At 29.8% G+C, this 118,772-nt stretch overlaps 3 protein-coding genes across 5 annotated transcripts; 2 read left to right on the top strand and 1 right to left on the bottom strand.

Annotated features, from left to right (window-relative positions):
- Positions 1-8,994: 8,994 nt before the first annotated feature.
- LOC129984152 (protein lin-9 homolog) lies at positions 8,995-10,901 on the bottom strand. Its single transcript, XM_056093953.1, has one exon. The coding sequence runs from the start codon at positions 10,892-10,894 to the stop codon at positions 9,332-9,334; it is 1,563 nt and encodes a 520-aa protein (XP_055949928.1). The 5' UTR covers positions 10,895-10,901; the 3' UTR covers positions 8,995-9,331.
- Positions 10,902-11,443: 542 nt separating this feature from the next.
- On the top strand, positions 11,444-28,829 carry LOC129984073 (ras-related protein Rab-4B-like). Of its 2 annotated transcripts, XM_056093845.1 has the most exons (7): positions 11,444-11,605; positions 14,993-15,073; positions 18,528-18,642; positions 19,781-19,843; positions 22,944-23,098; positions 24,386-24,481; positions 24,887-28,829. In XM_056093845.1, the coding sequence occupies exons 1-7, from the start codon at positions 11,590-11,592 to the stop codon at positions 24,997-24,999; spliced, it is 639 nt and encodes a 212-aa protein (XP_055949820.1). In that variant the 5' UTR covers positions 11,444-11,589; the 3' UTR covers positions 25,000-28,829. The 2 variants fall into 2 exon arrangements, with proteins under 2 accessions (XP_055949820.1, XP_055949819.1); XM_056093844.1 differs by lacking the exon at positions 11,444-11,605 and having other exon boundaries at positions 14,974-15,073.
- A 4,558-nt stretch (positions 28,830-33,387) lies between these two features.
- LOC129984401 (UTP--glucose-1-phosphate uridylyltransferase-like) lies at positions 33,388-96,558 on the top strand. Of its 2 annotated transcripts, none has more exons than XM_056094280.1 (15): positions 33,388-33,560; positions 61,795-61,926; positions 67,487-67,594; positions 69,640-69,822; positions 72,628-72,761; positions 75,563-75,631; positions 78,948-79,081; positions 80,363-80,451; positions 81,902-81,970; positions 83,919-83,950; positions 85,205-85,301; positions 90,665-90,743; positions 92,040-92,206; positions 93,589-93,693; positions 96,186-96,558. In XM_056094280.1, the coding sequence occupies exons 1-15, from the start codon at positions 33,534-33,536 to the stop codon at positions 96,291-96,293; spliced, it is 1,533 nt and encodes a 510-aa protein (XP_055950255.1). In that variant the 5' UTR covers positions 33,388-33,533; the 3' UTR covers positions 96,294-96,558. The 2 variants fall into 2 exon arrangements, with proteins under 2 accessions (XP_055950255.1, XP_055950254.1); XM_056094279.1 differs by lacking the exon at positions 33,388-33,560 and adding an exon at positions 40,560-40,695.
- The last annotated feature ends 22,214 nt before the right edge of the window (positions 96,559-118,772 follow it).

The following is a 118,772-nucleotide window of genomic DNA, read 5'->3' as shown; positions in this document are numbered from 1 at the left end:
CAAAAAGTTTGTTTTGATAAAGTAAACACATTCGAAAAATAGATTGTGAAGTTTGCAAAATTGTGATGAATAACATATGTATAAGCCTGAAAAAAAGATATGTGTTTGATCTTGAGGTGAGATTTCAATTGACAACTCAAAAATTCAACTTAAATAAGCTATTCTAATCACTATTAGGAGAATTTGACTGCTCCCTCAGCACACTAAAATTACCTTTCATTCCTGTTCGAACTAACTGCATTACTCTTTCTTTGAGATAATTCGAATTCTCATCGATTCTAAGTATACAGCGCTTTATATCTCAAATCTTTAAATTGATTAAACCAAATCCCTCGAAAATTGATTATAGACTTTGAGAAGAAAGGAGAAATTCTGTATTAAAAAAAATAATGAAATAAAATATTTACGCTCGAAGCGAGATTCGATTCAAACAACTAACTTTTTCCACTAAACCGAAAACTCGACTGCTCTCTCGACATATTAAAAATACCGCTTAATTTCTAATTCTTGTCCGAACATGAAAGTGGAGCTTGAGTGATGGCGCAGTGTATTCCTATTACAAGGTTTCAGAGTCTCGGCGAATTCGAATTATCCGCAGATACTGTTTTACAGCCAAAATTTTTATTTCATTGAACAAAATAAATGGGAAATTGATTACGAAATTTCTAAGATTGAAATGAAAATTATATTTATAAGATAAAAAAGAGAATAATTACTCGTGCTTGAAATGAGATTTGTGCTAATAACTCAAAAATTCGACTCTGAGAACTTGATAAATTTCTGGACACGCTAAAGCTATGTAGCGGGTTGTTATGAGCGAGGATAGAACCTGGGACCTCGTGGTTCGCAGCCGAGTAACAAGACCACAAGACAAAAGCAAACGTCCGTGTTTCGTAGCTGTTAACTGGCTTATAAGCTCTTTACCACAGTACTTAACTTGGGAAGTACGTCAGGTCATCGATGAGAGGAGCCAGACCTCCAGTATTTCGTGTACCCACGAGAGTGGCGAGAACCCCCCCACCATACCGGAAGCCCCTGGGACGAAGAATTAATACGAAACAATTTTAAAACGAAAGTATCATATCTAATATTTCTCCATGTTAAACCACTTTTTTTGTTTGATAGGACATATTTTGAATAAGTTTCAACAAGGTTGTTAATTAATTGCAAAATCAGCTTTTTAATAAAATGGTTTCAAGAATATTTTTTTCTAATTTTCATTTGTTCTACTGATTTATACAAACTTGTTCTACATCTCAGTTTTTTCCAGTTCATTTTCTAATTTGCTAAGGACAATTAATAGTATAACTTTATACTATAAGCATTATATTTGCTGCAAACAAGTAAGTCACTGGAATTTCAATATTGTTTTCTTTCTATTTGAATATTTTTTTAAGGAAAAAAAATTCTCATAATATGAGCAGTAGCAATCTTGTTAATTCAACGGATAGTCCAATTTCAATATTAGATTGATCAATTTTAAATAAATCAAATGCATCTTTTAAGTTCTATATTAATAGAGATTTCTGCAAAATTGCATTTTTATTGGTTTCTAGATTTAGAACGGGATTTTTTTTTTTTTTTTCCGCGCCAGGAAACTTTCCTGACACATCATCTTGATATTAGTTTTCTCACACGCGGCAACTTTGAAAAAGCCATTCTTCTTCTGAGATTTAGTACATGGAATAAAAAGATATATTTGAAACAAATTTCTCCATAACTGCTTGCCTTTTCTTTGGATTAGATGACAAAGATTTATTAACTTCTTTTACAGCTATCTGTGAGATGTGTGAATGTGCCCTCCTGTAAAAAGGGACTGTGCAAGCGAATGTGATACGTGAGTAGCAAAATCGTACTCTTGCCCTAGTTGGCGCTACTAAAAACAAGAGACGCTCTCTCCCGTCTTAAAATGGCTGAATTCGAAATCAGCGGGCTTGTCCATGGCAAGTACCATCAGAAACAACAACAACAACAGCTTTTGGTGAAGAATAAGCTCAGAAGTCGGTTGTTGAATTATAACAGACTCGGAAGACTTTTTCGTTCTCATTTTTCTTATTTTCAGTTTTGCTGTTTTAATTTTCTTTTCTAATTTTAAAGTACTACATCCATCTTTTGATTTTTATTTTATTTCACTTTGTCCAGCACGATTCTTCCTTTTCCTCTCTGCTGCACTTGCTCCCACCCTTTTGGTTTTAAAAAATATATAATTTAAAAAAATATACTAGCAATACTTTTTGATATTTTATAAGGGCGAAGTTATTTTAAAGAGTTAAAAATAATGTGACTTACGTTATAATAAGTCACATTTAATAAATTACATTAGTCAAAGTTCTAAATCAGTAATAAATAAAACTGTATTAACACTTTTAAATGATTCATATAAAATAACTAACAAGTTAAGAAAATTTGCAAAATATAAATTATAGTAGTATACTATCTGTAATTGAAAAGAGAAAATTAAAATTTCGTCACTAATGTAAAAGAGAACTTTGCTAATAAAAATATAATTATCTCTTAAAATATTCAGAAATTATTTTTTAATAGGAAGTTAGCCATACAATCTACTAACATTCATTGAACAGGAAAACGAAAATAACTTTATATATATGTAAAAAAAAGTTATGAATTACGTAGAAAAAACGGGCTTAAAAACATGCGTGGGAGTATAAAAAGCATGTGTTTATTATAAAATAAAATTCAAATAAACCACTATTATCAGGTCTAGAAACTAAAAAACTGATTCCACTGAAAAAAAAATGATATATCACAATTACAGATAAATTTTACCTAGGTATAAAAAGTATCTCTTTTCATGGAATGACCCTCCACTTCAATTAGAAAATTATATGTAAACAAGTGCTTTGACGAGAAAATTTCACACGAGCATGCAAGCCGTTATTCCCATTCTCTATTGACAAAAAAACTTGTTATTTTAAACGACTTTATGAGAAAAGAGAACAATATTTTGGAGCTGTACGTACTAAACAGGAAAAAATTTCCTGTGCCCAAATATTAAAGCAAAGGATTAAAATAAATAAATAAAGTAAAAAAGGTAGGTATATAGGAGGAAATGAAGAAAGGAATGATGCCAGTTTGCGATTTTCCCTATGGTTAGGGATTGGCTGATCGAGGGACAACTCTTAGAAGAGCGTTTCACCCAAGCTTTTCTATAGTTTAGCGGCGATACAAGATGCGCACAAATACGGTTTATGTGCCTTGTAAAAAGTCTGTTAGCCCATTCCATAAGTCTATTTCGGGAAATGGCAAAAGGTTTTATCATCTTAACTGCAAGCACAAAATGAGATTAATACATATTTTAATATATTACCGGTCAAACTCATGCTTTATCAAAAAGTCGATAAATATTATGAAACAAGCTAATAAATACTCTCGCCAAAACGCAGGCAGTGGTCCAGTTCTACAACCCCAATAGACGAGTTGTCACTGAATATACGTATATTATGTAAGGTTAATTGAAGCTTTTCTTTTGACATTCAACCATTCACAGTATAAAACTTTCTTCTAACAACAGCCTTCATTTCTGGAAACAAAAAATAAATTAAGAATTAAGATTAAAATTTTAAATCTCTAACAGAAGTTTAGCCTGTTTAATAATGTAAAGATTTAAAAATAAATATTTGTAAAAAAGGAAAGATAACAATCAATAAATACAAATCAGTGAATTATATAATACTTGAAAATATAAAGATCTGATTAAGTTTTAAAAAAATTATTTTTACAAACATTCATTTTGTAATTTTTTAAAAATAAAGAAAATAAAACCTTTCCCGAATTAATTCTATATAAATATACATTGCATTTTATTAAAAAAAATAATAGCTTTTATAAAGTTTTTTTCTCTTATATTTTGTCATGTCTAATAATTAGTTTAATGTATAATAGTAGATAACAAATATATCTACTATTATACATTAAACTACTGAGAATAAATACTGAGAATAGTAGATAACAAAGTATATCTACTATTCTCAGGAGAAGTGGGACAAACTGGCATTTTAAATAAAATCTGGTGGTGAAAAACAGCAAAAATACTTTTCTGCTTGTTATAGCACTTACAATCAGACAGTTTTTATGAATAGAAATTTTCTTATCTCCAAAAATGAATGGAGGAAAGGGAGGCTTTAGTACACTTGCTTCAACATTTCTCTAATATATGCATAGGGAAAAAAAAAGAATGCAAGAACTTTTATAGAGTAGAAGAGACATTCATAATCTATTTTAGTTTAGATGAATTTGAATGCACTAGTTTTGCAATATATAACTGAGTTCTATATAGTTCATTTACAACATACTGCATATGAAAAGCTGAGTTCCAGTATATATTTTATGATATAATCAAAAATTAAAATGTTTCAAGTATATGTGTATCAGGAAAAGCATAATTATTATAAATTCTACCAGAAGAAAATATTTATTTACTACATAATAAAGAATTTTGATTATTTCTCTGATAATCTCAACAATAGTAAAATTATTCAAGAAATCAAGGCTTGTCTATATTTTGCAGAACAACAGCAGCCTCAAGCTTATTCGCTACATAAATTTAATGCGATTTTTCTTCTTCTTTATTCAAGGGAAATGTAACCCCAGTTCCCTATTGCACAGCTTTTCTATTACATGATTTGAAGGGAATGTTAAACAGAGGAGTCACTTATCAGATTTAAATAAATAACTCCTTAATTTAATCAGAATCAAATGTTTTTTTTTTTTCACTAGGAATATTTTTTAAGTTCAAAAATTAAAAAAGAATGCTAATTAATAATAAATAAATAAATAAAAAATTCTTAATATTTTTTTGTTTAGACAATACTGTATAAGGGGAATTGAATTTTGCCAAAACATATACCATAGTAATAATTTCTCTTACAATGCATTAGATGTATTAATTATCACAACCTTACATGGCATAATTACTCGCTAATACTATTGTATTTTGTACTTGCACATTTCATGGCAAAAGAAAGATGAGAGTCTCATAATGTATCCTTTTTTATTAGGCTGACAGAAAAATACATTATTTTAATGAATTAACTTAAATACTTGCCTGAACACAGACCATTATTTTTTAGAGTGTCTTTTTTTAAATCCAATAATGTACTTCTAATGCATTGTACATACACATCTAAAGAATATAATTATAAATTTATTTGAGGTTCTCATAAAAACAAGGTGAAATTAATTTATCTAATTTGAAAAATTGTAGATTAATTTTTATTGCCTAGTCAAATTAAATTCACCCAATAACTTTAACTACAGAAATTTTTTAAGATGTCTTAATATTCATTATATTTGTTTTTATAAATGAACTTTCCAATTGGATGCACATGTATAAAGGACATTTACTGCTAATGATAAATATTTTACTATCCCATATTTCAAGCAATTTACACTACTGTTCTTCTAATACCTTGGGGTAAAAGAGAGGTAATATTGAAGGTTCTACATGGCAAAAGTATCAGTTTAAACTTTATTTGGACTCTAGTGTCAGATTCTAAGCAATTCACCTGATATTTTTTTAAATGTTAAAGATTGCAAATTTTATACATATTAATATGCAGATTCAATGGAACACAAACTTGGCGTGCTTCATTGAACTTAATATTTGATGGAGCATACCAAGAATAAAATCAAAAACACTGAATTTTTGAGAAAATAGCAAACATATACAGCAGTTATTTAATACTTTATACTACTTTTTAAATTATAGATTGCACAACATTTTTTTTTATCAGTTATCTAAAATATAGTTGAATGAAAGTTGTTTTTTTTTCTTTGACTATTTGTATTTACACATTTAATCACCATTTATCTACGTGTAAGTAAAATATCTTGAAATTCATACATAGAAATTTTGATACACAGAAACTGATAAACTTTATCATTATTTACTAAATACAACTATAAGCCATTGACTTTTTTGACCCAAAAGTTTTTGATAGCCAAATTCAAAATCGCACCTTTTTCAACAATTGAAAAAAAAAAAAAAATTATTAGACAAATCACAATTTTTCAAAATTGCATCTTACTATAGTTTGTCAGCAAATTCTGAGACAACCACATTTAGTCGACTCCATCTCATTAAGGGGCGAGACGTGGAACGATGAGTGCATTTCTGGTATTCCCTTTGACCTCTGATTTCCCCTATTACATACTAGTAAATCTAAACATCTCCTTTCACCCCTATTTAGAAGAATTAAACCCATCCTAATGCATGCGCAAAAACACGGAGGGTTTTATAATCCATTGCTGAACTATAGTTGAAATTTCATTTTTGGCACATCTTTGTTTTTCAACCTGCTTTCTATACCTTTTATTAAAGAATAATTTAGAGAATCATGTTCATTATGAGAAATTTAAAGTGAAATAGATGTTAAAGTATAAACCTAGTTTCAAGATAAAGATTTTAAGAACAAAAACAAAGATGAACATATGATTTATCAGAAAGCATTTTATGCAAACAGGCTTTAGTTCTAAATACAATAGAAATTCACTAAACACGTAACTTTGAATTATTTTATTGTTTTTTTTAAAAAATAAAAACTTCTTATGTATGATTTTGATTGCAAACAGAGCATATTTTTATACTGAAAAGTTTTACTTGATATAGAAAATTTTTTCTTAGCTTGTAGAAATCAATTTACCAACAAAAAGACTATCAAATAAAGTTTGTAACAGGTTTTTGATATACAAGAGCATGGCTATATCATAGTTAAAAATAACTTGAAGACAAGTAGAAACTATAAATAGTAAATAATGAAAATAAATATTTTACTAGAATTACATTAACTTAATAATCTTTGTTTCAAATTAAAATTCTTTGGTACTTTCATTATCATCTTTGTACAATTGAATTTTGTACACTCATTTATTAATGCGTTAGAATTCTGAACAATTGTGTGTTCACGATGACAGTATATTTTAATAAAATTTAGATTAATGTATAAAAGGTATGACCTAATAATGGATTTTATAATAAAACTGATTTTAAGATTCCTTTTCTATAATAATAAATTATGAAATATAACATTAAAGCTAAAAGTATATAAAAGTAGAAAAACTTTATAAATATGCTTTCATCAGCCTAAGAAGTAGAAAACTACTTTTTTTCAATAATAGGAAGCAAATCAAACTGTAAACATGCAGCATTGATAAAGAAATATTGTAAGATATATTAAAATATTAGATAGAGATATATTAAATTTATGAAAATCACATTTATAATATTTGTTTGTATTTTTCCATATAGTTGAATTTCTTTTTCATATTTTCAGTATATTTTAGATTAAAAAAAAAAGGATTTCTAATATTTTACGACAGATTTTAAACAGAAATCAAATACATGAACTACGCCTCAATACATTAGAATTATATTCAGATAATTTAATCTATTGATACTCAATCTAATGCACAGATTTTAATAAATTCATTTAAATTATGTAAGCAACTCCCGTACTGACTGCAAAATAAAATTAAAATCCAAGTTATATGTTTATGGAAAAATTAGTGAAAAATAACTTTAATACTTAAAATATATATATTCTTTAAGATAAAGTAAAATATCAAAAAATAAATAAATAAAGATTACTTTTTAATTCCTTGCAACAACATCCAAGTAAAATAAAATATCTAAGTAACATCATTCTAACTTCAAACTTCAGCAAATAAGTGGTTGAAACTAACCAACTGAAAATTATTTAATAGCTTTTCTTTAATATATAAATTTCCCAAAGGAAAAAATGCATTCTATAAACAGGATGCAATCAAATATAATAATGATTCCTGCATTACCAATTTTAAAAGCCTCCGACTATAGTCCATTCTTCTCTTTTTTTTTTTTCTAATTTTCAGTTTTCACAGAAATGCTTATTGTAGGAAAGTATCGAAGAAATAAGGACTCCTTGTTTTTAAACTCTACTGGAATACATAAATCACATATGTACCATAAAAAATTGTACAAACTTGTTTCCCAGAATTATTCATTTTTGGCCGTAAAAAATTAAATGCCAAAGTTTTGTAGAATACATGAATTTAAGATTTTGTAATTTTTAAATATGCATATTCTAGCAACATTAAATTACATGCATGGCATTGCAAAAAGTAAAAAATTAAGTACTTATATATTTGGATACATAAATGTTGTTGGTCCGCTTATAAAACTTTCAGCCAGGAGCATTTTACTAACAATTATATTAATTATATGGATATAGGCTCAGTATTAATATAAATAATGAACAGAAACACTTGCTCAAAGCAGCAAAAATATTAAAAAAAATTATATTAGAAAACTAAAACATATATGTTCTAGCCAATCAGCAAAGCAAGGTTATGATGGGCATTTTTTAAAAAAAAGAGACAATGAGGTATACTTAAAATCAATTTTAAAATTTGATAAAGCATAAAAGCAAATTAAAATTAGGATCGCAATATATGCAAACAACATATACATGCTGTATAGGTATAATTATTTTAATAAACAATTTCAAAAAGGATAGAATTTTAACTTTAAAACCATTATAATAAATGAATGCAAGATTTTATATGCAGCAGCAATAACAACAACAACCCATTGGTATTTAATTACTATAAACTAGTTTGTTAAATGCTCCACTTTACATATGCATAAAATATCAGACTGTGAAAAGAACCAATAACCTATTGATTATTTTCTATCTTTTTGAATTCAAATATTTACAATTTAAAACCAAATATGCTTCATCCTTATGAATACATTCTTATAAGTTTTTTAGAAGTACTAATATCATAAAGCATGTTTTGTGCATTAAAAAAAAACACCAGTGTAATGATCTTAACAATTTATTAATTTAATTTTTACTTATTTGATAAAATACAAATACACAACAAGTTATATTTATGTAACATTTTTATTTAAAATAAATAATATCACCATTCATTAAAAGTATAAATTCATAAATTAATAAAAGCAAATGCCTAAAATTGTTAAGTAAAGTCACGAGAAAAAGAAAACAATCCACTTACAATAAGCCAAATTTTAAAATTCTAAGCAGAATAATATTTGTACAATACTTCTCAACTATAATACAATAAAATATAGTTTATAACTACACATAGCAATAAATATTTTTACAATATTTCCAAATTAAATATTTACATTTGTGTTATGGAATAATGAAGATGTGGTAAAGAATTTTTTTCCCCCTCCCACATGAAACTGATAAAAGTTTGTTACAATTCATGAAAAAATATACAACCTGAAGTATATCAAACTTCAGAAGTCAAAATAGAAACTACTTATATATGTATATATAATAAAATAATTTACCAACATGTTTCACATGTTTTGTGCTGAAAATGCATGTAAACTACCCATCTGACTGATGCCATCTCGGATGTGATTGATATGAATTTCGACTTCATTCTTAAATGTTGGAATATTCTGCCTTTTTATCTTAGATTGAATTTCAACTAAAGTATCAGATAAAGATTTGAACTCAAAAGAGTTATATTCACTAGTAGATAAATGTTTAAGCTGCGACATTAGTGATGTCAGCTGTGCTACAAGCATCACTATATTTGGACTTTTTACAACTAATTCCTCTTCTTCACCTTTTTGATCAATATAATCCAATGCTTCCTTTAGACATTGATCTTTGATTGTACCTGGTTGCAATACAGGTTGAAGTCCTTGCTCTGGTGCAATTTCTTGACAATACGTTTGAACTTTGTTCAGATACTCACAGAGATCTTTGTCCAGTTTTTCAAATTCAAGTACTAAAGATGCGTAAGATTTCTGAAACTCAAAAGTCATCGGCTGACCGTGAGAAAGATTTCGCTCTGCTTCAGTATGCATCTCTTTTAGAAGAGACAAATTTTTCTTCTTCACAGCAAGAATTTTTGTAAGCCTCACAAGCAGAGCAAGGAATTTCTTTGGAAAGCCACCCAAAGTGCCATCTTCCACAAAAGAAAGCTCATTTTTGGACGATGACTCACCCATCATTGAATCATTGTCATTAGATGGCCAAGGTGATAGTGGTACCAAGCGTGGGGATCCAAAGTACAAACTTCTTGGACGATATTTTTGAGCAAATGCTGATATTGGCATCATTTCAGGAGGATCATTGCTCAGAACTTCATAATCAGGAATCGAGAAAGTTCCCAAACCAGGACGATCAAAAGTGATTCGATAGGTAGAGTTAGATGTATCAACAGCATCTATAGATCCATAAAAAAGGCCATCTTGTGGGCTGCGAACTCGTGCAGTCGCTTTTGTTCCGATTACGAGTGGGAGAGGAATTTCTGATGGAAGATCTTTGAAGTGCTCTAAATCTACATTTTTTCGTAGTTGAAGTTGACGGATCTTATTTCTTTTATTCTCAAGAGATTTCCTCTCCTCCGCGAAAAATTCTGGAGAGCATCTCCGAGGTTTGCCAAGGAACCTTCTAATTTTGCACCACTCTACTCGAGTCAATTTGGTTGTTTTCAAGCTTGAAAAGTGCTCCTGCAAGCAACTATGGAAGTCGCTATCTTTGAGGAAAAGGGGCTGATCGATATTCGAGTAAAACCATTCGCAGCATAAGAATCTATGAGCTTTAGGTAGCTTGAGCAGATTTCGAAGTTTGAGGCCAACTTTTTGCGCGACACGTTTATCCGGCATAGGTTGAGAGACCACAGTAGGCGTAGGTGAAGCAACACGGACTGTTTTCCTAGGTGATGATCTGGACAAGGTATATGAAGTATCTTCATGGTCATTATATATAAGCCTGTTTCGCTTGCGAATTCTAGGCGAGCAATCTCTGCGTGCAGGAACAGGTGCTGGAGTGGTAGGTATATGTCTAGCTTGGCTTTTCATACTTAAAAGCGCAGCGACAGATTCATTTTCAAGGGAATCCGCCATTTTTCCCCTGTTGCCAAACTTTAATTTTTAGAAACACAACACTTCGATTACGGATTGGAAATGTTCTGTTTTTATGAGTGTCTTTCAAAATAGAAAGTTTTTCAACAAAATAAAGAACTATAATTGAGTTTTAACCTTTCATTATGAAATTTATTTTGATATATTTCATTTCAATCCAAATAGTTATTACGTTTCTTAAATTTTTTTTCCTCCGTCAATTGATTATTCATTTCAAAAACAATGGTTAAAATATATAAATAATAATTAAAGGCGAAAAAAATGATAAAAATAAATTTAAAAGCAGTTTATCCGATGATCGTATGTATGTTTTGGAATTGTGTAAAAATTGATTTTTTATTATTTACCTTTACATTTCCTTTTTAGATGTTCCTTGGTTTTTCGGTTAATGCTCTGTTGCAAGAATCAGTAATTATTGGACAAATTAGATGATTACTTTAAAAAATATATATCAAAACTGATATCGAAACTAAAAACATCTAGGAACTTGCCTCACAAACTGCTCTCCAAAATATTGCATTGAAGGTGGCAATAGTTTTTGCCTTACGACAGAAATTTAGGAAAGTTCTCCGTTGATGCTTAATGTTATGATGTTTATCTCCAGTTGAGGGAAACATTTTTAATCAGTGAGAGTTTGAAATCTATGGTGCTGTTTTAAATCCCTGATTATTAGAAAGATGTCAGAAACATACGGTAAGCTCCATTCATATTTCACTTCTTTATTTGTCTACCTAAAGGTGTGATTGCGTTCTATTTCAATCGTTTGTTACTTCTTGAGTAAGGAAAAGTTTTCTGTGTTCTTTCTTTGATGAGCTAGTTAGAATATAAAATAACTTCTAACTTAATTGTTTAGGTATTTGTTGAAAGTGATGGAAACAAATTTAAATTTAATATTGGATCTTGAATGCAAAATTTTTATCTCTTTATGATAGTTTATTATTGTAGTAATATTTACTAATGAAGTAGTTTCATTTTTCTCAGCTATCTATTCTGTATCGTACATGGGTTTTTCACATGCGTGAAAATGTGCATACGCTATATGATAATCATTAATAAAAGCGAAAAACATATATATGATTGAATTATTGGTAATGAAAATTTAAAGCAGTCTTTTCTTCAAGATTTCAATTTTAATATCTTTTTTTTTCTTTGATTAGTTGTTGACGTTTTGCATATTAAATTGTTGAAAATTTTCATATTTGGTGTGGCTTAAGTTGCCTTTTTTTATTAGTCTTTTTATTTGTTTGCGTAATCCTGCAATTTATTATATTATTAAATATAAAAAGGTTAAAAAATTAATCTTGTGAAAATTCAGGGTATACATCGACCAAATATGATTATTGACTCATTTGATGTACATTCTTGTGAAATAATTTTCTTACAAAAAATAGCAATTTCAAAATTAGAAGGTCCAATTTTGACTTAATTCTAATAATTCTGTAATCTTATCTAAACATAGCTATGATTGATTTTATTCCTATATTTTAGTTAAAGCTTAATTTGCTGAGAAAATTTTTTTAAATGAGTATTAAAGTAAAATCTTTTACTCTTTTTGAAGCTTTAATCATAAAGTATTAAATCTTTAAACATAAAGTATATTTTAGCTAAAGCTTAATTTGCTGAGAAAATTTTTTTAAATGAGTATTAAAATAAAATCTTTTACTCTTTTTGAAGCTTTAATCACAAAGTATTAAATCTTTAAACATAAAGTATTACATATGTTGCAAGCATTTATGCTCTTACCCCATTCTTTACATATACATCAATGCATAATTGAATTATTATACTTTGATTCTGAAATTTATGGTTATAAACTGTATATCAGTGACTGATTGTCTCCAAACATCAAAGATTTTGTAATTAATGGCAACCTATGCTTGACATTGACATGTGTTGGGGTTAACTTTAAAATTTGCTAATGACATGAAACTATTACATAAGTAATACTTTATGTCTAATTTAATATAACAATGGTTTTTTATTGTAAGCTTTCATATAAAATGGCTCTGTTATTTCTTTTAAAGTACTGTAAAATAATTTTTACTGTTGTACTTTTTATCATTATGAATCAATGGAAAGTGCTTTAATGAAATATCTCTATTTTTCTTTGAAAATTAGCAGTTTTACTATTCTTTCTAATATTATGTGGAATTTTTTAAAATATAGCACTTTCTTAATTTTTTGCTTGATGTAGAATTATATATATGTTGAATTCTTCTATGTTTAAATGATAATTTAATGATTTTTGAATTGTTAAAAACTTATTTTTTGTATTTGTTATATGTTTAAAAATTCATATATTATTACTGATACATTAAAAAAAATTATGATCCTGAGTTGTAGATTATATTGGTTGTTTGGAAATAAACTTATATTACTCAATTCATTTGTTAATTGGTTTAACTAGGAAAATAGCATTAAACATGGTAATAAAACTAATGACCATATTAGAAGATGATTACCTTTCTGGAGATCGTGGACTGATAATATGACCACTTTTTTCATGGACTATACGGTGCACCGTTTGTGCATTATTCTTTACATTTGAGCTTAACATATTACCAGCAATTTTTAATATAGCTTGTGATGTCATTTAAGATAGTCAAATTTGAGGTATTTAATTTTTAATAGTTAAATACTTTAACTCTAGTAATGATAAGACAGATCTGGTATAATAATACAGTTTCACGGTTTTTTGGGATTTTTTTGGAGTAAGAGCTGTGGTGAAAACTTATAAGCCATTTAACAGCTACACTACATGAACAATCGCTTTTGTATTGTGGTCATGTTACTGGGCAGCAAACCACAAGGTCCCAGAATCTGTCCTCGCGCATCACAATCTGCAATATTAATGACCCTTACGTGATCCTTCAACCTTCGTACAGTTGTTGTAGCACCATCTACCCACAGCAAACCAAAGTCGTCAGATTCACTTGACGCAGCAACACAAAAAGGCCACAGCAACCCAAAGTCGTCAGACTCGCATGATGCTGCAACAGCAACCATTCACCCACACAACGCTTGCCATAACACTTGGTGCTACTCAAATGGGTACAGGTGCATTAGACTCAAAAGCTAAATACATCACCACTCAACAGCCATATCGTTTGTCTCTCCTCCGACTCACTGGAGGGAGAATTTGTGTTGAAAGCTTATAAGCCAGTTAACAGCTATCCTACACAAGCAATTACTTTTGTATTGTGGTCATGTTACTGGGCTGCGAACCACAAGGTCCTGGGTTCTATTCTTGTGCATCAAAATTTGGTGCAGTTTGGTCAAATCAAAGATATATTTGGCCAAACTGCACCATGCGTATGATTAAAAGTATAAGATATAAAAAGCTGAAACAACAGTTTCTAAATATATGCATGCTTGGCAAAATTGTTAAGAAAAGCAAATTGTCAAATATAAGGGAAAAAAATTTAAAAAAAAAAAAAAAGCTCTCAAGAAATTAAAAAAGATTTGGATGGTGTATTTCATCCATCAAGTCACGCAAGGTTACAGATGAGCATTTAACAAAGTTGTGACAATGGGAATTCCCATACAGTTTCACATATAACATGTTGTATGGAAACCTAAGATGCATGTTGAGCTAAGCTGCGTTTTGAATATCTTTCAAAAGTTCCTTTTATCTTTATATTCTGAATTATTGATGGTTTGAGTGATATTAAACAGACTTTACTTTGGAAATTATTATGCAAATTTTAAATTATAATGATTACAATTTTTTATCTTTTACCATCATTTAAAATGGAAGTTTCTACCATTAATTTCTTCTTCACATTTAGGTATTAGTTCCTTTACTGAGATTAATATTATTGTGATTAGACAGCTCTACAATGACTTTGAATTGTTTTGATTTGTTTGCTTTGTCTGCATCAAGTATAGTTTGATGTATCTATTGTAGTTTCAGTGTTAAAAGTAATAGTCTTTGTGTTAGAGAAATGTATTGTAAAGACATTGTTTTTGTGTGATTCTCTATATTAATGAAATTGAAAAAAAAAAAATATTTTGGTTGTTTTTAAAATTTTATGCATTGTAATGAATCAATTACTTATTTGATGTTCTGTTTAATTTTAGATTTCCTTTTTAAATTTCTTGTTATTGGAAGTGCTGGAACTGGAAAGTCTTGCCTTTTGCATCAGTTTATTGAAAGCAAATGTAAGCATTACAACATTTCAGATATTAAATGATGTTTTTGATAGCAAAAGGTATTTTTTTCCCCTGTAAAAATTTTTTTTGTATGTTTGTGATGTGTATTCATTTTTTTATATAAATTATTTCTTTATATATAATGCACATTTAAACTAGAAATTCATATACTTTCTAAGAGTGTTAAGATGCCAATGTTGGATAAAAATACTGAAAATTTGATGCCAATGTTGGATTAAAATACTGAAAATTTGATTCTATTTCTTGAGCTTCAGACTTTTTATAGTTTGTTTATATATATATATATATATTATTATCTATAACAAAAACAAATATTTTGATCCATTTGAATTTATGTTATCAATTTCTAACCATTTATTGAAATTTCAAAATATAAAACGAATTTTGTGCAAAAATTTGATTGACTGAAAAGCTTTAAGTTTAAAAAAAAAGGTCAATTATACTTAATTATTTTTATATTTTATGGGACAATTATTAAGCAAACTTTTGATTGTCTGAAGCATATTTAATAGAGATCCTAATGTTGTGAAATAACAAAAAAAAAAAAAAAAACATATATATATTTTAAAATTTATTTATTTAGAATTGAAAAAATGAAATTTCTCTTAATCTTTTCATTGAAGTATAATTTATCTTTAATAGAAGTTCTAGATAATATATTTTTAAGTCTGCAACTTTTGAACAAATGCTCCATTTCAGCAGAATTTGATAATTTTGGATAGCAGCGTAACAATAAATAAATGGCTGTTTATAAAAGATTGGTATAGCTTCAGGCAAAAACCAACTTCATACTGCATTTAAAAATACACTTAGCATAACTCTGAGAGCAGGAAACTACTTGTACCGGAGATTTACATAATATGACAAGACCAAGTCTGTAGCACTAGAGCACTATAAACATGTTACACTATAGTTCTGATAAGAGATTTTAATTATTGCTTGATTAATAAATAAGGCATTGTAAGATTTCTAGCTTCAAATTCGAATTCATATATTTTATACTGGAACTGATATATTTTTTTCTCCTTTAATAAAAATTTTAAATGAAAATATAATGTTTAAATACTTTCTATAAGAAGGCGATTAATTGAAAGCGCTGCACCTTGTATAAAATATTTGCTGGTATGGTTCCTATTGTTAAGATGTTATTTGCTGTTACTGCCAATTTTTTTATGGAATTTTTTTGATATCTATTTTCTTATTCTTTTATAGATTTGTTTTTGAATAAAAAAAATCAAATTAGATTAAACTGTATAATAAATATTTTCAAATATACTTAAATTACTCTGATAGATGGGGGCTGACGTCAAAAACTATGTCTATTTATAATAAAAATGAATGTATTTGTTAGTACTCTACAGGCCAGATCGTTTGACCTAGAGTTATCAAATTTGATCTAGATATGTTTTGGAGGGTGAAAATGTGCATCTCCAAAACATTTGTAAATGTTTTTTATTAATTAAATATTAACCATAATTTTGTCATTTTCCATGAAGAATTCTGAAAATATTTTAATGCAAAAATAATTTTTACAATATTATAAATTTCAAAAAAATATCTTTCTAATATTAATTTTTTAACACATAAATTAAATTTCTATTTTTAATCAATTTTTGATAAATATTTTAAATATATTTTCCAATAATTTATTTAACAAAAAATAAAAATAAAATTCAACATATAAAAGTATTCTACACTTGCATTCAAAGAATTAGCTTTTATCAACATGACGTCATCACTGATAAAAACTCAAATCAAAAGATTAAATAAACTCTTACTGCTGACTAAATGTAGAAAAGAGTCATTTTTAGTTAGTGTCTATGAGGAATGAAATATGGTATTTTCTAAAAAGATCAATGCAAGAAAAGGGTGTCTGTGAACTTTTAAAATATTAGTATTATGAATCCAGTAATTTTATAGTATTATGGTTAACAGATTTTTTATATATATGATATCCACTCTAATCAAGGTCGCTGCTAATTTCTAAACAGTTAGTATGAGGTATGGAATGGTCTAAATAAAGTAAAGAATAATAATTTATGCAGTTTGATTCAGTAAATGTTCTGATGAATTATGAATTTTAAATTTTTATATAGATCTTCAGTTTTATGCATTATATTTAATATTTATACAATAATTTTTTCATATTTTAAATGAAAAGAAAGGTCCACTCTACTGTGCCTAAAACTGAATGAGCTGTGAAAATTGGAATATTGCTATATTATAAAAATGCATGTACTCCATTGACCATCTGAAAGCAGTTACATTAATTGTTTTCTAGCACTGAAATTTTACTGAAAACTGATTATCTTAAAATTATGAAATTGTTAATTCTCCTTGAGTAGTGATATTCAGAATTTTTTAACTTGATCAGATTTGGTCACAGAAGATAAACCATGTTTTTAAAAATTTGATGTGTCAAGAATATTTCATTAGGATTCATGATTTTTTTAGGACAAAAGGATTATATAAAATTTTGACTTATCAATTTTTTCAGAAGTACATTTATTGACTGAAATATTATTATTTATTATTTAAATTCTTTTGAAAGTAAAATTAAATGCTGAATTTATCATTGACATTTTTGTTGATCGATCTTTGGAGGTATTGCATAAATTGTAAAAGATTCTGTAGTGCGCATAAGAGTTCAATACCAAGCAATTCTGTTTTTGGTACTCATATATTTTTAAAAAAAATATGTTTGGTTTTTTCAAAAAAGATTAGTTTTAATCGAAGTTTAATCACTTTCTCTTCAATTTAAAATTAAAATTTTTTGGGAGCTGAAAATTAGAAAAATACATACGTAGTCCAATGAACAGTTCATTATAAGGCTTCTGTAATAGAATGACTATCAAAATTTGAAACTTAAAAATATTTTGCTGATGAAGATAATAAGATAAAAAGTTGCATAAAATATTGAATTTTTAATGAGGTTTAATCCCGGTAAAGGCAGCTAATTCATAATACTTGTAACAAAAAAATCACGACTGCTTATTTATTTACTCTTAACTTATAAATAGCATTCTATGTGCAGATATTGTAGTTTCAGTTAATGCCACTTGATTGTATATAAATGGCCAAAAAAGAAATGCAGCTTTTCAAGTAGTCACTCTCCCATCGACTGACTGTTTTGATGCCACTTGATTGCTACAGTGAAACAAGAAAATTTTTTGACTATTTGTATACTGTGCCTGCAAATAATATTTTATACACGATTACTGCTCTTACAGATTATGTTTTATTTTTGCAAAATTTACAAAAAATTCTTTTTTTTCTAAAACAAAAATTGAATAAAATTTTATTCTTTAAGATATGCTGATGTAAAGTTGCATTATTGCTTGAGTTTTTGTATTATGAAGTAATTCTGGTATAATTATTTTATGTGTTTCATTCATGATTAAAATAATTATTTAAATTGAAAATTTTTATGTATTTTTTTCAGTTAAAGCTGACTCAAATCATACAATTGGTGTGGAATTTGGATCTAAAGTTGTAAACATAGGAGGAAAATCTGTGAAACTACAAATATGGGACACTGCTGGTCAGGAGAGATTCAGGTAAGTTTGAAAGATTCTTCATATTGTATAAAAAGCAACTAATATTTCTTAATATTCTAGTATAGTTAACTTAGATTTGTTTTGCTTTTTTCTATGTATATGATCTTTGTCAGGCTAATTTTTGTTATTTTTTATTACCTGGAAATCTTGCCACCCCCCAAAATGGAAGCCAGAATATGTGTTTAATTATTAGCCTGTTTTTAAATGTAAATAATTTTCTAATATTAATTTACATTTTTACATAAAATATCTGTTACTATCTCTTTGTGGTGGTGTGGGGGTAGAAGCATAATTTTAGGAAAAGCGATATAAAAATGTGCATAGAACTTTTGTCCAACTATATATATAGAAATAATTTTTTTCATAATTATTTTCTATTATAAGTGCATTAAATATATTTACATAATTTTTATAGAACTTTTATGAATGTATTCTGCTACTGAAATTATCATTATACTGAATTGCACTTTTATAATTTGTCTCATTTTCAGTAAACAGAATTAAATATAAAAACAAAATTTTGAAAAATTCCATGCTTTCTAGGTATTTTTTTATATGATATTTTGAGAAATGTATTATTTCAATTATATTAAATATTTGCATCTTATAGTAATCACCAACTTTACTTGTCAATTATTATTTATATTTAGATCACTAAGCTCTGTTATACTTGATGCAACTAACTAATTTGATGGTATAAACTTGGTTGTATAGGCAATAAAATCTGGAGGTTACTATAAGACAAATACCTTAAATTCTTTTAATTTTTCTGATGAAGTTTACTACTTAAATAATTTGCAATAAGTTATATTTGCTGTAGAAATTTTAGGTTGGGTCATAGAACTGAAAATTCATTATTTATAGTGGAAAGATATTATATTAAACTGAAATGCATTATCACTCATTGCCTGAAAGAATTAAAACTTGCAACTGTAATTATAGTCCATGACTTTAAACATTATTTGAATTTAATAGATTTTTAATATATATTTTTTCTAAACTGTACTTAAGTTAATAAAGAGTTTAGAAATATGGCCTAAATGCTTTTATCATTTTGAATTCTGATCACTTTTGAGAATTTAATTAGTTAAAATTAGCAATCTAGTTTTTAAATTAATTTCATGCTAAATTTTTGTAGGTCAGTCACACGCAGCTATTACAGAGGAGCTGCTGGTGCCTTACTTGTATATGACATTACAAGGTAAATAAAAATTTCTATATTTTTGGTTTAATACAAGGTGAGGGGGAAAATTCGGTTTTATAATAATTATTCAATCATTTTTTTTTTCATTTCTAAAGTTATGTAAGTTTTTTTTTAATATGAATTATATACATTTGTGCATTGAATAGAAAATATTCTTTTTTTTTTCTTTCATAAATAGTATTTTTTTTTTTTTACTTGGCAAATTCCTGTATTAAAATTTTAATGATAAAGTTTAAATGTTAGAGGAAGATGGACAACAAGACCAAAGTAATAAAATATTTTTGACATTCTTAGAAATAAACTTTTAATCATAAATATCAGTATTAAGTTATTATAGAAATTATTAAGTGACAAATTAAAATCACAATAAAATATAATATAGTTATCATTTAAATGTATTATTTTTTACTGACATTCAATTTTCAAATTTACCATTTTCTATTTGAAATGCATTTTAAATTGAGAATTAATTTTAAATTATTATGTTACTTTTTAGATGACTCAATATTTCTGATTATCATATGTATTTAATGTGTAGATCAATTATTGATTTACAACTATTTAAATGAACAACATTTACATCTTAATCTTTTCTTTTATATAATTTTTTTAACTTATACTGCAAAATTAAAGATAAGTTATTGTATCTATTTATCAGGTAATAAATTATAAAGTTGTAAGATTAATGATCTTGTATGCAATATTTATAGGATTATGTATTTGATCCTCCATATGTAGTTATAATTATCATTGCAAGCTGTTTACCTTGAGAGAAAATATAATTATCAGTTTCTCAAAAACAGATTTTTTTTCCTGAACAGTTTTGTATTTTTATCAACTTTTAATATTAAATTTTTAATGAACATGGCTCTTTTTTAAATTTAATATATAGTAGATGCATATTTGGATAAAATTAATAATAATCTTAATTTCTTTACATTTATAATAAAAGTTTAATATTTTGGAATTAGAATTTGGAAATAAGTACATTTCAACAGTGTAATATTTTTATCTTTGATAAACTAATAATTCATGATATTTTGTTACCTTTTACTAATTATTTTATGCAACTCAAAATATTAATTACTAATGAGATAAAAACAATTTAATATTTGCTTACTATATTTAGACTTTATTTCCTTCAATAAAAATTGCTTTTTTATCATGATAAAATGAGAAAATGAAAGGCATTTGTTTCTTAGTTAAATGAATTGCTTTAATTTCAGTACAGTGACAGGTTGTTTAAAAATTATCCTTAGTCCATGATACATTATAAAAAAAATTTGAGAATAATGTATGACATTTCTATGAATGGTGCAGTGATTTTAAAATTTTTGTCTTAACAATGTGATGAATTTGAATTAATTCTTTTCCAAATCGAAAATAACTTTTTATTTTACATGGCACTGTTGTGTCATTTTCCATATTCTGAAATTAAATTATGCTTGTTTAAATAATTGAATATTAAAATGCCGCAGTTGTTACAAGCATTTATGAATAAAATAATCAATTACGTAACTAGAATATTTATGTAATCTACAATCAAATGTATCATTTAACAGAATTTTAAAGAAATATTAAACTGTGACTATCAGTTTAAGGCACCAAATGCTAAATGAAAAAGAAGAATTTTATCTATAAAGGGTTATTTAGTTTAATTAAATACCAGTAAATTTAATACTTGTTCAGTTTAACTAAAAACATTTCTTTATGAATGTTAGCATTTATTCTATCTATTCTTCCCACAGTTAAAGATTTCTATCTGAAAATAGGTATATAAAGTGCTCTTTTAACATTGCATGAATTGAAGAGGAAGGGGGAATGAAAGATAGACATAAGTTAAACAGAAAAATTTGCGGAGTGCAATTAGGAGACAAATTCAGTTGAAAAAAGGGGGAGGTGGGAAGTAAGCAAATTAGGGGAAGTAAAAAGCAGTGCACACTCCTCTTCATATCAGATATGGAGAATCAGTTACAAAAAATAAAATTGTTTTATTCTTCAACATATTTTGAAATAACCACAATAAAATTATAATATATTGCAAGTAACTCACCAATTTTTAATAACAATAAAGAAAATGGAATTTATTTGAAATTAAATATTTAAGATGATATTGAGGTGAATAGTCTTATTTTTATCTTAGAAACATCTCTTTGAAGCTGACTTAGTTGGTTGGTCCATCTCTTAAGGTTGATTGGCTTTATAGTTTTTTTTTTTTTTTTTTTTTTGTGTGTGTGTGTGTGTGTGTGTACATGTTAAGCCAAGGATTAGACAGAATATAGTTCCATTGCCATATAGAAATTATAACTTTATTTATGAAACATTTTTTTTTGTATGTTGCCAGAGCATTATATTAGTTTTAAAAAATTGATCCTTTGATTCTTTTTTTTAAATGTGATTATAAATAAATTATTGTAACACATTTTAAAATAATGAACATGTCTTACATTTTTAATTCATGAGTGATTGTTAAAGTTAGTATTTTATCGAAATAAACTTTGTCAAATATTATTTACTGATGGGTTTTTTTGTACATTTATTTAAAATAGTTTAAATTTTCTATCACTAATTTTAATTTTGCTCTTTTATTAATATGCTAGTTTTTAGCAATGCAGAACAACAAATTCTAAAACACAATTATGCATTAATAATCGATTTTGCACAAGAATCATATTTTTTGCAGCTTTTTAATTATTTATAAATTGTAAATGAAAAATAATTTCTGAGCTACTAACTGTATACTAATTTTAAAACTGCTGGTGTCAATGTACTGTATATTTTTAATTTATTAGTTCTCATTATCTATTTAGCCTGCTAAATAGATAATGAGTTGAATACTGAATGAGTAGATAATAGTTTCCTAATATATGGTGAATTTTTATTAAATTTCCTTCCACATTAACAGATATCAAAGTCTCATTAGCTATCATTAGCTATTTTCTTTGTAGCTTATTGTTTTTTTAATATTTGATTCTTACAAATTTGAAATTACAGGAGAATTTTTTTTATGAAATAAGTTTCAAATTTCAGTTTGCTTCTTTGGGTTCATTTTAATTTATTTATATTAATGAAAATTGATGGTGTGTATTTTTTATAGTCGTGAATCATATAATTCCCTCTCCAACTGGCTAGTGGATGCTCGTACACTTGCAAGCCCAAACATTGCTGTATTGCTGGTTGGCAACAAAAAAGATTTAGAAGAAGATAGAGAAGTCACTTTTCTGGAAGCAAGTAGATTTGCCCAAGAAAATGGTACTTTGCAGACTTTTATTTAAGAAATCATTTTTTTTTTTAATATATTGCAGTTTTTAGTGAAATATTTGGCACTTCTATGAGTTGTTATTGAAGTTCTTGTCTTTATGACTAAATTACTCTGGAGTGCGTTTTCTATGTGCATGCTTGGTGTAACAGGAGGGGGGGGGGAAACAACCATGAATCAGTAAAATTTGTTTTGACTACTTCCTGTTAATGCTAACTATATAGTTGTGGAAATTGAGTTGAATTAAAAACCTTAATTTAATTAAAAGATTTGTTCCATTAATATGATATTTAATCCTAAAATGTTTAGCATTTTTTCAATTATATTCATTTTGTAACTATGAAAGTGCTTAGTTCTGTTCATTTTTAGACAGTGCATTTAAATTATTATAAGAAGAAAATATGCATTGATCTCATTTGTATTAGCAAAGGATAAAAAGATAACATTTTAATTGTAATTTCCACATGGTCAGTAATCACATGGGTTTTGCATAGTTTTATGAGATGGAAAAAAAAAGAGCCTTTTATGATAGATTTTGATTATTAAATTATTTTCTTGATCTTAATCATTATTTTGATTAACTTTTTTTTTATGTGTGAATTGTCATATTGCTATGACTCAGAAGTTTCAAAGCAATGTGTATGCTTTGCTAGCATACACCTTGCAAGCATATGCTATATATACATTATTGCATTATTAGGCAGAAATTTTTGACTTTATTTTAAAATAGAGAATTTCAGATTATTTTATAAAAGTGATAAATCCTTATCTTTTTTGAAGAAAATTATTGTTAATTTTAGAAATCAGACTTATATAATTTGAGCTTGTGAATAATTTTATTACTAAAAGGTTTGTATTTATACCCAATAAGTGGGGACTTCTTGTTTCTGCCTCCCCTTTCAAAAAAATCTAAAATATTTTTTCCTTTGGTGTGGTTTTTTTCCCCCCTTTCAAAATTAAAATGGATTCATTATAATGTGTACATTTTGAGTATATATTTATTAAATTTTCTTTTTTGTGCTATTCATTAAACTGAGATAACTTGGAGTTGTACTAATTAAGAAATTTTATAGAAAAGTATTCAGAAGCTTATGGCAAAGTTAATATATTGATTTTTCTAAAAAGATAATCTGTATATATCTCTCTCAATAAAAATATTATATATAGAGATTGTTTCCATTCTGGTGTCCATTTTTTTCTGGTAGCCATTTCTTTCTATAATTCTATTCTCATGTCTACTTTCATAGCTCTTTATTACAATATTCTTCCTTAATTTTTAGAGTTGATGTTTCTTGAAACAAGTGCTCTCACTGGTGAAAATGTGGAAGAAGCATTTTTAAAATGCTCCAAGACTATATTGGCAAAGATAGAAGCTGGTAAGTTACATAGATTTGATTAAATTCCTATTTTTAAAATTTCTGATAAGTTTTGTTATCCAGTTAACATTAGTAATCCCCAGTTAACATAATATTGGAAAAAAAACCCATGTATAATTTGAAATTAGAGTTAAAATTGTTATTTTCGAAATGTTTTTTAAAATTAAATTTGCTACACCTTTTATATTACTTGTTCCTGAATGAATAATATTTAAGTTTATTAAAAAGCTTATTTAAAAAATGATACCAAAATGTACAAAAATATTAAGGGTTAAAACTATAATTGCAACACATTAGTAGCTGTCAGTGTAACAATCTGTGTTGAAAAGTTTAACAGAAATACAGATAAATTTAATTATTATTAAGATAAAAATTTCAACAGTGAACATTATTATTAATTTACAGGTGAGCTTGACCCTGAAAGAATTGGGTCTGGTATTCAGTATGGCGATGCATCACTTAGGCGACTTACCCGTCACCAACAGCGACAGCAGAGATCTCTGGATTGTGCTTGTTGAGGTGACAAATAACTTTTTGAAGCTGTTATGAACAGATGTATGTAAGTTTTCCTAGGACATATATTTCCATGTTTGTATATAATTGACCTAACATTGTGCAGTGTAGTCAGTGCAAAGAAAATAAATAATAAAGCCTTTGTGCAAAGCTGCATTTATTACTTTGGAATCATGTAAATTGTTAGGAGTTAAAACTTAGACTGAAATATTAGAAATGGTTTGACTATTTTTTCAATTTGATATTGCATACCTTATATATTTTTGAGTTGTTTTAAGTGATTCATCATATTTGGTAACTAATTATTAGAATTTTATATTAATGAATAATCTAGATTTTCTGTATTTGAGCATCAATGAAGAAAAAATTAATGAAAATCATATAATTGTGCTCCAACATAATTTAGAAAAATCATAAATGCATTTTTCATTAAAAATTTGAAATCTATTATTTTATATATTATATTTACTTTAGTAATTTATAATCAATTTCTTGGTGGTTGTGCTTTGTTTTTTCTTTTTTGTTTTGTCTTTCAGTATTATTGTTTAATAAATTCTCCATAATTGGTATTTTACTTTTTTATATACATTCCTGCTTTTCCATTTAATAAGGTATTCTGATAGCAATTTCATAATTTTGAAATTTATGTTGTTAAAGCATTTCTGGCTTTTAAAATAGTTTATTGTGTTTGGTAGAAAAATATGTATAAATGTTCGACATCATAGTTTTGTTGAATTTGTTATATATATACATTTCTCTTCTCCTGTCTCCCTCTCCAAAAAAAGTGGTTGTACATTTACAGATTTTATTTTTTACTTAAAGCCAGTGGTGTCAGCTTGCTATTGTTTCTGTTTTGATGTATTTAACATTAAAACTTGATTTTGAACATCAAAAGACAATATTAGATGCATATTGAGTTGAATTACAGGAAAATAAAATGAAGGATTGAAAAATATTTTTAAAAAAATGTGTATGATGAATACATTGAAAAAAAGATGTGCTTTAGTTTGCAGAAATAAATAGGATTTAATTAAAAAAAATGTGTTTATTTTATGCAATTATATTTCATAGTAAAGAAGATTGTAAAGAATTTTGTTATATTTATTGCATATGTCATAACATTTTTATAGTGCATGCATTTAAATAATAATGAAAAAAAAAAAAAAACTGTTACTTTTCTTGCATTTAAAAACATCTTAAATTTTTTAGAGTAATATTTTAAATGCATTTTTATTATAATCAGTCAATGCATGCTTTTTGCATATATTTATAAGATGCAAAGACTTAAATTTCTTAGTAGATGTTATTTATCTATTGTTCATTAATTGGTAAATAATTGTATTAATTTGGCTGAAAAGTTTGATGAACAGGGTGCTACTTCAAATATTGCCCATATTATTACATTATTGCCGTGAGTTTCAAAATTCACCCTTGAATAGTTTCAAAAGAGGACATTAATGAATTCAAACAACTTTTAAAATTGCCCTTCGTAGAATATAATATTTAATCAGCAAAAAAGTGTCACTAACTAAAATTAAATAAAATTTTTATTTATGTTCAGACTGATAAAAATTTCATTATTATTATTATTATTTTAATCATGTAAAATCTAAATTATTTTATAATTCTCAACATTCTTTTTTTTCATGTCATATTTACCGCATACAGTATTTTTATGTAGAACTGATGACTTTGTTTTAAATTTGAAAAATTGCAAAGTATTCAGTAAAAATGAAATTTATTGGTCCTCTTATTTTAGATGAAAATTATAGGCTTTGAAAAGTTTCCATATTGCATTTATTAACAGTTAAATCTCAGTAAAAAAATGTTATATTTATAATATCTTTGTATATATTGAACATATTATTTTAAGGCATATGTGTTGATTGAAAGTTTGCAGTAGAAATGTTTTGTTGCTTTTTTTTGTATTTTCTAATTATAAGTTTTATTATTATGTAAAGAATGCATTTAATTAATAAAGATGCAAAGGATTAAAAGCATGGTCAATTTGGATTCTTCTCTTATTTTTCTGATGTGAAATTCAACATATGGGAAAATAATATATTCTAATTTTAAAAAATTCTAAAAATTACTTAAATTTATTGCATTTTTTTTGTATTTCCTAATTGGAAGTTTTTCTTATTATATAAAGAATGCATTTAATTGATAGAGATTCAAAGGATTAAAAGCATGACCAAATGGATTCTTCTCTTATTTTTTTTATATGAAATTCAGTCTATGGAAAAATAATATATCCTAATTAAAAAAAAATCTAATAATAACTTAAAAAGGTTATAAATACACTGATATTGTCAAAATCAATATGCAGTGATACAGGAAAAAAAAAATGTATTTTAGAAGATTTACTCAAATATTAAAAACTGCACTGAATTTTTATTTATTTATTTATTATTTTTATTCAAAAGGAAATAGTTGCCACATTCAGGTGTTTTGATTTTAAACTTGCATTTCATTTCTTTTTATCAGATTTTATGAATATATGTTTGAATTTTAATGGTTAATATATATGGTTTTGGTTCATTGTTAATTTATTAAAATTAAATTAATTCTATGTATAGTATTGGTTTCAAATTGACTTGCAATGAATGCTTCAATTTCACATTTCACTTATGAATTGTAATTAAAGTTCAACTTTTAAATTTTAGGTATTGAAGTTGAGAGCTAAAATTTCTTTTTGTCCAGCTATAAAATTAGATTTTTCATTAAAACATTAAAATTCACTTTTTACTCTTTTTGAAATTTCATTTTGCTGAATATTTTTAGTTTGGATTAGTTGCAAGTTATTTGTTTGAACATGATATCTTTTTCATTTATGCTGTAGTATAATTTTTGTACTGAGAGTAATATTTCACTTGCTGAGATTTTTTTTTATATATATAATTTTATGTGGATCTTGATGTTAACAGAAATATCTGAAATTTACGTAAAATTTGTGTAATCAATGCTTTATTTAATCCCGTATTAAAATTAGACTATATTGAATAAATTTATCAAAAATCTTTCTTAGTTTTTTTATGTTGAATTAAATAAGTTATAATTAATTATCTGCACTGTATCCTTTGATATATGTTAAAATGGCATTGGGTAATTTTTGGAATGTCATTAGCCAAGATTGTTAAGGTAACTAACTAATGAATAAGAACTAGAATTTATTTTGAATTTAAGCTTTAATATTTATCTATTTTTTTTGTTTGGAATGTGATTTCAAAGTTTCAGTTATAATAACCTTGTCAAAGCATACATACATCTGTTAACTATGAGTAGAAAATCTTATGATAAGGATTTGTTTGATGTAAGATATATTCTGTCACATGCAAAAAGTTATCAATTTCTTATATAATATTAGCTTTTTTTTTTGTATAAATTGAAAATGAAAGCACATTGCTGCGTTTGCCAGCTTTTATGATTTATCACAAAATTAAAATCAGGAAATATTATAGCTTTATTTGCTGTATACTATGTAAAAATATGTGGAAGATTGTATTGTAACTATCTCAGATTTGTTTGTGTTTGTAAAATATTAGAGATGTAATTATGGATATAAATATATATATACATATATACATGCATATATATATAACACAGTTGTTATATTAACATATGACTATAGGTTGTAGAATTCTAAAGCTAATTCTTATATGGCAAACATTATCTGCCAACATCAGCTGCTGTATTACTGGCTTATAAAAATTTGTGGTTTGTGTCATTTGGTATTTATTATTATTATGTGAAGTACACTGCTGTTTAACTGTCACCTTGTATTGAAGATCTGTATATATGTATTTTTAAATAAATTATTACATTTCTAAACTAACTAAGCATTTCCTTTTTATTATTACTTTGTATGTGCAATAATTTAAAATTTGTATCTGTTATCTACATAATTTTAAAATTACAAAGGTTTTTTTAAAAAAGAGTTTAAAAAATAAACAGTAGAGTAATTTTTTTCTTTGAGAAGTTTTGCGTGTTATATTTTTACTGATGGTGGACTTTCATTTCTTTTTTTTTAATCATTCATATATTTTACATAATAATTTCTCATAAATTGTTTTAAAAAATTCATTTTGTTTTCTTAAAATTTTAAATTTAATATCATGTTTGATAATTTATATTTTGTTGTGCTGTCTCGTGCAATTTTTCTTGAGACAGCTCAACAATTGAATTTATGATTGGAGGGTCACAGTTTCAAGATGATTCCAGGCTTCTAGATTAATACCTGATGTGCATTAAATTTATCTAAATCAAAAAGACTCTTGTTGGTGTGCCAAAAGTTTTCCTCATTTAACCATGATTTAAAAAATTCAAGATCGATTAAAAACAACACCATTTATCTAAAAAGAAAATTTTAATAGAAAAAAAGAATGGAATTGTTATATGAGCTAAGCTTCTGAATGCATTGGTTGATAGATAAACATTATTATTTCTCTTTCCTTTTATTTACTGGAAGTGCTCATTAAGATTTCAGTATTTTGCGCCCACTGTCACTTTTTGATAATGTAATAAACATTTTCTATCCCATGAGTTTTGAGACTTTGAAATCTTGGAATAAAAATCCTTAAGCACAAATAAAGTCATTTTTAGTATTATGCTAAGTGATATCTGTAACTGATGGATATGAGTACTTCTACTTGTTAAACCTATCAGTTATTATTGCTTTTACAAGAGGAGAGCATGGGTTGGAAAATTGAGTTCACGATGAGATATAATATAATGGTAATATATCTTTAGGATATTCATTGGTTGAAATATCGAAGAATAATAGCCTGCCAGTTTCGAGGAAATGATCTCGAACTTCCTGTATAATTTATCATTAATAATGTGTCTTTCGAACTGAAGGTTTGGGACAGCGCAGTCAATAAGTTATTGACTTAGCATTCAAGAGATCTGAGTTTGGTCCTGTACTAATGTTTTTCATTTGTTTTCTTTCAAAATTATTTCAAATTAATTTAACAATTTACAAATAGTTTTAATTATTATGTTTTTCATTTTTTTTATGCACAATAAATTTTTATTCTCCTAACTCTTGGAATTATAATATATTTTTTAGAAGAATAATAATTATAGATTTATATGCATTTTTAAGCGTTCAAAATTATTTAAATTAACATTATTACGTTACTAAATTTTTTAATTTAAAAATTGTGTTTATTTATGTGGTACTTAAATTATAATTATAATTTAATTTTTAAGTGTTGAAATAATTACAGACATAAATGATGATAAATATGCATTCTAATTATTGGCATAAAAATATTTCTTGAATTTTATATTACTTGCAGGACCAGAATAGTAATTATAAAAGCATTGGGAAAAGATAAATATATTTTGACATCTTTCACAACTGATAAATAATGAATATCCACAAGAGAAAAAATATTAAAGTGATCGATTGGAAACAAATTTCATTTATTTTCAGAAAATTGAATAACATACGAAGTTTACCGTGTCATAACGTAAAAATTTTGGACTATCTACTTATGCATTTCATAACTTAATAACCTGTCTTCTACTTTTTCTTTTCGATTATTTATAATGAAAACGTTTGCTGATGTATTTAATAAATTATCAGCTACTCCCTTTAATTTTCGATATAAATGCGGCTTCATTGAGTTATAAAAAATAATTTGTCATTATTAAAATCCAAAAATTTAACATTTCTCAGTTCAGAAAGCAAAGCAATGACAATTTTCAAAAGGTCTTTTTTTTTCGGTGTTTTTATTGAGTTAGTTAATTTATTATTATATTTTTTCTCTCTTATAAAACATTGTTTGCAGATAAATTTGTTTATCCTGTATTTCGTATCTAACATAAATTTATTGTACTTAAAAAAAAAAAAAAAAAAAAAACGTATGTCTTAGATTTAAACAAGAGCTCTCTGAGGTCAAATTGCTTGATTTTAAATTGTTGTAAGAGGAAAGAAATGACTAATGGATTTGCGCTCCATTTTTACCTCAATAATGCTATAGCAGAATTATTCTTTTTTACTTTCTCGAATGCAAAATGCAGAGAAAGTATTGTAATCGTCAATAAATTCAATATTTTGATGAATCTCCATGTCTTAGACTTCAATGACTTCGAAAACACATTTTGGGAAAACGTCTGTTTTTGTACGACAAAGATAACTCAAAAACGTTTTGAGCTATATGGATGAAATTTGGTATATGCACAAAATTTGAAGATTTCAGTCAAATTCAGCAAAAATCTGTTCTGACGAAGTCCGAATATAAAGTAATTCGATAACTACGAAACGAAGAGAGCTAGATGGATACAATTTGATACACATTTACACTGTTAATAAATTACATTTGATAGATTTAACATTTATATTGTTGACACCCATCGAATTGTGAGCCAAAATCAAAATGGGGGGGGGGGGTTGGACGTCTATCGGTCAGTATTTTCGTAAGCACGTAAACGCGATAACTCAAAAATGCAATGACTTAAATATATCAAATTTGGTATAGAACTACAGTACAAGTGTAGCTCTATCTCCAATTTTGATTTCATTCGGTTGGGAGAAAATGCGTCTAAAATACAAATTCCATTTTCGAACATTATTAACCGTATGCAAAAATTAATCGCCAAAAAATTCGCCAAGGACTACACGATAGATTCAGTAAAAATGCTAATTCACATCAAAAGTTAATATTTTGTATCTATTGTAAGCCTATTCCAAGCAAGACGTTCTCTGCTTAGCCCAAAGTTCACAATTTTTTATAGTCTTAGAGAATAAGATTTACTAGAGGGTATGTGAAAAAGTTTTTGGGTAGCAACGGTGTTGGTTTAGATTCCTTTGAATGACTGGATTTGAAAGGAGTTTTATCGTAGGCCCTTCTGTTCTTAACACTAAGTCATTCGAAAATAAACATTAGGAATAAAGAATATGTTCTCTTGAAAAATTGCAAAAGTCGAAAAAGATATAAGTAAAATTAGTATCGTATATAAATGGCGGAGAATAGTAACATTTTTTCTCACCTCATTAGTCTCATTCATTTGACTTCAAAGGCCTGACGCCAACTCATAAACTATGTCTTCAGGGGCGTTCCTTAAGAGGAAGTGTTGCTCTCCCTTCCCGAATTTACTATGGTTACACTATTGTTTATTATTCTGAAACGTTTTTCAGAAAATTCCGTCTAAGAAAGCAACTCTAATAAATATTTATTATCTTCGTATTATTTTTATCTTTCAGAATGAATTATCTCTATGTCATTTTGAACCAGCGGGAGTGATCTCAAACCTTTCTCGCATGCTCTCTAATAAAAGTATTGTTCCCTTCCCTGCCCCTGCATAAAATTCTGGATCTTGAGTTTGGACCTTGCAAATTGCAATTCCTTGCAAATAGCGTTGGCGAACATTAATTACCAAATATAGATCTTTGATGTTTTTATTGAATCTATTGTGTGATCTTTGGTGATATTTTTTGGAGATTGATTCCTGACATGCATTTAATAGTACCCGAAAATATAATTTACGTTTTAGACGCGGTTCAGGTCTATGTCAAAACAAGATATGACGTAGAACTACAATTACAGTCATAAAGTCACATTACAAACGTTATATATTTTAAGTCATTCGTTTTAGAGTTATTGCTTGCAGATCAATGACCAGTTAACACATGGACGGATTTGGTTCCACCTTCGTTAGAAATATATACTTTAGATGTTAAATCTCTGCGCCAAATTTTATCCATCTAGCTCTCTTCGTTTTGTAACTATCGCTTTAAGTTTTATTGGGACATCCGGATTTCCTCTGAATGAATTTCGCCCAACCTCTGAGAGAAATCTACAAATTTGGTCGTAAGTTATATTAAATTTCACTCTTTTAGCTCAAAGAGTTTTAATTTTTCGTTTTGACAGACCGACAGATATAATAGGTTTTTCGAAGGGAGGTTTGCAGTACGGAGATGCGTCAAAATCTCGAGTTCGAATTTTTTCGACAATAGCAGTATTCACTCTATACTTCGTATATAACAAACTCAAAAAATATGACATAGACTATTCACTGCAATCATGTGCAAAATGCCTTCTTACAATAGCATTATCCAGTTATATCAGGAAGGTTAATCGATTCATTTTTGAGGTCAGCTGCAAAAGAAAAAATTTGTCGCCAAATAGCGTTTTTACTCGAGATGAATTTTTTTCAAATGGATGTTAAGGCGACGTTGTCCTTGTATCGTAACTCTGTCCTTGCAGAAAGAGCCTAGTAACCTTTGCGGCGCCGTGAGTTGCTTCCTGAAAGTGACGAGAAAAAGGAAGAAACAAAAATAATATCCCGGCAAAGTGCAGTAAGTTCTAATAACGTCATTGAAGTTTCATTAATTTCCATTCTCATCCTCTCAACTCCGACGGGTTGTTCTACTACGTTCATGTAGCGTAGAACAGGCGAAACCACGTAGTGTTTTCATTCTAACGCAGCTTGTCGAATGGTAAACAAGGCTGAACGTAACGCTGTAGCTGCGGGTTTATTTTACATGTGTTCGATATTTTCGCTGAGTTTGTGATACAAGATTCCTGAAAGGATGTCAACGCACGCAGAGAAACTTGCGGTAATTATTTCGTTTTAAAATTGTCTGTATTACTTCAATGAGAAAATTTATTTTTCTTGTCCATTAGGTAAAACGAGAAATTTTCGAACTAATGTGTTAGGAAAAATTTGATGAATGCTAGTGCTTTTGACGAAATTGTTTGATTTAGTAAGTCAATAAAGATAAAGGGATTTTCTTATTGACTGTGTGAATTTGATAAATAATCTACAATTTCTAGAATAGAGTTTCGGCAGTGTAGATTCTTAGAACGAGGCTACTTCGAAAAATGATTAGCTTACATCAGTATCCTGAATTGAACCGTTTGATTTCAAGTATCTTTAGTAGTAAATGAAAAACGCGAAGTGAATAAGATGGAAATTAAGCAAGCATTAAAAAAGCATCATTGATAATTTCTATTGGCCATTTTTATTTGATTTAAATATCTATTTTTTAAAAAATATTTATTGATTTATTTTGAAACTGTTGTCGACTAAACCATGCTAAAAAATGCATACCTTAATTTATACATAAACAAATAAATTTGTAATGTTTGAAAACTATTTAAAAATTATTTCTATTTCTGTTTAAATATAATTATCATTTTAATTTAATAATTTCTACTTTTAACATAATTGATATTTTAATTTAATATTCTTTAATTTTAAATATAACTATTAATCTAATATTACAATTATTATTGAAAATTTAATAGCCTAATGTTAAATAACTGTAAAATTAAAGGGTAACAATGAATAAAGTTGATCTTCAAGACGAACAATTTTGCATTTTTTTTCTATTTGCATATGATTAGGTACTGATTGGTTAATAAGTATAATTAGCTATTATACTTATTAACCAATGAAATAATGATAAAATATTATCATTATTTCATGCTCAACTATTTGTCTTAAAATTCTAAGTAAATTCTTTATAATTAATGTAGCTGTTAAATTATTTTATATTTGACGGCATTTTGCAATCAGCTGCTTTTGCCACAAATGTTAGTTCTGCTTAGTTAAAAAAAACTATGCATAACTTGCTGTTCATGATTTCCTTAAAAATTCCAAGATTTTTCTCCTTTCCTTCAGATTGTTGTTGTTACTTATGGCACTTTACAAACCCGCTGACGAACTGTCTGCGATTTAAGACCAGTGTGCAGTAGCTTCTGAGGGCAAAAGCCCTTGAGCATCCTAGGGCAGAAGTCTGATTTCTATCTCATATGAAGATGACACTCACACATAAGCTTGCACAGCCCCTTTTTACGGGGTGGTGGTGGCTATTTCATACACCTCACAGATAGAACGCAAGGTAGAGAACAACCAGGCCTTCAGATTGTGATAGATGCTCAAACTGTTTAATTTTTGTTCGCCTTACACCTGTTTTTGTTTATTGTGTACTTGGACATTCCTAGTGGAATTGTGTCCAAAGACATCATGGCGCAATTGAAAACACATATCTCCGAGTAATCTATCCATCTTCTGTTTTCACTTTCTTTTTCATGATATTGGAGTTTCTCTACTTAATTCTGCATGTATACTGAGCTAAATCTGTCTTCATCAACTTTTAACACGGCATTCATTTTCGATAAATTCTGGTTTGAAGAAAATTATTTTTCTTTGCATGTATTATTAGAAAATCCAATTCTTGTATTGTAGCTAGTTGGATAAATTTTTGTTTTAATATAATCAATACTTTTTTTTTTTTTTTGCTATTTTAATCCTTCGCACTCGAAAAAGTAATTCGATGCATAATTATTTACCTAATACAAAGATTTGTTTATTGCTTTTGGAAATAAATGTACATAATTGTTTTAAATCGATTTTCTTTGACAAATTAATCTACTTAAGTTTTTAGCAATGAAAACGGTAAAATTAATTTTTTAATGAAAATTGAAAAATAACTAAATAGAACGTCAAAATGATGCACCGTCTTGAGTGGTGAGTGAGAGGCTCCATCCGAGTGAAAGGGTTAAAAAGATGATGCAAAAGTATCATTTTGACTGGCATTGGGACCAGATGAGTTTGATTTCGGGGTAAGATGATAATCCTGATGAATAGACGATATAATATAATAAAAAGCAGTTAAATACTTTTTTGTAATAGTTTGTAATGAAAAGGTTGTTGTGTTTAAAAACCTAGATCTTAATAAATTAATACCTCAAAATCGTTTTTTTTAATTACCAAATATTAAGCCCACATTTCACTCCTTTCGAGTCTGAGCACACTTCGTGTCACCATATATAGCTTTCACAACATTTTATCCTAATTTCTTGATGAAATATGAAATTAGAACTCGCAACTTGCGGGAACTATTCTGTTTTTTTTTTTTGTTTTTTTTTTTTTTTTGAAGTTTAGCTGTTATCAAGAGTACATTTCTTAAGTTTAGTCTTCTTTTTTTTTTATTTGAAACAAATTATGGTTTTTTAGTAGCAATTTTTTTTTGTTTTTGTTTTTCGGGCCGTAGTGCCTGGTGGTAAAGTCACGGAATATTTTAGCTTTAACACTCGATTCTACTGAAGAACTGTCGTGTAAGCGGGTCTGTGCACATTAAATCCATTGGGGCCAACGTTCGCCCCACTGGTGTGGTGTGAAAGTTTGGAGAGGGTGTGTGTGTGTGCCAGCTCAGGTGTCGTCCTCGTCATCTGAAAACGGTTCAAAATGATGAGGTCCGTCGAAAAATAACCCTAGTGTTGCTTTAAAACGGCACGTTAATGTAACTATACTAAATTTTTTGTTTACATCTCGAGCTTCTTGCTTTTGTTGTGTTAAATATTCTTATTATATATTTTGCTTTTTCTTTTGAACTAATATATTTTCCATAAATAAGATTGTTAAAATATTATTTTTAGTTTCATGCGCCTTACAGCGCATAATATGAAGCATTTTGTGGATCATGTTGATCAGTTAAATCACTCAAAATAAATTTAAAAGAATAGACATAGAAAATAGTAAAATAGAAATCCAAAAAGAAAATAGTAAAAAGCATTTGGGACAAGATGATGCCGTCATCAACTCGTGCTCTTCTTGGAAATGCTAATCAAAACCAGAAATCTTCCTCCGCTTGGAAGAAGCGTTAAAAGTTTTTGATTACTTTGGTTGGATCAATTAAGAATACGATATAAAAAAACAGTTGTTTTGAAAAGTTTATATTTTCTAAAGTAGTTATGCATAGTAAAGAATAAGCAAACATCTTCTTAGTTAATTAACGAGATTTTATATAGAAGAGCTTGAAAATGACAAAACCTCAGACGAAATATACGAATATCGCCAAATAAACAAAGGAATGGCGACAGTAGCTTTACTGTGCGAATTTTCAGTGACTCGCACTGTGGAATGTTGGGGAGTAGAATGTATTAGAAAATGAAGACTAAAACAACAACAATGAAAACAAAAAGAGAGGAAAGAAAGCATTTAGATTACTCTAACGCTCTCAGATTATTTGAGCACTGCGAGGGTTGAAAATTTCAGCATTCATGGTGAAAACTCTGACAAATTGATGATATGACGGTATTTTTTAAAACCAACTACTCTAGTCGCAAAGGTTGATCAACCCAGCTTACGCACGATTCCATTATTATGTCCTCCATATTTCCAGTTCTATTTCCTAACCATTTAAATAGGTGTGGGATGCATAAAACTCCTGATTAACCTTTTTTACATTCTCGTATACAAAGTATTAATATATATATATATATATATATATATATATATATATATATATATATATATATATATATATATATATATATATATATATATATATAAGAAATTTTTGAAAAAAAAATGTCTGTCTGTCTGTGACAATGATCTCAAAAACGCTTTAAGCTAGATGAATGAAATTTGGGATATGATCTTTATACAAAATTTGTAGATTTCTGTCAAATTTTCAGCAAAGATATGTTCTGAGAAAGTCCGAATATAAGTTAACAGATAACTATGAATCGAAGAGAGCTAGATGGATACAATTCGGTGCTCAGATTTAACATTTACTGTATAAATACCGAACAAATTTTTAGACGAATCCAGCAAGGGATTAAAAATCTGTCTGTCTGTATCTTTAGAAACATGTAAACGCGATAATTCAAAAACGTAATGACTGAAATACATAAAATCTTTTATGGGTTTTATGATTACAAGTGTAATTTTTATTTCAATCGGTTAGGAGAAAAGCGTCTGAAACACGAATTTGATTTTCGAATAGTATTAAGCAGATGGCAGGGACTAGTCGCCAAAAAACTCGCCGAAAGTCACACTATAGATTCAGTAAAAATGCTAAATTCATGCCAAAAAATAATATTTCGTAGCTGTTGAACTCCAATGCCATTATTCAAGGAAGACTTTCATTAAAAAAATTAGCGACAGATTGGCGACTTTCCTTGGTAATTTGAAAAAAATCATTATTGTGATTAAAGCACAGATGATATTTTTACACCATTTTAAAATTAAAAGAGTCGACAAGGTCAATCCACCCTCACTCGCTTCCTCAATGGCCACCTTAGATCATTAAAACATTCTGGTGGCTCCAAGTGCTTTGATGTTTACACCATTTGCTCTAAGGTGCAGGCTTCACCTGAACATCCTTGCCTACCTGGGGCTTACCAGACAGGATGTGACAAACAGTTCACTGATGCTTTTGGACTTTTTTAGGGTGCACAATATCATGAACCTGATCTAGCCCTGCTGATTTTGGGTATAGGCAACAACAACAACAACTGGCATCAACAAAATTAAAAGAAAAATTTTCTTTTTAATAAAACTAATCTAGTAATTAATCTTAATTTTTTTTATCATTTAATTGACTTTAAAAGTGTTTTAAAGTATATTTAATGACAATAGTTGCATAGTTGACAATAGTTTTCATAGTTGCAATTGAAACTCAAATAATTTTCATTGATGGGAATGAAACTCTAACAATTTTTTTTGTTGTTACTTTTATTTCATCTTCCAATATTGATGATCAAGATATGGATACTGGACTTTTTTCCCACACTGAAGAGAAGGCAGTTTGTGTTGCACTTTTAATAAAGAGATGCTTTTAGTGGCGTATTTTTAAACATTTAAATCTTTTTTTCTTTGTATATATAATCGTTTTAGCTTGACATTTTTTTTTCTTATTGTAATACACTAATTTTTTTTTATTCAATCAGAATTTGTTTTGAATAATCCTCTGACATATTATTTAAGTCACGATATATGTGCTACATTAAATTTAAAACTAAATTCTTCTTCTTTGTGTATTTGACTTTTTAACGAACTTCTACTCAGGAAGTGTGCTACCGGATTCATCACATTCTGCTTAAAATTAAATTTCGGATTTTAATTGAAATAACAGCAAATTAGAGATGCGTGTATCGTTTGAAGTTTAAAAATGTATCGTTTGAAGTTAAAATCAATGAAGTTTAAAAAAATTTCCATTATGCTTATAAATTACATAAGCTCAATAGAAATTTTACGTAGTCGATAATCTCGGCAGACCAGTTGGTCGCCGAAAATGGCTATTAATATATTATCGGAAAATTATAGCGAATCGAAACACTTGAGATCAATATTAATTCGGCGGTGTAAATCAGTGTTCTCTTGCTGCACCCTAGTGTCTATAGAGTGATCGGAAAAGTCCTCTTAAGAATTTTAAATTCAAAACGGTGTCTCATGGAGCCAGGGAAGTAAAGTGTACCTATACTAAAATGCCTATGCCAAATTTATTAAGACAGGTTACAGAGCTTCTAACGGTGGAAAAAAAAAGGTACAAAAAATAAAGAAGATCAACCAAGAAGTTTAATTAGGAAAATGTACGCAATATCATAATAAAAATATACTAAACAGTTCCATGTAGTTATCTGTAAAATCGACAGATATTTTTGCATTTAAAATTATGAATTTTCCACGTCTTGAAAAAGGGTTCTCCCTAAAATTGAAAAATTTATTCTTTAAATACTCTCCCCCCCCCCCTCCGTTCTCACCGAGTGCGTTTTTTAGATTTCTTCATTATTTGTGTTTACTTATTTTGTTGCTTAAATTTCACTTAATTTAATCGTTTATAATTTTAATCGCAAATATCATCTCCAATTTTACAGACCATGGAACTCTCTCCACCATGGAATGGAGCCATGGAACTTTTTCCTGTTATTATTATTATTATTATTAATATGGTATAGAATACATTTTTCTAATTGGGCCTTTAGGCTGATCTTCTTTATTTTTTGTAACTTGTGTATTTCGCTCCTAGAGGCGATGTAACCTTCTTCAATAAATTCAGCATAGTATTTTACTAAAGGTACACGTTACTTCCCTGCCTTTATGAGACGCCTTTTTGAGTTTAAAGGGCTTAAAGGGATCTTACCGATCGCTTTATATACATAATTTTTAATGGAATAGACGGATATTTAAGCGCAAATATATGCATGCGTTAGCATGTTTAACACTATATGCGAGAGTGTCCAGGAAAGAGTACTTCCAATTATTCTTCCTAGTGTCTCCTAAACGAGAGAATAAAATTGAGAGATCAATGAATAGAGATAGATGCCTTTAATGTTAAGAAATATCCATCTATTTATAAGTATCTATCCTAATACACATATATCCTTTAGGCGTAAACATGTTTAACCTGACCCTACATGTGAAAAAGTCCAGGAAAGAATACTTCCAAATTTTTCTCCCAATGTCTTCTAAAAGAGAGAATAAAAATATGAGATCGAGGAACAAAGATAGATGCATTTGATGTTTAAGAAATATTCTTCTCTTTATAAGTATCTATCTTGCTTAACTTTATATTAATCTAACCGTAAATAGATTCAGAGTATCCATCTACAAAGCGAGTATATCGAGTCATCCATTTTGAAACATAAATACAGCCCATGAGCTGTACGCGTATCTACTCGTGACTGACAAGTGTCCCATGAATGACTTTTTTCCATGAGTTCGGCGTGTCTACTGGGGTCACAGTTCGGGCGCAGAATGAAGAGAACGTCGCCGTCGGAAGAAGAGGGGGAGTGGGCAAGGCCGTGGACTCTCTTATCTGAAGCTTTTTATAAGAGCATGTGTTTGGTATCGCCGTTTTCGAGTTCCTTCACATCACTCGGATAAGGAAGTCAGTAGCAGCCCGGTGCTTGTTTGGAAACATGGAGATGAACATGCAGACTGGAACGCATCTCACGGTGGTAAGTCGACTCTCTCATCTCTTGCAACCCCCCAACCCCAAGCGGAAATTAAAGAGAGAGAGAGAGAAAAAAAAAATTCTGGCATATTCGATCCTCGGATTTTTTCGTATATAGATTTCATAGAATATAAATTTGTAAGTGCATTCAAAAATAATTTTGCATATTATGTATCCAGATATTCTAGACAAAGCAAAATCAAATGTGTTGATTCCAAATGCATAAAGTTTATTAGAAATTTCTGAAAATTTGCTCAGGATAACTGCTGAATTAACTCCTGTCGTTATGTGGAGTATTTTATTCACGAAATTTCAGAGAGCGCCCAAGTACAGAAGAATTTTTTGGTGAAATTTGTTGTTGTCAAAATATAAAGAAACTACGCTTATATGTATATGGATTTAAATCTTGTATATATTTCTAATATAGTTGCAAAGATTTATAAATAATATGTATGTAGCGGTTTATGTGTTTGACTGGTTATTATTAATAATAACCGTTTAATCAAATGAACCGCAACATATATTTAAGTATGATAAGTCAAATGAATTGGGAAATGTCTTGTTATTCTTTAGAAAGCTATACTTTTAATTTTTAGTTCACAGATTAGACGAAAACTTGAACTTTCTTTTAAAAAAGGATTCTGTCGTAGAAAGAAAAATATTTTCTTTTACCTTCAAATGATTCAAAGATGAGATTTGTATTCTCTTGTGATCATCCGCTTGGTTCCACAATATTCTTGTCCTTCCCTTTCATCTATAACAACTTTCATTTATAACATCTATGACTTCATCTACAACGTCTATCAAACATAGTACAAAACGAAGAAGGGTAAAAGGTGATATAAGTAAGTTTTATAGGGAGGGGCTGAAATCTTTTTCTTTTAGATGCTAAACTTCCGATAGAACAGTGTTATACCAGCCGTAAAAAAGGACTAAAATCTATAATTCTGTTGTTTAGATTCTTCAATTTTCAATATCCACTTGTAGAACTTGCCACGATTAGCTCCTCAGCTAAGATGCGCGAATCACCATGCTTCTGACCTTCTCGAGATAGAAAACACGTTTTTAGAATTATTGCATATTTGTGTTAATTTGAACGTGATAATTAAAAAGAAATCAAGGGAGATAGACAGAGGAAAATTAGCATTAGACACTTTCGTCCAAATCGGGGACCTGCATGAAATTTGGACCAAATCCTTTGACAGTAAACCAGTCAGTATGAACACAGATATTATATCACATAAACACTAAGAATCAGTTAGCACCATAATTTTAAGATATCTGAAAATTGTTTAATTTTGGAGGTAAAAAGTCATAGAGACCAAGAATTCCATCAGCAAATAAGTTCTTCTAAGTTAATGTCCGAGTATATAAGAGCATGAAACTCAGAATCGGGACAAACTTAACAAATCAAATTGTGCTTGTGGTCTTTACACCAAAACTGTTGATGGGTATCAAAATTAAAAATAATCTATTTACAGTAAAGGGGTTTCTCCAAATGCATGTTCGATTCTTCTGCTTTATCCAGAACCATGGGCACTTATTATAATATGTATAGTATAATAGTCCACCGCCGTCTGTAAAGCTGTGAGAGGTTAAAAATATTCCCGCCTGTCATTATCGGATCTCAAATCCAAACTTCTGTCTTGACGTCTAGGAATTGAGACAATTTTTTCCCCAAAATTTTCTCGCATACCTTCTAATAATAGTGAATTGGTATATTTTAGACGAGTTTTTCGCAATCGATTGGAACCAAATTTTGACAGGAATAAACGGTACTTTTCCGTTAGCCGGGCGCAAGCGAAAAATCGCCAAATAATGTAGAATTCCTCTAAATTTCTTATGCCAAATTCGCGTTTAGTTCACAATTGGCGACATTTGCGCCCGGCTAACGGAAAAGTACCGAATAAACTACTATTGTAATAAAAAAAAATCACGTACAATTTGATATATTTAAGTCATTGCATTTTTAAGTTATTACGTTTAGATGTTTCTAAAATTACATACCTACAGATAATGTTGATATATCAAGTAGTTTTCAATATAGCTATTCAGTTTCAAATATAGCATATGTCAATTAGCTTTCAGTAAATCTGTTTAGTTTCAAGTACAGCATATAATAAATAGCTTTCATTTAAATAATTAGCGTTCAATTTAAAATAATTATAAACACAAATTTATTGAAATGTTTAGGTAAAAAAGATTTTTTTCTTGATGGCACACACACACACACACACACACACACACACACACACACACACACACACACACACACACACACACACACACACACACACACACACACAAACACACACACACACACACACACACACACACACACACACACACAAACACACACACACACACACACACACACACACACAAACACACACACACACACACAAAAGAAAAAAGTACTTTAAAAATTTGCCGATCTCAGTATTGCATGAGACACTATTATGTGACACTATTTAAGACTCTGCTCTTTAGTTTGCAAAATCTTGACCTCAAGTAATCACAGCACCTTACGCATTTTCCTCCCTTGCAGGCATCAGCTGTGTACAGGTGAAGGAAAATGGAAGGAGGTTCTGTTCTATTTCCGATTGTCCTTGGCGAGCACTTGAGTTTTATCAACGAGTGATAAGGCATAAGTTATCAATGATCGCAAATAAAACAAAAGCTTTCATGTCGTACTTCACGTGATTGTGTGTACAACTCCACTCAACAGCCAAAGCGCCTTATTTGTGCTGGGATTAATGGGATGCTGAGTTTTGTCGTATCCGGTGGCATCGTCGTTACTGTAGATTTTGTGATTTCTGATTATCTAAAGTTAAATTCAATTCAAGATAACGGAAGCCTTTTATGTTCTAAAATTTGGCTGATCGATAGTCTGGTGTCTAATTTGTGTCTGGGTTTGAGGCGTTATTATACTAAAGGTGTAGCGTGGACATAATAAATTCACCGATGATAAATTTTTCGAAATTCCAAAAATGGATTTTTTTTTTGTATTAAGGTAGATTTAAAACATGAGGATTTATCTAAATCTCATATTTTTTTCTTTTTAATCATTTTTAAACTGTTGTATATTCAATATTCTTATAAAAGTTATCTTAATCATCGAAAAATTCGTCGTCTAGAATTTGATATGTTGAACTTTAGAGCTCTCAAGTCAGAAAAAAAAGGAATTTTTAGAATTATATCGTATTTATGGAATTATATGTTTTTATAATTAAATTAAAGAAATAATTCCATAATTATATTTATGGAATTATATGTTTTTGTGAAAACTATATCTCAAAAACTCAATATACTAGACAATAAATAAAAAGGTATGTGGAAATTACATCAGGATTTTAGATCTATGTAAAATTTTGAACCAATATGTGAATTTAAAGAAATTCAAAATAGATACTTTGTTTTGTAATAGTAAGCTTTACACAATATGCGTTGTACTAGGGAAGAAAACTGATTTCTTCAAGCGCGAAAAAGAACCAAACGGAGTGGTCTTACGAAACTTTATCACATAACCTCTAATAAAAGTTTACATCCTCCTCTCGCATAATATTTTGAACCTTGAGAAAACTTGTGAACATCGCTTGTGCTCAAATATTTTATTTCACACATGTATATTAAATTTATGTTATTGGCGAGCGATTGCTACGGAAGATCTATCTTGGCGAGGATCTAGCGTATTCACACATGTGTATTAAAGTATGTTATTGGCGAGCAATTGCTACAGAAGATCTATCTTGGCGAGGATCTAGCCTATTCACACATGTGTTTAAATGTATGTTATTGGCGAGGATCTAGCCTATTCAAACATGTGTATTAAATGTATGTTATTGGCGAGCAATTGCTATGGAAGATCTATCTTGGCGAGGATCTATCCTATGATTTTTGATGATTATTTTTTACTGATTAATCGCTAAAATACTTTTTTTTACATAAGGAACAGAAAATCGAATATATATTTTGGATGCCTTTTCTTTCTGACTGACTGAAGCTAACATTTGATAAAGAATTACAATTGCAGGTGCGATATTCACATACAAAACTTCATTTATTTAAGTCATACATTTTTGAATTATCATATTTACGCATGAAAAAAATGCAGATCGATAGAGGTCAAGTCTCTAAGAAATTTGATTAAAAATTGCATAGATCCTTATGAAATTTTTAATCAAATTTCTTAGAGACTTGACCTCTATCGATCTGCATTTTTTTTCATGCGTAAATATGATAATTCAAAAATGTATGACTTAAATAAATGAAGTTTTGTATGTGAATTCGCACCTGCAATTCGCACGCTAAAATTGCGAGTCAAATTTCATTTTACTTAGCCTTAAATTTTTAAATTATTGCCTTTACAAGTGCATAAAAGTACAGATCGACAGATGGTCAACCCCTGGAAGGACTTTGTTCAAAATTTGATACAGTTATTTACTTTAAGTACTAAATTTGTATGTCAACTTTTATTTATCTAGTTATTCCCATTTTGTAAGCTGTAGGCCAATTGTTGTGGGACAGACAGAATTCCTCTGAATAACCTTCGTTCAGAATTTGCTAGAAATCTACAAATTTAGCATAAACATATTTATTAAATTTTATGCGTTCAGCTCAAATCAGTTTAAGTGATCGAATTCACAGGCATACTAAATTCAAAACTGAGTTTTTTGAATTCGGAATGGCCTAAAGCAGAATCCCGAGTTAGAATTTGTAAACGATTACAATATTCTCTCTTTTTATACTTCGTGTACCAAAAAAAAAAAAAAAAAAGAGCTTATCCTCACTGAAACAAGAACCGGAAGAATAGGTTGAAAACTTTCTGAGATGATTGATTTCGGGTGTTATGAAGTCTTCTTTGAAATATACCGCCAAAGGGACTTTTAATCATTCCTGACAATGCAGAGTGTAAAGATAATTTATCGGCATATATATAATGCAATCAGCTTATTAATGAATAATGCACTTCATCTTTATTTCTAAGTCGCAATAATCCTTATATTATGCACCAGAACTTAATATTTTCTGTATATTTCTCTGTATATTTCTGTATATTTCTTATATAACCAGAACTTAATACTTTACTGAATTCTTTTCTATTTTAATATTTTCTATTTCTTTCTTTTTTTTTTACTCCTTCGTATGCAGAAATAAAGCGTTTTTAACTTCAAAAATATTAAACCTTAGGAATTGAATGTACTTTCATCTTTAAGATACCCTTGTATCCAAAAATGAATTTTTAGAATTATGTTTCACATTTTGACGGTATTTCTGTGAACAAGATAATTAAAAAACACAACAAAATAGTGAAATAAAATTTGAATACAGTTTTAACACTTAAAACTGTAGATTTTTATTAATTTTGAATAAAATCCACTTAAAATAAATCTGTTTGCCTCCTCTCTGTGTGTACGAGAAAACGATAACAAAAATACAAGAAACGAAATGGATAAAATTTAGTATATTATGTTGGCATCAAAACTGTAGAGATATAGCGGATTTCGGATTGAAACCGATGAATGGTTCATCGTCTATCAGTATATATTTTCATGCGAATATTAACCCTGCGACTATGGGAATGAAAACTGACATGTCGTAACTAAAAATATAAATCTGTACCACATTTTGGGCCGATTCATGCAAAGCAGCTATTCTTCTTGCTACCTTGTTTCTCTAAAATAGGACCCAGTCTACTATTAATTTTTGCTCTAAAAGCATGTAGGCCGCGATGGCCTAGTGGGAAGGCCTAAGCTTTGGGGTCGAAGGGTTCGAGATGCGATTTAACTACCGATACACTGTATATGCTGGTTTGGTGCACGTTAAATCTGACGTCATGGGTCAAAGGTTTTTCCGTTGGCATCGGTAGCGTCGTGATTCTCGGAATTCCGCAGTGTGACAAAGTGGTCACGAGCACCTCCATATCATAATTTGGAATGGCAATTATAATTTGTAAGTTTAGGGAAAGATTAAAATGAATTGAAACTAGTTTAGACGAGTGCATACAGCTCTAATGTCATGAAATTTGATACAGTAATTAAATTAATATTTTTACGATATAATTATTGATAGAAAAATAATATCTTGATTATTTATGGGGGAATAGAGAGCTTTGATGGAATTACATTGCACGTGTCTTTTATTATGGGGACTGAATTAGCTATTTTGATTAGTTATTTTTGAAAAAATCCAGAAATTTCCTGTATGTAGCTCATTGTAGCTATGTAAGGCCAAAACAGGAATACTTTTGAGAGATTTTAATTCACCAGATTGATAGTTTTTCCGTTGGTGTAATGCGGAAGTTTGGGAAGAGAGGTACAGTGCAGGTGTTGCCCTCTTCTTTTCACCGGAGTCGAATTTACTAGGTCCTTTCTCAAAATATCTTTCGTATTGCTTCTAAACGGGATGTTAATATAATTGAACTATAAAAACATACAAGGATCTTTTTATATTTTTGTGTAGATGCTATTTTTTATGCGTAATTTATATTTAATTTTATGAAGGAATCGAAGTTCATATCATTGGAACCATGTTATAGTGCTTTGAATTCTTCTGCCTATATAACTGTGATTCCATTGTAAGATTTTGAATATTAGCCTTGCCAACAACGAAATTTCTTGCTTTTCTTTCTACAATTCATTCGCAGAAGATGTCCTTTAACTCAGGAAATAATGATTTCACTCTGATCTGCACTTTCTATTCATGGAATTTCCTTTGTTCAATTTTTGACTAAAGTTATCGGCATTTTTGCACCATTCAAAAATCCAACTTCTTCTGTTTTCAAAATGCTATAAGAATGTTACCCCGAGAGTCTCCTTCAATTTTTTGTTTTGTACATAACAGAATATATCTATTTGTTTATGTTGCATTTAACGTAACTGAAAACTAGAATATTATTCCTTTTAAATCCATTGAATATTGGTGTTGTAATTCGTCACCACGAATCAGTCATTTAATCAAATCTATTATATTGGCTTTTCTAAATTAAATGAATTCGATTCTTCTGCTGAACATAAAGCAAACAAAAAAAAATGTCTGCCTCTCAAGAAAAATGACATGTATGTATCGTATCGGAGCTTCCGTTGTAATTCTTAGTCTTCTTCCGTTGTAGAAGATTCAGTTACTAATCTGCGCTACGATCTTTTTCCGTTGTTCCATTTTGTGGTGATATTTATGGCACGCCCGATTTGTCCGAAGAACTTACCAGTTTGTAGATTTTAAATATGTTAAAGATTCAAACAATAAACAAGATCGAAATCTAATGCTTCATACTGTTCTTACTCACTAAATGCTGACAAAAGTGAATTATACTGAAAGTATTAAAAATGTAGGTATCTTTAGTTTATCTTGCTTAATCAAGCTAATTGATTCTTTTGTATACTTCCACATCATGGTATCTTTTTATGATTACCTTCTTCAGCTAATGAAGAAAATTAAATTTCGCCTATTGGAACGGCTCATTTTTCTTTGGTTAATCTTGCCCACAATTTGATACATATCTGCAAATTTGGCGCATATATTAAAATTGTTGCGTGTTCTAAATATCCCGTTCACATACACACAAAATTTGACATATTTGTTTCAAATTCTAATTAGATTTATAAATCTGTTCATAAAACCATATTACAAATTTCATCACTCGAAAAATTTGGGTTATGGGGTTATTGTGCTCTCTCGCATATAAATTTCCCATTGATAAATTTTATCCAAAATTTAATAGAAATCTGCAATTTTAGTTTAAAGAATACGCGCTTAATTTCATATACCTAGCTTGTTCCATTTTTGAGTTATTGCTGCTTAATCACGAAAAGTTATAGTCAGATTAAAAAAAAAATGGCGGAATTACACGGAATTTAGCATGATTAAAATTATAAGAAAGGTTATCAAAGATCTTGAATTGTATTACAAATTACTGGCAATAGTAAACATTCTATGGTTCTGAGTTAAGCGTTGTCTTTGTGCAGTAGAAAATTATGTTTTATAATTTCTAAAAATTAAGAAAGAATAAAGAATTTTTCATGAAGATTTTTAAAACATGAAAATAAATTTGAATGAAGTAAGAATTATTTATTATCTCTTCAGATTGGTAATTTGTTATCATTTGAAAGCAAGTAATAATAAAAAAAAATTTCAATTTCTACTTAGGTCAACAAAGAAATTTTTTTTAAGTTACTTTTTATTAAATAATTATCAAAAAAAATTATTAAGTATCAAAAAATTATTGATTTTTGCAAGAATTGAACTCGCATTCTTCACCTTCACGTGAAAAGTACCGAAATCCTTGCATTTTACCGATTGAGCTACTGCCTGTTGATTTCAATTTTCATTACAAACTGCGAAAACTCTATTTAAAGTATTAAAAATTAATTACATTTAATAATTAATTAATTAATATTCGAAAAAGCTGTATTAACATCAAGTGTCAACCACAACAAGTTTAAAAAAATGTATTTGAACTGGAGTGGATGAATAAAAAGTATTTTATTAACGATTGAAAATTTGAACAAGATATATAAATTTATACAGAGAGAATGTAAACTAATAGTAGGAATTAAAAAAAAAATTCTGCTATCGTGATGTTTTTTAATTTATGTTCGTAAAAGTAAAAGAATTTTGGCAAATACCAAACTTTATTCCTGATCTTTGTATATGAAGTTTAAGATATTGTTCAAAACATATCTTTCATTTAAGTGTATCATCAATATGCACGGCCCTTTAGATTTTTCTAAACTGGTGACCATTGCAATAAATACTCAGTCAGAACTTCTATATATTTTGTTCGAAATGAAATCTGTTTTGCCTTTTTTTGGTACAAAACTACTCTTTTCTTTTCGTAAGAAAATGGTGCTAACTAATCCCAACCTCATTTGTCATTGGCGTCCACATCTCGACTCTCTCACCCATTCTTTACCTCTCGAAGAATTTATGTTGTCCTTAAACACATGACCAAAGTTCTCATGCCGGCGTCCTTGCATAGGGATAGCGCATCTTCCCCATGATCTGGGCGTCCCGGGTTCGAATCCCGGTTCGGACATGGTTGTTCTTCATCTGTGTTCTATCTGTGAGGTGTGTGAATGTGCCCCCCCCTGTAAAAAGGGGTTGTGCAAGCGAATGTGGGAGTTTCATCTTCATATAAGCTAAAAGTCAGACTTCTGCCCTCCGGTACTCAGGGGTCCTTACCCTCAGAAGCTACTGCACCCCCGTTTCCGTGGTAACGCGGACACGACATCATCATCAAGCTCTCATATCTCCCTCTTATCCCTCCCCCCCCGCATAAAATTATGAATCTTGGGTAAGACCGCAAATGACTTGCATAGCATTGGCAAACAGCAATTACAAAGCATAGATCTTTGCGTAAATGTAGCAATTCTTTCGTGCGGATGTCTTTCTTTTGTTTATTCTATATGTATTTTAAATGTCGTTTTTGTCGATCGAATAAAACCAAAATCTGACACGGAACTACAATTGCAGTCACAAGGAACACACTGAATTTCATTGATTTCAATATTCCGTTAATTAATTATTGAGTTTATATGTATGCAAAATTGCAGATCGAAAGACATTTCAAACCTTTTACAGTTTTGGTTTAAAAGTCGATACGAATCTATATTTCAGTAAATTTTATCTTCTTAACTCTTTGCGTTTTGGAATAATCGGTTTAACTTATAATCGGTGTCAGAAAAGCAAACTCCCTATGAATAGATTCATTCAGAATTTGTTAGAAATCTACACATTTGGTCATTAGTCCATATACAAAATTTCATCCGTTCTAGCTCAAAATCATTTTGAGCTCTCGTGTTCATAGGTAGACAGAAGACAATGCCAAAAAATGTGTTTTTGATATTATTTGTGAGTACGCTACAATACCTTTTCTATAATTCTATATGAGAAAATAAAAAAAAGTTAATAAATACTTTATATTTAAAATTTATTATTTATTACAGATTAGTTGTTAAAATTGTTCTTCATTTGTATTTATATCACATTGGTATCTAAGCTCCATTAATCCTCTTTAGCCCTAATCAAAAGCAGAAATCCATATAAAAAATTATTTCAATATTACTAACTGATATCATAGACAATGAAAATTTTTTAAAAACCACCTTTCTGCCTGTACACTATTGTCAGCTTTATTCAATAACAAAGCGGGATACCCATATTGCATTAGAATAGTAAATACTGATTCCCATCTGAATTGAGAAGACAAGTTCTCTGACATTAGTGACACAATTAGACTCTTATCATTATGTGAATCGTTAATGAGCGATTAATCTTTCACGAACAATGCCTTAACTATCATATTCCTGCAAACTGAAAAAGAATCATTTCTTTCAAATCTGTGACCCAGTTTGTGGATGCATTTAGAAAAAGTCAGCAGCTGGCGTACAGAAACCATTCTTTGAATAGTCGTGTCATCAGGGAAAAAGAAAAAACAACAACAATTTTTCGGAGAAATAGAACAAACTTGATAAAACTCATGAGGGCAAAAAATTCACGCATTTCCTACTTTGAAAATATTTTAATTAATTAATTCATGCTTTTTTTTTACAAATTAACTTTAAATATTTTGGTAAAGAAGAGAATTTCAGAGTTTTAAAAAATCTACATTTATAAACATACAGAAATAAGAAGTTAACTTCAAACCACTTAATTATATGCCTTTGCACATTATGATCTATAGAAGATAGCTAACTCTAATCGAATTACACAACGTTTTATTGCGACTCAATTTTATTAATTATTTTAAAATTTCATTAAAAATTAAATTAAAATTTTTTTTATTTATCTCTCAAAGCAAATTATCTGACCTAACTCCAACCCGAAGTTGGATGAAGAGATCATATTGGACTAGAGATACCTAAGCTTGGTTTGAGGCTTAATTGTCTTATGTTTATATGAAATAGGCCAGTGATCTCTCTCTCTTTCTTTCTCTCTCTCTCTCTCTCTCTCTCTCTCTCTCTCTATATATATATATATATATATATATATATATATATATATATATATATATATATATATATATATAATAAATTTATAAAGAATTTCATTCCTTTACAATGGTCAATTTTCCTTTATTTCAGCTGTTTTTAACATATTAATGATTTATTTTAAGTTAATATTTTATATATTATTAACTTTGTAAATGTATATATATATTTTAATTTATCTCCAGACTATCCATCATCCATATTTGTACACAGTGTTGTTAAAGCTCACTTTTAATATTGATAAATATTTTATTAACTGAGTGAAAGTAATGAAATATATAAGAAGCAGATCAATTATACTTGATTAAATGTTAATATTTCCTCACCCATAAAATTTGTATTTTTACAAACTTATTTATTTGGCATATAAGAAAAGGAAATTTTAAAATCAACTTGCTTGCTATTCCCTTCTCAGTCTAGCAACTCTAGTTAATGAGTTACCTAGTCTGCCTATTTAGAAGTTCGTCATCGTTGGAGATGTGTGCTCTTTCAAAAGCGGCACAAGTGGAAACGAGCAGAAAACCGTATTTCATTTATGATTGTAAAAAACTGGACATCTGCTGTATGTAGATGTTTGATTGAATCGCGCCAGCAGAAAGGGGAAAGTCATTGATGAATGAAATCAGGAAGATCAAGGCAGAGCTAGAATTTCAACACCGTCTTTTGATAAAGAATGATAAGTCCCGTTTTTCTCTAACTGTTCTAAGTCAAGGTTAAAGTCTTATGGAATGGAAGGTGTGTTTATCTTTTTATCAGCAGAATGATATTTGGCGATGTTATGCTTCTTTTTTATCGCAGCAAATCACGAGCGTACTCCACATTTTTTTTCCACTTGTATTTTATGTAATTTCTGCGAATGTATTTTATATATTTATGAAATTTAAGAAACAATCGGTTCTAATTTTCCTTTTATGGTTATAGAAGATAATGTTGAAAACATTTTATTATAGAAGGACATGGTTTATTTGACGATATAGAACTGAAATAAAACAATATATTCGATATGTGAGGGTTGCCCAAATGAAAGGTGGACACTGGCGATTGCGTCAGAATGGCTGCAGCTACAGCAGCGCTACCGAAATGGGATATAAAGGGTGATAGAAGGTGTGCAATGCATACGGCATTCAACAGTGGAAACTGTTCGTGGTAGAGGAAATGGATCGAAAGTAAAGTCGTACTATACATGGATGCTTCCAAATCGGAACAACGCGCGGTAGTATGGTTTCTAATTGTTCGATTGTTGTGGGACCATTTTGATTGATTTCCTGCCCCCAGAGAGCACTATCAATTCAACACAGTTCTGCAGTACTCTGATGAAACTACTGATTTTCAATTTATTAAACATATTTTTATAAATAATTTGCAATAATACGTTTAATTGTTGGAGCAAAATTTAAACCGTTTTCATTGTATCAACAAATATCTAATGATGCGATTTTCTTCCATTGTTAAAAGTTAAAAAGTGAAAATAATGCTTGATTTTTTTTTTCATATTCTCTGGTAGACAATGTCGTTATGGAATTTAGATAGATTTCTTATTTAAATATGGAAATACAGATCATGTTAAAATTTAATTACAGATCATGTAAATCAATTTAATACCAAGACTCTACCATTTAATTTCAAATTAAACACTACAATTTATATCTAACTTACAATTGTGAGAAGTTTCCTTTTTGTAGTTTTGATTGACGTTGAGCGAATTAAAAACCAAATTCACTTATAATTACAAATTACAAAATAGCCGACAAAATGCTAAACCGTGCAGTATTCAGTTTGCAAATCATAATATTTAGTAATATCCTCTTGATAACATTTAGACAAAAATGTCATGAACGTAATATGGTATTATTGCAAGATTCTCAATCCAAATCCGCCCATTCCTGCTCCGGAAATAACACAATTTTAAATAAACTTATAAATAAAGGTTTTTCTCAAAATTATGAAGACCTAAAAAGACAACTGCCTTTTTAGGTCTAGGTATAACATGATAGCGATTTTAAATTAAAACTGATAGCTTATTTACGACAGAAACCAACCGTCAAATACAAAGTGCGAAGCATTTATCTGTTGAAAATAATTCGGAAATAAAGGTAATCGTTTGCAGGTTTAGTTCTAATTTGGAATTAATCAAAATAAATTCGAATTATAAATTGTATTTTAACATTATGGTTAAGAGAAATTCTAATTCAAGAGGAAAATTTGAATTTGGCACAAGGTCTGTTGTATTTCATATTTAAACCCCCCCCCCCAAAAAAAAAACGGAATTTTTTTATTTTTTGTAGAGCGTAGGCATGATAATAAATAAATAAAAAAAACTCCAAGTCTACGCATTTGAGGAAATCCGAGCATAAGGAAGTCATCGAATTTCGGCAAAGGGGACTTTTTTCCTGGTTCATCTCAATTAGAAATATAGCACATATAGAAAGAATACAACGCTTTTATTAACAGAATAAAATTATTTGTACCTTAGCGTATTTCGTTTTTATAATAAAAAATTGAAAATGTGCTGTAATGCGATAATTTGTAAACGCATCTGCAAATCAGAAATTCTCATAGCATAATTTTATACAAAATTCCCCGAAATTAGTCATTACAGTGAACTTAGTTAGGATTTTATTCCATTTAAGATGAAAACTAATAAATATTAGATAGCAAAAAAATTTGAAAATCTAAAAAAAAGACATTTTTCTTTATAAATGTTATTTTAAATATTTAATACTGCTCAAAAAGAATTGAGAGAATTTAACATGTTCGTAATACCTATAAATATCACTGTATAAAATTTTATATATGTATGTAATGAAAAGAATTTTGTATATTTGTTATCGTTCGTTTAGTATATTCGTTATATAAAACGTTTTGTTCGTTTGTTTTGTATATTCGTTCTATCGAACGTTTTGTTCGTTCATTTTGCATATTCGTCATACAGAATATTTTGTTCGTTCGTTTTATATATTCCTTATATAGAATGTTTTGTTCGTTTGTTTTATATATTCTTTATATAGAAAGTTTTGTTCATTCGTTTTATATATTAGTTAAACAGGTTTTGAGAAAAAGATAAAAAATCCCATCATTTTTCCATTCTAGCCTTACAAACACGTTTATAATTTAAATATCTGTTTAAAATATTTAAAAAAAACTATCGCACATAGGATGTATAAGTTATGGATGCAAATTTTTAAAAAAAATATACAATAATATATAAAATGTAGATAAATTTTTAAAATTAAAAAAAATTTAATTTAAATACAATTATTTAAATACTATTATTTTTTATTTAATTGTATTGTTAAAAATAATTTTTTATATTATAGCATATGTTCCTGAAATATAAATATTGAAATAGAAATACTGAAGGCACATAAATTCACTTTTTGAAAGATTAAACAAATATCGAATTGAAAAAAAAAGTTCAAAATTTTGATTAGTAAAAAACTTGTAATTAAAATTTTCGCTGAATTCTATTTTTAAGTAAATAATCTTTTAAAATTTTTTTTCATATGTTTGGTATTTTAATCCAATAAACCAATATCCATTTATTATTTTACTAAAATACATTCAACAACAGATACATTTATTATTCTCTATTCTTATCATTATTTTTCAGATATTTTAATTCGATTTTATGGATAAAAAATAAAGAATTTTTCAACTGTATTTCAGTTTGATGTTTTTTATTTCAGGTATTAATGTAAAAGCAAAACTTTTATTATAGTTGCTTATTGTCTAATATAAATAAATTTCAAATTCTGTCAATATATATTTCAATTCTTAATTGTTTTAAACTTCCTAGCGACTTTTGAGCATTATTTAAAAAAAATATATTCAGTCTAGGTTCGAAGAATAGAATTTAAAAGTCAATGTCCTGACTAGGTTTCTTTCTAAGTAATCGGATATTGATTATCCATGAGCCGTTAGACGGACGGATGGAACTTCTTTTTAGTATTCTGAATCGAACTCTGATTTTGATTATTCTTTGCTTTGGTGTGGCTATAAATCAGTATGATAAAGGTCATTGTCCTCGAATCTTTTTTTTTATTCATTTTAGAAATTCACGATAGCATATTAAAAAAATAATAACTGTAAATATTAAAGAGATACTAAAAATAGACAAATATTTTATTTGAAATCAATACATTAAATAGATTAATTTTTGTAAATTAAAAAAATATTTAAAATACCAATATGATGAACACTAAATGATTTTTTTTTCAATTAACGCATGAAAAATGATATAATATAATATCTTTAACTCACACTATGTGTTATTTGATTGTTTTTATTTGTTTTATTTTCGGATTTGCTGACTTCATGAATTTTTTTAATAATTCATGATTTTTCTTTTAGTTCCATTTGTTATATCACAAATTACTTCGATTGGATACAGATCTTATTTTTAGTAAAACAGAAAAAAATACTTTTATGGTAGATTAGTTTTAGATTTTATTCATCTAAATTCATATACTACTAATATTTTTTTGCATTAAAAATAAATAAGAAATATCACTTTGCTTTAACTAAAAATACTTTCACTATTTATATACTTTATTCTAAAACATCTTATTCGTGATTTAAAAAAATAAAAACGATTTAATAACCAACCTTGTTGGACATATAACGGTTTCAGAATAATAATTTGGAATTAAAATATGTATATTTCTCCATGTACATATTCTTTATATGCAATCAACATGAAAAAGAAATTTAACATTTTATTTCGGTGTTCAAGCGAGACTGACTGAAATAGATAATACAATCCGTTGGTATTCTACATTTTTATATGTAGCTTTGAATTTTTTTCTGTAATGGATAATTGTATTTTATATTCTAATATATGACTTTTACATGCATTAGTAAAAATTCACTTTTGATCAAATTCATACCTCATATTACAATATTTAGAAATATTTAATTGATTATTTCAATTTTGTTTGGTGCGGGTTTAAATTTTATGAATTAAATATCAAAAATTGAGAAGATATCATTTATAATAAGACGAATGCTTCTAAAAGATATATACCTATTCAATGAAAATTAATGATATCACAGTCATACACAGAATTTATATAGAAAATTTTTACAACTTGTTGGAAGCTTCAGAGGCTTTTCTCTTTCCGTGAACACGTGACGCTGAGATTCTATGTAGGTCATCCAATCGTGACACTCGTAAACAAGCCACGCCTTGTCAAAAGTGCAAACAGCTGCACATTAGAAGTAGAAAATTTCAGATGACATCCGCTGCCGGAAAAGTTGAGTGAATGACTATCTAACTTAGCTCATTTCTCGAAAAATTAAAATTTTTTTGGGGAAGTATATATTGCAAAAGCCCATCAAAATTTTGTATAATTCAATTGTTTTATAGAATTATTTCATGAAATAACTGATCAAATGAATTAAATTGTATAATGAATTTATAATGTAGTGTAGAATTAAGTGTAGAATTATTAAATTGCATTAATAATTCTACACTTTTATTATTTTAGGTGATAACAAGTTATTTTATAAAATGATTGGCAGTTAAGGTGTAAAAGAAACAATTTAACTGAATTAAATAGCACAGAAAATGTTATTTATTCATATAGTAATAAAATCATTTTTTTACTAATAGGGATTATTTTTCTGACATTTATAAATACATAGAAACAATTGATCAAATGAGTTAAATTTGATGTTAATTAATAATTCAACACTTTAATTATTTTAAGGGATAATTGGTTATTCTATAAATTATATAATAATTATATAATTCTATAAATTATATGATAGTTAAAGTGCAAAATAAACAATTTAATTTAATTATACAGCATACAAAATATTTTTCATACACTGACCAAATAAAATAATTTGCTGGACAAAAGGGATGATTTTCCTGACTATTGGAATTACATAGAATATTAATTCTAAAACTATTATATCTTTTGTTTATAGGTCACTTTTTACATGAACATTTATTAAATCCGTGACTTCAGACTTCACAGTTTTTTGAATTCAGAATTTATATTAAAACCATCCTGTGTATCCTAATATTTCTATTAATGCTAAAAATCTAAATGAGGCTTGTCGGTTATTTTACACTTTAACATAATGTGGATCTTTATTTTATAAATTAATTACTTAAACCATAGAATATATGTAAATTCTGGGATTTAACAGACTCAATCAGTTAGTTCTCGAAATTGTTAAACATTTTGCTAAATAACGAGAACATATACTTAGAAACCAAATATTTGTTCTCGAATTTAATTTAATTCTTGAGGGCCTTTTGTTAGCTGAAATATTCGGAATCTAATATTAATTTTCACAAACAAATCAGTGTAAAATAATCGATCTGACCTTGGACCTCCAGAAGACTATTTATTTAAATTTTTACTAGTGCTCTTTTTCTAAATGAAAAACATTAAATCCATCACTAAACAGAAAAATACGGCTTTAATTAGATGATAGAAAATATTATGTAATTTTATAATACCGGCACAGACGAGAGTTGAGCTCGGGGCATTTTAAAATTGAATTTATTTAAAGGAAATATAACCTTAGATTAGTTGAAGTGTTGCATTTTCAAAATAATTTATAATGATGAGTTAGGGAGAAGTTGTTGTTGTTGCTTATGGCATTTGTCATAGACAAGCCCGCTGACGATTTTAAGTCGAGTTTTAGCCTCTCTTGTTTCAGTAGTGCCATCTAGGATCAAGAATACGTTTTAGCTACTCATGCGTTACAGCCCTTTTCAAGGACGGACTTCATTCATACATTTCATTCACTCTCATCCACAGATCGTAATTTAAATCTGAATAAGGAACGATCATCACCAGTGGTATTTAGTGAAAAGTTATTGTTTGAAACGGAACATAAATTGATTGCTTTTTTGAATTATAGTGCAGTAATTTTTAATTACAACACTTTTTCCCAATTGTTTACTTTGGTACTTAAATAAACGAAAGTTTAAATAAATGTTTTGAATAACATCTTATTAACGTCGATTTTTAACTATATTTTATGTTGTAAAATTTAAATAAATTCATCGCATTTTGGTTTTAATCTATAAAAAGCAACATACAGTTTCTAAGAAAAGGAAATATCTAATTTTTTCGATTTTTCTATTGTTTCAAATCACAATTAAAAATTCCAGTACAAATTACTATTTTAAAATTGAATTTTTTAAAGGTTTACTCGGGGTATTTTAAAATCGAATTTGTTTAAAGGAAATATAATACCGGATTAGATTGAAGGGCTGCATTTTGAATACAGTTAAAAAGAATGAAATTTCGTTCAAAAAATTGGTCTGTAATGAATATCGTGTGTCATAAAATATCTTGAATACTTCTAAAAGGATTTACCGACAGGTGTACAAATTGGATTCAATAAATTACGAGACGAATCTATGATTTTGATTTCAATAAGATATTTCATCTGATTGATTGTCATATTGTGGATAAATCAAATATCATCAGAAGTTAAATGTGTAGGAGATAAAACTAAAGAACCTTCAGTAAATAAATGATGTAGAAACGAATTAAAATTGGCCAAAAGAATTTATCTATATAAAATAGCATCGGAACTTTATTCATTCCAGTAATCATAAAACATATGGCTTAAAATAATTGCATTTTTCAGAGAAAAGTATTTTGAATTGTTTCTCTTTGTCCAAATGCAATTTGATGGAAATAGATATTGTGTAGTGTGGCGTTATTATATGTATTCTATATGTATCTTTTATATGGGAATATCATGCTGTTTTGGGATTGGTTTTAATTTAGTTATAGTAACCTTCTGTTTTAAAGCAACATTAGGGCTATTCTGGGACGGACCTCGTAATTTTGAACCGCGGTCAGATGACGAGGACGGCACCTGAGCTGGCACTCCCCACTCAAAATTTCCACACCACATCAGCGGGAGGATGTGTGGCCGCGATGGATTTAACATACACGAAAACCGGTTACACATGGTTTTTCGGTGGAACCAGCTCTCGAACCTGACACCCTCCGGTTCCAAAGCCGAGACATTATCACCAGGTCACCATGACCTTTGGGATCAACAACTTTCGTAAAGAATATTTGTCAATACTAGCAGCAAGTGATGAATATTTATTTATGTATTCATTTTTTTCGCCTTGCGCTGTAGATAGTTTTGTTTATAATTGATCTAATTTTTTATGACAAATTAATGGTAAGATCTCACTTCGGAAGTCGCAAGGTTCAAGGCTAAAAAGCGATTCTATGGAAGGATCGTCGTGTAAACGAGTCTGAATCCTTAGGTATAAATACCCTGAAGTTTGGAGAAAGAGGGCTGGCTCATTTGTCATCCTGCCTTTGACTATTGCTTAAAATTACGAGGCCTGTTCGAAAATAGCTCTCTTGTTGCTTCAAAACAGGCGTAAATGTAATTCCATTTTACTCAACAATAATGATATATCTCTGCTTATAATAAAAGCAAATAAGTGCGTTTGTCTCTTTTTGACGCTTAACAAGACAGGATTTTGGACATAAAGCTGTGAAAAGCGTGCTTTGGTGAAAGAGAATGTGTTTCTCGGAATGAATGTTTTTGAAATTTCAATTAACTAAGGAGTAAAATTTTGGAATTTCTTGTGTTTACTTCTGAAAATAATATTGCACAGAAATTATTTTTACTCCACCTTAAAATTAAAGATAAAAAAAAAAATTGTCTTTCCAATGATATCAATTTATTTATACAATTTTACTTTAACATAAATAAATTTTGGAAAGCATTTTTAATTATGATTTACAATAATTCTTTTTATTGTTGCCATGAAAGTCAAACAGATTTTATTTATCCATCAAACATCCTAAAAGCGTGTTTGTTAAAAAAATTGGTATATAAATATCTTGACATTTAATAAACAGATTTAAGGGGAATTATCATTTTAAAAATGCCAATTAATTTTTAGAACAGTATATCTCTGCTTTAACAAATTGTTAAAATTTAATTCTTAAATACAATTTTTCGTGTGGTCTTCTATTATTATTCAAGAGAAGATAATACTGCAAGCTGTGATTCATTTTCATTGCTTTACTTTTCCTTTTTAGACTCGTGTTTTTTCCCCTCATCATTTAAAACATGAGGCTTCTTTGATTGTTTTTTTTTTATGCATTGAGAAAATAAAACAATTAAAAAATGTTTCTCATTTTTTTTTCTGTTTTAAAAAATTTGTTGGTCTAATGATAGATTTCCTCTTTAGTTACAATTTAAATCAGCCTATTGAACTATTGCAAGATAATGTTCCCTAAAAGTTATTTATTTAGTAGTTAAGTATATATTAGTTAGTTAAGTTAAGTTAAGTTAGTTAATATATTATATTTAGTTTAAATATATATTTTAAAATTAATTAAATAATTTGTAAATTATAGTAATGTAATTTTGAGTCATGCCTAACCTAAATAATAAAAGAATCTATCTAGTTCAGATTTTTTTTAGGCGACTCATTCAAACTAATAGTTTTTTAAATGTTGATTGCAAGAGAGTAATCATTAACTAACTTTTGAATCATTAATTTAATCCATAAAATAAAATCATTTAAAATAATTTTATATTCTTTGTGCATCAAAATTAAATTCTAATCGCGATACTTTTCTTATATTTTACTTCTTCACTTTTATTTTCAAATTATTTTTAGTCTTTTGTAACAGTTACTGATTTCAATTCATCAAAAATAAAATTATGAATTAAATTTTGATGGGCTTAAACTAAATTTGTATTCTTACTTTGATTGTATAAATATGAGGTATTTCAGAAGAAACTTTAACTTATTAAGATGTTTTTATTAACCTGGAAAAGTCCATCATAATTAAATTCGATTTCCTTCACTTTATGTTATTCAAAGCAATTTATAATTAATTAATATATTATTTGCTTTTCAATTTATAAGTAAAAATTTAATATTGATGTGATTTTTTTATCCTGCAATTTGCGAATTTTACAGCCCATTAAATATGTATGTCGAGGTTTACTTATGTAGATGTTTTAATATCTTGTTTCACTTAATATCTTGATCACGATTTGAAATTATTTGAAATTTTTTTGTTTCGAAGTACTTTTTGATTAAGTAAGAACTCGTTTTATTTTACAAATGATGTCCTTATTTGCTTCTTTTGTAGAACTTCGGCAAACAGCGGAAGATCAGTGATTCCACCGAATTCAAGCAGCTTACCAAGCAGGATGCCAAGAACGAACTTGCCAAAGAACTCGAGAAGATTCTCAATACAGCGCCCTCTACTGTTGAGAAACAGGTACTAGTTCAAAACTAAAATTATGTTTTTATGATTTAAGACTTGTATTTTAACACCATTTTACATTCCCGATTTTACAGTTTGGGAGGGATTGTGGCAATATTTTAGCAATAACAATGGGCAGTTAAAAGTAAAGTTTATAAAGCCATTTTAGAAGACTCGACCCGATTGGAAAATGCATCGATACGTTTGCATTTATTATCGCAATCATGTTAGTGTAAGTTATCACAGTTAAACAGAGTGCCAAATAATGATTGTTCAACGTTATAGTTTTATTTTTTTGATAGTAAAAGAGTAGGAAAGTTTCATTATACTAATCACAAATTTATGAAAAGCCACATTTTATCTACATGTTGGTCTAATACTTTTTGAATGATATGATATGTTCTAATGATAGTTCTTTTCTACGAGGCGATTATAAAATGTGCATTATAAGGAAAAAAACAAACAAACAGAATATTGAATATCAAGTTCTGATCATACTCCGTAAAAATACAACAACAACAACAATAATAAATATATTACCAAATACTAATTATACACACTGGCATGGTGAAATGATAATTGAAAATACGTTTGCAAAATTAGAGGATTAAGGTCCTGATGGAAACATTGCCTATGGAAATATTCGAAAATCAAATCTGTCATTTATAAAAGAAATTGTTCTTTGGAAAGCCTCATTAAGTCTTGTAGTACTTAAATCCTGCCCACTAATAATTTTTAGAATTATCAGATTTGTAAAGGAACAGAATTAAATAAAAGAATCATTTGCATCGAGACTTTTTCCCGCCCAAACTTTTAAATATTCTTTTTTGGTAGAATTCAACAGATAAATTTGTGTTAAGATGCTGATTGCTAAGATTAAGAGATAATAAGGGAATAAATCCCTATTAACGCAAAATATTGTAAGATATTTCCACTATGTTGTCCGATATTTTGAATGTCGGCCAATGTTGTAAAGATATCGTAATAGGGTTGTTGGGCATTTTGCTAATAGGGGTGGTGATGTAAGGATCTTGCTCCCATTTTCCACCACATCTGCGCATAGCTGTTGTGTTCAAGTTAAACTGCATGGAGTAAGTAAGGAAAGGATTATGTTCATCTTGAATATTGCAATGAAAATTCTTGGTCAATGATAGACATTTGCCTTTGTAAGCAAGACAAATGTCCATGTTGTTATGATGGTAATCCATCATAAGTCAACTGTTTCGATTGCTGATTTAGTATGGATTACCAGAAACGAAATTGTACACATTAAGGAGAATAAAAACAGATAGCATAGGGCCAGAATGGAAAAAGAACTGTTAATTTTCTAACATTTTTAAAGGCTACACTGCATTTATATTTTTTTTCTTACATTTCCTTCAATAATGGTCTAAATCAGTATTTAATTGTGCGCAGGAAAAACTCTTCTTTCCTTCACTTAATGAAACATTCCAATGAATGATTCTAATAGCAAAGGTCCTGAAATTTGAAAATATTTCTCTTCATTATTTGATAATTACTTTATTTTCAGCTCTTTGCAATGGGCGGTAAATGGACGTATTTGGAAAACTGAAGTTGTATTAAATCTACAAAGTCATATATTAACTTTTCGGCTAATATGTTGCATACTTTAGTGGCAGAGATCGAAACAGAGGAAGTAATGATGACATCGAATTGTTAATGTTTTCTCATTTATTCGTAATCTCACTCATTTATTTCGCAATTTATGTCTCAGTATTTAAAACCGAAGTTCATTGCAATGAAAATTAACTAGGAGTGTATTTCTTGAATCTTTTTCATATACTTCTACAAAATAACGCATTGAATATTTAGCTTCATAGTATAGTTGATAAAAGTGGAACCGAAGTTTGCACAATACAAATTTCACTAACCCAGCTTGTTTCATTTTTGATGTATCGAATACAAACAAATTGAAAGTCAACTGGACGAATTAAGTCTATTTGATTCAGAACTCTAACTCGGATGATAAAATTTGTGCGCCAAATTTTAGGCTTGCTGCACATTTGAGCTATCGTGTTCCATACATACTGACAGGCAGACTTTCCACTTTATAAGTAGCGAATTTCACGCTAAGGAAATGAGGTAGCTGCCTAGAATTGTTAAGCTGAAGTAAGTAGATTAGAAAACTTTATTTTCCTAGGTGCTAAACAAATAAACTTATTTGAAATTCTATGAATCATAAAATATTAGGACAATTTTAGCATTTTGTCATGTATATTTAATCAGATTTTTATGCACTTCATTGTCTATGTAGTTAGTTTTTAGAATATTTATAAAATCGAACATCTGCTTCCATAATATTATGTTCAAACATGGATGCCGGGTAGTCTGGAGTCATGATAGATAAATATAAATAATACATACTCATGAAGTTAATAAAATAAAAAAGAATGAATTTAAAATTAATCATTAATATTCCAAGGATATGCTGAAAGATGACACTATGTTTACGTCTTATTAAAAGAGAGGTCTCATAATTTACACTGCAACAAAGTGCCTAAATTCGGCTCTGCATTTCATTCAAAATTTGATACCTAAACACACTGCTAAGAGAAATAAAAATACCAAATTACGTTTTTCTAGTTTGTTTCATTTTTTGAATTACCTTGTTTGCAAACAATGAGATATAATTTCATTTTTTTTTTTTTGCATTTATGTAGGTCTAAAAAAGTTTTCAACAACTGGAACTTGAATTGATTGACGATTATAATACTTTTCTTTGATTACTAAAAAGTAAAAACTCTCAAAATTAAAAGATCAGTTAGTGTATCTTTTTACCGATTGAGAAATAGATGAAGAAATAGAATTAGTTGAAAGAATCGCAACATTTTCAGAAAAATGAGAAATCTGAGAGAATTAAAACGTATTTGAAATCCACTGTTAAAATAATAAACTATAACATTGTTTTATGGGAAATTTTGTATACAAGTTTTACTTAGGATAAATCATGCAAGGAAACTGGTTATGAATCCACTCATTCTTTTTCACCTACATCCTGTTTCAGTCAACAGATAGAAAACACGAAGAATAAAAAATAATTTGCATAATTGAACTTTCAAAAGATGTATTTCAACAATAGAATGCTTGAACTAGAATTCTAAAGGTTAACTCGATTCTCCCTTATTTAATTACCGAGTTTTCTCATCTTGCAAACTTTAGAAGCCCAGTTCTATCTCAGACCCAGACTCTAACATGAATGAATTACTGTTGTAATGCCAGGGGATGTCCCAAATTCCTTACTGGATAGATAAAGGGAATATATTAAACATATTTTTTTTGTAAGATACTGATAAATTTGAAAATGAGGAATTTGGATGATTAGCTGCCTTAAAACTTGTCAAACCCTTTAAAACTTGTTTTATATTATAACCATTCTCTGATTACCGAAAACTATCATTGTCTGTATCCTTTATGCCCCAATTGGTGAAAAGTCTGATAAAAGTAAAGGAAAGATATTCTTGTTTCATAAGAAAAGCCATTTTATAAAATAAGAAAAACATTTTTATCTTTCTATTTTTACTAACGACGTGCATTTAACAACAAGAACAAAAAGATTTCTTTCTCTGTTTGATTTTCTTCTATGCAAAGAAATAGCATTGAAATAGCGAAAAAAAAACTCATTCTCGAGATTTTGATTAATTTCCATTATTTTTTATCCCACTGATTCCCCACCAATCATTTTTGGAATTATTTTATTGCATAGTAATTTATTTGGGTGAACGATAACTCAAAAATTCAACTAAATAAGAGTGAGAAATTTTGTAGATATCTTTATAACAAAAATTGTAGATTATTGTGACTAGCATTTACGCTAATTAACTATCGAACTTTTCCATAAAAAACAATGGCCAAAAAAATTTAAAAAACAGCAACCTTTCAAACTGTTGGTGAAAGAGTCTATATGGAAATGAATGCTTTTACTTAAAAAGCGTATTAAAACTTAATGGTTGGAATTTGGAATAGGATTTATCACTAGTTCTGTATATTGTATCAAATCAATGGACATTTTAACGGCATTTCAGCCAGTATCTATATATAAACCAAATGCTAACGTACATGACACAGATATCTCTCTTATTACGTATGAGAGAATGGAAACACTCAAATGTAAACATGTTGATATACCAACGTTTCAAACTGCTTTATTCAGCGTTTTTACAGCTGTACTTATTTTAATAACATTACTATATTATAAATGCTGTTTGCCATGTCAAACACTTCATATAGTTAGAAGATGTGAAAGAAATTAATAAATAAATTCAGAAAGTTTAATAATCGAGAGTGAAAAATAGCCTTAACCATCAATATGGATACTTGCTATGGAAATAGATGACCATATCTTTCAAAATTATTAATTTCCCAAAATGATTTTCAAAAACTTATCTCTTTAATGATATCGATTTCATTTCTGTACAGTTTTCCTCCTTTACTTTTAATAAAATCTTCAAGTTTTATTTACAATTTTATGATGATTTTAACGTTATAAAATTCAAATCCATCCATCAAAATATTCAGTCGCTTGCTTTTTAAAGCGACAATATTTTGTAGATTATTTTACAATATTAAAATTAAGATTAAAAATACGTTTTACGGACATTTATTTCGAAATAGGGTTCTCACTTCCGCTTATATTTCGTAGTATATACACTTTTAATTTATTCCAACAATAATTTGTTGCAGAATGATTCAGTTAAATTTATATTTTTAAATTTATCAAATAAACTGAAATTTAAAAAGATGCATTTCATATTAATCGCTTACTAGCCTAAAATGTTAATTATCTGGGCGAACAAGCTGGTCGACAAAGACGGCTAGTATTTATAATTATGTCATCGCGAAAACTCTTAATGGCAGATGAATGAATTTAGAATTAATACATTGAATTAATACCTTTACCTATATTGAAGGTCATTCAGCAGCAAGTCCATTGACTGACCGAACATATGTTAAACCGATAAATGTGACTAGTGGCTAGAAGAATAAAATTTATCATAAAAATTTTTAGATCTATACTTAACTGTTTATACAATCGGTCAATGACAAATAAATATCTGCGTACTCAATTATCTTCACTCTGTAACAAAGCAAAAGAAAGAGGAACTATGCTATAGAAATAAACTAGAGAAAGAAAAAAAATTATGTTATCTCTTTAAAAAGTTCAAATCTTATAGTTATTTAATGTTTATACATAATTTTTTTTATAAATTTAAAATTTTCCTTGCCTATAAATCAGAATATCCAAGATATTGTAAAGATTTTACGATTAAAATACGTTTTTAAATAAATATTCTTTAACACAACATTTTGTTCAGTTTATGAATTTATTTACCGAATATCTATTTGATATCTACCGGAGATTGTTAAGTAAAACAGTTTCATAATCCACGCATTATAAAATATAACCATGGCAAACTGCACTAGAACTCAAACTTTGGTTCTTATTCACGTGATCACTTTCTGTTTCTTCATCATCCTTGGATTACTTCGTTAACATGACTGCTATTGAAAAGTGATGCAATTCAAGGATGACCGACTGTGGTTTTTCTTTTTTCAGAGGACGGCGGAGGAGTTCAAGGGTTTCCAGCGGCTTTTCTCGCAGTTCTTGCAGGGCACAAGCAGCACGGTGCAATGGGAGAAGGTCGAACCTCTGCCGGAAGGAGCAGTGAGTACAGGTGTTCGATTTCATAAGGCTCTCGCTTGATACGGAGCATTCATTTGGAATCGAGCTTGCCTTAACAATAAAGCTTTCGTTTTTGATAGCAATTATCTGATATTTAAGATTTCCAATATAATTGACATTAAAAGCAATTGTTTCTGACAGATTTATAAGTATACATCTGAAGTAGAATTTTAAATTTATAGTTTAATGATTTTATACATGATTGTGATCCAGATGTTGCCAGAATTTCAAGTTTTTTTAAAATTTTTTTATTTTATCACATCAGGAATATTCTGATTTATGAAATGTAGGCGCATTAAGCTTGTAAATTTTGTTTTAGAACAAACATATCTTTTGGAATATCTTAAATGATTGTAATTTATATGTTGCAAAGGCAGTTTATTATTATTTGTTTTCATTTAGAAAAAGCACATGTAAATTCTTTAAATCAGAAAAAATTTCTAAAATCTCATTGGCAGAGATTTTTGAGGTAATTAGCTAGAATTCATTGAAATTCTTTACATTCCCTTTAAACTTTCTTCTGTCAGCAGTGGTGTGGTGTGGAAGCTTAGAGAGGGGGTGCCATCTCAGGTGTCGTTCTTGTCATTTGACCACGATTTATAATTACGAGATCCGTGCCAAAATAGCCCTAGTGTTGCTTTAAAACAGAGCGTTAATATAACTAAATTAAACTAATTTGCCAGCAGTTTTCCTTCTCCGAAATAAGTCACAGAAAAAAAAAAGTCCATCTTTACTGTATCGTCCAAGGAAAATTTCGTAACGCATTGGCTGGACTAACGTTCGTAACGCAAGATTGCTATTCTATCGATTCTTGATTTTAAATGTTACAAACTACTTACTTTAGTTGAACAATATAAAAATATTTTCTACTTTTTAATAAAGTGTCATCATCATTTTAGTACAGAATTATGATTGTAATTTCAAATAATAGAAATAGAATTTAAAATATTTTGAAATTTCTAAAATATTAGTTTCTTTTAAACAATTGCATAACACATAGTGATAATTACAGCCTTTTTATAATATAACTCTTTTGAGAATTCAAATATAAATGTTTTATTTTCTTTATATTTTATTACCGATCATTTAATAAAATGAAGATTGACCAAGATATTTTACATCGTTTTGTTTGATTTTAATTTAATTATTTTTCTTACAATATTCATTTGTTTTTCTTTATTTTTAGAGAATTCTTTTATTTAATCGAATATTTTAATATTTCGAAAAAAAAATGCTAGTTGTACTTGTAGCAATGTTAGAATTTGGATTTTAAAACTTAAAATTGAATGAATGCCCTTAAAAGCTTTGCATTAATACCTTTAAATATATTTTCTTCTAAAGTTTTTAAATAACAGAGTATCGAATGTCTACAACTCTATAAATATTTTTTTAATAAAATGCAATGGACTGGAATGACTTGGAAAAAAGTAAAGGGGACCCCCCCCCCCCTCTGTAGACATTACAAAAGAGGTTTCATTGCATTATGCATATCACATTTAACATTTTAAACTGAAATGGAAAGTATTGTCTACATTAAAACGCTTTAATGACAATACAAAATTTCAATTTCTTATCAAAAAGAAATATAAATGCAACGATTTCCAGACTTAAACTTCCCTTGAAATAAAGATTTTTCTTGATAATTATTTAAAAAGAAATGGAAATCCTAAAATAGAACAGTTTTATAAAATGAAATAACAAAACACGTTTAAAGCACAAAAGTTAAACAAAGAGATTTTTTGTAATTAATTGTAATTCCCTTCAGTTTATAAAAAAATCCTGTAAATCATTTTGAGGAACAACATTTTTCTTTGAAAATGCATATATATATACACGGTAATGTGTAAATAGCGCTTTTAAATGCTAAAAAGTGAAACCAAAAATTGTTTAATTGCACTCAAATGGTGCTTGGACTATTTTAAATGTCATTACTTTGTTCCAGATATTATTCATGTTATTTTATTTTTTTAATATCAAGTAAACGTTTTTCATTGAGAAAAGGTTAAAATTTCTTATTCAATCTACAGGTGATTGGTTATAAAAGTTTGACAAGTCCTGATACGAAAAAGATCAGGGATATGCTGAGCAAACTAGTTGTGGTCAAGTTGAACGGTGGTCTGGGAACTACAATGGGCTGCACTGGACCCAAGTCCATCATCCCTGTCCGAAATGAACTTACATTCCTCGATCTCACAGTCCAGCAGATAGAGGTAGGCTTAAGAAAGCTATTTGGGTTTCTGTTTCAATTACAATATTCATTCATAAAGGGATATCTTCAAATTGGACATTAATAATAAATAAATAAAAATTTTCAAAACTTTTGTTTTTAATTTCCTTTTTATTCGGAAGAGGGCAGCACTACCACACGAAAATTTCTGTTTCTCTACTGTAAAACGCAGCTGAACTTGCATGTACTTATTCTACAACAAAATGAAATTGAGTGTTAGAAAATAATGGCAATAAAAAAATTTAAATATTTAGTAAGTTTTCTGGCTTCGAACTGCATGAATATGATTGAAATGGATATTATGAAATTCCAAAATAATAGAATGGAAATATAGAACCAAAATGCTAACCTCTCATTTTATATCCGCTGCTCTTTCAAACACGTTTTTATCTTTTAATTATATATATATTTTTTTGAGCAAAAGTAGTATTACCAGAATAATTAAATAAACGAATTATAGGAAAAGTTTTTTCCCTTCATTTAATGCCACTATGACTGACAGTCGCTAATCATAGATTAATTCACAGTTTTTTGTGTGTGGCCTTGAGCAATTTAGATTGACGAAAAAGGGATGCGGTAAATTCTGTAGTATCGATAGATTAATTAATTTTTGATTATCTGAGAAAATGAGTGGCACGACAAATGTGCGGATAAGCGAATTCCAAGAATATTCTGCAAAATGATCGAAAAGATATATAAATCAATTCGAAAGTGTTTTTTGAATTATATTTATTCCATTAGGATCTTTACATACAATTATAATTGAATAGAAATTGTAGCATATTGTATATACAGTATTGCTGGTTTACTTCTTCAGCAGAGAAAAAAAACTTTTTTTATATCAATCTTTTTTTTAAAATTTGTAATTGAAATTTAAAAATATTCTGGAATTAAAACCCACGAGTAAGCGAGTGTTTACTGCATAAAATTGATGAAAGATCAAAATTATTTGTTTCATAAAGATATCAAAAGTTATTTATAAATATTAAATTACTTGAATAAGAATGATTCACAAATGCTTAAGTTTATTGTAGAAACTCACTTCAATATTGTTCTTATACAAAAGATATACGAAGTACAAGAAAATGATTAGCAACTTTTCTAGCTTCTTTTTATTCAGAAAATAATTGAGGTTTTTAAAATAAAATAGTTAGAAACTGTAACAGCTATTTAAGTTATATTGCAATTAATGAATATGATTTAATTTTTCTGATAGATAAGAACACCGTTTCATACCCCCGTATCCGTAATCATTCTGGTCACTGAACCGTTTGATGGGCATGTTACGGGAATTTTATTGAATACCAGAATATTTACAGAAGAATAAAATTCAAAAATAACTATGTATAGAATTTACAAACACATAAAGAATTATAATATGAAGCCATTTACAACGATTTTATAATTTAAGATATTATAGAAAAATTAGGTGGGATAATAATATGCTGAAAGATATAAAAAAAAACATAAGACGTATAAAAAACACATGAACGTATTCACTTGTTATCATAACATAGTTGATGAAGATTCAGTTATAAAAATCTAATAAAAATTAATTTGGTTAATGGTAACAAACAAAATCTCTGTTGGAAAGATATTTATGAATGTATATGTACGTGAAGAGACTTTGGTGCTTTCCTCCCTCCTTAGTTCTTGTATGTATGATACTTGATGTTGAAAATTAGGAAGGTAAAAAAGATCTCTATTTTCACAGATAAATTTAATTATTCTATGGATTTTTAGCCTGGAGAGAAAGTTGCTGGTTTTTTCTGAAGTTTTTGTTTGTTATTAAAAAGTTATTGGATTTCACAAGACAAATTTCACGAAATGTCCCTTATTTTCATTTATGATATGATTCAAAAGAGATACGAAATGAGCATTAGTCATTCCATTATCGTCCTGAAACGTTGCAAATGGAATGATTTCATCGCCATTGGAATGATTGGCTCTAGTTCCTTTAAGTGTTTTGACATTTTGTCGATGAACCTTGTCTTTATAATGTCCAACAGAAAGGAATCATATGGAATAAAGTCTAAAGAATATGATCTCCAGTCTGTACAAGAGTACGGACTGGAGAATCCTGTAGTCCAGTGCAATGAAGTGGCGGCAAAATTCTCATATATGAAAGTGAAAACCTGACGAAACTAATGAACCTTCATTCTCTCTTTTATGAACAAGTTTTTTCGGGTAAATCGTTCTAAGCAATCATGGGTCACTAATTTTGGATTTTAACCTTTTGATAAATGAAGCTCATAATGATATGTAAAAATCCTATATGGGGCATTTATAATTATTTCAATCCATATAAGCAATAACAGCTCAAAACGAGACACTTACTTTTAAATTAACGAGATAAACATCGGGAATTCTATAATTCGATCAACCAGTCAGACATAATCGGAAGTACAGATGTGAATTAATTGTATGTTTTCCAATGATCCTTTTGATAAATATGATTTTTATTTCAATAACTTTATTATGCGGAAAATTTATCATATGATTTCCAATATTTTTATATACCCGTCAACCATTGACGTTGGAGCGTTATTTTGTAATGAAATAAGGTTTCTAAGAAAAAAGAAGTATAATGTCATAAGTTTCTGGTCACTCTTATTAATGTCCTGTAGGAATAACTTAAATCTGCTTCAAAACTTCATCAGAGGAAAAAAAAATGATTTTCTAAAAAAAATCCGCATATAAGTTGTATTTATTGTATCATGCAATAGATGAGAATTATAGAACAATCAGTAATAAAAAAATTGATTTGAAACATTTTTCTTTCTTTCAGCATCTAAACAAAACTTACGACACAGACGTACCATTAGTCCTGATGAACTCTTTTAACACAGATGAGGACACCCATAAAGTTTTGCCCAAGTACAGGGGACTCAGGATAAAGATCTACACTTTCAACCAGAGCAGGTATTGAAGCTCCTCTTTAATCTTTTGAATCTATGCATTCATAAGAAGCGTATTATGAGACGTGATTCTTTGTCTTCCTGTCGTCTTCTTCAGATATAAGTACTAGAAATGTATTTCGTCATGTGGTCGCTTATTTTTCTTTCTTTCTTATATACGAATTATATAAAGAAAATATTATAATCGACAAAAAAAATCTTTATTTTTACTAACACATTTTTGTTTGTTTCCTATTTTAGAATATAGTGGACTTCGAACTTAGTCAAAAATGATGTTAATATGAATTTTCTTCTTAAAATTTCATCACCAAAATATATGATTCTTTGCTCCTAAAATTACATTATAAAATGTTTTGTTCAAATAAAATAATTAATTAATGGTTAAAAATAAAAATAATGAAAGAATGGGAAAAAATAGGTAAAATAGGACGCGATTACATATTCAGTTACCAAATACCACTTTGTGGATTTCAATCTCAATATCTATACGTTAATATAATGTTTTTAGTTTCTTATAGTATAGTTTCTGTAATATTCAAAGTATGGACAAAATATAATCCTTTGTACAATAGACAATAAGCTCAACGATACAGTCGATTTTCTCCATTCTGTCATTAATATAATATTTTTTTACTTTATTTTTTTATTAATATTCTTTCTACAGCTATTAAGAGTTAATAGGATGTGTACTATTGCAGTTTAGGTGTATTCAGTATGAATGACAAAATTTTAATAATAAGGATTGTCCAAATGGAAAGTGGACAAGTTGAATGAAAAGAATACATTTATTAGAAATCAAAAGTAGTTTCCATAGTCGTTGTAAAACAGATAGCAGTCCATGCCTTTGCTGTAGAAAGACGGTGTTTGATTCTTGTGAAAGTCCTGCACAGTTTCCTACACTTTGTCGTCCGAATGGAAACGTGTCCTTTGTAATGTTTGTTCTCTTAAGTATTCCAAAGATGTGGAAGTCTCAGGGTGACAAATTCGGACTGTACGGTGGGTGTTCCAACACTTTCCAACAGAATTTTTTAAAGTTCGTCTGGGTTTCACTGGAGACGTGTGGGCAAGCGTCTTCATGGAGAATGATCACTTGTTGTGGGAGAAGGTCTAGTCGTTTGCTTTTGATTTCTTTCCATAATTTCGTCAGCGTACTGTAATAATTTGTTGAATTGATAGTGTTCCCTTGGGACAAGAAATCAATCAAGAGTGGTCTACAGCTATCAATGAATCAGAATCCGTACTACCTCGCGCTGTTCCGATCTGGACGCATCCATTTATAGCACGACTTTACTTTCGACCGTTTTCCTCTAATACGAACAGTTTTCACTGTTGAACACCATATGCAGTGTATACCTCCTACCGACCATTATATCCCTGTTCGGTGATGCTGCCATAGCTGCAGTCATTCTGACGCAATCGTAAGTGTCTACCTTTCATTTGGGGAACCTTTATACATTAGTTGCCATAACACATGAAACAAAATGGCAAATTCATTCGTGTTTTGGTAAGATTAAAGGGTTATGAAGTGTAGATAATATTTTTGACTATGTCTGTCAGAAATAGTCTTTGCTCATCAGATATTCACATTATGGATTGTATCAGAATCTTTCATATCTTTAATTCTGTAATAAAAACTTTCCAGATAAACTGTGTAATTCAGCAATTATTCTATGCACATATAAGAAAGTGGACGGTAAGAAGCGAGGTAGTTTAAAGAAACATGACAAATTTTCTCAATTCTCTCTCAAACCATAAAAATGTAACGTGAATGAATAGAAACCAACTCAATGGTTTCTTTCTTGAAAACATTTCTGTTACTTGCCAAAAAAGAACATATAGATATAAAAAATTAACCAATGAATAAATAATTATTATTCACTGTAAACAACTATTCTAAGGATTTAGGAAATTTTTTTTTATCCTTACAGTAATAATATTCATGGCAAGTGATTCATTCTAGTGTAAAAGGAATTATTAATTGAATTTATTATAATTTTAATTTATTATTTGAATTATCGTTAATAAGGAGTCATTCTTATAACTTTAAATTAATGATTGATTAAATCTATTAATTGAATTAATTATGTAAAACAAGTAATTATTAACCCTTAAATGTATGACTATTTGTTTTGAATTAAGAGAAATCGTTTTTTATAGGAAAATAGTCATAGGTTACGTAAAAAACAAATAAAAGAATCCGGATAATAATATGGTATATTTATTTTTTAAAAAGTTGTATGCTGACTTTTCGTAACGTACAGTATTTTTCCAAAATTTAGCTAATATCTAATATAATTTTTAAATACAACATCAAACATTGATAGATTATCTAACAACAAATGAGAGGTAATTTTTTAACTATTAGATAGATCACTACTTTATAGGGAACTGGTCAATGGGAACTATCTCTTCAGGTAACACACTCAACTTCATCAAACATCACACTCAAATGTTTTTAAAAAAAAAAAAAAAAAAAAAAAAAAACTTTACCGCCAAAAGTAATGTCAACTTTTTTTTTCCACATATGATTTATTGTCTATGGTTATCAACGTGCTTTCGGAAACGGAGACATTCAGTTTTTTGAATAAAATTTTGTGGAACGGGATGTAGAGAATTGGCAACTTCATGAATTTAAGGGTTAATATCTAATAACACTCATTAAGTTATTCACGATGAAAATTGATAAATATTTTTATTTATCAAATTAAATATTCGTATTTTCAAATTTTAAAGCTTTTACTTTGTGATGGATAAACTAGTAGCTTAACAAGTAACCCAGTCTTTTTTTATTTTACATTTTTTTAGGTATCCAAGGTTGAACAAAGAAAGCCTTCTTCCCATCGGAAGAACTTTAAACAATCCAGACCCTGAATCGTAAGTTATCATTTAGTTAACTCATTGGGTGAATTATCACTGATTCAAGCGGTTGCATCATTCTGTCATGGTTCATTGCTTTTATAATTTGGTTGTTTGAAAGAAGAGAGTGTGATGTGTATCTCTGAATTATTACAACACATTTTTTTTCCCGAAAGAACACGTTAGTTACTCTAAAGAATCATTTTGGACTTATTACATATGTTTTGTATCAGTTAAAAATTTGGAAATTTGGAGTAGTCAAAAATTTCTTTAAATCTTAGAATATTAGATTCAGACATGAGTTCGTGTTTACTGATTATTAAACCAATGGGGAGATGGGGGGGGGGGTTAGAAAATTTTCTCGCATACTTTCTAGTAAAAATGCTATTCCCCTTCTCCTGTTATCCCGCATAAAATTGCAAATCTTGGACAAAGTCATGAGCGCCATGAGTACACAGAATCCTGGGATTCTGTATTTCCTAGTATTGTAAAGAAAACCGTTATCTGTGTATTAATTACATGCTATTGGCAGACAATAATTACTCAAGAGCCTATTTGCTTTCTATCCTTGATGAATAATCGATGATATATAATTAATGCTCAAATCTTAGAAAACCGAATATGCATTTTAAATGTCTTTCTTTTCAACCTACTGAAGCGAAAATTTGACACAGAACTGCTGTTGTAATCATAAGATCACATATCAAATTTCATTTATTTGAGTCATTGTATTTTTGAGTTATCACGCCCATATGCATGCCAAAGTAGAGACTGATAGATGGTAAACCCTTGGACTTATTTTATTTAAAATTTGATAAGGAACTGCATTTTAGATGCTAAAATTGTTAAATAAAGTTGGTGCATTTTGAATTATTACTTTTATTAACATTCCAAAAACGAAACCAACTGGTTAAATATTTAGCTATAATGTTAAAAGATTGAGGAGCATTATGAAATTAATAATTATTTTTCCGATGTTTTCATATTCGCATAAGAACTCGCTTCCTTTGAGTAGATTTTATTCAAAATCAAATCTATAAATTTGGTGTAAAGACCATATACCAAATTTCATTCTTTCGGATCAAAGCGTTTTTTAATTATCTATGTCACAAACAAACATACGGACAGTCAGTCATAATGCCAAAAATGTATTTTTCGAATTCAGAGAAGTCAAAAACATGGAGATTTTTCAAAATCTCGAGTTCTAATTGTTTGGCAATTACAATACTTCCCCTATCCTTCGTACACGAGAAAGTCAAACTAAATTAATTACGAATGGTTGGACATAAACTGAAATAAAACGGAGTTTTTGCTATGGTTAAATGATTTTTTCCTTCACGATTCTCCGAGTTAAACATGGATCCATAAAAGTTGCAATTTGTTTCGGAACATATAAATTCAGATGTTCGTAGAAATAGTTTATGTCTGGCGCAAGAATCATAAAATATTTACTCTAATTATCCGTTGACGAATTTCAAATATCTTATAAATTGAAGCACTCGAAACTTTTCAGATCCACTATATATCCATTTATATTTACCCGAAAACGTGCCTGATCGATGTAATGAGTCGTTACTCCGCTTCCTGTACGCAACGTTCAATAGGATTCTCTGAAATGGCGCTGTTTCGGCCGGTCGTTTTCATCTCGCATCTGCTTCATGAAATCCAATTAGGTATAGCTCTTGAAATCGTTTGGCATTTATATTTAATTTAGTTACGATGCACAAGAGTGGCAACACTCAAAATGGACGGATGCGGATGAGGTTTTAAAACTTTATTCCACTAACGAAAAGTTTTCGAATAGTAAATGAAGTTAATTAGATGGCATATTTTTTATTTCAAATATTTTTTTTTTTTACTAAAAAAATGCAATTTATTTTATTATATACTTGTTAAGCCTGTTTGATGCGTTTTAGATTTGCTAAGATTGAATTTATGATCGATTCTTTACTCAATTTTTGATTCACTTTTCGGTCTTTAAAAATTTTTTGTTAACTATTGCCAACAAATAATTCAAATATTGGACGATATAATGCATGGATATCTTGAATTTCCTTTTCTCGCCAATCCATCTTTTTAGCATAAAGATATCTGGGTTTTTGTAACTTGATTATCGTAATAAGTGCTCATAAAATCTAATGTTGCCAGCAATTTCCGAGTTCCTAATTAAATGACCATCGTATCAAGGAGTTCGTTACTGCGGTACTCTATATTTCCTCAGTTGATTTTTAAAAAATATTTATTTGTCATTTTTTTGAGATTAAATCCCTAACTTCCAAGGTTGACAGCAATAGACATTGTAATCTGTCTCAGATGGTAACATATGAACTCTTTACTACAAAGTAACCTTATTTCCACAATATGGCTTCTATTTTACCTTCGGATGTAATTTCCCTGTATAAGGATATGGATATCCTTCCTATATTCATTTTAATTCATTACTGCATAATTTTCAACAAGTTATTTAAAAATTCGCTTTCAAATTCTCACAGGTGCAATCTGAAGCTGTCTGTCTACTAAATGGGCTTTCTCCGTTAATTATCGAATATTAAATTTAATGACTCGAGCAGAGTTAATATGCAAAATACGGAACACCTCATAGACTGCAAACTCATTAATTTCTGCTGTTCGGTGTATTTCCTGGAATATTGGCGTTTGAAGTATGCTTAGAATTTTGAATTTTAGAACTCGCTTCATGAAAATTAATCATAATCCTCGCCAAGAGAATCGTGGGATGGTGAAATAGTAGAAAACATTCGCTTTTATGCTAATAAATCCTGCGAGCCAATCGGTAACATGAAAAGAGGTTATTGTGCTGTACAATGCATGCAGATTTATTCACTCTATTTTAATCGATTTATGAGAGGGATTAATAAATCTAGTTATTATTCAAAAACAACTTAATTTTATATGTATGATGTAATACTTGAATAATTTGGCTTCAATCATTAAGGCATCCGATTAGGTTACCCGATGAAAAAAGATGAAAAATATGAAGGAAAAATCCTTTGTTGTAAAGATTAAATGACTAAAATTTCATTAATAGATTACAAAATTATTATGACGTGATTATTCGAAGCAATTATCGGGACTTCTGCTTTATCACTGCTCTATTAAACATTATCCAAAATATGAGCAAGGTCAGAATAATTCTCAACAGCTTATTGAAATTTTAATGAACAAAATCTCCAAATAAATGAACCTCGAAAAATCGTTCGGATATCCACAGAAAAATCTTTTTACATAATCAACTACCCATTCAATTTTTTTTTCATTCGTTGATCTTTTTACATCCCATGTTTTTCAAATATGTTCAAAAGTTTTCATTTTCCAGCTGGTATCCACCTGGTCATGGTGATTTCTACGAAGCTTTTTACAACTCTGGCCTTCTGGAGATGTTCATTGCCAATGGGAGAGAATACTGCTTCATTTCCAACATAGACAACCTGGGCGCAACAGTCGACCTCAGTATCCTTTTAAACTGAATAATTACCAACTGCAAAATACGTCCCCTTGTCATTATTCATCTTTACTAATTGGCTCAATTCACTTCAACTTTCTTGGACAAAAGCACGTCTTTTAGATTATCAAGACAGAAATTTATTAGGGGAACATTATATACTAGGCCAAAGCTGCTAACTCGTTGGACACAACGAACATATTTCCGGTCCAATAAGCATAACAATATGCAACAAAATTTTTAATAAAAATTGTGTACAAATTGTGTACGTTTTCTAGATTGCTAAAATTATGTACAATTGTGTACGTTTTCTAGATTGCTAAAATTGTGTACAATTTTGTACTTTTTCTAGATTGCTAAAATTGTGTACGTTTTCTAGATTGCTAAAACAGAGATTTATTAGCAAAACTTTAAATGCAAGGCAAAAGGTAGCATCTCTTTGGATACAACGAACATCTTTCCGATATAATAAACATAACAATATGTAAACAAAATTTAAAATTTTTTTTTGAACAAATGCTTGTTTTCTAGACTGCTAAGGCAGAGATTTATTGGCGAAATTTTAAGTACGAAGCCAAAGGTACTAATTTGTCAGACGCAGTGCATAACTTTATGTTCTAAAAATATTGCAGTATGTAATAAAATTTTTAAAATAAAATAATAAAAATTTTGTGACTTAATTTTTAAAATTTATGATGATTCAAAACATATTACATTGCATTTCAGGATCAACTAAAAATTTTTTTTTCACAAGGCAAGCAATCAAGCATCAACTGGTTTCTTATACTATGAATTGCATTTCACAGACATAGCAAGATATTGCTGTGTATTTTAATTGGCACTTTGTAATTAACTGTGAAGGATTGGCGATTCCTTGGCGAAAATAAACAATAAATAAAATGTTATTAAAATAGGTTTGCAAAATGTTTTAAACATAGGTTGCAATGCCAATTTGGTTTTGTTGTTGCATTTGGGGAATTTTAACTCTTTCAGTGTTAATTAATAAACCTTTAATTTCTTTGGGCGCCATTGTAATTACGAAATCAATAACGAATTCCAAAGTATGCATTTTGAGATACAATAGTCTGAGCAAAATATTAATAAAAATTAGCTATGATACATTGTTTCAAGTAGCCACATTGCAGTACAACAACCTTTTACTTTTACATAGATACGAGTAAATACACTCACTTATGTGTGCTTCACAAGGCTAAACCTGGAATACAAGGACTGATAGGTATTCAATGAGCGTCCACTTTCATTGTTATTTTCCTTGATTCCCCTTTCAGAAATTCTGAATCTTTTATTGAATCCAGGCAAATCCCAAAGTCACGAATTTGTGATGGAAGTGACGGACAAGACCAAAGGAGATGTCAAAGTAAGTTAGCATATTAAATTTAAACGCAATTTATTTTTTATAATTCTTGTAAGCTTTTGATATCAGATAATTTATAATACGATAATTTTATATTAAGAATCCTATTAAAGATAAGTATTTTTTGAAGACGTTTTCTTAAAACAATATTACTTGTGCGAACATATTCTTATGTATTTCTACGAACAAATTATGTATTTCTTGTGCGAACATATTTTGTAAGATCAACAGTAATTATTTAGAAAAAAAAATGTTATGATTTATAATAATAATAGATCATTAAAATAATTAGATATTAGTCTTGTGTGGTATTTAGTTACATTTCAATTTGTTGGATTCATGTTGAAAAGAATTGAGTTTCGATGAACTTATATAAATGTGTGAGTAAAAATTACTAAAGAAGCCGATACTTCAAGGACAGATTTTGTATAAAAGGCCACTGTAGATTTGAATAGAGGTCTCGCTTCCATCGAAAAATGGTAAAGAATTTTGGAATATAGACTCTAATGAGGAACACATTCTAGTTAAAAATAATCTTTTGCTACGAAGAAATTTTATGCGAGGAAAAAATAAATAATTGTGTCATCGAACTAATTTATTAAATTTTACAAGTTTATCTTATTATTTAAATTATTTACAAATTATTTTTTCAGATTTCTTTTCTTTTACTGTATATTAGATATTATTTTAAAATATTTTCAACCCGATTTTTTTTTGTCTTTGATTAGATCTTTGCAAATTTAGTTAATTCTGTACTTCTGAAATATTTCCTATTGACGCTATAATTTCTGACAATAAACGAGTGAAAATATTTAATTAGTACCTAAGACAAGTATTAATTGACAAAAAATATCTCCAGGTTCGATAACACATGTTTTCAGGTCAAAGAAATAATGAATATTTCCGTTATCAGCTGCATAATTGGTCATAATAAATATTCAATAAAATCGAGATAATAATTCAAGAAAAAGAACCCACAATTGAAAGAAAAATAAATAATGATTTTTGCATAAGTGCACATTTTTCAAACAGGCAAATACTAAAATACTATTTGAAGTAATCATCTAAAATTTAACTTGCACTTTGTTAAAAATATTATCTAGGGATTGAAGTGAATAATAAGTAGAACGGTGTAGTAGTTTAAAGTAATTCTGCTTTTAAACCTTGAAGAAAAGGTCAAAATTCCAAAATAATCATGATTTTACAGTAAAAACTCTTGTAATTCGCAAAAATCTTGAGTCACTGCTTACCTTTTTATTAAGTGTTTAGACAATACATCAATAAATATATATATTGAGAGATATACCGATTCGGTCATTTGTTTTTGATAAAATGTCTTTGAAAAAATGTCTAATTTAGTGCAAACTTTTTTTTTAATATTCTAAAAAAAGAAAGAAAGAAAATGTAGCTGTTTTACGACGTTACTTATTGTTTGTTTATTTTTATCTTTTAGGGTGGTACATTGATCCAATACGAAAACAAAATTCGATTACTGGAGATTCCTCAAGTACCGAAAGAACGGGTGAGTGCAATGATTCCTTAATTGCCTATTTTGCTGGAAGCCTTTTCGAAATAAATTCGGAAAATGTTGAATATATAAATGTTTTGTATACGTCACAAGTAGAGTATGCTACAAAGATATATATATATATGTAAAATGATATTTTAAACTCTTAATGTAATCCATTTAATCCAAATTAATTCCAAAACTTTATCTTAATTTAGCCCATAGTAAAATATTCTCTTATTTCCTGATCTCATTCCACGGATGAAGCTGTGTAAAAATTACTGCGCAATCAATCTACGTATCGAATGAAAGTGATCCCTTCGGTGCTCTTGCCAAGGTATCAAAGGTCACCAAGTGTATTGAATTGGAGCGTAACCGGAAATCCCATGTTATATAAGACTAGTGATCATTTGTTTCGGCCCTTCTTCCCTTCTTTCTTACTTCTGCTTTTGTATCAAGCTGCGCCTTCTTGTAAATAATCATGCTTGCCTCACGAGGGAGAATAAAACGAAATTAAAAAATACTAAGTTTCATCTATGTTTCGAACCTGCTTTCTGTTGCAACGAATATATATATATATATATATATATATATATATATATATATATATATATATATATATATATAATTTTGATATCAAAATAAAAGTAAAGTTCCTTATGAAGTGGTCACTGATTTATTAGATTCTTTATGATATTTATTAGGTTTATGCATTAAAGCTCGAAATATGAAGAATGTATTGATCAATAATTGTAATATTTATTAATAAACTATTAAGCTATAATTCAAAGGATGGAGAAAAGATTGTTTTTAAACACTTCAAAGCACGAGCTAGTATATTCTTTCGAATTGAAAAATTCTCCCTGTAGTGGGCATGTTTTAACATCTGAGGTTGATCGTAGTTCTTCAAAAGCAGTAAGCACAAAAAAGTAGCAGTAAAAATAGTCAGTTAAAAAATGTAGCGTCCCCATCTTCCGATTTAAGTTGAAATGATTCTCTGCACACGTCGATACCTAAATTAATAGCCATGGAATGCATATTTTACAACATCCGATGACAGTTATAGCTACATCAAGGAAAGAAATATTTCCAAACGATAATTCTGCAAATAGGTGAAACTAATATTTCAATACAAAATATGTTCATTAGCAGGACATCAGGAAAGAGAAAATTATATTCTTGAAATATTACATATCCTAATTGGAATCATATGGGTTTGAAATGCATATGATTTGATTTCATTTTAGGATTTTTGAAATACAGGAGAGTTTTTGTCCCTTTTTTACAAAATAAGTGACGCTCGGACATTTACAATTGCTATTTTTCAAACTTAAGTTTTTGAAATGAAATCGCTAATTTTCAATCTGCACCAACAGGGAGTTTGCAATTAATTTCAGATGCAATCCACAGAACAAATCCATAATGCGTAGACATTACTTCTAAAAATCTAGAATTCTGTTGAACATAAATTCACTGTATACAGATTTAAAGAAAATATTTCATAAAATATATACTAAAAGTCAGAATTAGAAGGAAATTGGAGGTGTAAATGCATATGTGAACGATATGAATTGAAGTATTAAAAAAGATCCCATATTCTTAAATTTCTTTATCCAATATTTCTAGTTTAAATATTATCTGTAATTTATTAAAATAAACAAGAAGCCTTTGCTTGAAATTCTGGGACAATTTAATAGCAGAGGGAAATTAAATTTCGTGAAAGTTTTTTGGAGCTAACAAATTCTATTTCATCGCAAAAAAGCAGTATTAATAATAATAATATCTCAAAGAATTTTAAAATTAAAGAACTGCATCACTCAGGTGAAGCGGAATGAAAAAACAGGTTGAAAAATTGATTTTCTCGAATTTTTAAGAAACTGTTTCTTGCTTCACTGATTTTTTCCGTCACATAAAGTGTTACTTAAAGTGAGCTGATTTTAATCCAATTTTTTTTTCGCTCTAGGTGGATGAATTTAAAAGTGTCAACAAATTCAAGTAAGTAAAGAAAGATTTTTTTTTTGTTGATAAAAAGAACTTTTAGGACAAAATCGATAAAAAGATTTCTAGGAAACATTTTTTTTCTTCATTTTGTCAATGTTTGGAAGTTTTAAAGCAGAGTGAACTTTTTGTTAAGAGTGAGAAATTCCAATTTTGAAAGGATTGAACTTCTTTCAGCAAAAGCAACTAATGCAAGATATTGATTCCATAGGTTTTTTTTATGCCTTCAAAGTACAGCTAATTCATTATTCCAGAATGTTTCTTAAGCGTTAGTTAAAAGCGATATATATCAATATATTTTATTTGATTGATGCTCATTTAATCGCTGTTTAACTACAAGACTTGACAAGACGTACCAAGAAAGAAATAATTATAAGAATCTAACAAGAAATAACTAATTCCTTTACTCTAATTCGATACTGCAACAAATTTTTTGAATAAATATTTAGTTTGTGAATGCCTTTTAAAACTAAAATTTACATTTAATAATGATTACAAGTGAACTAAATTAAAGCTTATTTTTGCTTAAGAAATTAATTATTCCAGAATCAGATTAAAATTAAAAAAAAAAAAAAACTTTTTATTTTAAATGAACTGAAAGGAAAAGAATTGTTCATTTTTGTTATAGTAAGTATTTAAATCAAATCACGAATTCATTTTATATCAAAATAATGTATATTAATTGAAATCAATATATGTTCTTGTAATCAACATCAGATGCTCCATGCCAAATTATTTTGGAATCCACTGCGCATCCTGTTGAAAAATGGCATGATATCAAAGAACTGCCATTTAAATTTTATTGTAGTTGGAATTTTTCCTGGAAAGAGAGATATTTTTGGACGGCGGTCGTTGCAATTTTGAAACAACTCCTGAGCTGATACTCCCCTCTCAAAATTTTTGCGCCACACTAACAGGAACCACCATTTAAAAAAATGCTTTTAGATGAAATGTGCCGTTCATTCGGCACTTATAACGTAACTGAGAAGGTGATTGGACAAAACTTGACATTCTAAAATTTATTTTAAATATTGCAAGAATTAGAGCTGAAATATCATATAGCATCATATAGAAATATAGCATGAAATAGAAATTCATATCAAATGCATCAACAATATTATATAATGAGATTAAATCATTTACGAATCCTTGGTACAAATAAATTTTTGTTCTTTGAGAAATTTTATCGAAATGTTCTTATGTGTAGAAATAAATCCTGTGATTTTATTTAACTTTTTAAATTTTTTTCAGAATCTTTAACACAAATAACTTGTGGATGAAATTAAAGACAATAGCCAGTTTAGTCGAGGAACAGAGATTGAATATGGAAATCATTGTTAATCCGAAAGTGAGTTTTGTATTTTTGTATTTCAACATCTTTTTAATACATTTAATACTAGCTGCCTCTGACGACTAGTTGGTTGACTGGAAATACTGATTATATTCTATTTCTAAAAAATCATTCAGCTGTAAATTCATATTCATGATTAAAAAAATTGTTTAATTTAATTCTCTTACATATGTTCTTTTTATTATGTACATGAACCTTTCTAATAGAAAACAGACCCTAATATCTTAGTGTAATTAAAAGTGCAAATGTTGATTCTTCTATCTTTATTATATATTATCTTTATCTATCTATAAATTTCGTGGCACTGCCAGAGCGCCTTTTTATCCATCTCGTAAACTATGTAGGTATTTAACTTCTTTAACTTTCAATAATAGATGGGTGAGAGCAAAGGACGAGATTAAATATATTAGGCAATATAATTATTAAGCAATTAGGCAATGTATATATATATATATATATATATATATATATATATATATATATATATATATATATATATATATATATATATATATATATATATTATAAACACATATTTCTGGGCAGTTTCGTGGTCGAAGAGAGAAAACACTTTTGTAGTTTTAAAAACTTCTATGTACAAGCAAGAAGCGACAAGGTACGTCTACATCAATCACAACACAAGAGCGAAGAGAGAAAAGAGAGAGCGAAATATTTTTCCTCATGATTATATACCATGAGATTCTGAAAGGGATTTCTTTACACATGTCGATTTAGGTAAGGGAGAAATAGGTATCTTTTAAAAGAATTTGCTTGTCTTAACAGATTTTTTATCCCTTCACTCGGAGCATGTGAACCGCTGATTTAAGCATATTTACACAGCTTCTGTAGCATTAATTAAATAAAAAAGGTGGATTTGCATCAGGAAATAAGAAAACATTTTAGAATGAAGTTAGTTAATGTGGGCTAAATTATGATAAAACTTTGGAAAATAATTTGGATTTAACTTATATTTAGAGATGTCACCATCATATATATATATATTAGAATTTTTATCTTAATTTAACTCATATTAACTACATTCTAAAATGTTCTCTTATTTCCTGATCCAATTCCCATTTTTTTATTTAATTAATTTTGCTGAATTCCGCAGGTTCTCACGCTCTGAGAAAAGAGATAAAAATCCCTAATGTATACAACCTTTTTTTAAAGATACCTAAATTTCCCTTTCCTAAGTCTACACGTGTCAAAGAAATCCCTACTAAAATCTCATTTTAAAACCACTGAAGGAAAAAAAAATTGATCTCTTCTGCTCTTGCGGCGCAATGTGGATTGACGTATTTCTTACTGCTTATTCATTGTACGTAAGTTACCCCCCCCCCCCGTTCGTCCAAGCAACTGTATATATATATATATATATATATATATATATATATATATACTGTCTGTTATTTCCTCATCCAAATCCTTTTTTATTTAACTATTTCTAACACATGCTCTAAAAATTGCTGAGCTAGGACATCTCACACTTCGAGCAAAGGGATAAAAATCCCCAAAGCCTGCGGCATTTTTTAAAAATATACCTAAGATTCCCCTTCCTAATCGACACGTGTCAAAAAAATCCCTAAAAAAATCTCTTCGTAGAATTACTAAGGGAAAATTTTCAAACCCTTCCTGCTTGCGTCCTAGTGTGAAATTATGCGTTTTCCACCAGTTATTCCATCATACAAATCATGCTATCCAGTAGAAAAATAAATGGAAATTTAATTCCAAATTTATCTTCTTTTCAGCGACGCATCTGCTACACACACACATTTAAAACTTGCCAAAACTTTGCAAAAAATTATATGTTTATTAAATTGGTGTGGTGGTAAAAACTTTGAAACAATGTAAAATTTATTCTGTGCAATGACATTTCTGAAAAGCGATAGATTTAGGTTAATTTTGAATTAAATAAAATTGTAATTAAAATTTCATAAAGAAAAAAAAGTCGGCTCGCAATGCGTATTTCGACCCTCCAAGGTCACATTTGTGACTGTATATGTGTTCACATTTTGTGACTGCGATATATCATCGGAGATTTTATGAAAATGAATATCTTATCAGGCTAGTCGTCTTTCACCACCAGCTGATTCACAGGATGCATTGGCTATATTTAAATGCACTTAGATTGCTTGCATGTAATTTCACGGCCATGATTCCGTCAAATAGTTAAACATTGAAGCTGTATTATTTTAATTGTCTTCTAAATCATCTATTTATTGCTTTTATGAGCTTTTCTATTGGAGACAAGTACCATGATATCATAATATTTACCTTTTAAATTTACGATATTGTAACTGCACTTTTTTATGCAACCTGTAAATTTTAGAGATTAAATAGAAGCGTTCTTTAACTTCCAACAATATAAGAAAATCAGGCAATCAAATATTTGACGAAATGATGAAAACGATGTGGGTTCCATTCACAAAAATGAGAATACAGCTCTGAAATATGCTTAAAAAATATGTTAAAAGTTAATTAAATATAGATTAAAAAGTTTTACAACAGCTGAATATTTATATTATTTTATATAGTTTTTTTTCATGAATTTTAAACAAAAGTCTTATTTTGGCTTTAAAAAAAAGTGAAATATTTTCCTTATAGAATATTTAATTCTATGGAAATACTTTTTAAATACATCACATCTCTTATGTGATTAGCTATAGAACAGAATAAATAGAATTTTAAAGAGTATTATAAATAATAAATTCACACCGTATAAATTCTTTCAAATTAAATTTCGTATCAGTGCTTCTTCGAAAATGAGAAATATTTTATTTTGAATTCAGTAGATGGCGCGACATGCGTTAATTCTTCACCAAGATTTTGAGAACTTATTTAAATTGGAAAGATTCTTTTGTATGGAATGTATTTAAGAAAAATAATTGGAAAGAAGTTATAAACATATTGCATTTAAATCTTTCCGTAGTCATTAAAACGCTTAAAACATTTCACTAGTTATTAATGCATCAATACATTTACAAAAATAACTGCTCGCAAATAAATAGTTCTATCATACGAGAGAAAAAAATGTTGAAAATTAAAGAATTATTGATTCCCAAAAAACAGTTGATATCCAAAAAATTATGTTCAAGAATTTTATTTCCAAGAATGTTATTTCCAATTATGTTATTTCCAAGAATTTATGTTATTTTTGTTTAACAGTGTTTCCCCCATTAAATTTGTTTTTTATAAACATTCTTTTATTCATAATTTTTTTTATGTTTCACAGTTTAATGAACTTTTTCAGCTGGGCAAAACTAATTCGTCTTACCACTGTTTTGTTAATTAGATTATTGGCATAACTTAATATCTTGCCAGTCAATGGAGTGTAAATTAATTTAGTGATAAATTAACTTCTCGTTCCAGATTAAGCTTTCATTTCTTTCATTATACTACAGAAAATCGTTGCCATCGATCAAATAGAAAGTATTTCTTTATCCATTTCAGACATATTAGATAAATTGTTTAGAAGCAAAGCAGAGACTATTGATCTGCATGAGAAAAGTTTATTAAGAATCTTAGGGGAGAACACAGCTTGCCCACAAAGTAATTTTATATCAATTGATGAAGCTAAACAATCGAGTTATATTTGCCCTACTTCATTTCTGCTACGTTCCTTGACTTTAAAACTTTTACCAAAAGAAATATATTCACTGACCAAAATGCAGGAATTAGATTAATTGTATTTAATTTCAACATAATAATCAATTGCTCAACTGAAGTGCAATTTCAAACTTCAGTGAAAAATGTTATAAAATTTTTGAGTTTGATTTATCCTGTTGCGCATATAAGGCATTCAAATTATTTGAAAAAAATAATCTGATGATATTTTTTGAAATTATGCAAGGACACACGAAAGCGAAATCAGTTTATGAAAGACAGTTCCAGTTTCTCTTCACATTGAACGATTACTTCTTCAACACTCAGTTTCTATTTTCAATTGCTCATAATTCATCTATGGTTGCAATCATTTGCAGTGAAAAGAAGTGCCACACAATGTTTTTGTCAAGCATCGCCAACAACTTCAGCAGGCATGTTCAATGGTGGCTAGGTGGTCGGTTGTACACAACAACAACGTCAGCAGACATTTGTCACATAAGTAACAATGATGTTCGCGACCCATCGACTGAAATTATTTGCTGGAACACAGTTTACAAGAGCTCAATCTTAAGTTAAGATTAATTCATTAGAATATATATACCTTTTTATTAAACCATTTAGAATATATAAATCTCTTTAAGGTTTATATATTCGTTTAGAATATATAAACCTTAAACTCCATTGATTGGCAAGATATTAAAAGTTATGCCAATATCTAATTAAAAAAACTGTGGTAAGATATATTAGTTTTGCAGTTAAATTAGTTCAGTAAATTATGTGAAACAAAAAAAATGGATAAAAGAATGTTTATAAAAAACAAATTTACTATTAAGCAAAAGTAGCATTAATTTTTAGAAAATACAAAAATTAGATTGAAAACTATCGGATACTTCTTGCTGGTCTCTGCGAGTTACAGTGGACTGTTTTGGCAAGTGCACCGGTGAATTTCTTGCCATCGCAAGTGGTTAAATGTCCAAGTAAATTTTAGACAGTTACGTAAACACACCTTAAAATTTGTTTTTGAGCCTATTTTATTGTCCAAATTCAGCCTGTGCCTCCTCTTTTTCCTCTGCTGAAGAAAATGTAAGTTTTTTTCCGTCTCTACTAACTGCCAAAGAATGGAGTTATTAGAGCCAGTTATTCCAGAAAGCACATGAAAAGAAACAAATTTTACAATGTACCATGGCTTCCAGAAAATTCCGAAAGATTCCACTGTACTTATTATTACTTGCAAACAAATTCATTTATTTAAATGCGCAGAAACACTATTGCATGAATAGAAGGTAAGAGAAAAGTTGGTTATTGTCTTTTTCCTCTTATAAAATATTTGGAAATATACAGAGGAGATCAACGCGAATAAAGACTAGATAAATAAAGTTAGAGTTTTGTTCGGGGCTAAAGATAAATCTCCTCCCCTTATCCTACTCTGCGTGTGTGAGGCTATCAAATTTCAGAGTTAGTATTTGCGAATTAAAATTAGATTTGCTATTTTTGTTATATTCAAGATTTATATTATTCACAAGTTATTAAATCAAAACTACTGGAGGGTATAACAACCAATGAAGAAAATAAAAAGAATAGTTATATCTTTGATTGTTGAATTTTGAGATTATCCTTTGATTATCTGAATTTTTATTGCAAATATTAGCATAATGTATCTTTATTGCTGATTATAAAATTATCATTTGGTATTTTTTGTATTTTTAATTAATTCTAAATATTATTATTAATATATAGAACTTTATTTATTTTTTTAGCATTTGGACAATGGAATAAATGTTATCCAACTGGAAACAGCAGCGGGAGCTGCCATGAAAGATTTCGATGGAGCAATAGGTAAAAAAAAAAAAAAAAAAAAAAAAATTAAAAAAAAGGATTCTCATAGTTATCTGGAACTTTTTGTGCTAAATTTAGCATTTAATATATTAATAAAATAGAACATTGTTTTGTATTATAATGAAGATTTTTTTTGTCTTTTTTTTGCTTTTTATTACAGGAGCCTACAAAATGGCTACACAAATTAAAACTCCTAATTTTCATCAAAGAATAGTTGTATTTCTAAAATAAGAATAAGATTCTCCCAAATCATCATTAATTTCTAATAATCATTATTAGTCACAAAATATAGCTGATTTTGCTTTTATTTTTTATTATCCAGAATCTTATGAAAAAGCGAATGCAGTTAAGAATACATTAACAATTTTTGTATCGATTATACCACTGCAAAAGTTTGTATTTTATTTTCATTTAGGAAATTTTTAATTCATTGATGGCGGCGCTGATCGAAGAATAATTCAGAACGACGAAAGTACTTAAATTTGATTCATTTGATTTTGGCGATTCCATGGGAAAATTAAGAGGATATGAGTAAAAGCAACAGCTTTGGTAATGCCAATGATGTAGTGCGAGAAAGCTTTCTGATGAAGGGAAATTCACCTTGATCAAGTAGATATATTGTGATGATATAGCAATTGAAATTGTATATTGAATTGAGCTAGGGACAATTGTTGTACAGCCATTACAATCTTGTAAGTTTTTTGTTTATCCTCATGTCCTCAAAATATTGATTTCTTGGGTTTGGTAATTGCTATATTCATTTGACAAATCATGATAGTTTATATATCTGATAGTCTTTTTCTCTCTTTGTATTGTTGTTAATATCCTCCTATTGCATTTGTATCATTAAGAATAACAAACTTAATGTTATTGTCAATTTTATATTCCTTTGCTAAATTGTCAGCTGCTTCATTTTCTCTCTGGAATCGATTATAGAATGTATATTTTCTATACTGGCTTATTTCTTAGGCTGAAATAAGATTTAAAATTTCAGCGAAGTATAAAGATTAAGAAATGTCGATGATTAAAATCTGAAATAATAATAATTGTTTTTTAGAAAAATTACGCCCACCCTTTACAATATTTAGAAAAATAAATTAAGAAAGTATTTTATATGGTTTTATAGAAAAGTGTAATTTTTCTTGCATTTTGTGGATCTTATTGAAGGTTAGTAAATAATATCTAAAAAACTATATTGAGCAAAATGCTGAATTATTCAAACATTTCTATATGGACTGTAATGTTTTTAAACCATACAATATCATAAATATATCCATCTATTTACTCTTTATTTAGGTATCAATGTGCCGAGAAGTCGGTTCTTGCCCGTGAAGAAGACCTCCGACCTGTTGCTGGTGATGAGCAACCTGTACAACATGAAGAACGGCAGCCTCATCATGAGCCCGGAAAGAGCTTTTCCCACCACACCCCTCGTCAAACTAGGAGATCTACATTTCCTTAAGGTGCATCAAAACTAATGACATGTAAAAATGCATACAGTGATTAAGTTAACCTAACTCTTTTCGCATTCACTTATATTTCACTCTTTTCTATTTGCTGAATTTTCACTAGAAGCAGTTGAATATGGGGGCGTATACACTGGTGATAAAAAATTTGCTAATTTTGTCACATTTTTCGAATGTTATTGAACGAAAGGTAGAGATAATACTTCCAAACAAAGATACAAATCCCAAACGTCGAATGTGTAAACATTTTTTTGCGTCATGGCGGTATGTGATATTTTTGCTCTTCATTGTCTATCCATATCTCGGTGAATTTAACTATTTGTTTGGAGGGGACAGGAATTTCCCCCAAGGAAATACATAAAAGGATAGCATTTGGACGATTATAGAGAGAATTGGAAGTAAGATGGTTTATGCTCTGATTTCTTCAGAGCAATCATAAATTTTTTATTCTCATGTCCAGTTCATAAAAACGATGTTAGAATACCGGATTTGTAGAGAGAAATAAAGCCGGACTAAAGGCCAGGCGAACAATGAAGATTGATATTCTGCTTTTACCCCGAGACGTGATAGCAGTACCAGACTCCTCAGCTCTCTCATGATTTAAGCTCCTCGTGGCCATAAATAGCAAAGTTTAACATTTCCAGACGACTCTAGGAGAAGTCTGCTAGGTCTTATTCCCATCTTACAAATTTCTCACGAACGGTAAGGCCCGTATAGCATGATGAAAAGAATATCGGTCTTGGATTAGGGATCATTAGAGAGATCATTCTTTTCACTAAAGAGTTGTACTTCAATTGTGCCACTAATTTTCGGCGTTTACACGTAATGTCTAGTTTCTATTTACTACTTACATGCCTAATTCATATCTAGTTACTAGTTACAATGCCTAGTTACATGTGCAGAAGTTTGGAAGATAACTTACCTAGAGTTAAAAGTCTTAATTCTGAATAAAAGTGTATTTTAGGAATATAACTTTAAGTAATAATAATTTTTAAATTGAAAATCTTTTAAGACAATATATTATCTGTAAAATGATAAATTACTTAGGAAATGATATAAAAAATTCCAATAAAAACTACAGTAAAGAGTACTAAAAGTTGCTATATGTCAGAATACACATTTCTTTTGTTATTTGCGGGGATTAAAAAATCTTTAAGCACAGAATGCAACTACAGAAGATGAAGACATCTACTACCAACATTATCATATTGCGATGTTTGGGCTCGAGGCTGCTTTTAAAAAGAAAGACCTTTATGGAATTTGAAGACATAGACAAGCAATCTAAAACTTATTGGATTGTTGTGACAGTATTGTTCTGGTTTCAATTTATCAACTATCACTGCTCATTGTGGATGAGTAACGTACTCTTATTTCTACAGGTTCGGGATTTCCTATCCCGATTCGACAGCATTCCGGACATGTTGGAACTGGATCACTTGACGGTCTCGGGTGACGTCACATTTGGAAGGGGCGTCTCTCTCAAGGTTGGTCATTGGTATTCTCTTATTTTTACATATTAAGATGATTTTATTCTGACTATTTAATTGTGAATTATATATATATATATATATATATAATTAAAAAACAATAAGATTTGAATAAAAGCTGATAAAATTTGTTAAAAAATCGGTGTAGAATACAAAAAAAAAAAAAAATCAATACATTCATTGATTTAAAAAAATAGATATTGTTTTCATAACATTTATTCAACAGCAATGCCCAACCAAAAATTATTTGCATTCATTTTGACATTTTTGAATGGTATATATGTAAGCATATCATTCTTAAAAGTAGGAGGCGGGTTTGAAGACACTTTGGGGTTTTTGACATCGTTTTATTTTATCCAGGAGAAGCACACATTATATGCAAGCAATACAGAACCATGACACAGAGCGAAAGGAAAAGAACGAAGGCCAACTGAACATTTTATACCTGGTCTTATATAACATGAGATTTCCGCCAATGTGTCGATTCAATACACGTGTTGACCTTGAAAAGATCAACGAAGGGATTATTTTCACTCGACACGTGGAACTGATGGCGCATCGTTTTTACAAAGCTTCAATTGAATGAAATAAACAGAAAAAAAAATGGAATGGGATCAGGAAACAAGAGAACACTTTAGAATGACCCGACATGGGCCGAATTAGGTAATAATTTAAGTAATTAATTTGGATTAAATTAGATATTAAAATATCATTACATATATAAAGTAAATTACTGTCATAAGTGTAATGCACTGGATTAAGAGGGTAAATTTTAAAAATGCCTTCAACAGAACAGTCGAGAAGTTTGTAATTTTCACCATGGCAAAATTTGACCAATTTTTAAACAATGTTTTCTTTTAATTTTTGCAAACATCATGTTAATTTTAAAATGATTTATTTGATATCTACAAAGAAATGTAACTGATAGTTCCAAACATGTCATATAATGATATAAGACTTTTTTGATATGGAAATACAAATACAAATTAATGGTCATTTCTATAAATTTGTATCAAACTACAAAATGGGAAACTGTTCGTTCGAGGAAGATTTCGGTAATTATTTAAACGTTTGTTTCTAAAAATGATCTGTCATTTTTTTAAACATGCATTAATAATAGAAATAGAGAAAATGTGTTTCTTAATGGTGCTTTTATATTATTCAAGAGATATATAATTTACGGTTTTTAATCCGAATGCCATTTGAATAAAGAAATTTCACTACGATTTTCATCACATTCATAATTTGAGTTTGTAATTTGTTAAATTTCTAAATGACCAATGAGTATACAAGATAATTAACCGGATTTAAATATTTTAATTTCTTTTTACGTACATAATAACCTGAATTTATGAAAATTCATTTTACTTTTTTAATATTACAAAAGACTAATACTGGTATTTGCAAGTCCATATATCACTGACTCTCCAACCCGCCCGAAGGCACACGTATAAAAATATTGAATGACCGGACCGCCAACACTAGCGAGAACTGTGGTTGAGTCTTAAGGGCAATCACCGGCCACGGTGCAACTCTTCCCGAAGGAAGTGCGACCCATCATCGATGGGAGGAGGCAGATCCCCTACCTTTTTGTGTACCCTCCAGGGTGGCGAGATCCAACCACCATACCGGAAGCATCTCATCCTTATTTCGAGGTGCCTCCCCCCGGGGGTTCCGATCAGAAGATAAGCACGAATAGTGATTGGCATATGGATGGCATGATCACCAGCTAGAGGTTATTGAATGCCTCATCGAAAATCACGTGCACTTAGTGACAAACTCTTAGATAACCTGCGTCACTGTAGTAGACACTGAAATGTCCGATTATAGACCTGTACCATCGATGAGTGGGACACTGATGCCCCTTCGAATAACATGCGTTACAGGTGGTTGGCTCTAAGGTGTACGACTGTGAAGAAGCATACAAACTATTTCATGACTACACTTACATGAAATTTCTTTAACTGTGCTGTGATGAATTTTGTTGTTTATGAAGGCACTTGTCAAAGACAAGTCCGCTGACTAATTTGTTAGCGAATGTAAACCGAAATTTTTTCGTCTACTGTTCTTCAGTAGCGCCATTTAGGGCAAAAAGTACGAATTAGCTACTCACGCGTCACAACCCTTTTTACGGGGCGGACTTCATTCATGCATTTCATTCATTCAACCACAGATCGTAGTTTGGACCTGAACCAGAGAACGATCACCTCTGATCCAGTACCCCCAGTGATATAACTCTCGACAAGGAGGACTTTGTGACCACGACAGATTTATACGCGCGCCAGCCACCATCACACACGGAGAGTCTTCGGCTGGCGGGTTCGAACTCACAACCGCTGTGATGAAGAGAAATGCAAATTGTTCCGATGGCATAATGATTATTAATTTCTTTTTTGTGTTTTTTTAACTGTGCTAGAAAATTATTATAATTTTACTGTGAATTAAATTTTTATTAATGAAATAGACTAATTCGAATCTTCTTATTTCAGGGTACCGTGATCATCATCGCCAATCATGGGGACAGAATCGACATACCGAATGGCGCATGCCTGGAAAACAAGATTGTCTCAGGAAATCTGCGCATTCTTAGTCACTAGATACATGTTGCCATTTTGAAATTCTCAATAACGAAATTAACGCAACATCCAGATGATTTATTTTTGTAAAGAAAACTTTCATATTCATATTGTTGATTGTATTTTCGTCGAAACAGTAAATATTCATTTCCTAACTGGTAGAGAATGCGCCCGTTTCCAATATCGTCTGACGAATTGCATTGGAAACTGAACTACATTTGTGAACCTTATCGTTTGCCACTAGATGTAAAGGGATTAACCTAGAAATAAAGTGTACGTTTCAGAATTTTTTGAATTGTTTTTTTCACTTTCTTATGAAATCAAAAGGTATGAATGAATTAATCTGGCTAAAACATCTACAAGATACTTTAAAATGTCCGAAACAATCTTTAAAAAAATGAGAAGAATACAAATAAAGTTTTAATAATGATTTAAATCTTTAATATTATTAAAGCAAGTCATTTTCTTTTGTTTTGCGTTGTCATACGACTGAAATAATATGATCCAAACATCTGACAGTTTGAAAATTTCTTTATGGACTCGATATAAAAGTTTTAAATACTGAATTTTTATACTCCATATATAGAATGGATAGATTTTTTTTTCTATTTATAACAACTTTCTCATCATTGTTACTTGCTCCATTGTTCGTAATCTGAAGATGAAATATTATAACACAATAATATGTAGTAAATATATGAGAGCTTATAGCGAATTTTATAATATAATGATCATCAAAATTATACAATCTGAAATTCATTTCAACCAAAGTCCATTGATGTATTTAATTATGGTAAAAATTTCCAACTGAACAATATAAATATATATATATATATATATATATATATATATATATATATATATATATATATATATATATATATATTTGTTTATATATATATATATATATATATAAACAAATTTTGAAATCGGATGACTGAAAAGATATGAATTATTACGAACAGCTCATTTGATGTAATTCATTTTTAATTAAACATTTGATTTTGAGGTACGTAGAATTATACCATTAATTCTGAAAAATTAATCTTTTCTATATTATAAATTAAGTACGAGAAACATCGATTCAAGCATGTAAAAAACAATTGTGCGGATTAATTCACAATTTTATTTTTTTTATAAATGAGATACATGTTTCAATGTTTTTAGAAACAAGTAAACTGAGATTCTGACTTCCCGAGTAAATATTATTAAAAACCATTGTCGTGATAGTTCATATAATTAGACTTTTTCTGCATGTTTTTCTTTTGCGAGCTTTTTCAAAATATCAAGATATTTGAATTACAGAATTCTTGCTTTCATTTTCGATTCAAAATGAATGAAGGATTCATTTTTGAAATTTTAAAGGTTATCATTAGTTATTATATTAATTTGTTGTCATCAACTTGCAAATATGTTTTTAGTTAAAAAAATTATATAAGATAAAGTTTTCACTAAATGCCTCATATTATGATTACTGAAAGCTACGTTACTGGATTTTATATACAGGGTGATCAAGAAATAATAGGAGGTATATAGGAGAAATAATAGGAGTCCTGTAGCGTGTTATGTACTGGACGAAATATAACAAAATTTTATAACCATACACATTAAAGTATGCGGTTTTGATTTATCAAAAAAGTACCAAAAAACGCCGATAGGGGAAATTCTGGCCCTGCAAGCGCATAATATGTGGAAAAAGAATACATAATTACCAATGGAAACAGTAATTAGCAACACACCGAATAGCAATGAAAAAACGTTTATTGTAACAACTTACAAATTTGACTCAAGGTGACCACCAACTTGATGTTCCATTAATTGCATGCAGTACACGAGGTTTTCGACGGAGGTTCGCATTATTCGTCTATATCGGCATTTATTCGTCTGACATGTAACGTTGTTGGATCTTTTAAATGTCAGGAACATGTCCCTGATTCACAACACCCTTCAAGTGAACCAGAACTGCCTCACAACCAGAAATTGCCAAGATTCAGATCAGTGTCATCAGTAAATGTGTGTTATCTTATAAGGATAAAATTTCAGGATCTTACGCAACATCTTCTGCATCGTCGAGAACAGAATTTCTGTTTGTCGTGATATGAAACGTGCACTGCTGGTACCCTGCTTATTAGCTCTACCCTGATCCATAACGGCAGTTGCAACTTCTTCAATTTGTTCCTGCTTGATAACTTTACGTCCTCGGCCTGGTTGCACACCAAGAATTCCTGTTGTTTCAAATCTTTCAACCATTCTTCGTAAGTTAGTTATGGTCATCGGTCCTCTACGTAACTGTTTTTACCGCTGGTATTCACGAAGAGCAGCACTGGCCTTTTCATCCCGCTGATAAAACAGCTTGACTAATAAGGCGCGTTCACGTAGTAACAACGTAATCGATGGATGAATTCTTACAGAATGACATAAATTCCCGCACCCCTTTCTTTTATCTTCTATGCTATGTCACAAAGTACCTGTATAAATAAATTACGTCATAAAGTTTTCGATCCCAGCGCCAATATTTCCCCTATTAGCGTTTTATGGTACTAATTTTTTTTCCTGATAAATCGAAACCGCATACTTTAATGTGTATGACGGCCAAATTTTGTTACATTTCGCCCAATACATAACACGCTACAGGGCGTTATCTCCGAACACCTCCTGTTATTTCTTGATCACCCTGTATGTAATCGTGCTATAATCTTCAATGCAGCTGCAACATTCATATAGGAACTGATATTACCAACTTAATATTTAATTTATGCTTTTTTTGTGCAAATTCACTTCATGAAAATATTTGCAAAGACCTAAAAATTAGAAACATAGTATAAAAAGTCAATACAGAAAAAGTGGAACAAATGACTACCGTAAGAAATAAAGAAATATTTTGGCGTAAAGAAAAGTGTTTTCTTAGTCCATTGCAGACCGAAAAATGGCAAATGGGAATAAACAACCTCAATAGAGTTTTTAAACTTTAGATAATTACTTCTTTGGTCTTCAAGAAATGAAAAATGAAAAGCGAAATCGTAAAACGGTTATATCTTGCTTATAAAAAATGTTATAACTATTAATTTCGGTAACGATTCTTAATATTTTTAGATAGATTACAGCTTATATCTGATATAATTTTCCTGCAATAATTTAATTTATTAATATATAGTAGGAAATGAAATTCTTTTACAATAATTTATTTCTATCAAAGTGCTTCAAATAGAAGTTTTAACGAATTGTTAAAATGTGAGATAGCAAATACTATTTTGTTGAATATTCAAAATATTGCACTGTTTTACATTTTGTCTCACCAGTAATGCTCTTAAAAGCCTATAAGACCTTGCTTCTTTTTAAAATTTTTTGTGAATTTCATTTTGGAAGAAATAAACATGTAATAGAGTATAAAATCAAAGTTTTCTAAACACCCACCAGCACTTAACCTTCTTTAAGCGTAAAATTTGAACACTGAAAGTATGTAGCCAAAATTTATTTGCGAAACAACTTTATAAAATCTCATATTAAAAGTTATGTTGTAATCCCCTTCTTTGTATAACATCTCCAACATTTTTAAGGGTTTTTTTCATTAGCATTTCATGGTCACGTAAAGACCAAAACGTACATGTTCTTGTGTAAACGGAAAATTCTTAGGAAATTGTCTCGAATACTTTATTAATTCCTCAGTCGTTTTCTTTTCAAGTATCCCCATATTAATTTTCAAGACTTGGTGTAAAAAAATATTATGAAACATTTGAAGTATTCTCCAACGCAGTTCTAGCAATTTTTCTAATGATTCCACTTAAATAAGGTGTAATGCTAAGGTTAAAGGTTCAAAATATTGTAACAAAAAGTTGAGATATTTTCCCTGGTTGATTGAAATTACTTTGTCGAAAAGTTGTTTTCTTAACTTCTTAATGGCATGATTTCCTTCATGCAACCAATATTCTCTCTGCAATTGAGGATGAGAAGCTTCCGGCATGGTGGTTGGTTCTCGTCAACCTAGTGGTGCAGAAAAAGGTGGGGGTCTGTCTCCTCGCATCGATGACAGGACATACTTCCCAAGGGAAGGGATGTACCGTAGCCGATGATGGTCCTTAGGACTCAAACACAGTTCCCGCCAGTGTTGCTGTTGCGGCGGTCCTGTCATTCAGATTTTTCCATTGCCTTCTGGCGGGTCGGAGTAGCCAGTTTAAGGTTCATGCAATCAATAACAATGGATTGACGTATAAGTTGTAGAGGACAGTAGCTATAGGTTTTTGAAGTGTGCATTACATCTAATATGATTACTGAAACAGGCCTCATAGTTAAACAATGTGCTTGGATATTTCTAACATAAATGCGCCGTCAAAGCATGTGGTTAATTGATGCTTCAGCATTTTCAAATTCGCTTAACTCAGAAATTCTACTATTAATCATTATCCAGCTGATCGATCCAAGGAGTTCATTGACACAGCAAGAACATTAGCATTGTGCTTTTAGACACTGTCTTTAAAACACTATATTTTGACACTGTATTTAAAACTTTTATTTCATGGTCATAATGAGAATCTTAAACCCTTCAGGTGCTCTATGGATACGAGGCTTGGTGGCGAGATCGGCGGGCAGCGTCACTGTTTCTTTTGCAGGTCGTCAGTTCCAGTCTCGAAACCTTGCAAATAGTTTTATATACTTTTCGTTTTAATAAAAATTTATTTTAACTATTTTTCTATAATATTCATATAGTTGCTGTGAACAATTACCAATCACGTGTATCAAAAATAAAATTTAATCTCAAAATATTTTTTTTAATCGAAATTTTACGAGTCAAAATACGCACATGCGCAGATATCACTCATATTCTTAGCATTGTATATTAGACCAGATTGACACCGTATTTAAAACATTTAGTGCATAGCCGTGATGAGAATGTTAGGTACTTCAGGCGCTCTGAGGGCATGAGGCATGGTGGCTAGATAGGAAGGGTGCGAGACTGTTTATTTACAGGTCTTCCGTTCGATTCCCGAAACCTTCCAAAGAGTTTTAAATTTATTTCAGGTATTTTTACCATTATTCCTACAGTTACTATGATTTATTCCTAAAATATGCATCAAAAATAAAATTTAATCTCAAAATATTTCTATATTTAATCGAAATTTTACGAGTCAAGTTCACGCACATGCGCAGATATCATTAATATTCTTAGCATTGTGCTTTTGACACCGTATTTAAAACTTTTAGTGGATAGCCGTGATGACAATCTTAGGCCGTTCCGGCGCTCTCAGGGTTCGAGGCTTGGTGGCAAGATCGGCAGGGAGTGTGTGACACTCCTTTTTGCAGGACTTCAGTTCGATTCCCGAAACTTTGCAAATAGTTTTATATGCTTTATTTTTTAAATTTATTTTAGCTATTTTTCTCCATTCTTCCTACAGTTACTATGAATTATTCCAAATCATATGTTTAAAAAATAAAATTTAATCTCAAAATATTTCTATATTTAATCGAAATTTTACGCATTACTGCGCAAGTTCACGCAATTACTGCGCAAGTTCACGCACCTGCGCAGATATCATTAATATGCTTAGCATTGTGCTTTTTGACCAGATTGACACCGAATTTAAAACTTTTAGTGGATAGCCGTGATGAGAATCTTAGGCCGTTCCGGCGCTCTCAGTGTACGAACCTTGGTGGCAAGATCGGCAGGGTGTGACCCTCCTTTTTGCAGGACTTCAGTTCGATTCCCGAAACTTTGCAAATAGTTTTATATGCTTTATTTTTTAAATTTATTTTAGCTATTTTTCTCCATTATACCTACAGTTACTATGAATTATTACAAATCATATGTCTCAAAAATAAAATTTAATCTCAAAATATTTCTATATTTAATCGAAATTTCAAGAGACAATTTCACGCACATGCGCAGATAGCATTAATGTTCTTAGCATTGTTCTTTTTGACCAGATTGACACCGTATTTAAAACTTTTAGTGGATAGCCGTGATGAGAATCTTAGGCCGTTCCGGCGCTCTCAGTGTACGAACCTTGGTGGCAAGATCGGCAGGGTGTGACCCTCCTTTTTGCCGGACTTCAGTTCGATTCCCGAAACTTTGCAAATAGTTTTATATGCTTTATTTTTTAAATTTATTTTAGCTATTTTTCTCCATTATACCTACAGTTACTATGAATTATTACAAATCATATGTCTCAAAAATAAAATTTAATCTCAAAATATTTCTATATTTAATCGAAATTGCAAGAGACAATTTCACGCACATGCGCAGATAGCATTAATGTTCTTAGCATTGTTCTTTTTGACCAGACTGACACCATATTTAAAACTTTTAGTGGATAGCCGTGATGAGAATCTTAGGCCCTTTCGGCGCCCTCAGGGTAGGACACTTAGTGGCAAGATCGGCAGGGTGTGAGACTCCTTTTTGCAGGACTTCAGTTCGATTCCCGAGACTTTGCAAATAGTTTTATATGCTTTATTTTTTAAATTTATTTTAGCTATTTTTCTCCATTCTTCCTACAGTTACTATGAATTATTCCAAATCATATGACTCAAAAATAAAATTTAATCTCAAAATATTTCTATATTTAATCGAAATTTCAAGAGACAATTTCACGCACATGCGCAGATAGCATTAATGTTCTTAGCATTGTTCTTTTTGACCAGACTGACACCATATTTAAACTATTAGTGGATAGCCGTGATGAGAATCTTAGGCCCTTTCGGCGCCCTCAGGGTAGGACACTTAGTGGCAAGATCGGCAGGGTGTGAGACTCCTTTTTGCAGGACTTCAGTTCGATTCCCGAAACTTTGCAAATAGTTTTATATACTTTATTTTTTAAATTTATTTTAGCTATTTTTCTCCATTCTTCCTACAGTTACTATGAATTATTCCAAATCATATGTTTAAAAAATAAAATTTAATCTCAAAATATTTCTATATTTAATCGAAATTTTACGCATTACTGCGCAAGTTCACGCACCTGCGCAGATATCATTAATATGCTTAGCATTGTGCTTTTTGACCAGATTGACACCGAATTTAAAACTTTTAGTGGATAGCCGTGATGAGAATCTTAGGCCGTTCCGGCGCTCTCAGTGTACGAACCTTGGTGGCAAGATCGGCAGGGTGTGACCCTCCTTTTTGCAGGACTTCAGTTCGATTCCCGAAACTTTGCAAATAGTTTTATATGCTTTATTTTTTAAATTTATTTTAGCTATTTTTCTCCATTATACCTACAGTTACTATGAATTATTACAAATCATATGTCTCAAAAATAAAATTTAATCTCAAAATATTTCTATATTTAATCGAAATTTCAAGAGACAATTTCACGCACATGCGCATATAGCATTAATGTTCTTAGCATTGTTCTTTTTGACCAGATTGACACCGTATTTAAAACTTTTAGTGGATAGCCGTGATGAGAATCTTAGGCCGTTCCGGCGCTCTCAGTGTACGAACCTTGGTGGCAAGATCGGCAGGGTGTAACCCTCCTTTTTGCCGGACTTCAGTTCGATTCCCGAAACTTTGCAAATAGTTTTATATGCTTTATTTTTTAAATTTATTTTAGCTATTTTTCTCCATTATACCTACAGTTACTATGAATTATTACAAATCATATGTCTCAAAAATAAAATTTAATCTCAAAATATTTCTATATTTAATCGAAATTTCAAGAGACAATTTCACGCACATGCGCAGATAGCATTAATGTTCTTAGCATTGTTCTTTTTGACCAGACTGACACCATATTTAAAACTTTTAGTGGATAGCCGTGATGAGAATCTTAGGCCCTTTCGGCGCCCTCAGGGTAGGACACTTAGTGGCAAGATCGGCAGGGTGTGAGACTCCTTTTTGCAGGACTTCAGTTCGATTCCCGAGACTTTGCAAATAGTTTTATATGCTTTATTTTTTAAATTTATTTTAGCTATTTTTCTCCATTCTTCCTACAGTTACTATGAATTATTCCAAATCATATGACTCAAAAATAAAATTTAATCTCAAAATATTTCTATATTTAATCGAAATTTCAAGAGACAATTTCACGCACATGCGCAGATAGCATTAATGTTCTTAGCATTGTTCTTTTTGACCAGACTGACACCATATTTAAACTATTAGTGGATAGCCGTGATGAGAATCTTAGGCCCTTTCGGCGCCCTCAGGGTAGGACACTTAGTGGCAAGATCGGCAGGGTGTGAGACTCCTTTTTGCAGGACTTCAGTTCGATTCCCGAAACTTTGCAAATAGTTTTATATACTTTATTTTTTAAATTTATTTTAGCTATTTTTCTCCATTCTTCCTACAGTTACTATGAATTATTCCAAATCATATGTTTAAAAAATAAAATTTAATCTCAAAATATTTCTATATTTAATCGAAATTTTACGCATTACTGCGCAAGTTCACGCACCTGCGCAGATATCATTAATATGCTTAGCATTGTGCTTTTTGACCAGATTGACACCGAATTTAAAACTTTTAGTGGATAGCCGTGATGAGAATCTTAGGCCGTTCCGGCGCTCTCAGTGTACGAACCTTGGTGGCAAGATCGGCAGGGTGTGACCCTCCTTTTTGCCGGACTTCAGTTCGATTCCCGAAACTTTGCAAATAGTTTTATATGCTTTATTTTTTAAATTTATTTTAGCTATTTTTCTCCATTATACCTACAGTTACTATGAATTATTACAAATCATATGTCTCAAAAATAAAATTTAATCTCAAAATATTTCTATATTTAATCGAAATTTCAAGAGACAATTTCACGCACATGCGCAGATAGCATTAATGTTCTTAGCATTGTTCTTTTTGACCAGACTGACACCATATTTAAAACTTTTAGTGGATAGCCGTGATGAGAATCTTAGGCCCTTTCGGCGCCCTCAGGGTAGGACACTTAGTGGCAAGATCGGCAGGGTGTGAGACTCCTTTTTGCAGGACTTCAGTTCGATTCCCGAGACTTTGCAAATAGTTTTATATGCTTTATTTTTTAAATTTATTTTAGCTATTTTTCTCCATTCTTCCTACAGTTACTATGAATTATTCCAAATCATATGACTCAAAAATAAAATTTAATCTCAAAATATTTCTATATTTAATCGAAATTTCAAGAGACAATTTCACGCACATGCGCAGATAGCATTAATGTTCTTAGCATTGTTCTTTTTGACCAGACTGACACCATATTTAAACTATTAGTGGATAGCCGTGATGAGAATCTTAGGCCCTTTCGGCGCCCTCAGGGTAGGACACTTAGTGGCAAGATCGGCAGGGTGTGAGACTCCTTTTTGCAGGACTTCAGTTCGATTCCCGAAACTTTGCAAATAGTTTTATATACTTTATTTTTTAAATTTATTTTAGCTATTTTTCTCCATTCTTCCTACAGTTACTATGAATTATTCCAAATCATATGTTTAAAAAATAAAATTTAATCTCAAAATATTTCTATATTTAATCGAAATTTTACGCATTACTGCGCAAGTTCACGCACCTGCGCAGATATCATTAATATGCTTAGCATTGTGCTTTTTGACCAGATTGACACCGAATTTAAAACTTTTAGTGGATAGCCGTGATGAGAATCTTAGGCCGTTCCGGCGCTCTCAGTGTACGAACCTTGGTGGCAAGATCGGCAGGGTGTGACCCTCCTTTTTGCAGGACTTCAGTTCGATTCCCGAAACTTTGCAAATAGTTTTATATGCTTTATTTTTTAAATTTATTTTAGCTATTTTTCTCCATTATACCTACAGTTACTATGAATTATTACAAATCATATGTCTCAAAAATAAAATTTAATCTCAAAATATTTCTATATTTAATCGAAATTTCAAGAGACAATTTCACGCACATGCGCAGATAGCATTAATGTTCTTAGCATTGTTCTTTTTGACCAGATTGACACCGTATTTAAAACTTTTAGTGGATAGCCGTGATGAGAATCTTAGGCCGTTCCGGCGCTCTCAGTGTACGAACCTTGGTGGCAAGATCGGCAGGGTGTAACCCTCCTTTTTGCCGGACTTCAGTTCGATTCCCGAAACTTTGCAAATAGTTTTATATGCTTTATTTTTTAAATTTATTTTAGCTATTTTTCTCCATTATACCTACAGTTACTATGAATTATTACAAATCATATGTCTCAAAAATAAAATTTAATCTCAAAATATTTCTATATTTAATCGAAATTTCAAGAGACAATTTCACGCACATGCGCAGATAGCATTAATGTTCTTAGCATTGTTCTTTTTGACCAGACTGACACCATATTTAAAACTTTTAGTGGATAGCCGTGATGAGAATCTTAGGCCCTTTCGGCGCCCTCAGGGTAGGACACTTAGTGGCAAGATCGGCAGGGTGTGAGACTCCTTTTTGCAGGACTTCAGTTCGATTCCCGAGACTTTGCAAATAGTTTTATATGCTTTATTTTTTAAATTTATTTTAGCTATTTTTCTCCATTCTTCCTACAGTTACTATGAATTATTCCAAATCATATGACTCAAAAATAAAATTTAATCTCAAAATATTTCTATATTTAATCGAAATTTCAAGAGACAATTTCACGCACATGCGCAGATAGCATTAATGTTCTTAGCATTGTTCTTTTTGACCAGACTGACACCATATTTAAACTATTAGTGGATAGCCGTGATGAGAATCTTAGGCCCTTTCGGCGCCCTCAGGGTAGGACACTTAGTGGCAAGATCGGCAGGGTGTGAGACTCCTTTTTGCAGGACTTCAGTTCGATTCCCGAAACTTTGCAAATAGTTTTATATACTTTATTTTTTAAATTTATTTTAGCTATTTTTCTCCATTCTTCCTACAGTTACTATGAATTATTCCAAATCATATGTTTAAAAAATAAAATTTAATCTCAAAATATTTCTATATTTAATCGAAATTTTACGCATTACTGCGCAAGTTCACGCACCTGCGCAGATATCATTAATATGCTTAGCATTGTGCTTTTTGACCAGATTGACACCGAATTTAAAACTTTTAGTGGATAGCCGTGATGAGAATCTTAGGCCGTTCCGGCGCTCTCAGTGTACGAACCTTGGTGGCAAGATCGGCAGGGTGTGACCCTCCTTTTTGCAGGACTTCAGTTCGATTCCCGAAACTTTGCAAATAGTTTTATATGCTTTATTTTTTAAATTTATTTTAGCTATTTTTCTCCATTATACCTACAGTTACTATGAATTATTACAAATCATATGTCTCAAAAATAAAATTTAATCTCAAAATATTTCTATATTTAATCGAAATTTCAAGAGACAATTTCACGCACATGCGCAGATAGCATTAATGTTCTTAGCATTGTTCTTTTTGACCAGATTGACACCGTATTTAAAACTTTTAGTGGATAGCCGTGATGAGAATCTTAGGCCGTTCCGGCGCTCTCAGTGTACGAACCTTGGTGGCAAGATCGGCAGGGTGTAACCCTCCTTTTTGCCGGACTTCAGTTCGATTCCCGAAACTTTGCAAATAGTTTTATATGCTTTATTTTTTAAATTTATTTTAGCTATTTTTCTCCATTATACCTACAGTTACTATGAATTATTACAAATCATATGTCTCAAAAATAAAATTTAATCTCAAAATATTTCTATATTTAATCGAAATTTCAAGAGACAATTTCACGCACATGCGCAGATAGCATTAATGTTCTTAGCATTGTTCTTTTTGACCAGACTGACACCATATTTAAAACTTTTAGTGGATAGCCGTGATGAGAATCTTAGGCCCTTTCGGCGCCCTCAGGGTAGGACACTTAGTGGCAAGATCGGCAGGGTGTGAGACTCCTTTTTGCAGGACTTCAGTTCGATTCCCGAGACTTTGCAAATAGTTTTATATGCTTTATTTTTTAAATTTATTTTAGCTATTTTTCTCCATTCTTCCTACAGTTACTATGAATTATTCCAAATCATATGACTCAAAAATAAAATTTAATCTCAAAATATTTCTATATTTAATCGAAATTTCAAGAGACAATTTCACGCACATGCGCAGATAGCATTAATGTTCTTAGCATTGTTCTTTTTGACCAGACTGACACCATATTTAAACTATTAGTGGATAGCCGTGATGAGAATCTTAGGCCCTTTCGGCGCCCTCAGGGTAGGACACTTAGTGGCAAGATCGGCAGGGTGTGAGACTCCTTTTTGCAGGACTTCAGTTCGATTCCCGAAACTTTGCAAATAGTTTTATATACTTTATTTTTTAAATTTATTTTAGCTATTTTTCTCCATTCTTCCTACAGTTACTATGAATTATTCCAAATCATATGTTTAAAAAATAAAATTTAATCTCAAAATATTTCTATATTTAATCAAGATTTTACGCATTACTGCGCAAGTTCACGCAATTACTGCGCAAGTTCACGCACCTGCGCAGATATCATTAATATGCTTAGCATTGTGCTTTTTGACCAGATTGACACCGAATTTAAAACTTTTAGTGGATAGCCGTGATGAGAATCTTAGGCCGTTCCGGCGCTCTCAGTGTACGAACCTTGGTGGCAAGATCGGCAGGGTGTGACCCTCCTTTTTGCAGGACTTCAGTTCGATTCCCGAAAATTTGCAAATAGTTTTATATGCTTTATATTTTAAATTTATTTTAGCTATTTTTCTCCATTATACCTACAGTTACTATGAATTATTACAAATCATATGTCTCAAAAATAAAATTTAATCTCAAAATATTTCTATATTTAATCGAAATTTCAAGAGACAATTTCACGCACATGCGCAGATAGCATTAATGTTCTTAGCATTGTTCTTTTTGACCAGATTGACACCGTATTTAAAACTTTTAGTGGATAGCCGTGATGAGAATCTTAGGCCGTTCCGGCGCTCTCAGTGTACGAACCTTGGTGGCAAGATCGGCAGGGTGTGACCCTCCTTTTTGCCGGACTTCAGTTCGATTCCCGAAACTTTGCAAATAGTTTTATATGCTTTATTTTTTAAATTTATTTTAGCTATTTTTCTCCATTATACCTACAGTTACTATGAATTATTACAAATCATATGTCTCAAAAATAAAATTTAATCTCAAAATATTTCTATATTTAATCGAAATTTCAAGAGACAATTTCACGCACATGCGCAGATAGCATTAATGTTCTTAGCATTGTTCTTTTTGACCAGACTGACACCATATTTAAAACTTTTAGTGGATAGCCGTGATGAGAATCTTAGGCCCTTTCGGCGCCCTCAGGGTAGGACACTTAGTGGCAAGATCGGCAGGGTGTGAGACTCCTTTTTGCAGGACTTCAGTTCGATTCCCGAGACTTTGCAAATAGTTTTATATGCTTTATTTTTTAAATTTATTTTAGCTATTTTTCTCCATTCTTCCTACAGTTACTATGAATTATTCCAAATCATATGACTCAAAAATAAAATTTAATCTCAAAATATTTCTATATTTAATCGAAATTTCAAGAGACAATTTCACGCACATGCGCAGATAGCATTAATGTTCTTAGCATTGTTCTTTTTGACCAGACTGACACCATATTTAAACTATTAGTGGATAGCCGTGATGAGAATCTTAGGCCCTTTCGGCGCCCTCAGGGTAGGACACTTAGTGGCAAGATCGGCAGGGTGTGAGACTCCTTTTTGCAGGACTTCAGTTCGATTCCCGAAACTTTGCAAATATTTTTATATACTTTATTTTTTAAATTTATTTTAGCTATTTTTCTCCATTATTTCTACAGTTACTATGAATTATTCCAAATCATATGTTTAAAAAATAAAATTTAATCTCAAAATATTTCTATATTTAATCGAAATTTTACCCATTACTGCGCAAGTTCTGCGCTAGTTCACGCACATGCGCAGATATCATTAATATTCTTAGCATTGTGCTTTTTGACCAGATTGACACCGTATTTAAAACTTTTAGTGGATAGCCGTGATGAGAATCTTAGGCCGTTCCGGCGCTCTCAGTGTACGAACCTTGGTGGCAAGATCGGCAGGGTCTGAGTCTCCTTTTTGCAGGACTTCAGTTCGATTCCCGAAACTTTGCAAATAGTTTTATATGCTTTATTTTTTAAATTTATTTTAGCTATTTTTCTCCATTATACCTACAGTTACTATAAATTATTACAAATCATATGTCTCAAAAATAAAATTTAATCTCAAAATATTTCTATATTTAATCGAAATTTCAAGAGACAATTTCACGCACATGCGCAGATAGCATTAATGTTCTTAGCATTGTTCTTTTTCAATAGACTGACACCATATTTAAAACTATTAGTGGATAGCCGTGATGAGAATCTTAGGCCCTTTCGGCGCCCTCAGGGTAGGACACTTATTGGCAAGATCGGCAGGGTGTGAGACTCCTTTTTGCAGGACTTCAGTTCGATTCCCGAAACTTCGCAAATAGTTTTATATGCTTTATTTTTTAAATTTATTTTAGCTCTTATTCTCCATTCTTCCTACAGGTAATATAAATTATTCCAAATTATATATCTCAAAAATAAAATTTTATGTCAAAATATTTCTATATTTAATCGAAATTTTACGAGTCAAGTTCACGCTCATGCGCACATATCATTAATATTCTTAGCATTGTGCTTTTAGACAAGATTGACACCATATTTAAAACTTTTAGTGGATAGCCGTGATGAGAATCTTAGGCCTTTCCGGCGCTTTAAGGGTACGAGGATTGGTGGCAAGATCGTCAGGTTGCGACAATGTTTTTTACAGGTCTTCAGTTCGATTCTCGAAACTTTGCAAATAGTTTTATATACTTTATTTTTTGAATTTATTTTAGCTATTTTTCTCCATTATTGCTACAGTTACTATGAATTATTCCAAATCATATGTTTAAAAAATAAAATTTAATCTCAAAATATTTCTATATTTAATCGAAATTTTACCCATTACTGCGCAAGTTCTGCGCAAGTTCACGCACATGCGCAGATATCATTAATATTCTTAGCATTGTGCTTTTTGACCAGATTGACACCGTATTTAAAACTTTTAGTGGATAGCCGTGATGAGAATCTTAGGCCGTTCCGGCGCTCTCAGTGTACGAACCTTGGTGGCAAGATCGGCAGGGTGTGACCCTCCTTTTTGCAGGACTTCAGTTCGATTCCCGAAACTTTGCAAATAGTTTTATATGCTTTATTTTTTAAATTTATTTTAGCTATTTTTCTCCATTATACCTACAGTTACTATGAATTATTACAAATCATATGTCTCAAAAAAAAAATTTAATCTCAAAATATTTCTATATTTAATCGAAATTTCAAGAGACAATTTCACGCACATGCGCAGATAGCATTAATGTTCTTAGCATTGTTCTTTTTGACCAGACTGACACCATATTTAAAACTTTTAGTGGATAGCCGTGATGAGAATCTTAGGCCCTTTCGGCGCCCTCAGGGTAGGACACTTAGTGGCAAGATCGGCAGGGTGTGACACTCCTTTTTGCAGGACTTCAGTTTGATTCCCGAAACTTTGCAAATAGTTTTATATGCTTTATTTTTTAAATTTATTTTAGCTATTTTTCTCCATTCTTCCTACAGTTACTATGAATTATTCCAAATCATATGACTCAAAAATAAAATTTAATCTCAAAATATTTCTATATTTAATCGAAATTTCAAGGGACAAGTTCACGCACATGCGCTGATATCATTAATATGCTTAGCATTGTGCTTTTTGACCAGATTGACACCGAATTTAAAACTTTTAGTGGATAGCCGTGATGAGAATCTTAGGCCGTTCCGGCGCTCTCAGGGTAAGAGGCATGGTGGCAAGATCGGCAGGGTGTGACACTCCATTTTGCAGAACTTCATTTCGATTCCCGAAACTTTGCAAATAGTTTTATATGCTTTATTTTTTAAATTTATTTTAGCTATTTTTCTCCATTCTTCCTACAGTTACTATGAATTATTCCAAATCATATGACTCAAAAATAAAATTTAATCTCAAAATATTTCTATATTTAATCGAAATTTTACCCATTACTGCGCAAGTCCTGCGCAAGTTCACGCAATTACTGCGTAAGTTCACGCACATGCGCAGATATCATTAATATTCTTAGCATTGTGCTTTTTGACCAGATTGACACCGTATTTAAAACTTTTAGTGGATAGCCGTGATGAGAATCTTAGGCCCTTCCGGCGCTCTCAGGGTACGAGGCTTGGTGGCAAGACCGGCAGGTTGCGGCAATGTTTTTTACAGGTCTTCAGTTCGATTCCCGAAACTTTAAAAATAGTTTTATATACTTTATTTTTTAAATTTATTTTAGCTATTTTTCTCCATTATACCTACACTTACTATGAATTATTCCAAATCATATGTCTCAAAAATAAAATTTAACCTCAAAATATTTCTATATTTAATCGAAATTTTAGGAGTCAAGTTCACGCACATGCGCAGATATCATTAATATTCTTAGCATTGTGCTGTTTGACCAGATTGACACCGTATTTAAAACGTTTAGTGGATAGCCGTGATGAGAATCTTAGGCCGTTCCGGCGCTCTCTGCGTACGATTCTTGGTGGCAAGATCGGCAGGGTGTTACACTCCTTTTTGCAGGACTCCATTTCGATTCCCGAAACTTTGCAAATAGTTTTATATGCTTTATTTTTTAAATTTATTTTAGCCATTTTTCTCCATTCTTCCTACAGTTACTATGAATTATTCAAAATCATATGAGTCAAAAATAAAATTTAATCTCAAAATATTTCTATATTTAATCGAAATTTCAAGAGACAAGTTCACGCACACGCGCAGATATCATTAATATTCTTAGCATTAAGCTTTTTGAATAGATTGACACCGTATTTATAGCTTTTAGCTGATAGCCGTGATGAGAATCTTAGGCCGTTCCGGCGCTCTCAGGGTACGAGGCTTGGTGGCAAGATCGGCATGGTGTGACACTCCTTTTTGCAGGACTTCAGTTCGATTCCCGAAACTTTGCAAATAGTTTTATATGCTTTATTTTTTAAATTTATTTTAGCTATTATTCTCCATTCTTCCTACAGTTACTATGAATTATTCCAAATCATATGACTCAAAAATAAAATTTAATCTCAAAATATTTCTATATTTAATCGAAGTTTCAAGAGACAAGTTCACGCACATGCGCAGATATCATTAATATTCTTAGCATTAAGCTTTTTGAATAGATTGACACCGTATTTAAAGCTTTTAGCTGATAGCCGTGATGAGAATCTTAGGCCGTTCCGGCGCTCTCAGTGTACGAACCTTGGTGGCAAGATCGGCATGGGGTGACCCTCCTTTTTGCAGGACTCCATTTCGATTCCCGAAACTTTGCAAATAGTTTTATATGCTTTATTTTTTAAATTTATTTTAGCTATTATTCTCCACTCTTCCTACAGTTACTATGAATTATTCCAAATCATATGAGTCAAAAATAAAATTTAATCTCAAAATATTTCTATATTTAATCGAAATTTCAAGAGACAATTTCACGCACATGCGCAGATATCATTAATATTCTTAGCATTGTGCTTTTTGACCAGATTGACAATGTATTTAAAACTTTTAGTGGATAGCGGTTATGAGAATCTTAGGATGTTCCTACGCTCTCAGGGTACGAGGCTTGGTGGCAATATCGTCAGGGTGTGTGTGACACTCCATTTTGCAGGACTTCGGTTCGATTCCCGAAACTTTGCAAATAGTTTTATATGCTTTAATTTTTAAATTTATTTTAGCTATTTTTTCCATTCTTCCTACAGTTACTATGAATTATTCCAAATCATATAACTCAAAAATAAAATTTAATCTCAAAATATTTCTATATTTAATCGAAATTTCAAGAGACAAGTTCACGCACATGCGCAGATATCATTAATATTCTTAGCATTAAGCTTTTTGAATAGATTGACACCGTATTTAAAGCTTTTAGCTGATAGCCGTGATGAGAATCTTAGGCCGTTCCGGCGCTCTCAGTGTACGAACCTTGGTGGCAAGATCGGCATGGGGTGACCCTCCTTTTTGCAGGACTTCAGTTCGATTCCCGAAACTTTGCAAATAGTTTTATATGCTTTATTTTTTAAATTTATTTTAGCTAATTTTCTCCATTCTTCCTACAGTTACTATGAATTATTCCAAATCATATGACTCAAAAATAAAATTTAATCTCAAAATATTTCTATATTTAATCGAAGTTTCAAGAGACAAGTTCACGCACATGCGCAGATATCATTAATATTCTTAGCATTAAGCTTTTTGAATAGATTGACACCGTATTTAAAGCTTTTAGCTGATAGCCGTGATGAGAATCTTAGGCCGTTCCGGCGCTCCCAGTGTACGAACCTTGGTGGCAAGATCGGCATGGGGTGACCCTCCTTTTTGCAGGACTCCATTTCGATTCCCGAAACTTTGCAAATAGTTTTATATGCTTTATTTTTTAAATTTATTTTAGCTATTATTCTCCACTCTTCCTACAGTTACTATGAATTATTCCAAATCATATGAGTCAAAAATAAAATTTAATCTCAAAATATTTCTATATTTAATCGAAATTTCAAGAGACAATTTCACGCACATGCGCAGATATCATTAATATTCTTAGCATTGTGCTTTTTGAATAGATTGACACCGTATTTAAAGCTTTTAGCTGATAGCCGTGATGAGAATCTTAGGCTGTTCCGGCGCTCTCAGTGTACGAACCTTGGTGGCAAGATCGGCATGGGGTGACCCTCCTTTTTGCAGGACTTCAGTTCGATTCCCGAAACTTTGCAAATAGTTTTATATGCTTTATTTTTTAAATTTATTTTAGCTAATTTTCTCCATTCTTCCTACAGTTACTATGAATTATTCCAAATCATATGACTCAAAAATAAAATTTAATCTCAAAATATTTCTATATTTAATCGAAGTTTCAAGAGACAAGTTCACGCACACGCGCAGATATCATTAATATTCTTAGCATTGTTCTTTTTGACCAGATTGACACCGTATTTAAAACTTTTATTGGATAGCCGTGATGGGAATCTTACGCCGTTCCGGCGCTCTCAGGGTACGATTCTTGGTGGCAAGATCGGCAGGGTGTGACACTCCTTTTTGCAGGACTTCAGTTCGATTCCCGAAACTTTGCAAATAGTTTTATATACTTTATTTTTTAAATTTATTTTAGCTATTTTTCTCCATTATTCCTACAGTTACTATGAATTATTCCAAATCATATGTTTAAAAAATAAAATTTAATCTCAAAATATTTCTATATTTAATCGAAATTTTACCCATTACTGCGCAAGTCCTGCGCAAGTTCACGCAATTACTGCGCAAGTTCACGCACATGCGCAGATATCATTAATATTCTTAGCATTGTGCTTTTTGACCAGATTGACACCGTATTTAAAACTTTTAGTGGATAGCCGTGATGAGAATCTTAGGCCGTTCCGGCGCTCTCTGCGTACGATTCTTGGTGGCAAGATCGGCAGGGTGTTACACTCCTTTTTGCAGGACTCCAGTTCGATTCCCGAAACTTTGCAAATAGTTTTATATGCTTTATTTTTTAAATTTATTTTAGCCATTTTTCTCCATTCTTCCTACAGTTACTATGAATTATTCAAAATCATATGAGTCAAAAATAAAATTTAATCTCAAAATATTTCTATATTTAATCGAAATTTTACCCATTACTGCGCAAGTCCGGCGCAAGTTCACGCAATTACTGCGCAAGTTCACGCACATGCGCAGATATCATTAATATCCTTAGCATTGTGCTTTTTGACCAGACTGACACCGTATTTAAAACTTTTAGTGGATAGCCGTGATGAGAATCTTAGGCCCTTCCGGCGCTCTCAGGGTACGAGGCTTGGTGGCAAGACCGGCAGGTTGCGGCAATGTTTTTTACAGGTCTTCAGTTCGATTCCCGAAACTTTAAAAATAGTTTTATATACTTTATTTTTTAAATTTATTTTAGCTATTTTTCTCCATTATACCTACAGTTACTATGAATTATTCCAAATCATATGACTCAAAAATAAAATTTAATCTCAAAATATTTCTATATTTAATCGAAGTTTCAAGAGACAAGTTCACGCACATGCGCAGATATCATTAATATTCTTAGCATTAAGCTTTTTGAATAGATTGACACCGTATTTATAGCTTTTAGCTGATAGCCGTGATGAGAATCTTAGGCCGTTCCGGCGCTCTCAGGGTACGAGGCTTGGTGGCAAGATCGGCATGGTGTGACACTCCTTTTTGCAGGACTTCAGTTCGATTCCCGAAACTTTGCAAATAGTTTTATATGCTTTATTTTTTAAATTTATTTTAGCTATTATTCTCCATTCTTCCTACAGTTACTATGAATTATTCCAAATCATATGACTCAAAAATAAAATTTAATCTCAAAATATTTCTATATTTAATCGAAATTTCAAGAGACAAGTTCACGCACAAGAATATTAAATGCTAAGAATATTAAAGCAATGCATTAATATTCTTAGCATTGTGCTTTTTGACCAGATTGACACCGTATTTAAAACTTTTAGTGGATAGCCGTGATGAGAATCTTAGGCCGTTCCGGCGCTCTCAGTGTACGAGGCTTTATGGCAAGATCGGCAGGGTGTGACACGCCTTTTTGCAGGACTCCAGTTCGATTCCCTAATTTTTGCAAATAGTTTTATATGCTTTATTTTTTAAATTTATTTTAGCTATTTTTCTCCATTCTTCCTACAGTTACTATGAATTATTCCAAATCATATGACTCAAAAATAAAATTTAATCTCAAAATATTTCTATATTTAATCGAAGTTTCAAGAGACAAGTTCATGTACATGCGCAGATATCATTAATATTCTTAGCATTGTGCTTTTTGACCAGATTGACACCGTATTTAAAACTTTTAGTGGATAGCCGTGATGAGAATCTTAGGCCGTTCCGGCGCTCTCTGCGTACGATTCTTGGTGGCAAGATCGGCAGGGTGTTACACTCCTTTTTGCAGGACTCCAGTTCGATTCCCGAAACTTTGCAAATAGTTTTATATGCTTTATTTTTTAAATTTATTTTAGCCATTTTTCTCCATTCTTCCTACAGTTACTATGAATTATTCAAAATCATATGAGTCAAAAATAAAATTTAATCTCAAAATATTTCTATATTTAATCGAAATTTCAAGAGACAAGTTCACGCACACGCGCAGATATCATTAATATTCTTAGCATTAAGCTTTTTGAATAGATTGACACCGTATTTAAAGCTTTTAGCTGATAGCCGTGATGGGAATCTTAGGCCGTTCCGGCGCTCTCAGGGTACGAGGCTTGGTGGCAAGATCGGCATGGTGTGACACTCCTTTTTGCAGGACTTCAGCTCGATTCCCGAAACATTGCAAATAGTTTTATATGCTTTATTTTTTAAATTTATTTTAGCTATTATTCTCCATTCTTCCTAAAGTTACTATGAATTATTCCAAATCATATGACTCAAAAATAAAATTTAATCTCAAAATATTTCTATATTTAATCGAAATTTCAAGGGACAAGTTCAAGCACAAGAATATTAAATGCTAAGAATATTAAAGCAATGCATTAATATTCTTAGCATTGTGCTTTTTGACCAGATTAACACCGTATTTAAAACTTTTAGTGGATAGCCGTGATGAGAATCTTAGGCCGTTCCGGCGCTATCTGCGTACGATTCTTGGTGGCAAGATCGGCAGGGTGTTACACTCCTTTTTGCAGGACTTCAGTTCGATTCCCGAAACTTTGCAAATAGTTTTATATGATTTATTTTTTAAATTTATTTTAGCTATTATTTTCTATTCTTCCTACAGTTACTATGAATTATTCCAAATCATATGTTTAAAAAATAAAATTTAATCTCAAAATATTTCTATATTTAATCGAAATTTTACCCATTACTGCGCAAGTTCTGCGCTAGTTCACGCACATGCGCAGATATCATTAATATTCTTAGCATTGTGCTTTTTGACCAGATTGACACCGTATTTAAAACTATTAGTGGATAGCCGTGATGAGAATCTTAGGCCGTTCCGGCGCTCTCAGTGTACGAACCTTGGTGGCAAGATCGGCAGGGTCTGACCCTCCTTTTTGCAGGACTTCAGTTCGATTCCCGAAACTTTGCAAATAGTTTTATATGCTTTATTTTTTAAATTTATTTTAGCTATTTTTCTCCATTATACCTACAGTTACTATGAATTATTACAAATCATATGTCTCAAAAATAAAATTTAATCTCAAAATATTTCTATATTTAATCGAAATTTCAAGAGACAATTTCACGCACATGCGCAGATAGCATTAATGTTCTTAGCATTGTTCTTTTTCAATAGACTGACACCATATTTAAAACTATTAGTGGATAGCCGTGATGAGAATCTTAGGCCCTTTCGGCGCCCTCAGGGTAGGACACTTATTGGCAAGATCGGCAGGGTGTGAGACTCCTTTTTGCAGGACTTCAGTTCGATTCCCGAAACTTCGCAAATAGTTTTATATGCTTTATTTTTTAAATTTATTTTAGCTCTTATTCTCCATTCTTCCTACAGGTAATATAAATTATTCCAAATTATATATCTCAAAA

This window comes from Argiope bruennichi, chromosome 9, assembly GCF_947563725.1.
Source record: "Argiope bruennichi chromosome 9, qqArgBrue1.1, whole genome shotgun sequence".
Taxonomy (NCBI): domain Eukaryota; kingdom Metazoa; phylum Arthropoda; class Arachnida; order Araneae; family Araneidae; genus Argiope; species Argiope bruennichi.
This window is presented reverse-complemented; position numbering and strand designations above follow the sequence as displayed.

Bases quoted from the DNA above. Each gene is read 5' to 3' on its own strand.
- LOC129984073 (XM_056093844.1), top strand. From the start codon at position 14,974: ATGTTCTGTTTAATTTTAGATTTCCTTTTTAAATTTCTTGTTATTGGA. The intron at 15,074-18,527 runs GTAAGCATTACA...TATTTTTTTCAG, and splicing joins TCAGTTTATTGAAAGCAAAT to TTAAAGCTGACTCAAATCAT. The intron at 18,643-19,780 runs GTAAGTTTGAAA...AAATTTTTGTAG, and splicing joins GCTGGTCAGGAGAGATTCAG to GTCAGTCACACGCAGCTATT.
- LOC129984401 (XM_056094279.1), top strand. From the start codon at position 40,657: ATGGAGATGAACATGCAGACTGGAACGCATCTCACGGTG. The intron at 40,696-61,794 runs GTAAGTCGACTC...CTTCTTTTGTAG, and splicing joins CTGGAACGCATCTCACGGTG to AACTTCGGCAAACAGCGGAA. The intron at 69,823-72,627 runs GTAGGCTTAAGA...TCTTTCTTTCAG, and splicing joins TCACAGTCCAGCAGATAGAG to CATCTAAACAAAACTTACGA.
- LOC129984152 (XM_056093953.1), bottom strand. From the start codon at position 10,894: ATGGCGGATTCCCTTGAAAATGAATCTGTCGCTGCGCTTTTAAGTATG.